General features: G+C 39.2%; 3 protein-coding genes across 3 annotated transcripts; 2 read left to right on the forward strand and 1 right to left on the reverse strand.

Moving 5' to 3' along the window:
- The first annotated feature begins 61,188 nt into the window (after positions 1-61,188).
- LOC127617316 (beta-synuclein-like) lies at positions 61,189-80,504 on the forward strand. The gene is made up of 6 exons (XM_052089291.1): positions 61,189-61,383; positions 62,277-62,407; positions 68,948-68,977; positions 70,078-70,196; positions 73,144-73,230; positions 79,717-80,504. Exons 2-6 carry the CDS (start codon positions 62,287-62,289, stop codon positions 79,735-79,737), a joined length of 378 nt encoding a protein of 125 aa, XP_051945251.1. The 5' UTR covers positions 61,189-61,383; positions 62,277-62,286; the 3' UTR covers positions 79,738-80,504.
- Positions 80,505-90,375: 9,871 nt separating this feature from the next.
- On the forward strand, positions 90,376-94,716 carry LOC127617297 (G protein-regulated inducer of neurite outgrowth 1-like). Its single transcript, XM_052089260.1, has 2 exons — positions 90,376-90,550; positions 91,076-94,716. The coding sequence occupies exon 2, from the start codon at positions 91,155-91,157 to the stop codon at positions 92,847-92,849; it is 1,695 nt and encodes a 564-aa protein (XP_051945220.1). The 5' UTR covers positions 90,376-90,550; positions 91,076-91,154; the 3' UTR covers positions 92,850-94,716.
- Positions 94,717-94,764: 48 nt separating this feature from the next.
- On the reverse strand, positions 94,765-118,330 carry LOC127617288 (cadherin-related family member 2-like). The gene is made up of 31 exons (XM_052089240.1): positions 118,201-118,330; positions 116,581-116,646; positions 116,331-116,396; positions 116,105-116,244; positions 115,923-115,976; positions 115,745-115,834; positions 114,039-114,128; positions 113,830-113,952; positions 111,469-111,612; positions 110,954-111,029; positions 110,295-110,413; positions 109,447-109,662; positions 108,888-109,043; positions 107,885-108,043; positions 107,724-107,785; positions 106,673-106,916; positions 106,166-106,405; positions 104,752-104,821; positions 104,042-104,626; positions 101,898-101,969; positions 101,721-101,770; positions 101,406-101,563; positions 101,002-101,107; positions 100,837-100,925; positions 100,685-100,753; positions 99,664-99,811; positions 99,437-99,558; positions 98,342-98,455; positions 96,665-96,748; positions 95,388-95,451; positions 94,765-94,920 (listed from the first exon to the last, which is right to left on the reverse strand). The coding sequence occupies exons 2-31, from the start codon at positions 116,621-116,623 to the stop codon at positions 94,792-94,794; spliced, it is 3,882 nt and encodes a 1,293-aa protein (XP_051945200.1). The 5' UTR covers positions 116,624-116,646; positions 118,201-118,330; the 3' UTR covers positions 94,765-94,791.
- Positions 118,331-121,896: the final 3,566 nt, after the last annotated feature.

Raw genomic sequence — 121,896 nt, forward strand, 5'->3', positions numbered from 1 at the left:
CCCAGAGCCCGGAGTTTCTCATCAAGCTTGGAGGGCACTATGGTGTTGAATGCTGAGCTGTAGTCTACAAACAGCATTCTCACATATGTGTTCCTTTTTTCCAGATGGAAGAGAGCAGTGTGTAGTGTAGATGCAATGGCATCATCAGTGGAGCGCTTGTTTCGGTAGGCAAACTGCAATGGGTCCAAAGAGGTGGGCAGAACAGAGCAGATGTAATCTCTGATTAACCTCTCAAAGCATTTGCTGATGATGGGGGTCAGAGCAACAGGACGCCAGTCATTTAAGGAAGTGATTATAGCTTGCTTCGGTACAGGCACAATGGTTGATGCATGTGGGGACTACAGACAGGGAGAGGAACAGATTGAAAATGTCCGTAAAAACACCATCCTGTTGATTCGCGCACGCTCTGATGATGCAGCCCGGAATGCCGTCTGGACCCGCGGCTTTACGGATGTTCACCCGTCGGAAGGATCGGGTTACATCCACAACAGAGACGGAGAGTGAACCAACCTCTGTAGCGTTGGCCGCGAGTGCTCTCTTCGCGAGGGTGGTGTTATTGTCCTCGAAACGAGCATAAAATTTATTAATTTCATCCGGGAGAGATGCAGCGGTGTTCATGGCAGAGTCTTTATTCCGTTTGTAGTCCGTGATGGTGTTAATTCCCTGCCACATACTTCTAGAGTCAGTGGTGTTGAACTGATCTTCAAGTTTGTGCCTGTACTGGCGTTTGGCTTCACTGATAGTGTTACGGAGGGCATAACTGGCTTGTTTACGCTCCTCCGTGTTAGAAGAATTAAAAGCGGAGGTCCACGCATTGAGTGCCGCGCGAACATCGCCGTTAACTCATGGTTTCTGGTTGGGGTATATCCGTATTGTTTTGGTCAGAACAACGTCCTCTACGCACTTCCTGATGAAACACGTTACGCTGTCAGCGTAAACCTCGATGTCGTCATCAGAGGTGGACCGGAACATCTCCCAGTCTGCGTGATCAAAACAGTCTTGTAGCGCAGAGTCTGATTGGTCCGACCAGCACTGGATCGTTCTGAGGGTGGGTGCTTCTCGTTTCAGTTTCTGCCTGTAAGCGGGCAGAAGCAGAACGGAAGAGTGGTCCGATTTGCCAAATGGGGGGCGGGGGAGGGATTTGCAGCCATCCTGGAAAGGAGAGTAACAATGATCTAAAACCCGGTCCCCTCGTGTGTTGAAGTTTATGTGTTGGTGGTATTTTGGAGCGATTGTTTCAAAATTGGCTTTGTTAAAGTCCCCGGTAACAATGAACGCAGCCTCGGGGTGCGCGGTTTCCTGCTCACTTATGCTCCCATACAGTTCCCTGAGTACCCGGTCTGTGTCGGCTTGTGGGGGATGTACACAGCTGTGATGACCGTTGAGAATTCCCTCGGTAGCCAGAATGGTCGACACAGAAGCATGAGATATTCCAGATCAGGAGAGCAGAAAGACTTGATGAAATGTACGTTCCTCTGATCACACCATGATTTGTTGATCATAAAACATACACCACCACCTCTGCTTTTACCTGAGAGGTCTTTCGCTCTGTCCGCTCGGTGCATGGAAAACAAAACAAACAATAAACCGCAGTGTTGTATCGGAGCTCGCAACTCAGCAGCCATACTCGCCGCCATCTTGAGTCTGTCAAAAAAAGGTTTAATTTAACAAAATGTTGTGTAAAAGGTTATATTTACCCAAAGAATTCTCAGATGATGATCAAAACCAGGGGCTCTCTTGCACAATGCATGCTCTCACTTTCTAACCAGCTCACATGCATGGAACACAAGAGAGTACAGGAAAGCGGGTATCACCAAAATCTTAAAAGGGGCCACGTCCAATTTATGATGAGTTCAATTTCATAAAATGTATCCACTTCTTTACATAAAAATGAATAATTGATTCACTTGCCTTGAAGTTGGTTAATTGCTGATCTTTATCTCTATATTTTGATTCGTTTTATACAATGATGTGCTTTCAAGTTTTTTAATTTAAGTACAAATATTCTTTTATTCAAAAATGTTTTGTGCTCACTCATTTTGTTTAGTTAAAACTTTTAAAAATTAACCATGGTTCCCCTTCTGTCGCTCTCTCCACGTTGTGTCAGAGAAGCGACACTAGGGGTCTCTCTTGAGCGCCGATATTCACCTCTGAACTATGAAAAAAGGCCAATGAGAGTTGGCAACCAGTATTTGCATGTCCCGCACCAGGACATACGGGTATTTAAGCGGCGCAAATACGGGAGTTCATTCAGAAAATTTCTTCGGAGCCGATGGTCGTGTCTGCAACTGCTGCGTATACGCACCAAGTTCCTGCTATCCCTCTGCTGCATGCTGTTGGATTCTACGGCGCACAACAGCGGCTTTCTCCTGTTGCACGGCTGTGCACTTCCTGCTCCTGGGCGCTTCGACAGCGCAGATGAAAGAACTCACAAGTTTTTTTTTTCATAAAAGAGTGATTTTATTTAAAAGAGTAATTTCCTCTAAAAGAGCAAAACACAGCAGCGTTGAACGTCGTTTTAAGGACGCGTCTTTATAAAGATGCCTTTCTGCCGCTGTGTTGTTTCTGGATGCGGTAGAGTGCTCTCCGCTTCCGACGGCCACAGGCGTTGTCTCGTGTGTCTGGGTAGCGATCACACCGAGGCTGCGTTTGTGGATGGTTCATGTTCTCACTGCGAGAACATGACCATGACAACGTTGCGGTCGCGGCTTGCTTACAACCGTGAGCAAGCGACTCCAGCCGCCCCCCGTGTTGCTGCTCCTTCCCACGGGATTGAGGACGATGCGGCTGATGATGAGGCGATTTGGGGATGGCAGCGGGTGCAGCTCCGCTGGGTACGCCCTCGGACCACCGGCACCCCAGCACGCTCGTTGATTCCCGTCCGTGCTCGAGATGGCGGCGACTCGCCTCACAGCCAGTCTGCCGACCCTCTTGCGATGGAAGCAGATGAGCTCGCCGCGGCATCGGGGGGCGTGGTATCTGATGCTGAGGACGTCCCTGGGCTGCCGCTTTCGGGCCTGCACGCCCAGGCTGAGGCCGACGCACAGATGACTGACAGCCAACAGCGTGGGCTTGGATTGGAACCCTCCATCCTCCCCACAACCATCACAGCTGTACGACTGGTTCCAGGGGTCTGGGCGCCGCTCACAGCCTCGCCCCCCCGGTTCGGTTTTTCCCGGAAGTGCATGACGAGCTGACGTCTTCATGGAGAGCACCCCTCTCCACTCGTCACACCGCCACAGGCTCATCCGCCCTCGCCACCCTCGACGGCGGAGCGCGGCAAGGGTACGAGGCGATTCCCCAGGTGGATAGGGCGGTTGCGATCCATCTATGGAACCACTACCACCTGGCGAGGTCGCCCCGTACTCCCTTCCCGGACCTGTAGAGCAACCTCCTCGCTGACAGCGAAGGCCTACAGCGCCACCGGACGCGCCGCTTCTGCCCTGCATGCCATGGCTCTCCTGCAGGTCCACCAAGCCAAGGCAATACGCGACATGCACGGGGGTGGCCCTGATCCCGACACGCTGCAGGAACTGCGCTCAGCGACCGACCTCGCCCTGAGAGCATCGAAGGTCACAGCGCAAGCCCTCGGGCAGGCGATGGCCACGCTAGTGGTCCAGGAACGTCAACTGTGGCTGAACATGGTCGAGATGCGTGAAGCCGACAAGACTCGCTTCCTCAACGCCCCATCTCCCAGTTCGGCCTCTTCGGCGACACCGTCGAGGACTTTGCCCAGCAGTTCTCCACGGTAAAGAAGCAGACGGAGGCCATCTCTCACATCATGCCTCGCCACGGCCCATGCCCCGTCTGGTACACGGCCAACATGCCCATTCCCTGCGTGAAGAAATCTCCTCCCTTCTATTAAAGGACGCGATAGAGCCTGTCCCTCCAACCGAAACGAAGAAGGGTTTCTACAGCCCTTACTTCGTTGTACCCAAGAAAGGCGGCGGCTTCGACCGATCTTGGACCTGCGAGTTTTCAATCGGACCTTGTCCAAACTCCCGTTCAAAATGCTCACCCAGAAACAAATTCTATCTGGCGTCCGGCATCTGGATGCGTACTTCCACGTCTCAATTTGCCCTCGACATCAACCCTTCCTACGGTTTGCATTCGACGGCCAGGCGTATCAGTACAAAGTCCTCCCCTTGGACCTGTCTCTGTCCCCTCGCGTCTTCACGAAAGTCGCAGAGGCAGCTCTTGCCCCGCTGCGAGAAGCCGGCATACGCATACTCAATTACCTCGACGACTGGCTCATACTGGCCCACTCCCGAGAGTTACCATGCGCACACAGGGACCAGGTGCTCAGCCACCTCAGCCGTTTGGGGCTTCAGGTCAACTGGGAAAAGAGCAAGCTCTCCCCGGTCCAGAGCATCTCTTTTCTCGGTCTGGAGTTAGACTCCATCTCAATGACAGCACGTCTCTCCAACGAGCGTGCTAAGTCAGTGCTGAAATGCCTCACTTCCTTCAAGCCAGGTGCCGTGGTCTCGCTAAAATGTTTCCAACAGCTACTGGAGCATATGGCATCCTCCGCGGTGGCCGCGCCGCTGGGGTTGATGCATATGAGACCACTTCAGCACTGCTTCGGACTCGAGTCCAGAGACGAGCATGGCGCCACGGCACGCACAACGTAAAAGTTACCTCTGCCTGCCGCCAAACCTTCAAACCCTGGACAGCTCTCTGCTTTCTAAGGGCAGGTGTACCCTTGCAGCAGGTGTCCCGACGCGTTCGTGTGCAATGGGCGCGCAGCCGCAGGCCGGTGGAACCGAGGCCCGCTGCGCTGGCACATCAACTGCCTAGAGCTGCCGGCTGTTTTTCTGGCCCTGCAGAAGTTTCTCCCATTAATTCGGAACAAACACGTCCTAGTCAGGACAGACAGCACCAGGGTCGTAACCTACATAAACCGCCAAGGCGGAGTACGCTCCCTCCACATGTCACAGCTCGCCCGTCGTCTCCTCCTTTGGAGTCAGCAGCGACTCAAGTCACTGCGCGCCACTCACATCCCCGGCAACCTCAATGTGATAGCGGACGTGCTGTCAAGACAAAGCTTGCCTGGCGGAGAGTGGAGGCTCCACCCCCAGTCAGTCCAGCTGATTTGGGACCGGTTCGGCAAGGCTCAGGTAGACCTGTTTGCCTGCCAAGAAACCTCCCACTGCCCACTCTGGTATCCCCGGACAGAGGCTCCCCTCGGGGCAGATGCGTTGGCACACAGCTGGCCTGCGGGGCTGCGCAAGTACGCATTTCCCCCAGTGAGCCTTCTTGCACAGGTGCTATGCAAGGTCAGGGAGGACGAGGAGCAAGTCATTCTGGTAGCCCCTTACTGGCTCTCCCGGACTTGGTTTTCGGACCTCACGTTCCTCACGACAGCCCCTCCCTGGCGAATTCCCCTGAGGAAGGACCTTCTTTCTCAGGGACGGGGCACGCTCTGGCACTCGCAGCCAGACCTCTGGAACCTCCACGTCTGGCCCTTGGATGGGATGTGGAAGATCTAGCCGGCCTACCATCGACCGTCATAGATACAATCAATCAAGCCAGAGCCCCCTCTACCAGGCATCTTTACGCTCTAAAGTGGCGTCTGTTACGTGGACTGGTGTTCTTCCGAGCCGAAGACCCGCAGAAGTGCGCAGTTAGGTCAGTGCTCGTGTTTCTTCAGGAGAGGCTGGAGAGGAGGCTGTCCCCCTCCACCCTCAAGGTGTACGTCACCGCTATCGCAGCCCACCACAACACGGTAGACAGCAAGTCTCTTGGTAAGCACGACTTAATCGTCAGGTTCCTAAAAGGTGCCCGGAGGATAACTCCCTCCCGGCCTAACTTGTTCCCCTCCTGGGATCTCTCGGTCGTCCTTACGAGACTCCAGAGACCCCCCTTCGAGCCGCTTGACTCAGCTGGACTCAGGGCCCTCTCTCTCTCAAGACCGCCCTGCTGATTGCGCTCGCTTCCATCAAGAGGGTCGGGGACCTGCATGCGTTCTCTGTTAGCGACGCTTGCCTGGAGTTCGGTCCGGCAGACACTTTCGTGATCCTAAGACCGCGACCGGGCTACGTGCCCAAGGTTCCTACCATACCCTTCAGGGATCAGGTGGTGAACCTGCAAGCACTGCCCTGGGAGGAAGCAGACCCAGCCCTTTCACTGCTGTGTCCAGTACACGCTTTGCATATTTATCTGGACCGCACACAGAGCACCAGACGTTCTGAGCAGCTCTTCTGCTTTGGGGGACAGCAGAAAGGGAACGCTGTCTCCAAGCAGAGACTCGCCCACTGGGTTGTCGACGCCATTTCCCTGGCTTATCACACCCAGGCCATGCCCCCCCTTGCGGGTCCGAGCCCACTCCACCAGGAGTGTTGCGTCCTCATGGGCACTGGCTAGGGGCACTGCCCTAGCAGACATTTGTAGAGCAGCGGGCTGGGCAACACCTAACACTTTTGCGAGATTCTACAATCTCCGAGTTGAGTCAGTATCGTCCCATGTTTTCTCAGGTACCGAGCCCGTACAACCAGGTAGCACGCCCACGATCTGACCGGGTGAATTGCTTGCACCTAGCGCCCTTCCCCCTAACCAGGGGAAACAGTGTGCCTTCATTCCCAGGAGATCTCAGGTTTGGGACACTGGTTGATTCCTCCCTAGCCCTCGTGGGTCGCAGTTCAGCGGAGGAACTCGCCGACCCAAGCCACTGCGGGTACCGCAAGCTACCCTGTACTGGTATAGGTGCTCCACAGGTAAGGCCTCCTTCGGACTCCCCCTGTGTGTAACACCACGGTTCTGTCCCCTCTGGCGAGTGGACTCCCGTGTTTCCCTTAGGCAGTCACGGCTGCCTCGGTTGCCGTGCTGTATGTTCCCCCCTGCCATAAGTCAGGCATCTGATGGTTTTGCCACTTAAACTTGCCTCCCCTCTCGGGTAGGCGTGGCCTCCGCAGGGTCTTCTCCACCCTGAATAAGGGCTAAGACCCCCTTCCCTCAATGCGTGTAAGGGCCCCGGCCTTAGTTGCTCTATGCGAGAAACATAGAGAGAAAAGAGCCCCAGCCAGGCTTGGCCCGTTCCCAGGTTGGCGGTAAGCACCTTGTCCCCCCAGGGTAACGATAAGGAATCCTGATGGCTTAAATGGGGCATTGGGGAAGGGTAGCCTGATACAGTTGGTCGTCCTGCATGTAAGAATACCTGCTTGCTCCTGTATCAGCAGTTCACGTACACGGCTCAGCGCATGGCACTTTTATAAGTGGACCCCTAGTGTCACTTCTCTGACACAACGTGGAGAGAGCGACAGAAGGGGAACATCTAGGTTACGTATGTAACCTCTGTTCCCCGATGGAGGGAACGAGACGTTGTGTCTCCCCTGCCACATCGCTGAGCCGAGCCACTGTTGTGGCCGGACCATTTCCGGCTCCTCAGAAAAATCCTGAATGAACTCCCGTATTTGCGCCGCTTAAATACCCGTATGTCCGGGGGCGGGACATGCAAATACTGGTTGCCAACTCTCATTGGCCTTTTCTCATAGTTCAGAGGTGAATATCGGCGCTCAAGAGAGACCCCTAGTGTCGCTTCTCTGACACAATGTCTCGTTCCCTCCATCGGGGAACGGAGGTTACATACTGTAAAACAGTTAAAGGATGGGAAAGGAGGAGGCGAGAACCGGCTTGACGATATAAATCATAGTTTAATGGAAAACTTAAAAGACAACACAAACACACATGATGGACATGTCCGCTAACGATCTCTCTCTCCTGCACAGCCCTCTGCAGTCGACCTTTAAACCTCACGGAGGCATAATTAGCCTAATACGGGACCGGGTGTGTAGGATCACGACCCGGCCCCGCCCTCCGCCCTGCCACACATACGTAACCTAGACGTTTTACTATAATATTGTATTTCTCATACTTGTTTTAAACCAAGGACCCCTTTCATTACCCCACATTTTCACAGACCCCCCGCCCCTTCACCACCATCACAACAAATATTATATTATTTACTAAAAATATAAAAATTATCTTAGTAACGAGATCCAATAATTTTACATGAAGCTTGCAAAATGGCTGTGTGCAAGCTGTTAAAATAACATTGACATCCAGCAATTGAACAGCAAATTACAAGTGAGGAATACAACACATCCAATTTATATAAAAGAGAGAACAAACAAAGACCATACAATTAAATTAGGGAGTCAGTCAGTTGCTCATTTCTGGTTTTAGCACCTTCCGCAGGGCAAAGAATCATAGAGAACTATTAAATTATAATAGAACTAGTAAATTATTATAATTTCCCAATGAGTAAAGAACCATATTAATAGGAACAAGGGGAGAATAAAAAGTTCTCACAAGTCTTTCTACATTGAGAAGGCTCTGTCTTCTGTTCGGTAGCAAATGGGATGCGATTTATATTCACATAAATGACAGTAATAACGAAATAGAAAATTATATATACTTCATAAGTACAATGAAATAAGATAATATTGGCCTGTATTAGACAGATGATTTGGTTAATGTCAGGGGCACTGTGTTAGGAAATATGAAACGTGAAGCTAGATCTTCAATTGTCAACTTATAATATGACAGTTGCATACTTTATTCAGCAAGATTAACCAATATTATTGTAAATTGATACAATTGTCATGGGGAATATGTAGGAAATTTGATTGATGTAGATGGACACGGTGCGGATTAAAGTGCCAGCGTACCTCCACCATTATATGTAGGGAATTTTGTTGTTTAAATGTACAAGGTGTGGATTAAAGTGCCGCAATTCTCCAGATGGCATGACTCCCACAGAGCCCCCCACTGAACATCGAGTCAGTCTGGGATTTCATGAAAAGACAGAAGCAACTGAGACAGCCTAAATAAATGCAAGAATGTTGGCAAATTCTCACAAGAAACATTGGACATTCTATCTGCCAACAACCAAGAAAAACTGTGCCCAGGTATTCCTAGGAGAATTGGTGCTGTTTTAAAGGCAAAGTTGGTCACACCAAATATTAATTTACCTTTTTTTATGTTTACTGGACTTTGTATGACGTTAATTAGAACAATTTATTTAGCTACAACGGCTAATTTGTAACTACAAACTCCCTCTATTGGCTTTGGTGGAATATTCGGAAACAGTTGGTTTATAGAACTCTATTGCCTGAAATACTTTATCATCCCGGAGTCTACATTTTTGTGTTTTTAAAACTCTTCCCAATTATAATCACATGGCTTTTGTGGGATGAGGCATGGCAAAGTAAACAGATCACTTTTTATGCGACAACCAAGCATTAGTAGATATTATAAATAAAAGTACCTCTTCGATTCCCTATATCAGTTGTTTAGGTTATCAACTTAGCTCAACTTGCATTGCATTATTACTCTGAACTGCACAAAAAAATTGCAGTACTAACCATAACTCACTGCTCCAATATTACAGTTTTTCCTAATTTATTTATTGCTGGTAGTCTGTATTTATTCTGCTTACTACAGTTGCTTTTTCAAATACTTCAATATGCAATGCTTTTTTCATGTAGTATATCTTTGTACATATATATTGTGTATTGTTTGTGCATATATTGTGAATTATGTGTAATGTCATACCAAGATAATCTGCTTTGACATGTGTACTTGGAGCAAACCATCAAAGAAATTTCTTGTAAACACAATTAACTTGACCAATAATTCTTATTATATTCTTAAATTTATTCTAAATGCTTCCTAAATTTTAGCGTTAAATAATAAGATCGCTGATACCTCCTAATTATCTTCTTTTCATGACAACTGCCCCCCAAAAAATATAAGGTTGGGGATTGTTAAATCCACACTCAAATCTTATTACTCAGTATGGCCTTTTTTCATATTACATTTACTTTAAGTTATTTAGCAGGGATTATTTAGACAAGGATTTTTATTGTTATATACTAAGTGCATTTAGTGTGGATTGGTTAAGTGCTAATGGAACAGATGTGTTTTCTGCTCTTTCTAGAATGCTGAGATTGGATCAGCAAATCGACCATCTGCAGTGGTTAATCAGCTTAATCATGCTAGCTAGCAGACTGGCCAACAGGGCATCACAGTAGTCCAGTCTTGAAATGACAAGTGCTTGGATCAGGAGCTGTGTATCATATTCAGACAGGAAAGGTGTAATTTTCCTGGTGTTGTAAAGTGCGAACCTGCAAGACCGGCAGTTGTTGAGATGTTGGCAGGGAAGTTAAGGGAAGTGGTAATCCACCACCACTCACAAGTTATGGGCTTTCTTGGTTGGAGTCAGCGTAGTTGAACCAAGATGCATCGAAAGGTTATGGTCAACAGACGGATTGGCTTGAATCACAAGAAGTTGTCTTGGCAAGATTGAGATGTAGGTGATGTTCCTTGGCCATGATCCTTGGATCCTTGTTCCTTGGAGATGGCCGTGGTCTCCAAGAGGCATGCAGGGATATGAGCTGAGATGGTGGGGTTGTCAGGCTGGAATGATAGGTAGATTAAGTTTGTTAGTTAAGTCTATTTATAAAGCACATTTAAAAAAACAACTGATGTTGAGCCAAAATGCTGTACAACAATAAAAAGGTAAAAAATTAATTAAATAAAGAATAATAGCAACAACAACAACAACAACAACAACAACACAAAAAGTACTAAAAGGAAACAAATGTGTTAACATCTCAGGAAACCTTTGAAGCTAAGGAGTACAAATTAGTTTTTATTAGCTAGATTTAAATATAGCAAGGGTGGGAGAAGACCTAACATGAAGTGTAATGTAAGGCTGTTCCACAAATTGGGGACAGCCACTGAAAATGCCCGATCACCCTTAGACGTTAAATGAGAATGTGGAATGGAGATAAATAACTGGTTATATGGCCTGAGAGATCTGAGCAGAATGTGGATGAAGAAGATCACAAATATATTGCATGCAAGACCATGTCTTAAATACAAAAAACAAAATATTTCAAATCAGCTCTAAGACTAAATGGTAATCAGTGCCAAGATCCCAGCACAGGGGTGATATGGTCTCTTTTTTTCTTAAACTAGTTAATCAGGCTGCTGCATTTTGAACCATATGCAGACATGCAAGGGAGGACTGAGGCAGGCTCACATACAAGCAATTACAGTAATCTATCAGAGAAGTAATAAGGGCATGAATAATAGTTTCCAGATCTTTCTGTGAAAGAAACAGTTTTAATTTAGAAATGGAACTAAGGTTGAATAAGCTTCCTTTAACAACTGTGCTAACCTACATTTTCAAAGAGCATTGCAGAATCGAAAATGACACCAAGGTCTTAACATTGATTTGCAAGGTCGAAGATAAAGGACCTACTTGTTACCAATGCTTGAGAAGCATAACGGAGAGCAAAAAGCAATCACTTCAGTTTTATTTTCATTAAGTTGAAGGAAATGATGTGACATCCAACAGTTTATTTCCTCAATACAGGAAAATAGATTACTTGATGAACAGCTATTAGTAGACATAACAGGGAGATAGAGTTGAGAATTGTCAGCATAACAGTGATATAAAATATAATATTTTTTAAAGACAGAACCCAGAGGAAGCATATACAGAGAAAAGAGTAGAGGACCCTGTGGCACACGAAGATGGGACCCTGTGGCACATCATGTATAATGGATGCAGAAGAAAAACATATTGGGTTACTTAACTGTAACCCTTGTTCCCTGATAAAAGCGGAAAGAGATGCTGCGCTGATTTAGTGATTTGGGAACAACTTTAGATGTGACAAGCTGTGAATATGTGTACAACACATCAATGAAATTGACTAGAATTTATAGCCTCTGCTGATGACATCACTGGATGCACCTGTAGCAGGGCTATAAATTGATGCGTCACAGGTGCATCGTCAGGTATTTTGTCTGAAGAGCAGTCCTGGGGCATCCCAGTGCAGCAAAGAAGCGCAGCATCTCGTTCCACTTTTATCAGGGAACAGGGGTTACAGTTAAGTAAACCAAGACGTTCCCTATCAAAAAGCTACACTTTGATGCTGCACTGATTTAGTGCTTTGGGAACGAGAATGCCCACGCCGCCACACTGTGGATGTCCGGACCTCTTACAGTTGTGTAGTTGTGCTCACAAGAGCGCAAGAGGTCTCAGTCATGAGCTTGTGATGTTGACTCAAGGACATAAGAGCCCGGAGTGGCATGAACATCCAAACTATAAAATCTTATGAATGTGTGCGGAGATCAGAAGTTTATGAATCAACAGATTCGAAGGGGGTCTCAACCAGACAATCAAGGACTATTGCTAAGTCTCATGAAGGGATCCTGATCCTAGCAGGAGGTCTCAGTCGCATGGCTCCACGAACTAAGCGAGCGAGCAGAGGAAGTCTCCCCAATGGCACTCCGTCAGTCAAGGTGTGGCAAGCCGATAGAGCGGCCACGTAAAACCTTGAGAGTGGCGGGGCATGTGCCTGCTGATAATTTTTCCTGCAGAAAGTCCAGAACTGAAGCAATCTGGCAGTTAACTGAATCTGCATTATGTGCACTGCATAGGTTTCCACTCCCCCATCTGTATTTTCTGTCTGGACAGTAAATCTGCTCCCACATTCATACATCCAGAGATATAAACTGCCCTGACTGACAAGAGCTTGCCCTGGGCCCAAAGGAGAATCTGACGTGCCAGAGTGTTCAGCTGGTGTGAACGCAGACCCCCTTGATGATTTATTTAAGAGGCTGCTGCTGTGTTGTCCACCCGCACCAGTACATGGCAGCCTCTCAAATGCTGGAGGAAGTATTTCAGGGCCAGAAATACCGCCATCAACTCAAGGCAGTTGATGTGCCAATTGAGCTGATGACCCTCCCATTCCCCTTGAGCCGGACGACCACTTAAGACTGCAACCCAGCCCGTCAGGGAGGCCTCTGTCATTAGCAACTTGTGATGGCAAGATGCACCTAGAGTGGGACCCAAAGTAAGGAACTAGTCTGAACCTTATAGAAAGGGTATGAAGCACGTGGCGCGTAACCCTTATTAGCCTTAGGGGACTGGCCCTTGGATGAAATCCCCTGGCTTTGAGTCACAATTGAAATGGTCTCATATGCAGAAGGCCCAAAGGGATCACCGAGGACGCTGATGCCATGAGACCTAGTATTTGTTGATACTGACAAACAGTGCAACCTTGGCCTAGCCTGACTTTGCTCAGGGTGTTCTGAATGGAGACGATTCGAGCGGGAGACAATTGTGCCTGCATCGTGATCGAATTCCATACAACGGCCAGATAGGTCATTCCCTGAGTGGGAGAGAGAATGCTCTTTTTGACGTTGAGTCTCAGACCCAGAGAAACCAGATTAGCTAAGACGATATCCCTGTGCTGAACTGCCAGTTCTTGAGATTGTGCTAGTATCAGCCAGTCGTCTATGTAATTCAGAATGCATTTCATGAATGTGCAGGGTGATAGGGCTAGGCCGAATGGAAGAACCCGATATTGGAAGGCTTCGCACCCGAAAGCAAATCTCAGGAACTTCCTGTGTTGTGGCAGAAATTCCATATGAAAGAATGTGTCCATGAGATTGATTGTGACCAACCAATCCTGATGTTGGATTTGGGACACGACAGTCTTGATAGTTAGCATCTTGAACTTGAACACCCTGACTGAGCGATTCAAGCCTCGAAAAGCTAAGATCGGATGCACAAAATGTTCAGGGTTTTTTTCTTCTTAAAAATGACTGCCCTGAGGTCTTGCTTTGGGGGCTGCTGAGGGCGACGAGCTGGCCCCCAGTCTCTACGAGGGGAAGCACGACTCGCCACGCTTTGTTTTTGAGCCTCCCTTCTAGAAGGAGCGGGGCTGGGTGACCGACGGCCCCTCCCCCTGAATACGGCATGGAAGGAATTGCCCGAAGGCTTCCTTGTGACTCTTTGCATTCTGGAACCAAATAAGCCAGAAGGCGAAACCGGGACATCGAGAAGGAAAAATGTGTCCTTGTCTCCGATGCCCGACAGGTTGAGACATAAGTGTCCCTCCATGCCGACTAAAGCAGACATATACAGGCCAATGGCGCAAGCCGTCTGCTTGGTCATGCGGAGCGACAGATCCGTGGCTCGATGAAGCTCAGAGAAAGCCTCTTCGTCAACCATGGTGCCCGCACTCAGGTTCTTCAACAGATCAGCCTGGTATGCCTGTAATACTGCCATAGTGTGCAGGGCAGCACCAGCCTGACCTGCTGCCTGATAAGCCTTCACCACAAGTGTGGAGTTGGTCCTGCACGGCTTTGTGGGGAGAGTGGGTCTCTTTTGGGATGATGCCGAGTCAGGCGAGAGATAACCCGCAAGTGTCTCTTCTACCGGCGGCATCACTGAATACCCCCGTGCCTTGGCACCCACGAAAGTCCAATATGTCGACGTCGAGGGCACGAAAACACGGGAAGTGTAAGGTTTCCACCATGAACGAGAGAGCTCATCATAGAGGTCATCAAAGAAAGGAAGGGACTGATATAGCATTCCCTTCACCTTTTTTTTCCACCAGACAGAAATATGTCTTCTAGTTTGGAGTGTTTGGGGGTCTCTTGTTTGTGTGGCCAGTCTAACCACCTCAAGTAATTCCTCAGCCACTTTATTATTGTGCGTGGAATGTTCAGAGGTTCAGCGTCCCCCTTGTGAACCAAAGAGGCACCGAAGCGCACTTTAGGCTGACAAGAAGGATCAGATGGATCTGGGGAGAGAGCGAGCAATAGGGACGGACCCGTCTCTCGCTCCTCAGCCAGATCTATGTGAGAGCCCCATGATAAAAGTGTGGGCGCTGGCTCTTGGAAGTGCGAGACAACATGCCCTGCCCCAACGCAAGAGCAGCATGCTATTCCCCCAAACATACAAAACAAAACTGGTGTGTGTCCGTTTCAGCCATAGAGCGTAAACATGGGAACACACACCACTTGCTTTGATTATCAGTCATTCTTTTTCTTCTTTTTTTTTAAAGAAAAGAGAAAAAGAAAGGTTTCTGCGCACTGCCTAATAATTCTAACTCCTAACAGGGGAAAGTAGACATTTCTGACAGTCAAGAAGCACAACACACACAGAATGATCTGAAGACAAAAGATCTGACAATGCACCTGTGATGCATCTATTTATAGCCCTGCTACAGGTGCTTCCAATGATTTCATCAGCAGAGGCTACATATTTTATAGACGTGTTGCACACATATTCACAGCTGGTCATACCTAAAGTTGTTCCCAAGTGCTAAATCAGCACAGTATCATAGTGTAGCTTTTTGATAGGGAACCACCAATGCTGACAGACATAGTACTTTCTTTGTGATAACCATTTTAACACCAGCCATTTGATGACAAAACTCTCAAGGCGATTTTAGAGGATATTGTGATCTATGGTGTCAAATGCTGCAGTGAGATCTAATAAAAATAAAATGGCACCATTCCCAGAGTCGAGGGAATGTCATTTGTTACCTTGAGCAGCGCATATTCAGTGCTGTGCAGTGCTCTGAAACCCATTGACATTTGTCAAATAAGTTCAGATATGAGAATAAAGATGTAAGAGAACCACTTGTTCCAAAATCTTATAAATGAAAAAGGCATCTTGGAAATTGGCTATAATTGTTAAAAACAGTGTTGTCAAGGTGGGGTTTTTTTAAACAGGGGCTGGACAACAGCATATGTACAGTAAAACTGGCAGGAACAACTCCATTACTTAGAGAGCTTATTATTATGGCCAACAATATAGGAAGCAAGAATTCTATGGAAGCAAGAATATTTTAAAAAAGCTGTGAAGGAAAGACATCCAAAGGATAGTTGTGTTATAATATCTCATTGTATTTGTATGCTTACTTTTACTGGATTGAAATGTCTAATTGTTTGCACGATCTGATATCTGCTATATGCAACTGCATTTGTTTTTTTTTGTTCCGAACTGGGCCACTGTCCGCATGATTGTCTATAAAAAAAATGATGTTAATGTTCTTTATTGTGAAGCGTCCTTGAGCTCTGGAAAGGTGGAACACAAAGACTGAGTAGTTTATTTGACGATCTGTCCAGCCCCGGTTTAGGAAAAAGAGGCTACAATTTGCAAGAGCTCACCAAAATTGGACAGTTGAAGACTGGAAAAATGTTGCCTGGTCTGATGAGTCTCGATTTCTGTTGAGACATTCAGATGGTAGAGTCAGAATTTGGCGTAAGCAGAATGAGAACATGGATCCATCATGCCTTGTTACGACTGTGCAGGCTGGTGGTGATGGTGTAATGGTGTGGGGGATGTTTTCTTGGCACACTTTAGGCCCCTTAGTGCCAATTGGGCATCGTTTAAATGCCACGGCCTACCTGAGCATTGTTTCTGACCATGTCCATCCCTTTATGGCCACCATGTACCCATCCTCTGATGGCTACTTCCAGCAGGATAATGCACCATGTCACAAAGGTCGAATCATTTCAAATTGGATTCTTGAACATGACAATGAGTTCACTGTACTAAAATGGCCCCCACAGTCACCAGATCTCAACCCAATAGAGCATCTTTTCGATGTGGTGGAACGGGAGCTTCATGCCCTGGATGTGCATCCCACAAATCTCCAATCAACTGGAAGATGCTATCCTATCAATATGGGCCAACATTTCTAAAGAATGCTTTCAGCACCTTGTTGAATCAATGCCACATAGAATTAAGGCAGTTCTAAAGGCAAAAGGGGGTCAAACACAGTATTAGTATGGTGTTCCTAATAATCCTTTAGGTGAGTGTATATAAATTCAATAATAAGCAATGAAAGAAATCAAACAAGGGAAAAATACAACTTATAATCTAAATAGCAATCAAAACAAACAGAAAAGTAACAAACTTCTTAAATCAGCAAAATTATAATATAAAGCCCCAACCCCTTGAGCTATATTCAACAATCATAAAAACACTGAACCACATGAAACAAATGGCACATACTTTTGGCCATGTAGCTGTTATTGCCCAGTGGTTATAATGGCAAGACGAGAGCACAGCAATCTGCTCCAATTGCTGGTCAAATGTTCAATGCATGCGCATAAAGCAAACAGCAGTTCAGAAAACAAACAGTACAGGCAAAACAGCAACTAGCGAATCAATACTGTGTGGCTGGCGACGATCTCCAGCTAAACCGGCCTCATTCCTGTTATTTACAAAAAAATAATATTTCCCATTTACCCCAATTAATAAAAGAAAAATAAATAAATCCCACGCCATTTGGCATACATACTGATCAAGCAGCAATCACGAATACCCGAGGGAAACAGCAAATCCTTTTATTGAATGTGCTGAATGACGAGATAGATCTCCGGTTGGAGGGCCAGTGTTCTTCGAGCGTTCAACACATAGCAGCAGATAGTAACAATGATATTCGCGTAGAGACAGTTAAGCCGCTACCCTACCTGTTAGCACAGCAGGGCACACGGAGAGCGACCCGGAAGCACAACACAAGTTCCGTCACCGATGAGCAAGAGAGGGTGTTAGAAAAACTACTCGCTACATTTATAGGACGAAGCCTCACACGGGGATTGGCCAAAAGCACGCCATCTCATTACACGTTAACTTTTACTGCTACATGTGTAAAGCGGTTGAGATAACAAATAGAAAAAGGAACTTTTGGCCTGGGAGTTGTCCAAGATGACCGATGATTCCAGCTTCAACTTCAGAAATGTTCATATTGTACCTCCTTGTTTTTCTCAGATATCTACATTGGTGTTCTTTACCTGCTATAATACAATTTTAAACACTATTTCTGGTCTGCAATATCCCCAAATGCCTGATCCACCTTCTAAACATAGGCAAAAGTGACCAAGCACTATCAACATTTCACAGGAGCTTAGCACATCAGTGCATTACACACTTGAGTGTATATAGTGAGTGTACATTATCCATCCTACCATCCATCGATTTCACAACTTTTTAAACTATGCATTTAAAAAGTACAATCTGAAAATAGCAACGAGGAGCCCCCATCAGGCTAATCAGCCGAGGAGACGGATAAGTGCAGCGGGATGCAGTAGTTCGAGAGAGAGAGAGAGAGAGAGAGAGACACACACAGCTGCCATGTGTGCGTTTGTATTTTGACTTTTTGTTTCATTAAATATTACTTTGATTGTGCAGCCGGTTCCCGCCTCCTCCTTGCCCATCCAAAACCTTGTTACATTGGTGCCGAAGCTCGTGAAGGAGAAGGGATGAGCTGTCGTGGAGTCCTCGTCACAATGGTCTTTCTCTTAAATCTAGCTGTGTTGACTAACTAAACCCTGCTTCCCACAGCAGTATAACACACCATATGTATCATCTTGCTGCTTTGGTAAGAACATGAGCTTTAAAATAAATATGTAAATATATGTAATAAATGTCTCAAGAATTATGATCTCTTTCATTGAAGGCTCCATATACAGTCAGAGTGATATAGGCCTCTATAAAGAAACCCTGTCTAAAATTTAGAAAAGATTGCTAAACTCGCTCTCTTAGCCTTTATGCAAGCTGTTCTGCTTTCATAGAAGGCTGTAAATATATGTAATTAACTCTTATGACAGTTATAGGAGGGAGAGAGCACTTCCTAAGTATTCCACTGCAGGTGAAATGCTCAGGGGTTGTTCAAAATACTAAGCACTACTTGCCTGGTGCAATCAGTGTTGCACTATTACTGCTCAAGAAAAACAATCAGTAAATGGAACTTTATTTATAAGAGATGGTTGTGTACATGTTATGTTGATTATGGCAGCAGTCACTGATCAAGTAATGAATAGCATTATAACAGGGTATATACACTCACCTAAAGGATTATTAGGAACACCTGTTCAATTTCTCATTAATGCAATTATCTAATCAACCAATCACATGGCAGTTGCTTCAATACATTTAGGGGTGTGTTCCTGGTCAAGACAGTCTCCTGAACTCCAAACTGAATGTCAGAATGGGAAAGAAAAGGTGATTTAAGCAATTTTGATTGTGGCATGGTTGTTGGTGCCAGACGGCCCGGTCTGAGTATTTCACAATCTGCTCAGTTACTAGGATTTTCACGCACAACCATTTCTAGGGTTTACAAAGAATGGTGTGAAAAGGGAAAAACATCCAGTATGCAGCAGTCCTGTGGGCGAAAATGCCTTGTTGATGCTAGAGGTCAGAGGAGAATGGGCCGACTGATTCAAGCTGATAGAAGAGCAACTTTGCCTGAAATAACCACTCGTTACAACCGAGGTATGCAGCAAAGCATTTGTGAAGCCACAACACGCACAACCTTGAGGCGGATGGGCTACAACAGCAGGAGACCCCACCGGGTACCACTTATCTCCACTACAAATAGGAAAAAGAGGCTACAATTGGACAGTTGAAGACTGGAAAAATGTTGCCTGGTCTGATGAGTCTCGATTTCTGTTGAGACATTCAGATGGTAGAGTCAGAATTTGGTGTAAACAGAATGAGAACATGGATCCATCATGCCTTGTTACCACTGTGCAGGCTGGTGGTGGTGGTGTAATGGTGTGGGAGATGTTTTCTTGGCACACTTTAGGCCCCTTAGTGCCAATTCACTAGTTCGGAAATTACGCAAGAGAGTCTCTAAATGGCTCAATATAATAATTTTGTATGAGATGGCTTTTTTATACATTTAATTAGTGCTCTATATACTGCACCTGTCTGTCCATTAATCCTTTCCCTAAAATATCCTCATTCTTCATTCTGTCATCCCCATTTGTAAAGTGGCCAAATAATATATCACGATATATGTTATATATATATACACACTACACATAAAAAGCCTATGATATACATTTTCAGATACACCACAAACACACATACAATCGCATAATCCATTTTCATGTAAACCCATAAGTGCCAGTGTTGATTTCAACTCTGTGTGTCCCAGTCTTAGTGTAGACAGCAATACTTAATTTATATTTCCTCTCTGGCAATTTATCCTCCCTACTGTCTGTGTAATACTGTAACACCATCTCCCTCTGTCCATCTCCCTCTGTAACACCATCATCACCATCTGTTACTACTGTCCCATCTAATTTGCCACTTATTTACTCATTCTTTAAAAACGATTTTGCCTTCTTTTTCCCCATAGGTACTTTAACATCCAACTCCCTCTTGTCTAGTGTTTTTTTTTTTGCTAGATTATCAGCAACTTCATTACCAGATACCCCAACATGTGCTGGTACCCAACAAAAATGCACCACCATTCCAGCATGTTTCAGTCTGTATAAATATACTTCCATTAATAAATCTTCTCTGTCTGATCTTGCATGTATTATACTAATTAAAGCTAAAGAAGAATCTGAGCATATTACTACTGTTTGATCTGACTTGTTCAACCCACCGTAGTCCTATTATTATAACTTTTAACATTTCAGAATATATAAACCTATTCCAACCTTTTGACTAACAGGTTCCTTAGAACCATCTGTAAATATTTGTAAAATTGAATAAAATGTTTTATTTAAAATAGCATTAACCTAGTTTCCAATGTATTCTTCTTTGGACTTGTATAGTCAGCTTAAATTTACACGCAGTTCAGGGACTCTCCATGGTGGAGCATCCGTAAGCAGTACATTAGGACAGAAGATCTTATTGTCCATGCCATATTCCTTACCCATATTCTACTCTTCCATCCAAAACTATTTTCTCAATCACATGAGTAATCCTAGCACTCCTCCAATACTTTGAGAGTAAGATGATTATTCGTTGCTTGTTGAAGATTCACCAAGTATGTTGCATCTCTCCCATTTCTACCCCAATTGCATCTACATGGGATGTTTTAACTGCTCCAAAACATATTCTTAATACTCTGGATTGAATAACATCTAGTTATTTCAGTAAGGACTTGGATGTTAACTGTATACACTGCATCCATAATCAAAGCAAGAACGAATCAATGCTTGATACATGCACAACAATTCACTACGACTAGATCCCTAATTGTGACTAGCATCCATACGCATTTCCCTCACTTCTTTAATCGACTCATGTATGCCTTTATCTAAATTTTTCATATTATGGCCTCTGTTCCACAATGCTCCGTCATCTGCATAAAGAGCTAATCCTTTTCCTGGTTTCCCAAACTTTATCAAAAACAAAATTAATCATTCAATTAAACAATATTGGACTAATTGCACTACTATGTGGAGTTTCATTTAGAATGTTAAAAGGAGCTGATAGCTCTTCTCCAATGTTAACCTGAAAAGTGCGTTTGAATAATGTCTAAAACCCAGTTATGAAATTGGCCACCTATTCCAATTTTATTCAGTTTAATTAGCAAACCTTCCCTCCACAAAGTGTCATAAGCCTTTTCTATGTCAAAGAAGACTGCAATCAAGTATTATTTCATTACAAAATCTTTAACTTAGTTTTCAAACTATACCAAAGCATCTACTGTAGACCTACTTTTCCAAAAACTACTTTGAAACGTTGATAACACTTCCCTATTCTCCAAAATGTAATTCAGTCGCCACACAATCATTTTTTCCATTACTTTACATAGCGTAGAGCAATGGGTCTATAACTACTAGGTTTTGTTATATCATTCCCAGGCTTAGCTAGAGGGAGCACAATTGCACTTTTCCATTGCTTAGGAAGGACACCCTCATTCCATATTTAATTAAGTCCAATAATGTTTCTAATTTATCTTATCATATCATATCTTTTCCTGGTGTTTGTATTCTTTGAGTTATTAATAGCTGTTTGTAATTCAAAATAATTTAACTCATCATCCAAACTACTATTAAAATCTTGCTTTTTCTTGCCAGTATTTCCATATATATTCTTAACTTGTTGTCGTCTTGTTAAGAATGTATCATCTAAATTCTCAATGGTATGAGCTTTAGCAAATGTTTGGGCCAACATTGTAGCATTGTCTTTATTTGTAATAGCTACCTTCCCATTTTCCTCCATTACAGGTATATTTTTGAAGCTGTTAATTCCATTCATATTCTTGATCATATGCCAGACTACATTTATTTCCCTCCCTATTGTATTGCAGAAGTTTGGCCATGCTGTTCTTTTTGTACTTTTAATAACCTTTTTTACATAAGCTCTTTTCCTTTGATAATCTATGACTGCTTCTGGGTTGAGTGTTCTTTTTAAAATCTGAAATGCTTTATTCCTTTCTCTGATTGTTGTCGAGCACTCCTCTGACCACCATGGCACATTTTGTCTTGTACTTTTTGTACCACTTAATAGTGGGAGAGACTGAGAGGCTGCAAAATTAATGTCATTCACTACCATACCTATTATCAACATTAACCTCAACTAACAGTTTATCAAACTGTTCTTCACATAACATTTGACATTTTTCCCAATCTGCTTTATGTCCATCTTACACCATAATTACATTTTTGTAGTTGAATCTTATTTTTAATTTCACAGGTCACTGGAACATGATCACTTCATATATTATCCTTAGATGCTGACCATAGACATTTACCAGCAAATGATGCTGAAACTATTGTGATATCCAAACATGACATTCCACCTCTTGTTAATTCCATTCTTGTTGGATTGTCATCATTTAGACTCACTAAAGAGTTATCTTCCATGAATTCTTCTATTTTCTCCATTTTTATCTGTATTCTTGCAACCCAAAATACTATTATGAGCATAAAAATCACCTCATATAATCATTTTATTTGAAATTTATCCCATAGCACTTTTCAAGGTATCTACTGTTAATTCGGAACATCGGTTAAAGACATTAATAATCTGATTTCTCCTGGTGTACTAATTACTTCTGTACATACGCTCTCTGAATTACTTTATTTACATATCTGTATATCACATTTTCTTTTATGAATGTTGCACATCCTTCACCTCTACCATTAATCCAGTCTTTCCTTACTGTCTCATAAACATTCACCTTAAAATCCAATGACTTGCATAGCCATGTTTCTTGTAAATAGATGAAATCAGGAAATGTATTCATATCTGCAATATATTTTGTATACTCCTCTCCATTAGCGATTAAGCTTCTGACATTCCAATGAAGCAATAGGAAAGACATGATAATGTTATATATCACTACATTGCTCTTTTGCATCATAGCTTGCTGTTGTGCTTCCTTCTATTTGCCCTTCTTTAGATTTTAATATCTTGTGAACACACTCTGCTGCTATACCTATGCAATGAAAACAAAATTGTTTTTGCAAAGTGATTGTGGACAAAAGTCTCTTATAAAGGGTATTTGTAATTGCATGCAGGTGTGTGCAATCAGAAGTCTGGCAATTGAGAGCGTTGCATTGTGCTGTGGGAAATTGAGTCTGGTATAATAAACCAAAGATTGCATATGTATATATATATATATATATATATATATATATATATATATATATATAAAATACTATACAAATTGCATTCAGCACAACATTTCTGGGCATGTTTGCATTTTTAACTGACTTGTATAATTATTTTAGTGAAATTTTATATCAGACTGCTAAAAAAAACATAGACAGTGCATGCAAAAAAACAACACTGGGGGAATTCGCTGTGCATCCATAGATTGTGTGGTTTACAGTATTTGCTGGATTGCTGGTGATTAGAGAATAAGATGCAAGTTTCTGTAAAATATCTAAGAAATTCACTCTTTGTGAATTTTCCGTTCAGTGTCTTGCATATGACAAGAATGTGTCCTCTCCGAATACAGAGCGGCTGTACTTGCAGAATCCAGCCAGAGTTTGATCAGAGACAGAAGCAAAGGTCATTTGAGAACTTCCACTGCAGATCATAATGATGCACATATTCCACCTGTCAATCATGCCTACACAGAAAAGAAAAAGGTTGAGATGCCCTTATCCAGATGGCTGAAATTTACTGCAGGTCAACGAAGAAAGTCAACTTCAAACTGCGTGCTTGTTTGCGGTGGGTTGTTAGTTCAAACAGATGATGACAACAACAAAAATAACAACAAAACAAGAGAGAAAACATGACTGATAAATACACTATGTTCCAAAAAACAGCTTTTTTTCTCCTTTGAAATCAACTCATTTACCATGTTATGACCAGGCTGCACCACAAAGAGGTGGTGCCTTCAGCAAGTTTCAAACAGAAACATGGGTTCTTTTATCATGGCAAGTCTGTACAAAGACCACAATAAAACTGAGATGCTTCACAAACATCACAGGGACAGGCTTTGTGAAGTCTCTTGTAGAACCACACAGGGTGAAGTATGGACTCCCATAATGTTGTTCAACTAATGAGTGTCAATTTGCCTCTAACCTTTCATCACTGAGAGGTTGTTGAGCCCGGGCTCAGAGAGATAAGACCACTTCACGGATTGTTATCAGAATACTGAAACTATCAGCTGCTAGTGCATAAAGCATGATGATGAATTATGCAGGGAAAATAAACCAGAAATGGATACGATTACTTTAAAAGTCATCATGAAACAACATTTAAACCCATTTTATTTCCATGGTTGCAACAGAAGCGGCTTTGGCCACATCAGCCAAAAATGGGGTAGTTTTAGAGACAGAGCAAGTTTACAAAGACAAGTTTTTTTTCTCTCTGGAATTAAATGCATTTAGACTTTACAGTAACAACTTCTTATGAATGTGCTGAATTATAGCCAATAATAAGATGCAGATGGTGGAATAATTATTGAAGAAAACCTCCGAATTAAATTGCACTTAATCCTGCCCATTTGCACGTTGCGCGTGTGATTTCGCCAAGCCTACTTGCGCCTACGCTAGCGCATACTTGCACGAAATACCAACATTTCATGGCCATGCCCATTGAATTTGCACTTATGACTTATGGCATAGCATTATACTTAATGCTAGTGCTATTTAAATAGAGCCCAAAACCTTTTTGTTTTTTCAGGTTAACTCAATAATTTCTAACCACCATGTCAGCAAATGCAGATAAAGTTGCTTGTCTAAATTGAACACATATACAATATCATACTATTATCTGTCATGCAGTAGGCTATACCAGAACTTCTTTGTATGGGTAAATAATTGACCCTTCGCTAACTCCTGCCTTGTTCGAGCCAAATCTACACCCTTTGTTTTTGACCCATCCTGCCTTAGCAACTGTTGTTGGACGCTATTTCTCTGACTTACTATAGCGCTTGCCATTTTCCAATGAAAGCCTACGGGAGTAATGTGTGTTTGATTTTATCAATTTTATCCAAAAAAATGTCAAATACTTTTAATAGTGACACGAGGTACCCAGAGAGGATAAACGCAATGTTTTTTCTTACTTTTTAAAAAAAATCTTTAAATTATTATTGAAAAGAGCATGATATAGATTGAACTGTGTCATTCCTCTTTCCCAAATGAACATGTATAACATCAGGGAGGACACCTACATTTGCTCCAAGGTAAATTAAAGCTTATAACTTAACGTTAATTAATTTATGTATTGATTCAGGTCATAGTAAAGGCCATGGTAAATAAAGAGTTCACACTGCATTATAGTGAGAGTGTTAGCAGTTACTTACACTCATGTAATCATATGTAATTGCCATCAAAAGACACTTTTCTCTTTTTATGTGACTGTGATTGTTGTTTGTCTCAATTCTGTTTCACAGTCTGCACAGTTTTCAATCAATTTTTGTGTGTCTGGAGTTGATTAGACAATTTTTAACAGGTATAAATCTTTGATACAAGCATATGTATACATGCCATAAAATCAGTGTAATCAACCTACTAATGCCTTACTTATAGTTGTCTCTGCATTTTAAGCTGAGATTTGCACCATTAGTTTAAAACCAATGCACTGTAAATGACATATTTACACTTTCCTGCCAATATTATCCTCATTTATTTTCACATCTCTGGCTTTTTGCTTGTGAGATTAGAGGTTTGTATGATCTTGCATGATCATCTGCAAGTAAAATGCAGGGTTCAGTTGAATAAACTGAATAAATTGATTGTTGTTCAGTGTATTACACAAGAGTCTCAAGGTGCAACTCTAAATGCAACTCAAACTGAAAAGAAAAAGCTAGTGCCTAATCCTGGTTCCACTTCCTTATAAATATTGCCCAATGAAAGCATCTCAGCAAACAAGTTTTCTGCTTCTCTTGCTGTTGCACTGCAGTGTGGTTTTGGATGACATACAGCAGACATCAGAGAATCTTGAACTATCAGCAGAGCAGTGCTGCCAGATTCTGAGGGCGAGAGCCAGGGGTGTTCATGAAGAACGCTTCTCTGGAACTTTGCCTAAGCATAAGATACAGAGAGAGAGAGAGAGAGAGAGAGAGAGAGAGAGAGAGAGAGAGAGTGTGTGTGTGTGTGTGTGTGTGTGTTCTAAGAGTAGAGCTGTGGATAGAAGATCAATCCAGCAACACACAAATAACATCCCTTGCGAGGACAACATCCCTGGTCCAAATAGACTTGGATTGAGATCTATATCTGCTCTCAAAGGACACTCATTGTAGAAAATAATGCTTTTACCTTTCTGTATTTATTCAAATTACTCCCAAAATACTCAACTGCCAACTTGGTAAATAAAGATCATAGGTGCTGTAAGTGATTTGTATATAAAATGACATGCAGAAAAACACCCCCATTAACTGTCAGAAAACACTGAAATAGATGCCATGAAATATCACACCTCTTTCGGTGACAGCCCGAGGCTATGTTAATAGCTGTAAAAAAAAATGTACAATCTTTTCTTTTGTTCCCTTTACAAAAGGCTTCACTACGATGTTGCGCTGCTAAGCGCTACGGGGAACAGCTTTAGCTGTGAGCCGAGCTGAATAGTGTGTGGAACACGTCAATGAACATTGACCGGAATTTATAGCCTCGGCTGATGTAATCATTAGATGCACCTGAGGCCAGGCTATAAATGGATACGTCACCAGGTGTCGTCAGAAACTCTTTTTTCAGAGCGATTCTGTTTCTGTGTGTTTCACACACCCTGTCAAAACTTTCTTTCCTCTGTTAAGAGATAGATTCTGTTAGGCAGTGTGCAGTGAACGTTGTTCTATTTTTCTCTTCTGTTTAGAAAATATTATATATATATATTTCTAAAAAAAAAAAGAGAGAGAATGACTGAAAGCAAGCGGTGCGTGTTCCCTCTTCTCGCTCTATAGCTGAAGACGGCACACATCAGTTTTTGCTGTTTGTTTGGGGGTAGAGCACGCTGCTCTCGCGTTGCAGCAGGGCGGGTGCGAGCACTGCGATTTGCTTTAACAGGCAGAGTGCGTCGTGCTCGCCTCGCTTGCTTCCAGGAGTCAGCAGTCACGAAAAGGGGCTCGTGCATGGATTTGGCTGAGGAGCAAGAGACGGGTTGATCCCTTTCTCTCACTCTCTCCCCAAACCCAGCTGGTCCTTCACATGATCTCGAAGCGCGTTCCGACGCTTCTTCGGATCATGAGGTGGATCGCTATTCTCTTCCCGCCTCCGAGATTTCCGTCCGCGAAAAAATCTACGGAGGAATTGCTTGATGTTGTTACTCGTGCGGTTGCCAGATTGGACTGGCCACACGAAAAAGAGACCCCCAAATGCACCAATTATGGGATAGATTTTATCTTCCAGTCTAAGAAAGGGAACGCCTCATGGGTCCCTTCCCTTTCTTTGATAACCTCCATGAAGAGCTTTTTCGCTCATGGAGAACCCCTAAAAAAAAATATATATATATATATATATATATATATATATAAAAATATATATATATATATATATTTTCTTCCCGTGTTCACATACCCTCGACGTCATTTTATTCGACTATCGTGGGTGCTGAGGCACGGGGGTATTCAGTGATGCCGCCGGTCGAAGAGATGCTTGCGGGCTATCTCTCGCCGGGCTCGGCATCGTCACTTTAGAAGCCCTCTCTCCCCTCAAAGCCTTGAAGGACAACCTCCACTTTAGTGGGAAGGGCTTATCAAGCAGCAGGTCAGGCTGGTGCTGCTCTGCACACTATGCTATTTTTCAGGCGTACCAGGCTGACCTCCTGGACGACCTGAGTGTGGGTTCTGCGCTTGACGAGCAAGCCTCAGACCCACCTCGGTCCTGACTGAAGGGAGGCTCAAAAGCAAAGCATGGCGAGTCGTGCTCCTCCTCCCAGGGATTGGGGACCGTCTCGCCGCCCTCGCCAGCCCCTGAAGCAAGACCTCAGGACTATAAATTCTAGTAAGAGGAAACCCTGACGGTCTTGTGCCTAGATTAGGGGGTAGCTCCCTCGGGGCCGGGCGTGCTTCACTTCACCCCTCCCGGTACCCCTCGAAGCCCCTCCATTCCCGCCACCTCTGGTGTTTCGGGTTGCAGAGGCTTCCGTCAAAATTGGGTGTTTTCAGCTGTTCCTGCATTTTATTCAGGACCTTGAAACACCAGCAACCCTCAACAGGAAGTGTTAAAATATAATACCCATCTCAGAGATCCTGGCAGCGTGGAAACTTCTGCGGATATATTCTGTTCTGTGGGTCTTATAAGGGCGTCAGGATTTAATTCTCTGCTCGCTTTTCCGTGTTTCAACGGCATGTTCTCACTACCAGTAAGCCGAATTCTTTTTTTTGTAAAAAAAAAAACTCAATCTCCTGGTTAAAGGGGCCATGGTATGTGTTCCCCTTCCAGAGAGAGAGTTAGGTTATTACACTAAATACTTCCTGTTTCCCATGGAGGGTGAGGGGTGGCGTCTGGCTTAGATCTTAAAGCTTGAACTACCCATGGGTGTTCAAGTCCAAGATGATGCCTGTCAAGACGGTCGTGTCTCAAGCCCTACAACTCGTTTGGCTGGTCACCATCTATCTTATGACGCACTTCTATACTTCATTTAGAAGGTCTGCCACAACATGGAAAGTTCCTGAGGTTCACTTCTGTCTTCCAGGGTCAGGTTCTTTCACTCAGCCTAGCCCTTTTTACCCGCACATTCACAATGCATGATGTAGCGCTGGCTCCTTGCGACTCCGGGGCATCTGCATTCTGAATTACGTAGACGACTGGCTGATCCTAGCGCAGTTCCAGGAACTGGCAGTTCAGCACAGGGACATCTTCTTAGCTCTCTGGGGTTGAGGCTCAACGCCAAGAAAAGCGTCCTCTCTCCCACTCAGAACACTGTCTATCGGGGCATCGTATGGAGTTCAATCACAATGCGGGCACAACTGTCTCCCGCTAGGATTGAGTCCATTCAGATCACCCTGAGCAAAGTCAGGCTAGGTCAAGGTTGCACTGTTATCAGTATCAACGATTTCCAGGTCTCAGGGCTGAACGCGTCCACGGTGATCCCTCTGGACCTTCTGCTCATGAGACCGTTTTTGTTGTGGCCAAAAGCCAGGGATTTCTTCCAAGAGCCAAAACCCCTGGGCTAAATAGGGTTACGCGCCTCAGGCTTCGTTCCCTTTCTATGTGGTTCAGACCCGGTTTTCTGCCTTGGGTCCCACTCTAGGTGCGTCTTGTTGTCGCAGACTGCTAACGACAGACGCCTCCCTGACGGGCGGGGTAGCGGCCTTAAGTGGTCGATCCAGCTTAAGGGGATATGAGGGTCATCAGCTCGGTTGTCACAGTCACTGTCTCGGGTTGATGGCTGTATTTCTGGCCCTGAAATACCTCCTCCTGAGGCTGCCATGTCTTGGTGCGGGTGGACAATGCAGCGGTAGCCTCTTACATAAATCTTCAAGGAGACCCACGTTCTTGTCAGCTGTATTTCTGACACGTCGGATTCTCCTTAGGGCCCAGGGTAAGCTCCTGTCACTCAGGTCAGTTATATCCCTGGATGCCCGTATACGGGAGCAGATTTACGGTCCAGACAGGAAATACAAACGTGGGAGTTAAGAACTCCACCCTAAGGTAGTAGTTGCCCAGAGTTCGCCAGCAAGGGTTTTTGCCTCTTACTGATAGCACCGCGCTGGACGAACAGGGCTTGGTTCTCGGAGCTAATCTCTTCACTCGCCTTGGGCGATTCCGAAGTGGAAGGATCTTCTATCTCAGGCACAGGGCAATATTTCATCCCTGCCCCGAATTGTGGAATCTTTCATGTTTGGCCCCTAAGGTTACCAACTGAGGGACACAGGGCTTTCTCCTGAGGTTATCGAGACCTTTTTAAATGCCAGGTTTTTTCCACTTGGAACAAGTTTGGGTGAGATCTTAGGGCAGAAGAGGACCTCTTCGCCTCTATGGATAGCGCAATGTCTCCTCTACTTCTCCCTAAAATCACCCAGCTCCCTTGGGTCTGGACGTTAAGGCACATACATGACCCGGAATGCGTCTGTATGTATTTCTTTCCCCGGTTTCTCTGCTCCTGGGAGTCTTGGCGATGTTCACCAGCAAGGGTCTTGCCTCCTATTAATGGCGCCGCGCTGGCTGGACAGGATATGTTTCTCGGAGCTAATTCCTCTCCTCGACGGCTCGCCTTGGGCGATTCCGGACAGGGAGGACCTTCTCGTCCTTGGCCCGAATTGTGAAACCTTTCATGTCTGGCCCCTAAGGGTACCAAATGAGGTTCACAGGGTTTTCTCTTGAGATTATCGAGACCATTTCAAGTGCTAGGGCTCCCTCCACTTGGAACTGATCTGGGTAGATTTTACAGGGCAGAAGAGGACCTCTTTGCCTCTGTTGATAGCGCAATGTCTCCTCTACTTCTCCCCGAGTCGCCCAGTCCCCCCTCCCCTTGGGAGGGGCTGAACGTAGTAATGCAAATGCGCCTGCATGCGTTTCCTTCTACTAAAGTTCTTATTACAGAACCAGCTAACTGCCAGTTTGTTTCAGTTCTGGATTTTCTGTAGAAAGAACTGTCAGCGGGCACTTGCCTCGCCACTGCCAGGATCTATGTGGCCACTGCGGTTTGCCACGGCTTGGTGGGCGGGGTGCCCTCAAAGAGGCATCCTCATTATTGCCCGGGCCTCACGAGTGCGCGGTCAAGCTTCGCCAGTAGGTTTCAGGGCGCACTCTAGCAGAGGGCTCTCCTCCTCTAAAACCTTGGCTAGAGGTCTCCCTCTGCAGCAAGTTTGTGATGCGGCAGGTTGTCCTTTCTGCACACATTCATTGGATTTTTATAGTTTGGATGTTTTGCCACTCCGGGCTCTTATGACCTTGAGTCGACATCTCAAGCTCATGTCTGGACAAGTTTGTGATGCGGCAGGCTGGTCCTCTCCGCTCACATTCATCAGTTTTTATGACAAGTTTGTGTTGCGATAGGGTTCTCTTCGCACACATTCATCGAACTTTATGGGCTAGATGCTTTGCTACTCCGGACTCTTATGTCCTTGAGTCGACATCTCAGCCCATGCCTAAACAAGTTTGTGATGCGGCAGGTTGTCCTCTCCGCACACATTCATTGGACCTTTTTAGTTTGGATCTTCTGCACTCCGGGCTCTTATGCCCTTGAGTCGACATCTCAGCTCATACCTGAACAAGTTTGTGATGCGGCAGGCTGGTCCTCTCCGCTCACATTCATCAGTTTTTATGACAAGTTTGTGGTGCGATAGGGTTCTCTTCGCACACATTCATCGAACTTTATGGGTTAGATGCTTTGCTACTCCGGGCTCTTGTGCCCTTGAGTCGACATCTCAGCTCATGCCTGAACAAGTTTGTGATGTGTCAGGCTGGTCCTCTCCGCTCACATTCATCAGTTTTTATGACAAGTTTGTGTTGCGACAGGGTTCTCTTCGCACACATTCATCGAACTTTATGGGTTAGATGCTTTGCTACTCCGGGCTCTTATGCCCTTGAGTCGACATCTCAGCTCATGCCTGAACAAGTTTGTGATGCGGCAGGCTGGTCCTCTCCGCACACATTCATCAAAATTGAATGGTTTAGATGTTTATGCTACTCCGGGCTCTTATGCCCTTGAGTCAACATCTGAAGCTCATGTCTGAGACCTCTCGCATTTTTGTGAGTACACTGCACAACCGTAGGGGTCTGGACAGCCCCAAGTGCGGCGGCGTGGGTATTGCGTTCCCCGTAGCGCTTAGCAGCGCAACATCGTAGTGAAGCCTTTTGTAAAGGGAACGTCTCGGGTTACATGTGTAACCCTTGTTCCCTGAAAAAGGCAGAACGAGATGTTGCGCTGCTTTGCCGCACTGGGACGTCCCAGGACTGCTCTTCAAAAAGAAGTATCTGACGACACCTGGTGACGTATCCATTTATAGCCTGGCCTCAGGTGCATCTAATGATTACATCAGCCGAGGCTATAAATTCCGGACAATGTTCATTGACGTGTTCCACACATTATTCAGCTCGGCTCACAGCTAAAGCTGTTCCCCGTAGCGCTTAGCAGCGCAACATCTCGTTCCGCCTTTTTCAGGGAACAAGGGTTACACATGTAACCCGAGACGTTTTCTTTTATGTATTATATTTTTAAGTTCTTTTTTCCCTTTCCTTGCAGCAGGTACAGCAGCAATGTATCATATTTCCTGATTGCTAATTATATCAGGTATGTCTTAAATAATTAATTTCAGAGTATTATTGCGTTAATTGCTAAAATAACGTATATTTTATGTAAATGTATTGAGATGAATATGGTATCCTAAAACCTAAAACTGAAGTCTGCCTAAAATGTAAGTTGTTTTAGTGGTGGAGCAAGTTGTTAAGACAAACCTCATTTTCTTTAGAATAACGAGCACTGATGAATCATACTCAATAAGATCAGGAATGTGTGTTCAATGGGGCCAATTTAATGTTGAATTAAGCAATATAACATATAATATAATGTTTCTTATTTAATGTTTTATATATATATATATATATATATATATATATATATATATATATATATATATATATATATATATATATGGATATATATCCAGGTAAAATTGAAGCAGTCAATAAAGGAACATTCCCAGTACAGTTAAGTAATTATACTCATTCTTAGGGTTCTGCATTTACTACAAAAAGTTAATTGAGGTTTTTTTTTCTAGAATTGCCAGCCACCTGAATTTTGGTGCCATAAAGAGAGAGTTTAGTGCTTTAAGGTCATCAGAGTGTCAATCCACATTTGAGCTGCTGAAGGAGAAGCTTACTTCTGCTCCTGTGTTAGGATATGGAGATTTAAATCTTCCTTTCACTTTGGAGACTTATGTGAGCAGTGAAGGCCTGGGTGCTGTCTTATGCCAGCAGCAGGGTGGGTGAAGGAGAGTCATAGCTTATGCCAGTAGGAGACTTTGTAAAGCAGAAAGGAATGACAGAAATTACAGTAGCAAGAAGCTTGAGCTGCTGGCCATCAAATTGGCTATCGCTGAAATATTTCATGTTTATCTGCTGGGCTCAAAGTTTTTGGTTATAACAGATAACAACTCTCTGTGCCATCTAACAACGGTGCAATTGTGAAAAGATGGATCGCTCAATTAGCCGTCTTTGAGGTGAAATACCGCCCAGGATGGCATAATTCAGCTGCTGATGCCCTCTCTATGCAGCCATCAGTAGGGAAGCATGCCACTCCTGAGGATGCAGAATATGATGACTATTTTGCATTCTGCAATATAATAAACAAAAGGCCTGGCTTATTGATGGCTGGTTAAAAGTGCTGTAGGGTTAGACAGATTTGTGCTTTAGAGTGTGGAGTAAAGGAAAGCAGTAGGCCTCAAGGAAGTACATCTACTCTTCCAGTTTATACACCAGCTGAACTGAAGGATTTTTAATTGAAAGATTCCACTCTCAGTTCTTTCAGAACCTTTTTGGAACGTAAACACAAGCCCACAACTCTTGTACTGTCACTTATAAAGCAGTGGAAGTGTGTTAGAGAGCTGGATGGCTTGCTTTATCACATTTTCAATTACTAAAATTGTGGTGAATGTCAAAAGCTGCTCTTACCCTCATGTCTAAAAGAACAGGTCTCGAAAGTGTTCATGACAGCATGAGACATCAGGGCATTGAGTGCATGCTAAACCTGTTGAGGCAATGATGCTTCTGGGTTAACATGTATAATGAAGTGGAGCAGTGGATTAGTGTCAAAGGAGCATCTTAACCAAGCATATGCCATTATTTGCAACAGATTTGCACCAAATGCATCTGCATTTAAAAATGATCTGATATTTTGAAATTTTTATAAAAAGGCACATTTTGTTCAGGTCAAATGGAGTAATCCTATAAAAATTAGGCATTATTGATTATGTCAGTTTCCAAAAGGGCTTAAGTGTGAACTTTGAAAAAGAGTTACTATTTTTTTGTCATCACAATAAATAATGATGTTTCTGTACTGAATAAATATTAAATAGACCTGTCATACTTAATGTTAACTGTACTATATAAAACATGTTAATGAATAGTCTTTTATTTTTTTGCTAATTTTAACCAAAGTCATTGTTCTTTTCTTAAACCAACAATATATATATATGTTCATTAGCAACTAAACAACATTAATATTTTAATCACAGAGAAGAGCTCATTAGCCAATATGTTCTGGGCTTTTGGAAGAACATTGAAAAATCTGTGAAAAAACTGCAGACTCTGGCAGACGGAATAAGGGATCTTTGTCAAATATTACCTCGTATTATTGATGAGGATGGGGGATATTGCATCTCTTTAATGGAGTGGAGATGGTGTGATTAAGAGCCAGGAGCGATGTCTGGGGGGCCATTAGGGTTGTGCTACAGCTAGACTTTAGCAGACGACCAGGGATATCAATAAGGATAAATAATTCTTTAAGACATGGGCACACAGTACGAGGTACTTCCAGCATGTCAGGGATATAATCAAAGTGAAGGTGAGCGTAATGGCCCATTTCCATGTTTCCCATTGTCTTTTAAGTGTGGCTTAAGGCTGTCTTGAAAAATCCCCCAAAATGGTTGCATTCAGTCATCATAATCTCCTCTTGCCCGAGTGAATCACGTGTACCTTTATCAAGTGAGTACAACTCACAAAGTTATTTTGCAATCTCTCTCTCTCCTCTGACACAATAATAGAACAGGAATTGGCTTTTTTGATCAATGACATCAGTGGTTAACCTGATATGTTTGATAAGCTTGGCCACCTTGAGCCTTAATTGCACATTGCATATAATCAATTCAATTCCTTTTATTGTCACTCAACCATATACACAAGTGCAACAGTGGGTGAAAATCTTGGGTGCGGTTCCAAGTAACATAGCAGTATGACAATTACAATAAACATCTGATTTATACTAATAAATCATCTGACAGTATACACCTAATAATATACAATATACTGTATCCACAAAATAAGAAGACTGTAAACAATAAAAATCTGTCTGCTTGACAGGAAGTCCAGGATCCAGCTGCACAGTGAGCTGTTTAAGCCCAGAGCCCGGAGTTTCTCATCAAGCTTGGAGGGCACTATGGTGTTGAATGCAGAGCAGTAGTATACAAACAGCATTCTCACATATGTGTTCCTTTTTTCCAGGTGGGAGAGAGCAGTGTGTAGTGTAGATGAAATGGCATCATCAGTGGAGCGGTTGTTTCGGTAGGCAAACTGCAGTGAGTCCAGTGAGGCAGGCAGCATAGAGTAGATGTAATCTCTGATTAGCCTCTCAAAGCATTTGCTGATAATTGGGGCCATCATTTTCTTGTTCACCTACAGTAACCATAAAATGATGCTTGAATGATAAATAAAAAAATCTATACTTTAAAAATTATACTGCCCTGTCATAGTATAGCACAAAATGTGCCATCGCATTAGTACCAGTGTTAGCGAAGGTAGATGTGATCTCAAGAGCCTTTAAAGTATCACTGATGCATGAGTTAAAATATAGGAATACAGGCTAAGGGTTTAGCCGCAGAACACTCAAGGTTGCACCAAGGTTGTTTAAAAGCTGCAGATCAGTGCAAAAAAAGAAAACATGAGGAGCCTCAACATGACAACGTAACATGGAGTATTTACTTTATTTCCCTGTGCTCGCTTCTAAGGTATTACTGGTTGAATAAACAAGAATGGACCAGGCTGGAGTTTAAACCAGAATACTGCCCCAAGCGAAACACACCGTACCTCCTTGCTCATGTTGGCTGGCTCCGCATTTGCTGATGCATGGTGGTAAAAGCTTTTGCTACAAATGTAAGTGTGTACCCTCTTACATCAAGCACAAGCTCATCAGACGACTCTGCCGCATGCTAAGAGAGTAGAGATGCTTCACACTGCTGCACTGAACATACAGATGGCTCTACAGAAGCGCCCGTGTGCAGTTCTACACTCTCAGTGGATTCACATGAGTGGAAGAAAATCAAAACTGAAAAGCTCTGATATGTGAGCCAAAGATATGTACACAACGATGTGTTTTTGGATTCTCTTTACCAAGCACATACAATGGCTTTTGAAAGGCTGAGACAACATTGCAAATCTCTGAATTGTAAACCTGGAAATAAATAGAAAATGTAAAAAAAAAAAAAAAAAAAAAAAGCATTGTAATTTGGGTTGGACAATTCTGTTTTAAATTACAAAAATGAAAATAGAAGCATTTTTACTAGTGATTTCAGACTGTTGGCTCCCACTGTACATCATATAGTAAAAAGGCACAGACTGACCCAAAATCATAAAAAAATTGTTTAGTGGCAACCCTAAATCACACACACACACACACACACACACACACACACACACACACACACACACACACACACACACACACATACCCACACACACAAATACACACACACACACAAAAACATGTTGGTGCGGCTATCCTAATGAGGATTCTCCATAGACATAATGATTGTTATACTGTTCGAAGTACAGATTCTGTCCCTAACCCTACCCCTAACCCTCACAAACTAAAAAATAAAAAACATTTAGTATACTTTTTAAGCAAATTCAATTATGGGGACACTATAAATGTCCTCATAAACCACATTTATAGCATAATACCCTTGTGATTACCAGTTTGTAACCAAAAAAGTTTCCTAGTAAACCACCCAAACCTGACCACATACACACACACACACACACACACACACGTTGGTGAGGCTGTCCATATAAGGAGTCTCCATAGACATAATGATTTTTATGCTGTACAAACTATAGATTATATTCCCTACCCCTAAACCTAACCCTCACAAAAAATGTTCTGCATTTTCAAAAAAACATTGTTTAGAATGTTTTTTAAGCATTTTGAATTATGGGGACACTAGAAATGTCCTCATAAACCACATTTATAGCATAATACCCTTGTATTTATCAGTTTGCAACCTAAAAAATGTCCTCGTAGACCACCCAAATTCGCACACACATGCTCGCACGCACACGCCACACACACACACAGTACAGACTGTAAATACACTCTAAATGACACAATTATTTCCTTTTGAGAAAAACACTTTCATTTTTATTAAGACTGGATAAATGTAACCATTATGCCTGAAGATTCACACTGCCAGAAGATCTCCTCTTGAGTCCTTTAACATTCTTTGATCCCTCCACTAATTCCCTCCACTTTAAGCTCTTTTTGTTTATCTGATCACAATAAGTGCTTCTGAGTCCACTGCTTTAAAGCAGCTTTGAAAATAGATTGACTCTACTACAAGAGTATCATAAAGAAGTTGTAGGTGGCATGTGTCAAACACGTTTGTATTCACTTGCGGTCAAAATAATATTCTCACAAAAGCAATGCGGATGACCGGGCGCATGAGCCGATCCAAAAAATACAAATACTAAGTATACCCAGAGCTTTAGTCACCACATCACAAAAGGCCTTTCACCAGGGCTGCATTTCCCTAAAGCATTGTATGCTTAATAAGTAAATTAAGCTTGGAATGCTTTTGGGAAACGCAGCCAAGAATGTTTCTCTGTCCTGAAAACCGTTGCTAACCGTGATGATAATTCCAGGCCAGGAAAGGTTTGTAATCTCAAAATCACGAACCGTAATCAAGTGAAAATGCTAGTTGAACTATTACTCGCCATGCACCTTCATTCGACACACTGCACAAGACAATAGCAAACATTATAATAAATTTGAGTAGTAATTACATGAAAATGCTTTTAACCCTAAATTGAACTTTAACAGAACTGAGACCAATACAATGTTGCTTTACTTACTGCTTTGCAAATGTTGTATCTTTCTAGCCAGAGGACGTGAAATGCACAGCACGGTCGATTTTCATAGCACAAACATTCGCCGCATGGTGTTTCTTGTCTGGCATTTGGCACATCAGGTCCAGATGCAGATGAAAAAATTTCGCCACTAATGTCAGTTTCCTGTGAGATCATGTTTAATTACAATTGGGTCCAAAAGTATGGTGGTGGTGACATATTTTCACTCATTTATGTCATTAAAAACAATGTCTTTTCTGGAAATAATGAGATATTATGTCATTATTTCACACAGTTGCTGCTCTGCTCTGCAGCCTATATATATATATATATACTTTACTTTATATATGTATATACTTTATATTACGTTAAATTAATTCAACATATGGTAACCACAGCACAGTTATTTGAAATCACATATCTTTATTTCCGTCTCTGTTTAAGCCATAAAGACATTTTACAATGTGGAATTAAACAATATCTCTAAAAGAAATATGACTTTGGCTTTTATGAATTTGTTGTTAAACTATAATTCTCAAACAATTCTCAACAACAACAACAACAAAAAGTTGAAAATGTGCACATTTCAGTTTTAGAACAAAATGTAATCAAACTGAACTGAGTAATCTTTAGTAAAAAAAAAATAATTATAAATAGGCAAAAATATTTTTTTGTATGTGTAAGTTCAGATTCAGCATATGCATGGAAATATCAATGTACACTGTAGCTTTAATTTAACAGTTTCTAATGAAAAGTTTTATTCATTGCAGACTTTATTAAGTGGCAAATAAAATGTCAACCAAAAATGTGTTTAAATGCACGGCAAAACAATTGCAAAAATATTATATATAGTTGTAGATAGTTGTTTAAAGAATCGTTTATTTTAGACATGTTATGCAGTTCGTGACACATTTAATTTATTTATCATGCTATCGTAATATGATCTGTTTGATAAGTGTCTGATGAAATTCTTAAATAATTTTCTGATTGTCATTAAAATAGGTACTTTTACAAATGTACATATCATAGCTTTTTTAAGGTCAATTTGTGTTAGAATGATTGCAAAACTCCCAAGGGTTAAGTAAAGTCTATTCAAATATTATTGTAATTTGATTAATTATATTAAATTCAATAAATTGCAGACATGGTTCAGAAAACCAAGGCCTTGTCGAGCTTACTTTTTAATATTTTCCTCTGAAACCTCGCGGTTCTGGAGAAAAATCCAAAATAACAAAGTAAAAAAAATATTTACACGTAGGATTCATTTACCGCTGATTAGCTTACACTATACTCTAAGAACAGGTGTGCTGGGACATAAAAAGTAATACATTAATTGTCAGATGCTCAAAGTATCTCGCTAAAATGATAGAACACTTAGTTTTTATGACATGATATCTTGTTATTATGAAAAAAGATGTCGTTTTTGTCACACAATATCTCGTTATTAATAGAAAAGATTGAATTTATGACATCTTGTTACTATGAGAACATTTGTTTTTATGACAAAACATCTTGTTATTACAAGAAAAGATGTTGTTTTCATGACATAATATCATTATTATGAGAAAATATAAATTTTTATGACTTAATATCTTGGTTTTCACATAACTGAGTGAAAAAAATATTAAGTACATAGCTGCATTGCGCAACCATAGACAACACTTGCGACCACTAGTGAATTTATATGATGCATTCTTACTTTAATAATAATCATTACAAATTATATTATCTATATAACAGTTTCAGTGAAAAGTTTCAGAATTTCTCAATACTTGATTTATCCCCCTTTTCCTTTAATGACAGCATTTACTCAAGCTTTCTTGAACTCCACAAGTTTAAGCAAATCCTGATGTTATCCCAGCAAGATTTGAGAATGTTCCAAAGAGCATTTTGTGTGCTTCAATGAAATTGAGAACATCTGCATTAACCAGACTGATCTCACTGTGAATTGCTGCTGAAATGTTCCTGTGCTTACTGAAATTTGAACCACTGCCACCTGAATCAGCTGATCAGCGGGAGAGCGAGATTAGGGGTGGCCAGAGACGCCGGTTGTACGCGGCCGCGTTGCATGTGTGTCTGCATTTGTTTATGTTTGTATAAGTTGAGTTTTGCATTAAAAATGTATGTTGACTGTTCAGCCGGTTCCCGCCTCCTCGTTGCCCATCCTTAGACTGTTACAAGGAACATTCAGTAGCAACATGTTGAGTTCCCATAGAACAATTTTGATTATAATTAATTAGTGGGCTATATACCTTAGAGAGCAGACTCTTAAATATGTCTTCTTCATTTTAAGTCATAACATTTATTTAGTCTACAATGTTCAAAAATCCTAATGCTTTCTGTTCGCTTCCAGGTTTAATAAAAAAAAGGCCACGATTTTCAGCATGGACTTTTGGACTCACGTTAAATTGGAACATTATAAAATGCACTATTTGCTATCATATTTGTATATGGTTACAGCCATAATTTGCTACTTTAATGCTGTCTTTCCCATGTGACAACAAATAGCTTTAGGATTCCCTGAACTCAAGAAGAAATGGGGTTTTAAGAAATGACGATGGGAACAGTAATACAATGCTTAGCACACTAGATCCTCAAAGGCCTGAACACAAAAGAGTGAACAAACCTAAGAATATAAACGCACAAACTCATTAGCTTAGTGGCCCCTAGTCGAAGAGCACAATATGGTGAGCAATTCTCTGTTCGCCCGTCGCCTGCTATCCCTTATTTGTCGTACTTCAAAGCCACAGCTGTCTCCAGGAGTCATTCTAAATTGTACGTCCTGCTAGCTGTTTGGGGAATGAGAGAAATCACTAGTTTTACATACTCTCTCTCTACTTGCAAATCATGAATGTGTGGCTCAACTCACCGAAACAAGTGTTTCACTCCATTCCATTTCAAAGAGAGCCCAGAATGAAAGATTATTATGCATGGATAGATCTGTAGTTTGTATGCATCAAGTTTTTCGTGAAATGTGCATGAATACTGACTGGGAATTTGATACACTCTGTCATGAACCCCAGAGAGCAAAGACAAAGAGATCAGTTCATCAACTATTTAGCACTACAATGCAAATGTCAGGGTTATTCTACATTTCAGAACAGGAAGATGTGATGCTTAAACTTTTCACTTGTTTCGTTTGATTGGTTTTGGGGCATGTCGCCGGAAATAAACCCAATATGCTTTTGATCACTCCAGAAAAAGACCTTAGCAAAAATTTTGAAGACCTATTACTACAAAGTGACTTACGCAAACATGTTTTCTGGGCTGAAAATATTCTTTGTAGTGCAAATTATGCCCTTGTTCAAAAATTCCCTTTTGACTTATCACAGCAGAACAGATTGTCCTCTTGCTCCAACCTAGTGTGCTAGTTTTCAATTCAACTTTGACCACACTGAGGATGTCTAATCTATTGGTGAAAATAATTTAGGTAAACAACTGGTTATTACTGGAGGACCAACAACTGCTAACTGTGTCAGTTTAAACTGTACACTCTCTCAGTTTAAACTCTTCACAATTTCTCACAGCTATACAGCAAAGCTGTTGGTTGAGTGGTTGATTTAAAATGCAGCAGTGATCACAAAGCATCCCAGTGTGAAATACTTTCCCTTTAGATAAAACCATATATTCTGCGTTAATACTTATGGCTGCTATGATTTTGCTATGACTACTTACCCAGAGGCACCAGTAATTTTCAAAAATTTTTGTTTCAGTAATTTTTCCCTAGGGGAAAAAGTTTCCCTAGGGAAAAAGTCAGTTTGTTATTAGCATGGTAACAGCATTTACAAACAGCTAACACTATCGCTCCAGGAGTCCTGAGTTTGCATTCATTATGCAGCCTTGTTTCTGAACACGGAGTCAAAGTCCCAATCACTGCAAGCAGATGTCTTAAGTAGCTCCACTTTGGCAACTTCAGTCTGTTGAAGCCCTTGGAAAACTTGTCTCTTGATGCATCCCAAGTTCATAAGAAGTGCTTCACCGAAGCAGAGCTGTCGATCGAGCCCGTATGTATAACATTTGCACACTAATAGTGCTACACTGTTGACTGATTGCAGTTTAAAGCTTTTCAGTTTACTGCCATCCAAGGTAGCTGTTCGGGATATAGTCTTAGACTATTTATAGTGAAAGAGATAATAGAATGCCAGGTGGTGGTTTACAAAGACTGTGTTATACAGCCAATACACTAGCATTTTAAAGGCTTTGTATTTACTTTGCTTTGCAAGGAGACAGGAAGGAGCAAACTGTGATAATTGTGTCTGCTCCCCTCCCCAACATTCTCTTTTAGTTGTTATTTTAAATACACTGGCAGCCAACAGATTTTGCTCTTATGGAAAGAAATTGGTACTTCTATTCACCAAAATGGCATTCAACTGATCACAATGTATAGTCACAGCTTCATTGAATTCTACCCACTCAACACCAGTTTCATGTACAACAGTAAAGATAAGACTCAGGGGTGCAGGCCTTATGGGAAGAATTGCAAAGAAAAAGCCACTTTTGAAACAGAAAAACAAATAGAAAGAGTGGGCAAAGAAACACAGACATTGAACAACAGATAATTGGAAAAGAGTGTTCTGGATCTTAAACCCATTGAGCATTTGTGGAATCAGCTAGACTGTAATGTGTGTGAGAAGTGCCTGACAACATCTAGGGCAAGTGCTAAAGGAAGTGTGGGGGTGAAGTGTCAACTGAGTATCTGGACAAACTGACAGCTAGAATGCCAAGGATCAGCAAAGCTATAATTGCTGCACGTGGAGGATTTTTTTATTAGAACTCTTTGAAGTTCTGAAAAAAAAAAATCTAATTGTAATTGTAACTTTTCACGTAATTAATGTCCTGACTATACGTTGTTATCCGTTGAATGCCACTTTGGTGAATTAAAGTATCAATTTCTTTCTATAAGAGCAAAATATGTACATTATTCCAAAATGTTGGCCACCAGCACACACACACACACACACACACACACACACACACACACACATACATACACTCACCTAAAGGATTATTAGGAACACCATACTAATACTGTGTTTGACCCCCTTTCGACCTTCAGAACTGCCTTAATTCTACGTGGCATTGATTCAACAAGGTGCTGAAAGCATTCTTTAGAAATGTTGGCCCATATTGATAGGATAGCATCTTGCAGTTGATGGAGATTTGTGGGATGCACATCCAGGGCACGAAGCTCCCATTCCACCACATCCCAAAGATGCTCTATTGGGTTGAGATCTGGTGACTGTGGGGACCATTTTAGTACAGTGAACTCATTGTCATGTTCAAGAAACCAATTTGAAATGATTCGAGCTTTGTGAAATGGTGCATTATCCTGCTGGAAGTAGCCATCAGAGGATGGGTACATGGTGGCCATAAAGGGATGGACATGGTCAGAAACAATGCTCAGGTAGGCCGTGGCATTTAAACGATGCCCAATTGGCACTAAGGGGCCTAAAGTGTGCCAAGAAAACATCCCCCACACCATTACACCACCACCACCAGCCTGCACAGTGGTAACAAGGCATGATGGATCCATGTTCTCATTCTGTTTACACCAAATTCTGACTACCATCTGAATATCTCAACAGAAATCGAGACTCATCAGACCAGGCAACATTTTTCCAGTCTTCAACTGTCCAATTTTGGTGAGCTCTTGCAAATTGTAGCCTCTTTTTCCTATTTGTAGTGGAGATGAGTGGTACCCGGTGGGGTCTTCTGCTGTTGTAGCCCATCCGCCTCAAGGTTGTGCATGTTGTGGCTTCACAAATGCTTTGCTGCATACCTCGGTTGTAACGAGTGGTTATTTCAGGCAAAGTTGCTCTTCTATCAGCTTGAATCAGTCGGCCCATTCTCCTCTGACCTCTAGCATCAACAAGGCATTTTCGCTGGATGTTGTTCCCTTTTCACACCATTCTTTGTAAACCCTAGAAATGGTTGTGCGTGAAAATCCCAGTAACTGAGCAGATTGTGAAATACTCAGACCGGCCCGTCTGGCACCAACAAACATGCTATGCTCAAAATTGCTTAAATCACCTGTCTTTCCCATTCTGACATTCAGTTTAGAGTTCAGGAGATTGTCTTGACCAGGACCACACCCCTAAATGCATTGAAGCAACTGTCATGTGATTGGTTGATTAGATAATTGCATTAATGAGAAATTGAACAGGTGTTCCTAATAATCCTTTAGGTGAGTGTATATACAGTTGAAGTCAGAAGTTTACATACACTTAGGTTGAAGTCATTAAAACAAATGTTTTAAGCAATCCACAGATTTCATATTAGCAAACTATAGTTTTGGCAAGTCAAGTCATTCAGGATATCTACTTTGTGCATGACATGAGTATTTTCCCAACAGTTGTTTACAGACAGATTGTTTCACTTTTAATAGACTCTATCACAATTTCAGTGGGTCAGAAGTTTACATACACTAAGTTAACTGTGCCTTTAAGCAGCTTGGAAAATGGTAGAAAATTATGTCAAGCCTTTAGGGAATTAGCCAATTATTTTCTGATAGGCTAATTGGAGTCAATTGGAGGTGTACCTGTGGATGTATTTTAAGGCCTATCTTCAAAATCAGTGCTTCTTTGCTTGACATCATGGGAAAATCAAAAGAAATCAGCCAAGACCTCAGAAAAATAATTGTGGACCTCCACAAGTCTGGTTCATTCTTGGGAGCAATTTATGAACAACTGAAGGTACCACGTTCATCTGTTCAAACAATAGTATGCAAGTATAAACATCATGGGACCATGCAGCCATCATAGTAAGGAGGAAGATGGAAGGAGATGCATTCTGTCTCCTAGAGATGAATGTAGTTTGGTGCGAAAAGTGCCAATCAATTCCAGAACAACAGCAAAGGACCTTGTGAAGATGCCGGAAGAAAACAGGTAGACAAGTATCTATATCCACAGCAAAATTAAGTCCTATATCAACATAGCATGAAATGCTACTCAACAAGGAAGAAGCCACTGCTCCAAAATCACCATAATACAGCCAGACAGTTTGCAAGTGCACATGGGGACAAATATCTTACTTTTTGGTGAAATGAAACAAAAATGTAACTGTTTGGCCATAATGACAATTGTTATTTTTGGAGGGAAAAGGGTGAGGCTTGCAAGCCGAAAAACACAATACCAACTGTGAAGCATGGGGGTGGCTGCATCATGTTGTGGAGATCTGGAGGAATTGGCCAAAATTCCAGTAAATCAATGTGAGAAACTTGTGAAAGGCTACCCAAAATGTGTTTGTTATTTTACTGCTCTGATCTGCTTCATTGAAGTTCATCTATCTGTTTATCTGTTGTCTCCTGCGAGTGTGCATCGTTTATCTTGCAATCTGCTTTTAATCTTTAATAAAAATCCCAGAAATTGGGGTCATCATTGGTCTGCACGCTTCCTGACAGAAGACTAGACCGAAAGATATGAATCCAGAGGGATCACAAATCCAGCAGGCCACAGACACACTTGAACTCCTGATTCAGCAGATGCACCGATCACTCACAGCTTCACCCACAGCCTCCACAAGACATGCCCAAGGTGAGGAGTCTATAGATTGTACCTCCAGTGATACATCAGGGAATCCCTCCACTATTCCAATATCACCATCCTCACCCAGCGATCGTTCATCTGATCCCATAGCAAATCCTGCAATTTTTCCAGATTGGCTGAGGAATGTCTTGGCTTTCTGCTACAGTGCTCGCTGGCCATCAAGATGCAACCGCACCGGTTCTTCACCAAATGATCGAAGGCCTTCATCATTTCCCTTTTTACCGGTCGAGCATTATAGTGGGCCACAACCATCTGAGAACAGAGAGGCCCAGTAACCCAATCCATTGATTCCTTTATGGCACACTTCAAGGAAGTCTCCACTTGTCTTGTCGGCGATTCCCACACAGCCAAACAGTTATATCTACTCCGACAGGGTAAACGAACAATTATGGATTACGCTCTCATCTTCGTTCATCTGGAACGAAGCTGTGCTCCTTACATCGTATTGACAGGGTCTCAACCCTACTCTGAGAATGCAGCTTGCTGGGTATGACGATACGATGGGGCTCGAATGCTTCATTCAGCTCTCCATCCGGGTTTCCAACCGCATGCAGACATACCTTAGAGAACCCAATTCACCTTGCACAGAGTCTCATACTTCCCCATTCACTACTCCCCACTCCTCTGAACCCTCTGAGGAACCTATCCATCTTTCTCAGGCAGAGCGTCAGAGGCATATCGAGCGATATCTCTGCCTATATTGTGGAGCCTATGATCATCTGGTGTCAAGTGCCCGATTGGCCCCCCTCGTATGGTGAATTCTATTCAGTGCACCCCTGTGATTCACTCACCATTAAGTACTAACAAATCATTTTCCTCTACAGACACTTCTGTCATTGTAGAGGCCCTTTAATTTCCTGAACACTCTGCACCAAACACTTCTGGCTCACCTAAATCATGTGTCCCACGCTACTAACCATCTGGTCCATAGTGGGGAAACATTTGTGTAAAGGACGCATCACTCATCATACTGAACCCCTCACACTACAAATTGGTGCCCTTCATACTGAATACTTTCCACTTCTCGTCATCGAAGGCTCCACCTCCGACATTGTTCTTGGCAGGCCCTGGCTGGTTCAGCACTCCGCTGTCCTGGACCTCCGGTGAGATCCAATTATGGGGAAATCGATGTCTTTCTCTGCCTTGTCATTGTCAAGCTATTCCATGCCCCTTTCCCTCCTCAGTTGCTCTGTCTGTCTGCACCATCTCCATTGAGAGTCCGACCACAAACCACCCCAGTTCCATACCTCCTGAGTCAGTCCCTAATGAGCCTCACCTAATGAGCCTTGTTTTCAGTCCCTAATCAGCTACATCCTCACCACGACTGGGACTGTGCTATCGAATTGCTGCAGGGCGCACCACTACCCGGGGAAGGGTCTATCCACTGTCCTTACCTACAAAAGGCCAAGAGGTGTATACTGATGAAGCACACCAACAGGGTTACATTATGGCCACTATGAAGTGTGCCACTATGAATATCGGGTGATGCCATTTGGCTGGCCAACACCCCTTCGGTCTTCTAAGGTTTCATTAATGAGTTCTTTCATGAGTACCTCAACTGATTTGCCATTATCTACATTGATAATATTATTCCAATCTAGCAGATCACTTCAACCATGTAAAATCTGTCCTTCAAAGTCTCCGCAAGCACCAACTATTCCTCAAGACAGATGCTCTTTCCATCAAGTTTCACTTCAATTCCTGGGCTATTCCATTGGTCCTGAGGGTGTGCAGTGTACAAAATCCCAAATGCCTCCACCACCTGTGTCGGTGCCGTGTTGTCTCAATGGCAAGGTACTCTCACCAATTACACCCTTGCGCCTTCTTCTCAAGGAAGTTGTCAGCCGCCAAGCAAAACTACAATGTCAGCAACCGGGAGTTACTGGCCATCTAGCTGGTACTAGAGGAGTAGTGTCACTGGCGCCCGACATCCATTCCAAGTCATCACTGACTGCCAAAACTTAGAATACCTCCACTGCAATTCCCCTCAGTTGTCTGGTCGTGGTGGAGGACTAGTGACAGTTTTTAAAAACTTTTATCATTTTCGCACCTAAACCACTGCAGCTTTGAAGTGCAACTGTATCAAATTGTCTTGGTCAATCCTATTGTGTTTGTCATGGTGTTGTCCACCTCAGCAAAATAAGAATTTTCTTAATGAATTTGCTGAGTTGGTCTGGGAAATTGTCACCATTCATGATAGGATTTTAATTTTGGGGGATTTTAACATTCATATATGCTGTGACGTAAATGGAAAAAGGATAGATTACAGGTCTCATATGAAATCCTGAGAGATATTCTTTTTTCTTTCAGAGGGTTGCTAAGGCTGGTAAGTGCAAAAATCTTTCAGAGCTAGTTACAAAAAATAGTCACAGACCTAAAATTATTTTTCCCAACATAGACTCTGTTCTTAACCCCACTGTAAATCTCTTCCCTGAGATGTCTCTCTCTCTTTGTGAGGGCTTTGCAAGGTTTTTTGATGATAAGATCTCTGGTATAAGATCTCAGATGCTTCCTTGTACACCTTGTCTGATGTCCCTCTATGCTCCACTACATGGTCTGCTTTTGAGCCCATTAATCTGCATTCTCTTAATGAAATTGTTGAACATTTAAAGCCTACTATGTGCCCTCAGGATGTTATTTCCCCATGCTTCCTTAAACAAATCATTGATGTTGTTCACTTTTGTGTGTCATCAACAAATGTCTTTTTTGTCTGATAACTCCATACATGAAATATTCCAATCAGGTTTTATAGCTCGTCACAATACCGACTCTGCTCTCTTACGAGTTTCGTATGACATCTTACTAACCACTGATTCTGAGAAATCTATGGCTCTGGTCCTATTAGATCTTAGCTCCGCATTTGATTTGGTTGATCACAAAAATGTTATTTCTCTGGAGTCATGTGTGGGCCTTCGGGGCACAGTGTTGAAGTGGTTTTGTTCATACCTTATTAATAGGAGGTTTGCTGTCCGTCTTCGACATCATTCTTCATCTGATTTTCATCTAAGTTGTGGCATTCCACGGGGCTCAGGGCCCTGTATTGATTTCTTATTATATGCTTCCTCTGGGATCCATTTTTAACAGATACAGAGTGGCCTTTCATCTCTATGTTGCTGACACCCAAATGTATCTCCCTTTAAAGCGTGAAAACAAACATGCCTTACAGCCCATATTAGACTGTTTAGATTAACTTCAATTATGGCTTATAAATAACTTTCGAAAGCTGAATGAGAGTAAAACTGAAATTGTTTTGTTTGGCTCGAATAACAACCGTGCATCTGATATTGACCTATATTCTCTCTCACCTTATAGAACCGTGTGCGCTAGGAACTTGGGTGTTCTGTTTGACAGCAAACTTAAATTTGATAAGCAGATACGTGCTGTGGTAAAATCATGTTTTTATCATCTTCCTTTGTTATCTAAGGTTAAGCCATTCTTGTCATTAAGCTAGTTTGAAACAGTGATCCATGCTTTTGTTACTTCTCGTCTGGATTACTGTAACTCACTTTACATTGGTGCCCCTCATTAATCTATTTCACATCTTCAGCTTGTTCAAATGCTGCGGCTAGGCTCCTTAAGGGGAAACGCAAATTTGAGCACATCATACCAGTCTTGATTTCATTGCACTGGCTTCCTATTAAATTTAGAATTGATTTTAAAATGTTATTGTTTGTATTTAAATCTCTCCATAACCCGGCGCCACAGTACTTAGCGGACTTGCTGCACCTGTACACTTCATCGAGATCTCTTAGATCTGGTGAATCTGAATTGCTTTGTGTTCCCAGGTCTAAACTTAAGAATAGTGGTGATAGTGCCTTTGCTGTTGTTGGACCTAAGCTATGGAACAGTCTTCCGGCACATATTAGAACAACCTCAACTATCTCGGCTTTGAAAACTAAACTTAAAACGTATCCAGTTTTCCTTGGCATTTAACATTCGTTGACCATTTTTCTTTTTATCTTTGAAAGTTTATTGTTATTACATGTCTTGATTGTTGTCTTTTTATATATCTAAAATATTTATATATTATATATACACTCGCCAGGCCCGGTGGGCTTTATTTTTTACCCAATTCTACTTCACTGTCACATACCGTCCTGGATTAAAAAATGCCAAGGTGGATGCACTCTCCCGGCTCTTTGCTTCTGCATCTTCCATCGCCATACCTGAACCAATCCTCCTTCCAGTGGAACTTGGATGAACAAATAGCCCAAGCCACCACCACCGATCCTGTTCCCACCGAATGCCAACCAGCACAACCAGCTCCTGGACTCTCTTTACTGGTGGCATCACATGCCTTGAGACGTACAACACTTTGTTCACGCCTATCCAGATTGTGCTTTGGTGAAATTTCCTCGTTGCCTCCCAGCTGGCAAACTTATTCCACTTCTAGTTCCCCAGTGCCATGGACCCACCTGGGTGTGTACTTCATCACAGATTTGCCTCTCTCCCATGTTCATCCCTGCATTCTTGTCACAGTTGATTGCTTCTCAAAAGCCTGCCATCTGGTCCTATTGAAAGGGTTACCCACAGCGTTTGAGACCACACAGATCCTGTTCATCACGTCTTCCGGAAATTCGGCCTACTGGAAAATATAGTGTCTGATCAAAGGCCCTAATTCATCTCAAAGGTATGGAAGGCTTTGTTTGGAATCTAGGTAAACAGTCTCTCTGGTTAACATCCTCAGTTGAATGGGCAAAAAGGAGATCGGCCGCTTCCTGAGAACTTACTGCCACCTCCATCAACATGACTGGAACCACTACTTACCCTGGGCCAAATATGCCCAGAATTCCCTCTGATAGCCATCTACAGGTTTAACTTAATTCCAGTGTGTCCTGGGATTCTGTCATGCCTCCATCAGACTCTCAGTCTCATTTCACACTCTGCTCTCTCTCACCAGAGTTCTAATCACACACACACACCTCGACACAATCAACTAGGCAGTCAGAGTCTCTATATATTCTCACCTCATGCTTCAGTGTCTAGTCTTTATAAGGACTTCTAAGACTGTGCTGCTTTTCTGCTGTGTTCCTTTAAAGATTATCCACTCAAGATCCTTGTTGAGTGCGGTATTATATATGTCTACGTTTTTGTTATTCCGCTGCTCTGATCTGCTACACCATTGCATAGAAGTTCAATTTGTTTATCTGATGTCTCCTGCGAGCATTGTTTATTATCCATCTTGAAATCTGCTGTTTCTTCAATAAAAGTCCCAGCAATTGGGTTCATCATCTTCATTGGTGTGTACGCTTCCTGACATATATTATTCATCATAATTGTGGACTAACATGAACCACAATAGCGGCGAATTGCTTTGGCACTTAGCCAACAGTAATGAGTTTACATACAGTAACCTAAGGATTAGCTAAATAAAACAGATTTTGTACATGGTCACAATAATTATAAGGAGAATACAATATATTTAGTTGAAAAACACCTGTTGATGTTGCTTACAATGTTACAGGGCTGACCTTGAGCCTACATTTTGAATAATAATGACAATAATCTTTTTAATGTAATGCATTTGTTAGACTTTACATTTCACATTTGTAACAGATGAATAAAGGCAAACATTGAGAATTTCTCCATTAAAAACATGGTCTCTGCCTCCATCCAGTGGTTATAATGCTTAAATACTCATTCTGTCATTTAAACAAGTAATTATCTAAAAGCAGGTTTTCTATTGAGATATACTTTTTTAAAGAACCACTTAAAACTTTAAAGTGTGTGTGTGTGTGTGTGTGTGTGTGTGTGTGTGTGTGTGTGTGTGTGTGTGTGTGTGTGTGTGTGTGTGTGTGTGTGTGTGTTAATCTTTTCTTCTTTTTTTCTTGTCTGAAAAAGCTGAAAAAATGGCTTTGTGGATCAGTTGAATTCAACCTCATTGCAAAGTTTCAGTGATAAATCAAGTATAAGTAGATCCTTGAGGTGACAATTGCAGGTTACCACTTCTTTCAGTGTGTGTGGCATTTGGTGGGTATTTTAAGCTTACTTTGTCTTTTTAATTTTCATGTAAAGAGTAGTTTTGAGCTGTTAATAGTTAAGAACATGAAGCACTTTGTTAATAACATTTATTACAGACATATATGTGATGAAGCATGTACAATTGAACCATTTTAAGTCACGTCAATAAAGAAAACAGTTTGCATAACAGAATTTATGGAATCTTTGTTCAGTCAAGACATTAATATAATTAAATATTTCAAAATAATTAAATATAGTAAAACTAAATTCCTCTGAATTATCTTGGTCACCCATTGTGTTTCTCTGCCTTCACCCCAAGTAGCTGAGATAGGCTCCTACTAGCAGATATAGAAAATGGGTGTATGATTTATCAGCTTCGACACTAAAGACACTATATGCTCAAAAGTAATTGGTTGAATGTAGTCTTCTATTGGGCATAATTAGACTTCTTATTATTATGCAATAATGATATATTTTATAAAAAGTCCTTTTATTTTTTTAAATCAACTTCTTGCTAATGCAATACATATGTGAACATCATGCAACAGCTCCACCTATGTGATGGTCATCTGGTTAAGATTTAGAAAATAGAATAAACAAAGATTTCTTGTGCAAGCTATGTAAATCCATTGCATAAAATAACAAATAGAAGACTTTTAGCCTCAATGCAGACAAGAACAGTATGAGGTTTTTCAGTCTGGTGAGAAAGAATTAATCAGAAATGGAATTGGGAATTGGAATTGACTAGAGATATTAATTATTATTGCAATAGGAGCGCAATGGATGAAGAAAACATATCTAAAATTATATTCCTACAATCCAGACTTGATGATTTATACATTCAAAAAGCAACAGGAGCTACATGAGATCTAGAGCCAGGTGGATAGAGAAAGGCGTAAAAAGTACTTTTTTATTTTTGTAGACTTGAAAAGACAAAAAGACTACTCTGCCTTTTTTTATAGAGTTCATTGTAACAAACCACAAATACATGATAATTTTAGAGACTGAAATGGATATCATGTTAGAGGGAGATCACATCACATCACATCTGATTTTTATACATTTTTAGGGAGGATCTAATGGAACTACTATTTCAAGTCTTTCTTGAATGTATTCAGGATAATTCACTTACCATTATGAAACAAGGGCTGATTGTTCTAATACCCAAACCAGACAAATATGTTAGATTAATAGATAATCTTTGCCCTATTACCTTATTTAACAGTGACTATAAACTCTTTGCCAACATTTTTACCAATAGGCTCAAGAAGGAGTTAGTCCAAATAATCAGTGAATCACAGTCTGGTTTTTTGAAAGGAAGATTAATGCATAATAATATTAGACAAGTCTTAGACATCATATATTATCATGAATGGATTGAAAATGATGGATATATTTTATTTTTAGATTTTATAAAAGCTTTCAATACAACTGATGACAATTTAATTTTACATTGTCTTGGATTTGGTAACACATTTATTTCCTTTGTTAAAATGCTGTATAAAAACATTAACATGAATTTCTTCATTTTAGAAATGAACTTGCAAAGTTTCGAATTTCCCCAAGTGCAATTTCATGTAAGAAAGCATCACTCTTGTGAAAATGTTACATTTAAGTGCTTTGTAATGTGTTTACACATTATTGCCCATTGTTACCCCATTATTGTGTGGTTGTGTTTTTTTTTATTTATTATATATATATATATATATATATATATATATATATATATATATATATATGTATATATAAATGTTTTCTCCTTTTCCTTAACTTGCTTTTATTTTGAAATGTATTAAGTATTCTGACAACTCTACGAACCAGGATATGATGTCACACAGGAGGGCTTCTGGTAACCACTGACATACACATAGATATATCACACTTAAGCACAAATAACCTCATAAATAGTATGGCTCTGTGCATAAGTGAAGTGCAGTCATAGTTGTGATAAAAAAGTATAGTGTAAAGTTTCATAGACTTATCAGTTCCAAGGCTAAGAGAAAGACAAGTTTCAAGTTGAAAGATAGCATGCAGCAAAACAAAGCCATATGGGGAAGTAAAATGGTCCTTAAAGGCATGTTTGATCTAGTTGGACAGCTCCGAACAGTGGAGGCTTATGAGGAGGAAAAAAACAGAAAATAAATAATGAAAATTGAGTCTGGATATATAGAGAGATCAGTATATACTAGGCGTGAACTGCCTAGGTCTGTAATTCACGTAATTTGGGTTCAACGTCAAAACTATGAGAAACTAATGAGAAACACTTAATAGTGCCATACCCTTCTGAAGTGTATACTAGCTTTGGTGAACTGATGAGCCCTTGCAAAAGGGTGAGCTTTGTTTGTGCAGAGGGTAAACAACACTTTGTGATGTGTCCAAGCCCTCACGATTGGGAGAGCATAATTTGTGCAATACCCTTGAGAAGTATAAAGAATACATTTTGAATTGAATAAACCATTGAGAAGGGTGAGCATCAATTATGCAACACCAGGGGTGGAAAGAGTAGTAAAAATCCTACTCAGATAAAAGTACTGTTACTTCTCAAAAAATTTAGGTTGAGTAGTGTAAATGTACCTGTCCTAAAAACGACTCAAGTGAGCGTAAAAGAGTAGCTCATTTAAAAGTACTCATGAATAGTGAGTATTGAGTTGTGAAAGCTACAATATATGCCCCCTTATAATAAACACTATATGCTGCATTTGTAGGATACGTACCGTAATTCACATTCCCATTTATGGCTGTTTGTCAGAGAGAATGAAAAATATAGTTATACTTTTAGAGTTTTATTTTTGACTGCCAACTTTTAAATTACATCACTTAATATCTATGATAAACACTACATGTATCTGTTTCCAAAAAATGTAATAAAATAAAGAAAGAAAGAAATAAGAGGGAGACATGGTTACAGTGATGATGTTTATTTTCAATACACTGATCACCATTTTAAATCATAATGTATGAAACAATTACAGTAAAATCAGTTCATGTGTAAGTTCTAAATTGCCCTTAATGGTGACAGAGCAATTTATTTTTGTGCATAAAACATTGTTTATAACAATGCAACTAATGCTAAACAATTTGTGTGGGGAGAGGGGTGTGTACGGGTAGTTACAGCAACTGTTACTCAAGTAAAAGTATAACATTTTTGAACAATTTAAAATGTACAATTCCTGGGGAAAACGACTTAATTACAGTGATGCAAGTATTTGTAATTTATAACTTTATAACCCTGTGCAACACCCTTCAGAAGGATAAACAAAACTTTGTGACTTGTGTCAAAACACATTTTGCATTGCAATGCATATCAAAGCTTGATTTGTTTTGTACAAGCATGTGAACCATGACGTTTGAAGCTTAATTTGACCAAATATTTCGGTATCTGATTCAAAAGAATTGCTAAACCCAGCACAGGTTTTATCCTAATACAGTAACACAAATACCTTTACATACTGTAGCAGGTGGTTGTAAAGAAACAACACAGGATACAAAAATATATATATAAAAAAAAACAGTGGTCGATGGGGCCATATATATATATATATATATATATATATATATATATATATATATATATATATAAAAGAAAATGAAAAAACAGAACTGAAATACAAAAATGAAATATGGTTCAACAACATCCGGTAGAGGCCAGTTCTGCATGTGCAAAAATGTGGTCAAACTCCACACATGCAATATACTTCCCAAGAATTCTCAATCGATGAGCAAAACCGGGAGCTCTCATATACCACGTATGTTCTTCCGTCTGTAACACGAGAGAGTGCCAGAAAGCAGGTGTCGTAAAACTCTAATTTATGTCTAGAGTTAAATTACATGAAATTTCTCCACTTGGCTGCATAATAACAATAATTGAAAAACAGGTAATGACCTCTGGAAAGTATAATACAAAACTCATACATTTTTGTTTCACAAAACGGCTACAACTGTGATTGTCATTGAAATAATTTTTTTATTTAACTATATTTTCTGAGTTTGGACATGGACTTTATTAGAACTTGCTGGTGGAATCTCCAAACTTAATTTAGACTTTGCATTGAAAACAGACGGGTCTGAAAAGTCTTAGCACAATTACCTATTTCTCATTACGCTACTTCATTAACATACAATACACCCACAGTTTGTACTCATAAACCCACATAGTGTAAACACTCCAATCCACGACCAGTTGCGCTGACATGAAACTTGCACTTGGAATTAGCCCTCGTGAAAATTAGAGAAGACTTTGCGCAAGGTGGTAGCGCATAACGAAAATAGAGCCCTACTACCTTGTTACCCCAAGTGCTTAGAAGCAGGCCAAGCATCATTTACAAGTTCTAAAGTGACACTTTTTGAACTAGAAACAAAAGCTTGGGCTATATCAAAGCAAGAAGTTGTATCCGTGGAGTAAGAAAGTTGCTCTACACACAAGATTGTTTTATGGATGAAACTCTGAAAATGTCTTGAAATAAAAACCCTGAAAATTGTCTTCATGTGTTGTCACCATGTATAAGCAGAATTATTGACTCTGGCTTGTTGAATTATAAATTGAAAAATAATGCACATCCGCTTTGTGGCATTCATGATTTTATTTTTAATAATTCAATGGTGCATTGTTAATTATTCCTTACCAAATACATGTAACATTTCAGGTGGTCTTACATAATTAGGATGATCCATGTGATTTAATTAATAAACAAACAAATTCAAAGGATAATCCAAGAGACAATATCCAAAGAGCAGGCAGAGGTAAAAAATACAGTGTCAATCTACAATAAGCAAACAAATCCAAATCTCTAGACAAAAGGGAAAAAACAGGAGAAACTACACCAATGATCAATGAAAAACAACAATGATTATAAATGCTCAGAACTGCAGATGTTATGCTGGCAAGACTTTGCAAGGAACATAACAAACAAGTGCTCTATTTATGGGACATGAACAGGAAGTGATGATACAGTCTTAATATTGAGGAGAGGGCTCCCTCTGGGGATTCGGAAGAGCAATAACTGATTCAGATTTTACAATACAAATCCCTTACCCTGGTAATGTTGGCAAAATGGAATTGCAAAGACATTGTGTGTGACATGGTAGTGTTGCAGTCACATGTGAGTGAGTGAAAACAAATGGCGGCAAGACAGCTATGCAAAGCTTATAAATCAGAGTCTGGATTATGACTGGATGAGATCAAAAACTATTTAGCCTAAGATGGACCACTTCTAATAAAAGGAATAGGAGAAATTGGAACGCCCAGTATGGCAGAAGTAAAATAGGAAGGTAAAATCACCTTTTAGATACAGACACCAACCAAAACATGGACTTTTTGGGTGTGATCTGGCCTAAAGAAGCACAATTTATGAAACCATTGTTGTCAGATTGTATTGCTAATTTTAAATGTGTTATTTGATCATAATCTTGAAACAGTTTTAGAGATTTTGGACTTTTCACATTCAATTAGATAGGAGAGATGCTTTAATGCCGCTTGTTTACATTGAAAATATTTGTCCGCAAATGGTCCAAAGGTGGCCACAGAGTGCACTAACATGCCATGAAAGGGACTTTGATTAGATATGTAGAATATTGGAGTTAGGTAAGTTTGGATGAGTACTACCTGGATTGTGCGTCCATTAAAACACAATAAATCCAGTTCACAGACTCATTGCTCTTTTATTTGATCCAGCAGCATATTTAGACATTGCATGAAGTTTATTGAAGTCATGAGTCCTTACAAGTTATAGAAGGTATTGTAGGTTATTGGAAGGAAGGCTTGGAAGTAACTGGAAGTACTGGTATAAAAGTTCTCAATGCAACACTTCCAAAAGAGAAATCAGAAAAATGAGAGGAGCTCACCAGCACTACCCAGAGGACTCCAAATGGACTGCTTAAATGGTCCACCAAGCCCATTACTTTGTTTGGTATCAACAGGAGCTCCAGTGGGTGGAGCTGAAGCAGTAATGGCTTTGAAAGGACAACAGAAGAGGATGGTGGAGGCAGAGGCAGATCTACAGGCAAGGGTGGAGGCAGGGCCTCTGATGAGGGCAGAGGCAGAGGCTCCTATTGGACACACATTGTAAGAGGTGGCAACTCCAGCGGAACAGCAGTCAAAAGAGATGATGCTCCCACGGGATCCCAGGCAAAGGTTCAACAGGAAGCTGAACTGACTTCTTTCCTTTAGCAGATTTTTAGGAAGACCATCAGAGCTGAGCAGGACCTTAGGAGGCTGAGGGCTGAGCGGCCAACAAAGAGGAGGAGGCCGACGGCTGAGATGCCAGGAATGAGGAGGAGACCACAGGATAAGTGGCAGCTGGGACTAAGCAGGCTGCATGCTGAGCAGGAGGGACTGAGGAGGCGGCCACATGCTGAGTAGCCAGGACTGAGGAAGTATACAAGGACTGAGCTAGCCTCTCTTAATTCACAAGGACTGAGGCAGAATATAGGGGCTGTAGTTTCAGTTGGTCACCACTATGAGGCCTAGCAGAGACTAAATGCCACACTAGCAGCTCAACTCCACTAGAGGGCAAGGAAGGGACTGAAGGCTGCACTGGTGACTGGCTAACACTAGAGGGCATGGAAAGTATTGGAAACTGGCTCCCACTAAAGGGCAAGGAATTAACTGGCAGCAGGCTACAACTAGAAGACAAGGAATGGACTGGCAGCTGGCTGCCACTAAAGGCTAAGGAAGGAACTGGCAGCTGGCTATCACTAAAGGGCGAGGAATGAACTGGTAGCTGGTTATCATTATAGGACAAGGAAAGGACTATAGGCTGGACTGGCAGCTAGCTACCACTAGAGGACAAGGACGGGGCTGGAAGCTGGCTAGCACTAGAGGAAGAGGAAGGGCCTAAAGGTGGATGTGCTCTTATTGGAGCAGACAAAAGGGAGGATCACTAAAAGCCTGTGGTGCTGCCACTGAAGTGTACACTGCCAAATTTTTTATTTGTTTATTTTTTTGCTCAAAGTCTCAGTAAAACAAAAAATAATAAATGTATATACAAGTCAGATACAGTATTACAATTAACCTGGGGGCACATGAAGCCCTATGTTACATCCATAACAATAAGGCTGTATAATTCCAACATGAAAAAGCATTATAACCTGAATATTTATAAATATAAAGTTTGTTTATTTGTACATCCTGTTGATGATCAATAAAAAAAAATATCTTCAACCACTAATTACAGTATATCCTCATATTATGAAACACAAGTTTCATTCATGAATTTGGAACACATGTAAAAGCAAAGCACAAGACAAACAAGTTGATAGTGAAAATACATATTTTAATTCATTTATGTGGTGATGTGGGCATGGCCGAGCGACGTCTGAGGAGAGTTAGGCCAGGAGAGGAAGAGTGGTAAGGATTGACACCTGTGGGAAATCACCTCTAACATCTGTTTTGTGTTGGATTGAGAGCTGGAGGAGGTTAAAAAGGCAGTACAAACCACATGGGAGAGAGAGAAACGCATGCAGCCAAGTTATTATGTGTGTGCATTTATTGCGGAAATGTGTGTGGAAATAAAGACTTAAACATTGAACTGTTTAACAGTCCACAGGCCAGGGGTGCAAATGGCTGTTGTGGATTTTCTCTCCAGAATTGGGGGTGGGGGGGATTAAGTGACAGGCCAGATGTCTCCACGGCCTGAGTTGTGTGATGAGGTATTTGGTTATGTGGACGTGGCTGAATGACATCTGTGGAGAGTGCTGCCGGTAGAGGAATAACAGTAAGGTTTGACAATTGTAGGAAATCACCTCAGAATAAAGACTTACATTGAACTGTTTATCTGGCTCCCACTTCCTCCTTAAGAAGAGAGCTAGAAACTTGTCACAGTTTCAAACTACAAAGAGATTAAATGCATAACAGCATAAGTACAAGACACTATTATTTTACAATGTGAACCATTCATACTTTAATATTAACTGATATGGCAAATTTACTGTATGCAGGGTCACTTTCATGTAGACAGGAACCTTGTGTCAAGTTCATAGAAATGTAATATTTAGGGTACAATGGGGCTAAAGGTACACATTAAGGAACACTTAATCACAGGTACAACTGATTATTTTTTTACAGTCATTTTGTGGTAATTATCTGTTCACTATATATGAATTTACATGTAAGAAATTTTTACAAATTTACATGTAAATGTGAATTTTCTGTTTACATGTAACTCATGGCTACAAAAATATATTTACTGTTTACATACAAATGTGCATATCCTTTTTGTGTGTACTACAGTAATGTACAGTATTGACTTTCCCAGTAAACATTTACCTACTGTTGAAATCGTTATCTAAAAAGCTCAGTGTGATGCACAATAGCATTCAGATAGACAAAACTGACATTCTTGTATAGTACAATAAGCAGTCAATGTCAACAAGTCATCAAATTTGTATATAACAAACAGTCCAGGGTTGACTGCCATGGTGAAAAAACATCTAAACATTTTGACCAGTATGGCTCACACAATGACTAAAAAACTTAAACAGTAATGTTTTGAAGCATGAATTTAATGTTTTGGGTGAGTTACTACATTTTGCAGACATGCAGTTAAGTTGTGATGTCCCATGAAACAGTTGTGACAATTGCACTTACAGTTTAGACAATGTTAAGACTGTTTAAAAAAATGAGCCAAAGCGACTGAGAAAAACTGTAAGAGTTTCAGTGTTTAATGATACTTTTATATATTTATTTATTTACTGTATCCAGAAAGTTACACCACCTTTTACACACACTTGATATACTTATAGCCTCAGAAAAATTATCAAATGACTTTGAACTCAGAAATTGAGTTGTGTGTAATGTACTGGTCTGTATGACTGTCGCTGTCCATGGTGCTGGAATTCTGCTTCAGCATACCACTAGTGCTGTTTGTTGATGTCATGTTTCACCCACTTGGTGTAAAACGCTAGAAAAACCAAAACGTTGCTGTACTAGCACTGAAACAGCAGATGGCACACGAGTCTTGGAAACAGGACTTAATATACTTCACTCTTATTATGTTAAGCGCTAGTATGCAGATAATGTCATAGGTGTGAGAGCAATAATCAGTTCAAGCGTTCACCCAATAACAATCACGGGTCTGTGCGATTTCCTTCAACTTGATTACATTTACACTTGAATGGCCAGCTGTGACTGGTCTCTACCAGGCTTCAGACATGCTTATCTTTGAGGACAAAATCAATTGGTCAGTAGAGCCATTTGATTGTATTTCAGTGCCAGATGTCACGATGCACCCACTTCAACCATGGACTGGCCAGACAATATGCATCACCTGCAGTAATTCAGCACAATATATGCATGTTCACTCTTCCTTCAAGATCGTCATTAAATTGAGCATTCAGTCATGCATTATATAGTTACAATCCAAGGTTAAACATTAGGCTCGTCAGTTCTTAAACATATCCGATAAGATCTGTGTATGATATGAAGATCTAGTGGTTGACACCAGAGAAGAAGATTGAACATGATAGCAAAAGTATATTATCGTATTTATCATTTTGTGTGAGGTAATGCCAATACCTATAACTGTTGTTTGTCACCATGACACAATTCAGTCTTCTCTTTCTTTATTCCAAACATGATAGATAGATAGATAGATAGATAGATAGATAGATAGATAGATAGATAGATAGATAGATAGATAGATAGATAGATAGATAGATAGAGAGAGAGAGAGAGAGAGAGAGAGAGAGAGAGGCAGGCAGGCAGGCAGGCAGGCAGAAAGGCAGATAGATTTATTTACTTATGGTGTTTTCTAATTCAAAATATGCTTGAAAGAGTATAGTGTATGAATCAGGTCTCAAAAGTATATATCCCCTTTGACGTTCTCAGCAACATTTGCACAAATTCTCTCTCTCTCTCTCTCTCTCTCTCTCTCTCTCTCTCTCTCCTCTCTCTCTCTCTCGTGTGTGTGTTTGTGTGTAATACTAGTCTTACTATGGCACACTGGTCATCGCCATTATAGCTGGGGTCTGACACCCCATCATGATCAGTACCATTACCTGCGTCGATCGTCTCACCCTCTCCTGATTGGCTGAGCGCATCTAGTGGAAGGCCCACCTTCAGATCTTAGTGTAACATTTCCTTCAACGATAGTGCAATCTATTACGCAATTGAACCATAAGGACGAAGAAGGTGCTTTAAAAGGTAAGTTTCTTTATTGTTTATTTACTTATTTATTATTATTATAAAACATCTACACCAGGCTGTAATGAAAGCGTTTTATGTGAACGTGCTGTGATATCGCACGACGTGTCAAAATACCAACGGAGAGCTCGTGTAAGGACATCCAAAAACTGTGCGCGAGCTGTCGATGGAAAACGAGCATTTGCGTGCTGGTGTTATCAAATTAAAACATTGCTTTCTATATGCAACCTGATGCTGAAACAGGCAATTGTTGCGTTTCGTGATTTAATTTAACCCAAGTCGTTGTTCAGTGATTTTCCTGTGTGAAGACATTGGAGAGGTTACACCATATTTTATAGGCTATAAGAAGTGCAAGAAAAGATCCGTCTTCTTTGTATTTGAAAAAAATAAAATAAAAAAATTATAATTATTGCTATTTGAAACATTTCCAGGATTGTGTAGACACGGTGCTTTTAATACATCGATGCGTTTGTAAGCTGTACATCATGTGCTTTTATAGTCAGTACAGTAATCAAAAAAGGTCTGTGCCTTTTTTATGTAATTACACAAGCCTAAAATATGTCTATTGCGAATCTACTATAAATTAAGAACCCATAGATGCTCACCGTAAAATAAGCATTTTCTCACTCATTGTGAGTTGAGCAATAGAGTTTTTAAACATTAACCCTTTCGAAACCGTGTTGGAAACACTGACATCTGTGCATGGATTGGTGAATAACGGTTTAAGCTTCAGGGAAATTAGACTACTTATTGTTCCCCTGACAGGAGCGCGTATACAGGCGCGCGCGCACACACCAATTCTCTATGTTGCTTTCGAATTCAATTTATTCCACGTTCATCGAATACACTATGACATTCTTTGATCTGTTTTCACTCTGCTCTCTTGGACGCAGAGGGGTCAAGATGGATGTTTTTATGAAGGGGTTTTCTAAAGCTAAAGAAGGTATGGCAGTGGCTGCAGAGAAAACCAAGGAAGGCGTTGCGGTCGCTGCTGAGAAGACCAAGGAAGGCGTGATGTTTGTGGGTAAGACACGAAGCATATAATGCTCTTTTTCAATTCATGCATATCACGAATCATGCGCGAGCTCGGTGCGAGTGGGAGGGACCACAAAGCATAAAGCCTACGGGACAGCAGGGGGTTGCTATCTGTTTCACTAGTTTTTCTTAGAGCATCGTTATAGGTTCAGGCACGATTGTGTAATTCTGTGATTGGCTGGGATATTGGGTGGGGTTTTCCAGGCCACTTACACATTTATCATATTTTTTTCTTGAAGAGCCATGGAATTTTGAGTAGTAGTTCTCAACTGCTTTTGCTTCAGATGTTTTTATTTATTTATGTATTGTACATCAAGTGGCAACACAGTATAGCACAAAACCATGAACAACATAGGCCCAGCAATATGCAAAATTATTAACATTACTTGGGCTGAATAGGAGTATTGATTAATATGTAAGTGCATACACCTTAACAAATTGAATAAATGCATGAATTAGCATTAGCCAGATTTCCAAGTGATCAATGAGTTTGTACAGAAAATGAATTTGATCGGACACAACAAATTATATTTAAAATGTTTCCCCTCTTTTGTAAAAGTTGATAAGCCTGTTTATTTTGCTATATTTGCTGTGCATTTTAAAATGTGCATTAATTCCCCATGCTGTTCATGATCCGATCAAAAAAGACCTGCTACCCACCCCTGATCTTGAATGTATTTTGAGGGTGTGCTTTAGTGTATAGCCCTTTTATTCATGGCCCTCACATAAAGATAATGCATTATATAAATAATAGAACAATTCTACAATAAATATATAATAAATATTAGGCCTATAATTTAGATTCAAATACATTACATCATGTACATATATTGTGTCGCCAGACAATTTAAGTATTTAGACTAAATGAAAAGTGGGTTTAAAAGTAAAAATATTGTTTGTTTTATTTCCATATCACTAAACACAACCCTATTATTGGCCTATTTCCCTCTGCGCTATTTTAAATTGTTGGTCAATGTACTCATACGTCAGACAGATGCTTTTGGATGCTTCTCTCTAGTTGTACGTGCTGTTTTTTTAGGACCTTGGTCAAGTTAAGCACAGTTTGAAACGTGTCTCAACAACTCTGCTTTCTGCTTTCTGTACTCGGTCCAGCAGTCTTTGAGCGCAACAGTGCATTATCTCTGGAAGGCTGCGCTTGTTGTTCTAGTTGGTTTTACTAGTCAAGTTGCCTGTACAGGTTACGCTGACTGCCCCCTCTTGCCACAGATTCGCAAAAAACATCAAGGTGATATATCAAGCTTGAATTGCTCCGATGGTAGGAGTATTCCTTATTAAAGAATTTACTTACGGGCCTGGGGAATAATTAATTTATTGATTTGTATCTCGTTATTTTTCAAATAATTAGTCACAATAAATGGGGGTGAGGGGATTCCTGCAGTGTGATGTGACATACTATACTGTTAAATAACATTTTTATATTTCTTGTATAATTATTAGACATGATGTTTTCATGACCTCATTAAGTATTAATTTAGAGACAACAGGGAATATTTGTACCTAAAATACTGTATACACTTTCCCTTATATATTCAATGAATATTAATCAAAATCTTAATGTTGGGAGAAAAAAAAGTTATTGTGCATTTTATTTGCCATCCACCCATTTCAATAACACCATCGGCAGTGATCTTTTGCACAAATGTATGGGGTGTAAGAGCACTCTATATCACTGGTCTGTATTGCCAATATTCAATACAGCTCAATACAAATATCCTATAAATACATGCCCAAACAATAGTTATATATTAATTAGAGGGAATTTCTTAGCATGTCTTTGCTCTCTTGTATAGCTTACTAAAACAGCTTACTTATTCATCCATAGAGATCTGTAAAAGTAAAATAACTCAAAATGCTGGACTGGGATTTGTTACAGAATAACACAAAAAAACTATTCATAGAGAAAATACACCACATTAATATACTCATTATTTGAGAGAGAATCTATAGCACCAGCATGAGATCATTGACTTTTGGAGCTGCTCCAACATCTCTTTGATCTCCTGTCGGGTTGGAAAAAAGACTTACGGACCACATGTCACACAATTCCATGAGCTCACAGGTCTCTATGTGTACAGTGCAGATGACAAAGAGCTCTAAGAATGTAAACACAAACCAATGACTGTCAAAATTATATTAAAACTGAGCTGACAGAAGGGAAATACAGTATACAGTATATCTTTTTAAGGATGTCTTAGAATTATTGTAGGTAAGTCTGCTTGATGCCAGAACTTGATCTTGTTTGTTGAGTTGCTGCAATTGAGCTTTTGGAGACTAAGAGGGCGCTTTTGTTTAAATTGATTATTTATTAATTTTTTATTGTCTTTATTTGTGCAAATTGCTCATGTTGATATCCAAACTTGAATGACATTCTTTCTTCTGTGGAACACAGTTGCCTAACATTCTGCCTAGCATCTCCTTCTGACATCCTCAGTCCCCATTCACTATTTCTGAGAAAGAGCAGTGTCAGCATTCTTCAAAATGTATCCTCTTGTGTTTCATGGAGGAAAGTAAAGTCATACGTTTGGAACAACATGAGGGGGAATAAATTATGACAGAATTAACGCACCCTTTATGTACATAAACTTTCATTCATACTCTCTTTTGACATTGAAATGAATGAATTATAGAATCCCTCTACATAAAAAAATGTCACATTTGTGCCACCAGCATCCCAGGGAGAGACAATTAGCCCAGATCTTTCCAGCCCATCTGTGGTTGCTTTACGAACACATAGCAGATCTTTCTGTCGGTGGCTTTTTATGCTTTGTACAATTGCTGTCGTTTCCTTTCAGTGAACACAAATTTACTATGCTTACACTGGACAACCATGGTGCCCTGAGTATCTATGCTTGAATGCCCTTCTGGGATTGTGTGTTACTTTGTGGAGGAGGGGTGACAGTTTGCTGATAGGTTCTCCTTCCACCTTGGACAGCAGCTGCACCATCATGCACTCTTTCAAGCACATGTACCACCAAGCCAGCTGAGGAAGATATACAGTATCTGTATTCTGTCACAGTGGCTCATTCTGTCCCATCAATATTACACCACTTGCATTTCCTGTCCATTTCACATTTATTTCCCAAATGGTTTCCAATGTGTGCAGTCTCATTATTGTTTTGAGCTGGATATTCCCACCTGTACATTTAGTGGGGCTTGCTAAGGCAAGCATCAATATTACTATTGCTCATTTGAACAAACCCCTAACCATAAGTTGTACAATTTGAAATGTTACTCGCCCCGTATTGTTTGTGTTACAGACATGAAAGATACTTTGAAACGTGTGCTATTAATTTTCTAAGTGGTCAGACTTAACGTTTTTCACCTGGCAGATAGTAAAATGGGCCATAAAATCCAACCTGGTCTCATAGAATCACATTACTATAGCAATATTTAGAGGTTGGCAATATGACCAAAATCTTGTATAACCATGTAAGTAAATTTATATCACAATAACGATATATATCACAATATACAGTACATTTTTGAGGAAAAATCAACTGTATTAAATACTTTAAATTATATCCTCTTATAATGTTCTCTATATATGGATCTTGACAATAGTCAAAGTACGAAAAAAAAGAGAGAAAGAAACAATTTGGTTTTAAATCATTCTTACCATAATGCAAAATCCAAGATGGTGGATGATGCGAAATAAATTGATTATAAATATACTTATAATCCATTTAAAACCGAAAAGTATCGATAATTAACCATTTAATATGACACAAAACCAACTATGTTACCCAAAATGTGTGTGTGTGCCATGCGTATTGAAATCAGTTACGAGTTGAGTCCTGTGTGCTGCGCGTGAGGGGCGCTATTTGAATGATGCACGAAGCTGCCGCCTTTGTAGAGTGTTCCAAATCGCTCTCTTATAAGGCATCATTTCAGTAAGGATGCTGCCATAGAAGACAGCTGCCTATGTAGGCAGGACATTTTGGAACATACCCTTAGAACCAGTGACTTGCGTTAGTAAGCATACACCTAGAAACCACCCAGAACACCCTTGCAACTGCAGGGCAACACACTAAAAACTTCTCAAAACATCCAAGCAAACACAAGCAACCCCTGGCAGCCACCCACAACATCCTAGGTTCTCAAAGTGTGGGACAAGGCCAATATCTTGTTTACTTTCACACAATCCACACAGAGTGTGTAAAAAAAGATGTTCACACGTGCACAACACTTTTGTATGGCTTCAGAAGAAGTTTTATGGATGACTTTTACGATGCTTTTCAAGCTTGGCAGCCACAATCACAATCCTTTCATCCCTCAAAAGTTCTACTGGTTTTGAACAGCAAGGGTGAGTAAATGGGTGAAAATGTCATTTTTAGGTAAGTTAAAATGCAGTATATATTACAGGGCCAAATTATCCACGTCCAGGGGGGCACCATACAATGGCATTTTTTTAAAGTGTCTTAGGTCCATTTTTATTTCAGTGGTTATTAACGTTTTTCAGTACCATTACTCAAAATAAATTAGGTGTAAATTATTGTCCTGAGGTCCAGGCCACAACCGATACGACAAGTAGACAGTGCTGTCACGTGGGACCTGTTACTTTTCTCTTACTTTTCTCAGCGAATTATTTTCTTGTTTCAAAGGGGGACATTACCAAAAAAATGTAAGAACCACTGCCCTAGGATAAGTACAAATCTCGTAATATTTGGTGACAGTAAATCGAAAGTTCTACTGCTGAAATCAGTTTGTGCCTACTAAAATTTAAACGACTGCCCCCAGTGTCCAAAACTGGAAGTGTTTTTGAGGTGAAACGTCCACAGATTGGCACCAAAAGCAAGTAGTAAAGTGAGTAGTGTAAATGTTGTCAACCGGAGCGCATATTTTATTAACCCTACACTCAAACCCCAACCCTAAACCTAACGATCAAGAGAGTAAAAATATCATTTTTAGAGCAAAAATTCAACCTCACAATGGTGCTCGCATTATTTATGTGAACGCATATACTTCCTGGTTTCTATTGCATCTAGAACCTATGGGTGCATCTCAATCCTAGTTCAGTAGTCAGGACACTGATCAGGGAGTCAGCCATTTTTATGGCTGTCTCATTCGCAAAATCATCCAGGGTACTGAAACGTTCTCTCCCTAAAAAAATCACACAATGCATCTTAAAAACCAGGGAGCATCGTTGCTACACTTACCTTACGTAAGACATAACGTTGTAATGTCTTCTGAAGTCTCTCAAGTTGTTAGAAGATGAGCACAAGTATAAATAATGCCAAAGCCTTATCTCTTTAAAAGAGATGTTGTTTGTCTGTCATCCACAATGAAAGTGGAACCAACTTTTAATATTAGAGTTGTTAAAAGAAGGTTTAAAATACACTCCTTTCAATTTTTTTCTCTTTATTTATGTAATTTATCTGTTATAATAACACTGTACATTTGAATATCTTCAGCGAAAATTAACAATAGTGTCCATTTATACAGCAAGGGTGCCTATTAATAACAGCTGCACTTGAATGCCCAAGCTCGTAATCATGTTGCAGGTGATTGAGTCACAAGTGTCCCAATGTTCAGTGAATGAACACCCTTGCCAGTGCCCGAATTCATGTTACAATATACTGATTCCCGGCATAGTGAGCAAGGGAGCTGATTGAGACACACCCTGTATCTCAGAGGTTATGCGCAAAGTGTAATCAGTAGTGCCATGTGGAAAGGTGCACATACTTGAATTGATGCAAAAATGTCTGATGGAGTGGTGAGTCTAATTCAGGAGTGGTGCGGATGGTGGTGCGACAGAGAGAGATCGTTTACAGGCAGCTGACCATCATGTTCTCTCTCTCTCTCCCGCACCACCATCCGCAGTCGGCCTTTGTCCCTCTTGGAGGCTTAATTAGCCTCATAAGGAACCGGGTGTGCAGAATCACCACAAAGCCCCGCCCACCGCCCTGTCACAAGGAGAATGGGGTTGATTTCAGGGTACTTGAACATTCATAAGCACCATGTTGAGTTTCTGTTTGATCATGTTATAACCAAATAAAGCAAATGTAATAACCCTTTTTAATCAAAAAGTATTCTTCTTCTACACTGCGCATTTTTGACCAGACCTTACTTCGTCCAAGAAGTGCATTTGTGGTTGAATCACTGAAGTATTGTAGATAAAACACACCTGCAGTAATAAGTCTACTTCTCTCACTCACTCACTCTCTTTCTCTTAATCCTTCTTCTTTCTTCTATTAAACATACTGAGACTGATTGGAACTCCTTTCCTAATAGACACTTGTGAGTTTTAGTTCACTCGTGCAGGGCGGTTACAGTGATAGGTCTGAGATACAGCTTCTATTAGCTCTAATGATTTATCAGTTAACCTTTAAATTAAGCTACTCTGGCTGTTCCAGCCTTGTACTTCACATTGTCTTTACATTTACTGCCTGTCTTTATCATGTACTTGCTTACAGCCTTATCACGTTTCCTTCTGAAGACTAATTTAATGTGTTCATTATCGTCTTAGGATGTGCAAATGATTTTATATTATTCTTTATTGTGCTTTCAGGCAACAAGACCAAAGACAGTGTTGCTACAGGTAAGGTGATTCTGCAAAGTGTCTTGTAAATAATGAATACGTCTCATTTAATGTGTTCAAAGGGCATGTGTGCAGCCACAAAGTGGAACCGGGACAAATAGTTCTGAGCCTGGCTGATATTTCAGAAGGATATTTTCAAGGACTGTGTTGGACAGATGGGATTTGCCATTGTCCTCCTCATCTCAATATCTCTAAACTTTGTCACAATTATGTCAGTTCTTTATCACTGTACTTAAAGCATGTCTAGACCTATTTAATGCCTTGTAAAGAGCATATTAATGCACTATGATGCATTCAATTTGACTCATTAATAATTGTAACCACAGTTCTGTGCTGTACCTTTAAGAGTATAATGCATTAAAACACATGATCAACAACTAAGTTCATTATAGCATGTGTCTTCGTGTGCTATAATAGGAAACAGGAAAAAATAAAATTCATATAACATATTTATGCTGCTATTTCATGAGCACAATTTCTCCAAACCCATTTATCAAATTCAGTAACACTTGATACCTGTATAATACATTACTAAAATATTCTTAATGCACTTTAATGCATTCATAATGGCCTAATATCAGTTAAATGTTCTCTGAAATAAATGTAACTCCATTCACAATACACTGAAAAGTGGTAATTGTTGCAATTGTTATCTCAGTGATCTCTTTCTACTTGATTTCTACTTATATGAACACATAAAAAATACTTTTATTGGTGAAACTTCATTTTTCAGGTAAATTAAGTCTTAACATTGATTAAATAACATTGTACTAACATATGATATAGCTAATAATGTACAATGGTGTCAATAATATATTTTAATGCATTATGCTCTTTTAAGTTACATTGCATTGCATTGTTTATTATATGGGACTATATGCATTATACTATAATAAGAATAGCTTTATAATGCATTATATATGCAGACTAATTTAAAATCTGTAAAGCATTGCCCAAAATGCTTATTTCCCAATTATTGATTTTCCTTTTTCTTTTCTTTTTTCTTTCTGTTTTTTAAACATTGAATCTGTGATTGATGTGTCTGTGTTGAAATTGGATGTGTCAGTGTTTAAAATGTGTTTTAATTTATCTCTGGTCAGTGGCGGAGAAGACAAAGGAACAGGCCTCTCATTTGGGTGGAGCTGTGATGTCTGGGGCAGGAAATATCGCCGCAGCCACCGGCCTGGTGAAGAAGGACGAGTTCCCCACTGACATGAATGTATGTCCTTTTATCTGACAAACTCATTGTATTGCACCTTTTTTCAAAATGATGTTAAAAACTCTGTTAAAAGTGGCAATATGAAGATCTATTTCTTTCGTTGGTGTAACCAAACCAGTCTGATTCAATCATAATAAATCATGTTTTTTTGACTTACCAGTAATTAAGAAGCACATTTTCAAGTTCCCAAGGAAGAACATAGGACAGATATTTTGTTATCTGGGAATTATCGCAATGTATATGACCCCCAGATATAGTTATGGTTTATTGCATTAGAATTAAACGCTTGGAAGAATATCATTGGATGTCATCAAAGAAAAAAGGACTGAAAAAGAAACGAGATCTGTGAGAGAGCGGTACACCTCACACACATTCACCACCACATCAATACACATGACAGATAATGGCGGGCCTCTCATCCCACAGGGAATATCATGTCTTGTCCTTCTGTTCCATTCAGCCCCTCTCCCTTCCCCCATCCGTCTCTTTCTCTCTTTCTCTCACTCTCTTTCTCTCGACCTTGCCCAAGGTCGCAAAGCACTTTGCGATGTACTTAAAATGCTCTATGGGAGAAGTCAGTCTTCAAACTTTGGCAGTTTTACTTAAAAGAGAGTTCACCCAAAAATGTAAATTATGTTATCATTTAGTCGCACACATGCTGTTAAAAATTTTTTTACTTTCTTTATTTCATTTAACACGAAAGCACTCAGGGTTAATATAGTATGAACAGAATTTACAATAGTAGTAGTGACAGATTTTCAGGTGTGGTCTTCCTCTGATTTTCCCCAACAGGCTTGTGGTGACCTGGTAATCTCATAAATCACTTAGAGATAGAATCAACATAAGAAGCTTGCAGCATTTGTGCTTGTAGTGTTTACAGTTGTGTGTGTGAAGCCTGCTGTACATTGTGAGCTAAGAAAAGAAACATGACGTCACTGTCATCAATTTTGAAGCTCTAGTCCTTCAGGTAAGCTATCATCCCAACAGCTATTGTCATAACAAGAATAGTGTGTAGATGGCCCGTTGAAGTGCGTAGTTTCATGGTTTTGGAGTATGTGACTAAACAGTATGTGGGTGGTCAGGGATTGTGTATGTCTGCTTGTGCTGCTGTATGATTTATTTGTTTGTGAGTTCCAGTACATGGTCCAGTTCCAGTACATGGTCAATAGTATACAATGTTTTTGTGGGTCATTCTGATGAAATGGTTTTACTTATTATGTCTGTCCCTATCATTTATATTAATATATAATTAAAATACATAGTAATAATTATTAATTGTTAACTATTAGTATAATTATTGAGAGTTCTGCCGTAACTGTCAGATTAAGTGTGGACAGTCAAAAACACAAAGTATTTAATTAAGGGTAAAAAAAAACACATAAGACTCAGACAGTTGTCAACAGGGCAGTAATCCAAAACTCCCTTTAGAGGACAAAACATGGAAAAGGAAACAAAACAAGGCAGAGGACAGACCAGGGGGATGCAGGTTGGGCAAACCAGAGGGGCTGACATAGCAGAAAGGCAAGGATCTGACCAGGGGCCCTGGCGGGACAGACCAAACGGCGGCCGGCAGAGCATAAAGACAAGGAACAGACCAAGGGTGTTCCAGCAATACTAAAGAGGAGGGCAAGAGACCAGGGGAGGGTGGGAGGGTAACCTAAGAGAGTGGCTCCAGAATTCAGACGAAGTCCAAGGGAGGGTGGATGAGGGTAGCCTTTAGGACGGGCACTTCCAGGAGGCTGCAGCAGCGAGTTTGGGTGACTTCAAGAGTCCTACAGCGGCAAAGATGGGCACCTCCAAGAGATCTACAGCAGCGAAGGTGGGCATCTACAGGGGAGCTGCCACTGTAAAGGTGGGCAACTCCAGGAGGGCTGCAGTGAGGACGGGCGCCTCCAAGGGAGCTGCAATGAGGACGGGCGCCTATAGGGGAACTGCAGTGGTCCTCCTTCTTCTGCGATGCTTGGCTTGTTGTGTATCTGAGATAAGGTGTGGCATGGACAAAGAGGAGTCTGGACTTATGCAGTGTGGAGGTCCTTGCCCTGAGCAGGGCCTCCATCTCTCTAAGCTTGCAGAAAAACAGACCGTGAAGGAACATGAAGGACTAGAAGAATATAACAGAGAGGAAGACTCCAGCACAAGACAAGATACAGAAGGTGAATGTAGAGAGTTAAAAATAAGGAGGGCAATCGGGGAGGGCAGGTGGAGAAAATGAAAAAATAACAAGGTTTACGTGGGGGTGGAATCAAGACACGAGATAGAGCACAAGGAGAAAAATACACAAATGACCAAAACAAAAACTAGAACATAGGTGCAAGAATCCCGACAGTACATAAAATATGAAACTGACAGTAACCTTTTCAAATTAAATTATATATATGAAAATAAATGTAAAATCTTACAAGCGTTCAAGCACCAATGTCACGGTTTCTTAAGAATGATCCATATCTCTGTTTATAGGGCTTGTTGTTTGATTGACATGAAGGATTTGAGTGGTTGTGTTATTACAATTATAGATGTCTGAAATATGACCTAATTGACTGTGATAGCCCAGTTTAAAAATAAACCCCTTTGTGACCCAGAACTGTAAAGAAAATCTATGAAAATCTCTCTCCTCTCTCTCTCTCTCTCTGTGGCATGCCATATAATGGAGGTTGATAAAATATTTATTATGCATATCTGAACATATAACGTGTAACAGAAGCGCACTAGCAGATGCATCACTAATATACTGTACAGACAGTAAATAGCACAACCAGTCAGGTGCCAAAAGGTGCCAATTACCCTCTCCATGATAGTGCTGTTTTAAATAATTGTGATCCTATTAGTGTAATGCATGCCTAATTTTAGTTTCATAGTGCTAATGCAGGTTTGTATAATGAAAGGTGGCCAAATGTTTCTGCATTGTTGGTTTTTAAAACAATATGTGCTTTCATTTGTGTATTCACAGCCTGAGTTTGGTCAGGAGGCCACAGAGGAGCCAATGGGAGAAGCTCTGATGGACCCAGAGGGACAAACATACGACGAAACCCAGCAGGTGAGAACATCACTGCTCACGGCACACAACTCTACGAAGAGTGATAGAACTCTACTGATATGTGTTTTTTAATGGTGTTACATTCTAAATTAAACTCATTGTCACAATCATAGGTGTTATTTAGTGGGATGTTATCTTTCCAAATTTGCAGCATTCTATTTTTATTTTAGAACACTCCTCTCTGTAAAGCATAAATGTGTTCGATAATGAATATTAAGTCATTTGCAAATGCATTATAAATCATTTTTTACAGTTATAAAAATGGGGGATATGGCAAGGCAAGGCAAGTTTATTTATATAGCACATTTCATACACAATGGTAATTCAAAGTGCTTTACATAGAAGAGATTAAAATAAGAATAAAAAAATAAGAATAATTTAAACAGTTATATAAAATAAAATAAAATACAGTACAAACAGTCGGCCACACAGTGGCACAGTGCTCATTCAGTAAATGCACATCTAAACAGATGTGTTTTGAGTCTGGATTTGAATGTGACTACTGTAGGAGCTCATCTGATCTCTTCTGGAAGCTGGTTTCAGCTGCGGCTGGCATAATAGCTAAAAGCAGACTCTCCTTGCTTAGAGTGAACCCTTGGTATTTCTAGCTGATGTGATTCTAATGATCTGAGTGATCTGTTGGGTTTATATTCAGTGAGCATATCTGCAATATATTGAGGTCCTAGCCCATTGAGTGATTTATATACCAGTAATAATACTTTAAAATCAATCCTAAATGTAACTGGGAGCCAGTGTAAAGACCTGAGGACTGGTGTGATATGTTCATATTTTCTGGTTCTGCTCAGAATCCTGGTTAGCAGCGTTCTGTATGAGCTGCAACTGTCTTATGGTCTTTTTGGGAAGGCCAGTGAGGAGTCCATTACAATAATCCACCCTGCTGGTGATGAAGGCATGCACAAGTTTCTCTAGGTCTTGACTGGAAACAAAGCATCTAATTCTTCAATATTTTTCAGATGATAGTATGCTGATTTAGTTATTGCTTTGACATGACTACTGAAACTAAGGTCTGACTCTAGAGACACACCAAGATTCCTGACTTGATTTTTAGTTGTTTGACCCCTAGCGTCAAGGTATGCATTCACCTTGAGAACGTCATCTTTGTTTCCAAACACAATGACTTCAGTTTTGTCTTTGTTTAACTGAAGAAAGTTTTGGCACATCCAACTGTTAACTTCATCAATGCATTGGCACAGGGAGTCAATGGGGCTGTAATCGTTAGGTGATAGGGCTAAGTATATCTGTGTGTCGTCTGCATAGCTGTGGTAAGCAATTTGGTTCTTTCTCATTATTTGGCTCATTGGGAGCATATACAGGTTGAACAGGAGTGGCGCAAGAATTGAGCCTTGAGGGACTCCGCATGTCATGGACGTCCACTCAGACTTATGGTCTCCTATACTCACATAATAACCTCTCCCTTCTAAGTATGACCTGAACCATTTTAGGACCATCCCAGAAAGCCCCACCCAGTTTTCCAGCCTGTCAAGAAGTATGTTGTGATCAACAGTGTCAAATGCAGCACTGAGGTCGAGTAGTACCAGTACTGATAATTTGCCTGTATCAGTATTTAAGCTGAATATCGCTTATTATCTTTATGAGCGCTGTCTCTGTGCTGTGATGCGATCGGAAACCAGATTGAAAATTGTCAAAGTATCCATTCGAGTTCAAGAATTTGTTCAGCTGATTGAAGACAACTTTTTCAATGATCTTGCCTATGAAAGGAAGATTTGAGATCGGTCTATAGTTGCTTAATATGGTCTTATCCAGATTGCTCTTTTTCAAGAGGGGCTTGACAACTCCAGTTTTCAGGGAGTTTGGAAAACTCCCAGAGAGAAGTGAAGAGTTTATCACTTCTAGGAGATCTGCTTCTAAACAGTTGAACACACTTTTGAAAAAAGATGTGGGAAGTGCATCAAGGGCACAGGTTGATGTTTTAAGGTGCTGTACGGTTTCTTCCAAAATTTTGCCATCAATTTCTTTGAAATCAGACATAGTAACTACTTTCTCAGGTTGTGGTTTGATTTGTCTGACCCCAGCACAACTCAAGGATGTGCTGATCACCTTTCTGATATTATTGATTTTTTCAGAGAAGAAAGAAGCAAACTCATTGCACTTGCTGTCTGAGAGCAATTCATTGGGAATCTGGCTTGGGGGGTTTGTCAGTCTCTCTACAGTCGCAAAAAGAGTGCGTGTGTTGTTTAAGTTGCTGTTTATAATATTCGAGAAGAAAGTCTGTCTAGCTTTGCCTAGTTCCATATTAAAAGCATGGATGCTGTCTTTGTAGATGTTATAATGGACTACAAGTTTTGTCTTCCCGCCACATGCACTCTGCTTTTCTGCATTGTCTTTTCATATTTTGCACTGCTGTTGAGTTTCTCCAAGGCGCTTTTTGTCTGCCACTCTTCTTCCTGACTTTCACAGGAGCAATATCATCAATTACACTTTTAACTTTTGAGTTAAAAGAATCAAGGAGAAAATCAACAGAGTCAGCATATATACTTGGTGTTAAAGATATAGCCTTCATAAATAGTACACTAGTGTTCTCATTTAAGCATCTCTTCTTGACAGACACATATGGGGGATTTTATAGGCTGATGTTGTAATATCAAAATGTAATTGAATTATTTAATTATCAAATTAATTTTAAAAATCAGTCTTACAGTCACTATCTACAAGATACAAAAACACACACACCCTTATTTTATGATTTTGTATAAGGACCATTTGACTGTATGATTTGATAAAAATAATAATAAAATAATTTTAACTCATATCAATGTTTCATGTCCATTTATTTAGTAATTTGGCAAGTAGTCGTGCAAAAAAACAGGGTAACGCACAATCAGCTGATTATTATCACATAATACACCCCTTCAGGGTAATACAGGATCACCCTGACAGGGGTCATTTTATTTCAGCACCTGACTTGTAACATTGTCCCTTACATAATAATGTATACAATAATAATTTTATACAAATTATTTTTATAAAATTTTCAATTATGTCTATTTTCCCCAGCATTATAATATCTAATTTAACCCCTGAGAGTTATTATCACATTCAATCCTTAAACGTGTCATCAGTGGACACAGACATGGTGGGATTCCTTGTGCGGTGGCTTTCTGTTTCCTCCTCTTCCTCTATTTCCCTTCCCCCTCCTTCTGTTTGCTTGCTCATTACCTCACTGCCATGCTGGATCTGCCTGGATGGGAGTGGTGGTGACGTCAAAAACACTGTTGCACTGTGGGTAGTGATGGAGGCTCCCCTTGCCCTGTGGAGGAGAAGAGCTCTTCCAGTCAGTGACGTGCACAGACCTTAGCAGGGACGGGGCAGATGGCTAAAAAACGACACTGATTGTTTTTGTTTTCTATTTTGAAAGAGTAGTAATTATTAATACTTAAATAATTTCTTTGCTTTTTGAGTATTTGACCATGTTCTTGTACATATATTTATATATATATATATATATATATATATATATATATATATATATATATATATATATATATATATATAGTACAGATTTTTTTTATTGTATTTATTTATTTATTTATTTATTTATTTATTTATTTCATTTTTGCTTTATCACAAATAATAGCCTATTCAGTTACAGTATATTTTTCACAAAAAGCACTATGGTATTACACTTGTTTATTTGTTTATTTTCAGACATGGTCAGAGATAACCCCATGTTTATGACGTTTCATTGTAAAACCATGGTATTTTTAAAGTACCTTTGAGTACCATGACAGTATCATGAAATATGAACATGATCAATCATTCAGTACCATGGCATTACCCTGGAAACGAGTTATGAGAAAGTGTGAGCGCGAGGAGATCGACTGTATTCCACGGATGCTACAGGTTCCTTGAATAATGTATAACATGCGAGTAAGGACACCTGGTAGAGTTTCTGGGGCCACCCTTGGAAATGACGGTGCCCCACTAGGGAGTTGGTGCCCTATGCAGACTGCATAATATGCATATAGGGAGCGGATATACTGTGGAAGCCTAATGGTATTTTTCAGAAAGTGATTAGTCTAATGGCTTATTATTTTCAACAAAATCAAACTGGCTTTGGCTAAAACCTGACAGCTACTTCAGTGTATGTCAATATTCTATATAAGACTCGTTTAATTAATATCACTGAAAGCGACGCAACCGCTCCCATTATAATTAATAAATCTGTCTACACTAGTGGTACTTATAACACAATACATGGAGTGGACTTTTTATCTGACCTGTTACTCGCCTGAGGTAACGGCACTTTGATGTTCCGGGGAGAATTAAAAACTGCATTTTTTGCTTCCTTGAAGGGCACTGCTGCGGGAGGGGATGCCCTTCGAAAGCTCGTTCAAAACCAAAGTGAGAAAATGAATCTTTTCTCAGAGAGCCCTTCCACAAGACTGTTAGCGAAGGGTATATTCATACAGTAATGCCATGTTTCCTTCAGAGTACATACTTCAAGGGCTCTGCAGTTCGGAGTGAGTATAGGGCATAGGGAGGATCACTCGCGATTGGAATCTGCCCCGATCTGCTGTAGCACGCACTCTTAAAGGCACCTCCACTTCATTTTTTTAATAAACCCGTATTACCGTTATTGTGAGATTATGACGAGATTTTAATTTTGATTTATTTATCTGTTTTAATTTAATAATTAAAATATCTCCCCTTTTTCTGGATGATTAAAAGGGCACCTTTATATTTGTAAACGAACTTACGCCCCTGCTGCCCCCGTTCTGTGCATGTCAGTGCTTCCAGTTGATTCTCAATGTCTGTGATCTAGCACACAGGGAAACAAGGCCATCTGATAATGATACTGACATTTAAGACTTTGCATATCTTGAGATTCTATGCTAATAGAAGTCCAGCATGTTTTGATAATCATATTCATTAAATAAATCAATGAGAATTCTGTTGACTGTTTAGCCTAATCTGAAAGCATCAGCTTCCCTCTGCTGGGGAAGAAAGAAACTGCTGCAGAGGACAAAAATAATGAGGAACATTGTTAGATGTAGGATGTCACATGACGTAAAGGTTCACTGCCTAATAAGTGGACATATAAAGGTTTTAAACTGAAAAAAAAATTAATGTTATTCTTTACAAATATGTTTAACACAATGTACACTCACATGAGATGAAGACTCCAGTCATTTCAGTGGCTGAATAAAGTATTTTATTCTAAATTAGGATGGTCTCTTCTAATGGTGGCCGGCATGATAAGATCTAATAAACTACTGACTTTGTCACGGTAACTGCTGCATTTACTGGATACTTTAGGCTACAGAATAAATTAATCATGGTTGACTGATTAATTTATAAATGGCATCAATGGCATTGGTTATGGAAAACCTTTGTTTAGGTGTCCAATTGTATCAAGTGCATAGGAAGATAAATAATAGCCAGCAACATTGAATCAAGTTATAAATAAAACTTGATGTATAAATATAGCATTTCTATTATATTGTTATTTATAGAATATTAATTTAAAATCAATATAACTGCTTCACATGTTTCTAACACAAATTTGTTTTTATTAAAATATATTATATATTAGTATAGCTGATAAAATCCTATGTAACAAGTAAAAGACACAAACGCAAATGTATCACCATCACCTTTTTTAAAGGTGGTTGTAAAGGCTTCATTAAGTATTTTAAGTAATTTACAAATGCATTATAAAAACATTTATAAGCACTTAAAACAGCATGAATAGAAAGGCGAATTTAATACAATAATTGCTGAAAAGAGACCATTTTAACTTGCATGTTATAAATGCTTAATAAATACACTTATTCATATTTATTTTAATCAAAAACAAAAAATGTCCAACTTCATAATTTTTGCCACATTGCAGCAAAAATAGACTATTTTGGTGAGATTAAAAGGAGGGATTTTGTCATTTTGCAACAGTACATTTTGTGTTTATATTTATAACTGTAATGTCTTGACTCACTTGTGTTGTCTCTTTCCTTGTCACATTGATGTCAAAAGAATGGTGCTACTCAACTTACCTAGTTACCTATAATCCCCTGATCTTCATGCTCATTCACAGCATTTAATATAATAAAGCCTGATCACCATTATACTATGCAGAACTTTATATTCATAGGTTTTTAGTGTTGGCAACTCCTTAAAATGCTTTCTGTACATCCACTTTAGATTAAGGCACATTTTTTTTTTTTTTTTTGTTATTAATATTGAATAAGTGTTATTAAGCATTTATAATATGTTGAAAAATTACTTACTATTTGGCAGGTATTGCATGAAAGCAATTATTTTGAGTGCAAAATGCATTTGTAAATGACTTATTAGTCATTAATGAATCCTTTTATAATCCTTAACATAGGGAACAGTGTTAGCAGATACCTCTGCAGCCATGCAGATTTACTGCTGTGTTTTAAAAATGTTTGTGATGAAAATGTATTCTATGACCCATTTAAAAGTGTATGTTTTCTTTTTCTACAGGAGAACCAGGATTATGAATAGTAGGCATAAACATTCCAAGCCCAAGTTCAGCCAGCAGCACAAAAAGTGTCTATCAATAACAAGTACAAACCCTAAACTCATCACAATAACCCCTGTTGCAAAAAAGTACAAAAACACAGATATATATTCCAGTTAATCCTGCCGAAAAAATTTGTTCCTATCAGATATATACTTTTATTATGATATATTGTAAATGTCATGTTCTGACAGTAATGTTTTGGATGTATCTCTATGCTGACTGCCTGGGGGGAGGGGGGGTGCTCTGTCTCGTTTCCTTGTCTCCCTCCCAATGAAACGAGACCTGTTCCCCATCGTGACTGTTTGTACTTGTGTAACTGCATTTCTATATGTGTAATAGATGTTTCGGATCTTCCAATAGCATATTGGGGATTAAAATATCTTTGGGTAAATATGGTATTATATATTGCTGTGTGCAATGCCTGTTTGTGGGATTTTATTTTTCTTCTTTTTTATTTAATATTGAAGTTATTTATTTAAAGTTTTTGAAGTTCAGGTTTTATACGTTGTAACTTTATTGTTGCTTGTGATATCATTCCAGTGGATTGTTTCTTAGAATTGGGCAATTTGTATCTATTTGTGTGTATGTATGCGTTTGTGTACTGGAGAAGTTAGCGTAAATGTGTCTTGAAATGTTTATGGATGTCAGGTCAATATGTGCTTTACAATGCTGGAAATGTCAATATTAAGGTTTCTGAGTCATTCAAGACAAGTGAATCCTCTGTAAATAAATAAATAAATAAAACACACCATACAATTTCCTCTTATTATATATTCCATCAAAACAGAGGTCTGTTTCCACTACATTAGGGGACAACAATATTGTGTACACTACTGGTCAAAGGTTTGGACACACCTCATTATGTATTACTACTGTTGTCCACACTTTAGAAAAAAATAATTTAAAATAAGTCTGAAAAACTTCGTTAAAAACAAAACAGGTGTTACAGTATGTTTGTACAACAATTATTTCCTGATTCATCATTAAATACTATTACTACTGATAACAACAACAATAACAATCAAGATAATAATAATTACATTAAAAATGTTTCACATGTCAGCTCAATTTATATTTGTTACAAAACCAATTTTAATCATTTGTGCGTAAGCCTTTAGATCAAAAGTGTTTGAGAAACTTTTGAATGATAGTATAATAGATTGAATGTGTTTTAAATAGGTTTGCTGACAGATATTGTACCCAGAGTGATAAACACAAGGAGAGATGCCCCATTCCTCCCCTCTCTCCCCTCCCTAAACAACAGGATGTCTGGCTGTGTCTCCAGAAGAGAACATAGTGCTCTACACAAATGCTGAGCCAAGCAGAATGGGTGAAGTGCTATGGCAGACCTCTCATAGCTGGAATACCTGCATAAGCCTGGCACCATTGATGGATTAGCATGTGTAATCGCAGGAAATGTGGTGCCCTCTGGCAGCAGAGGGTATTTAAGGGCACACTGGCAGTGTCCCTTTCACACGGGGCCAGAAGGACTGTAAGTGTATGTGGTCAGGATCATGGCTTCCTTTAAGAAGTCTCTGGAGGGTCTGAAGGACACCACACAGTCAGCCACTAAAGGTGTCACTGACAGTGCAGGTACTGATGATTATACAGGGCCCATTGGGGCTGTGACTTAAGGTACCTTTCATTTTCAGTTTAGGAAAGAAAATCAGTTTTTACCTCATATGGAATTTTAGTACTTCTGAGTGAGCATTTTGACCATCAAAAGAGCTTTTAAGAGATTTCATTATTTAATTATGAACGTTTTGTTTTGGATTTAATTCTATGCAAACACTTATAAGTAGAAATCAAATTAGATATTGCAATAGAATAAACAGAAAATTGTTTAAAATGTAACCATTTTTGTTTAAAATATATCAAAAGAAATGTAAAAATATTTGCATTTTATATTATTATTATTTTGAATTTTATAATACTTTTGTTTTTAATTATTAATAGTTGTAGTAGTAGTAAAATGTTTTACAGATATGACAGTATTTTTGTCTGTTTTACTATGATGCCTTAATGTTGACCGTGTTTTTAGGGATTTTGTTTCCGTAATTTAGAGAACTTTGTCAATGTGTTGAAAAACATCCAGTATGTGTGATCATGTTATTTTAGTACAGGCAGCACAAGATGCTGTGCACCAGGTGGCAGAATCCTCCAAAGAAACAACCAGTATAGGTAAGCGTGTTAATACTGTACATCTTTATAGATAAAAAGTGGATACACCTGGTTTGTGTGTGTGTAAATCATTGAGTGTCCACTGTCTCAGCTATATTGTTTCAGCATGTTTGCCCTAATGTCTAAAATCAATCATTTCAAACCTTATTCAAATGTCAAATTTGAATTTTGAAGCATTCTATTTTTTTATTTTTTTTGTTTATGAATTTGAATATACTGCTGGATATTTTATTTGATTATATTGCCATAATGTCTAAGATCAAACATTTGAATTTAGATTTTGAATTCAAATTTAAAATGTGACATTTAAAATATGTTATTATTAATGTATATATTTGCCGTGCCATTTGCCGTGAAACTGTTTTGCTCAAGAATATGCAAATGATCCCTTAAAGGAACTCTCTCCCTCTGTGTTTGTATGTCTGTGTGTGGGTGTATGTATATACACACAGCTGCCGAAGAGGCGTCCAGACAGACAAAGTCTGCTATAGGCACAACTGCAGGCAAAGCTTCAGATACCATAAAGGTGTTTGGACACAAACTGAGTTCTAAATAAATTCTGCGCTGCCCAAACAATCGGACATTCCTTTTTTAAATAAAAATGCCAAAAACCTGAATTTTTTCTATTTATTTTATTTTATTTGAAAAAAAAAACCACACAAAAAAACACAGCACATTAATTAGCTGTGAATGTAACAGACAACAAAATATTTACAATTCATCTGCAGTTCTTATGCATGTTATTAGAGTACATAAAGATTACATTTTAGTTTAATTGTTCATATTTGTAAATTCTGAAGGCTGTTCAAAAATGCAAATGCTTTGAAAATACATTATACATTCCATTTCTCTGTCTCTGTGTCTCTTTTTATACATCCTGCATATACATTCCTATTCTTTTGGAGTTTGATGCTATTCAGGCTGCTGGGATATTCATTTATAGATTAAACACATTCAATTCATAAAGACTCATTTTTAGACTAATAACAATAGCATTTTAGTTAAATTAGATGTTCACTATGTATATATAGAATGCAAGAACTTCTCCACTCTACTATTAAGCCAACGAGTGTGTTGACTATACTCCTATATTACTTTTCTCTGCTCCCACATCACTAGAGGGGGGGTATCTGAGAACGGGTGATGATATGTTGCTATAGCAACATAACACAGATAGACCACAGTAAAATAAGTTCAAAATGGCCTTAGGGCAGATCCAGCTATTCAGTATTACTGCTGTGGATGTCAAGAGATGATCATTTTGAAGAAGAACAATAATCACTTAAAGAGATAGTGCACCCAAAAAAATCTGTTTACTTTTACAGTACTCACCTTTATGTTATTCTACACTCGTGTCTTTCTTCCTTGGAGCGCAGAAGAATATTTTAGGTAGAATGACAGCCTCAGTCACCATTCACTGTCATTGTATTGAAAAAAAATGCAATGCAAGTGAATGGCTATCAGTCACTAACAGTTGGCCTAACGTCTCGTGTTGTGCTCCATGAGGAAAGTAAGTCATACGGGTTTGTAAAAACATGAGGTTGAGTAATTTTGAGCATCTTAATCCAAATGTGTGGCACAGGATACATTGTGAAATAATCCAATGGTGATCATCAAATACATTTACATAGACATAGCAGTATAGTATCAATTATGTAACATTATTGCCATCATTTGGGTGCTTTTTTTTATTACATCACTATTTATCAGACATTTTGTTGAAATTAATAATTATACAAATTCAGGATTTGTAGTACTGATAACACAATTATTATGCATGCATTTGCCCTTAAGATTAACTTCATTGTCAATGGGCACTGCTAACAGTCATCTCTTTAGCAAGCTGAGCTGCCAAAAGATGATCTTGAGCTCTCACCCTTAAAAATCTATGTGGACAATGTTTCCTGCAGAATTGAGGAGATGATGTGGATCAGGATCTTTATGTCAAACCCGCCATGAGCACCCAGCTACTGAGCCCATAATACCTCATTACATGTGCTGTCCAAGGTGCTGAACAGGCTTAGCATGATTTTAGACAACTGGAGGGGGAATAATCAGCAAGGTTTGGAATGCAGTTCAGAGTTTTTGATTATTTTGTTTAAATAAGTTACAAATTGTCTTTATAATTCACTGATTCCAAACCAGTGGTATTTTCAGCAGTTCCAGTGGGTTTCTGAAAAGAGTTCAAATCTGTTTGTTAATCCTATGAATAATAACAATTTAAAAAAAATTGGTAAGACTTTGTTTCATTTGTTAACATTAGTTAACAACATTATTTAACATGAACTATTTTACAATAATTTACAGCATTTAATGATCTTAGTTCATGTAAGTTTCAACTTATACTAATACATTTTAAAATTAAAAGTAGCCTTTGTTAACATTAGTCAATGCACTATTAACTAACAATTGTATTTTTATAAACTAATATTAGCAATATAAATATAAATGCTGTACAAGAATGTCTTTTTTATTGTTTGTTCATGATACCTAATGCATTAACTAAAAATGTTAACAAATGGAACCTTATTGTAAGTGTTAGCAAAAGACTTTGAAATACATATATTGTGGCTATCAAAATATTACAATAATTAAAACAACTAATAATTTTTAGTAATTTACAGCATAACATACAGTATTCAGTTACACAGTAAAAGAAATAGGTAAAAATTTAAAATCCTGTTAAAGTTTCATGAAAAATCTGGCAGCTATGGATGCAAGAAATAAAAAATGCAAAAAATACAGTGTCCATGTTTCAGGCATTACAGGATGTCATTTTAGTGCCTGTGTATTATTCAGTTCACTACTATATATATATATATATATATATATATATATATATATATATATATATATATATATATATATATATATATATATATATATATATATATATATATATATATATATATATTACTAAAGGATAAAATTATATGGCAAAGGATGGAGGAGCAGTGACCATTATGGCAGAGCACTGTGTCACTCACACAAATACAAAACAACATCAGGATAACAGACACTATAATAATGCAATAAACATCAACTAAACAGCTTAAAATGACAACTAAAACGCCAAAACTGATATAAAAAAGAAACATAAATGTTTCAATTAAATTAAATCAAATGTCATGCAGGGACTTCTGGCAATGCACAATTATTGTTTTTTTTACATGTAATTTTAATAATAGTTTACTGTAAATGTACATGTATTGTCTAGTGAAAACACACATTTTAATAATTTACTTTTAAAAAACAAATACTTTTTGGGGTGTAATATACATTTTCATACTTAAATCATACTTTGTAGCTTAAATTAAATCGACTTTTTACTTCTATATAACATATATGTTTACAACATGTTGCCATAACATCAAATGAGTTTTCTTAAACAAATTATTATAATAATTATTATTGTTATTATTTTAGGTAATGACCAGTTTACAAATGATTTTTTTACAGTAGCATACTGTATAATATGTGTAGCATACTTCATTATAAAAATATGAAGGTTTTCTACATGTGTAGCCTACTTTTTAACCACACAGAACAAAAAAAATAATATGTGTAAGTTTTGTCAATTTGTGTGTGTCACGAACCCCGCTCCTCTGCCCCATCCCCGCTTCGTCGCACACACACTCACTCCTCAAGCTCGCATGCTCGCTCCGCCCCCTCGAGCTTTTCACGCTCTTTTTGCTCGCTCGAGCCCTCACGCCCACTTTGCTCCTACTCGCTCACATGCTCGTAGGCAATCTCCCTTCCTCGAGTTTCTCACGCGTTTCCAATCCCCCAGAACATTATGACCACCTGCACTCGCGTCATCTGCACTCCTGCACATTAGTTTCACCTGCACTCGTCTCATCACCTATCATTGTTTACACCTGCACTCGCCCCTATATATTTCACAACCCGTTCGTCTCACTCCTGTTGGTTATTGTATTTAGTTTCCCGTGTCTTTGCCCCCTAGTCTCGTCTAGTTTCGAACTCCTCTTGTCCTCCTCTTAGCTTGCCAGCTCCCTTGTTCCCCTGTCTTTTGCTCCCACTAGTCCCGTCTACTCTGATCCTGTTTCCCGGCTTCGACCTCCCCACTCTCGTTGACCACTCTCTCCCGGATTTGCCCCTTTACTCGACTTTGTTTCCCCGGCTTTTGACCCTACGCTACCCTGACCATTCTCCCTCTGGATTTTCCGTGCTGTACTTTTGTTTGCCTGCAAATAAACGCAGTTTTGACATACATTGTGACTGTCTCTTCTTGTGCGGGTTACAGTGTGGATCAAATTCCTGTTATGGCCATATAAACTGAACTGAGGTAGATTTCTTCAACAGTGATCTTTACTTGTCTCACTCACACTTTTCCACAACAACACAACTCACTTTTCTATTTTCATCCCATCAAATGAACAACAGCAAAAACAGAATGCAGCTATAAAGTCAAGTGGTTTTTATTGTCGTTTCAACCATATACAGTTAGTACAGTACACAGCAAAACGAGACAACGTTCCTCCAGGACCATGGTGCTACATAAAAACAACAAAGGACCAACACAGGACCACATGAGACTACACAACGAAATAAAATACCTATATAAAAAAACCTACATATACCTATATAAAGTGCACGTGCAAACATGTGCAAAATGTACAGGACAGTACAACAAATTACTGACAATGAACAGGACAATAGACAGTGCAGCGCCGACCAGTACTCAGTAGTGCAAAAAGATGACAGTTTCTAAAATGTAAACATAACATACTATGAGATAATGTTCTATGCACATAGCAGTTATTGAGGTAGCAGACAGTTATAAAGTGACAGTAATTAAAGTGCAACTCAGGACACGTGTGTGTCAAACCAGTCTCTGAGTATTGAGGAGTCTGATGGCTTGGGGAAGAAGCTGTTACACAGTCTGGCCGTGAGGGCCCGAATGCTTCGGTACCTCTTGCCAGACGGGAGGAGGGTAAAGAGTTTGTGTGAGGGGTGTGTGGGGTCATCCACAATGCTGGTTGCTTTGCGGATACAGTGTTTTTTGTAAATGTCTTTGATGGAGGGAAGAGAGACCCCAATGATCTTCTCAGCTGTCCTCACTATACTCTGCAGGACTTTGCGGTCCGAAACGGTGCAAGTCCCAAACCAGGCAGTGATGCAGCTGCTCAGGATGCTCTCAATAGTCCCTCTATAGAATGTAGTGAGGATGGGGGTTGGGAGATGTGCTTTCCTCAGCCTTCGAAGAAAGTAGAGACACTGCTGGGCTTTCTTGGTGATAGAGCTGGTGTTGAGGGACCAGGTGAGGTTCTCCGCCAAGTGAACACCAAGGAATTTGGTGCTTTTGACGATCTCCACAGAGGAGCCGTCGATGTTCAGCGGAGTGTGTTCACCTTGTGCTCTCCTAAAGTCAACAACCATCTCTTTTGTTTTGTCGACATTCAGGGACAGGTTGTTGGCTCTACACCAGTTCAGTCAGCCGCTGCACCTCCTCTCTGTATGTTGACTCGATGTTCTTGCTGATGAGACCCACCACGGTCGTGTCATCGGCGAACTTGATGATGTGATTCGAGCTGTGCATTGCTGCACAGTCGTGAGTCAGCAGAGTGAACAGCAGTGGACTGAGCACACAGCCCTGGGGGGCCCCAGTGCTCAGTGTGGTGGTGGTGGAGATGCTGTTCCCGATCCGGACTGACTGAGGTCTCCCAGTCAGGAAGTCCAGGATCCAGTTGCAGAGGGAGGTGTCCAGGCCCAGCAGGTTCAGCTTTCCAATCAGGTGCTGAGAATTATTGTGTTGAATTCTGAGCTGAAATCTATGAACAGCATTTGAACGTATGAGTCCTTATTGTCTAGGTGGGTGAGGGCCAGATGGAGGGTTGTGGTGATGGCATCGTCCGTTGAACGGTTTGAACGATACGCAAACTGCAGTGGGTCTAGTGAGGGGGGCAGCTGGGTCTTAATCTGCCTCATGACGAGCCTCTCGAAGCACTTCATGATGATGGGTGTAAGTGCGACGGGACGGTAGTCGTTGAGGCAGGACACTGAAGACTTCTTTGGCATGGGGATGATGGTGGTGGCCTTGAAGCACGTTGGAACAACGGCGCTGCTCAGAGAGATGTTGAAGATGTCGGTAAGAACATCTGTTAGCTGGTCTGCACATCCTCTGAGCACACTGCCAGGAATGTTGTCTGGTCCAGCAGCCTTCCGTGGGTTGACTCTACGTAGAGTTTTCCTCACATCTGCTGTGGTAAGACAGAGCACCTGGTCGTTGGGAGGAGGGGTGGACTTCCTCGCCATCACGTCGTTCTGCACTTCAAACCGAGCGTAGAAGTCGTTCAGCGCATCTGGAAGGGAGGCATCTTTGTCACAGGCAACTGATGTTGTCCTGTAGTTGGTGATGGCCTGGATGCCCTGCCACATGCGCCACGTGTCACCGCTGTCCTGGAAGTGACTGTGGATTCTCTGGGCGTGCGCGCGCTTTGCCTCTCTGATTGCCCGTGACAGTTTGGCCCTAGCTGTTCTTAGGGCTGCCTTATCGCCTGCTCTGAAGGCGGAGTCTCGGGACCTCAGCAGCGTGCGCACCTCCGCAGTCATCCACGGCTTCTGGTTGGAGCATGTGGTGATGGTCTTAGAGAAAGTGACATCATCAATGCACTTGCTGATGTAGCTGGTCACTGATGCTGTGTATTCCTCCAAGTTGGTAGAATCGCCATATGTTGCAGCCTTCCTGAACATGTGCCAGTCAGTACACTCAAAACAGTCCTGAAGAGCAGAGATGGCTCCTGCTGGCCAGGTTTTCACCTGCTTCTGAAGCGGTTTTGTGCGTCTGACGAGCGGTCTGTATGCTGGAATTAACATAACAGAGATGTGGTCTGAGTAGCCGAGGTTGTGGCGGGGCTCCGCCCGGTACGCGCCTGGGATATAAAACACCAAACTGATGAATTTTGGGAAGAAGCTGCTTAGTGAGTGTGTGACAACAATAATATTGAAATCATAATAATATTAGGCCTAATAATGTTTAAAACATTACTGGTAAGTACTACATTTAGCTTTCATGCATATTATTTGTTAGTGTTTTTTGTTGTTGTTTTTTTTAAAGATGTTTCATATGTATGTATGTGTGATACAGGAGGCTGTTGTCCTTCTGTCAGGCTGTTATTGTAAATAAGAATTTTGTTCTTAAGTGAATTGTCTGATTAAATTCAAATGTAATGAAAAAGACTGAAAATGTTAAATATGTTAAATGATAGTGAAATATCAGTTAAAAGAATGCATATCAGGGTTGGTGTCGATGAAGGGGCACGTTCGCCTTTTTGATGAGGCTAGGGGGCATCAACAGACAAAAAAGGTTGGAAACACTGACGTAATTTTTGATGCATATATATGACTATTGTGCAGAATAGTCTGAAATTGTTTATCCTGAATTGTTTATTCTATATATTGTATTATAAACAAATTACTTCAATTGTAGGCAAATGTAACATTTAGTGTTAATGTATGCTGTAGACGCAAATGTCAAACAGTTCTATCCTGAGGAAATGCTTCTGACCATGACTTAATTCACTGCTGATCTTCACTTCTTGCCCTCTCCACCCCTTCCTCCCCTGTATTCTCCTCCTCCTCCTCTCCAACCCTATCATTTTAAATCCCTGTCTACCTCTTCCTCCTCCTCGTTTGCCTGCAGTGAAAGGCTGGATCTTCTTGTTTTTTGAATATGGCATGTGTCCCACCCCCCCATCACCATGAGCACACACACACACACATACATACCATGCATGTACATGGCTGGTTGCTAAGCAACAGATAATCTGTGGGTGCGTGTGATTGGCAAAGACCTCGAATTTATGGTGTGAACGTGGTGATAGAACGCACCTCTCCGAAATGTACTTCCATGCCAGTTTGAAAGTGCACACTTGCACACAGACAAGAACAATCTTGCAGGGGTTGTGTATTGATGTGCAAATGATCCTGTATCTGAAATTCTAGCTCAAACTTGACTGCTGATCACTTAAAATCAAAAAGAATATTGATTGTGGCAAAGATACATATGATTTGTTGCATATTACAGCAGTCTAGTGAGCTACATTGTCTTGTATTAAACCAAATTACACTGAGTTAGTGTCTCTTATGAATCACTGATAGTTTATTGTATTTCAAAAGGGAAAAAAGGCATCAAGACTTAGCACATGAGCTAATGTGTCTAGTGATCACAAAGCATTATTACTGGTGAATCCACCTAATGTCTTGTCTGTCAGTGTATATGAACTCTATATGAGTTTTTATTACAAACGAGCCTTGTCTTTCTTTCTTTTTCTAAAATATAACCAGGACATTAATCATCATCATTTGCTTCTGATTAAAGAGCTAGAGAGACGTTGTCATTTCATTTCCACTCACTCTGCCAGGTTGACTCTGGTTTCCAGGGAAACTAAAAATCAGAAGCTTTCAGTACTCTCAGCCAGAGTGAAATCCAAGGACCACCATCCACTGAGATTCTTCTGGAAAATAAACAATCTACAATCTGCCTCTCACCATCACGAGCACCTAAAAGAGGAGCTTGGAGTGTGAAGAGATGCTTTAGCTGTGAATTCTTTGAAAATATGGATACAGTTCTCGGTCGGTCTTGCAGTTGAGGTATGTTTCATTGGGGCTTATTGTTATACTGAGAGTCTTCCAATATTGTTTAGTTTTATGTTTGAATGTTACTGTTACTGTGCAAGCTTTTTTGTGGATACATCAAATCAGAAATCTGCTATGCATTCCGTAGCAGGGCGACAATTTAATCTCTATCAAATATTAATAGACCTATTGACAAGCAATAATATTGTCCCTCTTGTTAGTATAATATGGCTGAATTGATGTGTATTTTTATTTCAAGAATAGAACGATGAATTTTGTGAGTGTCTGTGATTATTTCAAAACCTCCTTCCTGTGCGTAATTGGAATGTGTGGTGGAAATGTTATCTGTAATTGGTTTTCAAACATACTACCTAATCTTACATATGTTTTCAGCTCTGTTAAAGCTGTTTTTGTGTCATTATTAATGCAGAACAAATGCTCATTTTTATATTGCACTTGATGAATTAGTTAAATGCATTTATGTCATTTCCCCCCTTTTTTATTCTATTTTTTATTTTGTTTTATGTTTTTGTCTTTCAGCCAAACAATCACTGGTGTGAGTCAAGCTCTGATTTTTCCTCTCACTCTCCCAAGCCACCACAAACCCATATCTCAACACATGGAGGGTTCTGTTCTGACAGAAAGTGAAGTTTGGAAAGCTGGTTCAGGGACCAACTCAAGTTTAAACACTGATGACAGAAGAATTGACTATTCACCCCTTATGAGTGACACAGTAAGTGACGAAAACCTAACCAAAGCATCTGAAAACCCTGGAACCACAGTACACAAGGGTATCTGCAGCACCATCCAAGAAGAGTCAGAACCAGAGATTTCACCAGATCAGATCAAGTCTTTAATTCCACATGAGCAGCGATTAGAACAGGATGTATCCTCCACTCAAACAGCAGTCAAGAGTGATGAACCTTCAGAGCCAATGTGCCAACAAGAGAGGAGTGTTAACAAAGAAGAAGAACCACCAAGAAAGACTGAACAACAAGAGAGGAGTGTTAACCAAGCAGAAGAACCACCAATTAAGACTAAACTACAAGATCTTGAGCAGGGTATTCACCAGGAAATCACAATACTGGTAACCAATCATGACTCTTCTTTGGAATCTGAGGAAGATGAGGATTTTGGGGAAGAGAAGACTTCCAGCTCCCCTACTGAACCTGAGACACCAACTGAGGTTGGAGGACCAACTGAGGATGAAAGTCTGAATGGTTCCATCCTTGTGGCGAACATTATCGAGGTCAGCCAAATCCAGAAGACAAGAATTAGTTTTAGTGAAGCTGAAGGGCCAAATTTGCCTGGAGGTCAGGCACAAGAGGACAATGAGAACTGTAAGAGTGAGAGCAGCAATGGGACAAACTCAGAACAAACCCAACACGAAAACAAGCAAAGCACAGGTTCAAGTCCCCCAACAAAAACAGACTCAAGCTGCACACAAGCTAGCACAAAAGCTGAACCTAGAGCCTTAGTAAATGTGAATGACAGTGATCTGAACGACCAGCCAATGCAGTCTGAGGTTGCAGAAGTAAGTGCAAGACTGAATAAAATCAAATCTACAGAATCCAGAGATTCTGGGTGGCTCTCTCAAGAGGCCGCTTTGAGTCGCTCACCAGGACGCCAACAGCATGTGCAAACTCAGGTCAGTCTTGAGGTGATGTATCAGTCCGTGGCCACCAGCCCCATGACCCCTCCTGAGGGTGCTGCTACATTCATTTTTCCCTCCTCCTTTGGGAAGCTGGCCAACAAGTGCAGTACAGATGAGGCACAGACCATAGAGAGAAAAGATGCTGAGTTGCAGGTGGGCTTGAAGGTGGAATCTCGTTCAGTCGCCACAGCTCCCATGAGTCCCGTCATTCTGACTGCACCTGAAGTGATCCCGGAGCCAGAACCACGACCAGGGGTGGCCGCAGAAGAAGTGCCAGAACCTGTGCCAGAAGTGAGCTGGGATGAAAAGGGGATGACTTGGGAGGTGTACGGTGCAGTGGTAGAGGTGGCAGTGTTGGGTACAGCCATTCAAAAACACCTGGAGAAACAGGTGAAAAAATATGAGAACAAACCTTCAGACTTGCACACTCTGACAGATGTTCCACACATGGACCCAACAGAAATACCTGCGTTGACCCCTTCCAGTCCTCCTCCTACATCAGAACCCAGAGAAACCAGTCAAGCCAAAGTACAAAGCAAGAATAAAGAAGAAAAGAAAGTCACAAGGGGCAGGCGTCGACAGAATCCTTTTCGTCAGTGGTCTAGGAATGTGCGGCGGCCTAGCTGTTGCTCCAGACCACGTCAAGATGAGGAAAATTAAGGAAAAAATGACACACAATCTAAAGGCTCACATTCACATTTGCACAGCGAATTTCCATAGACGAAATGCAGTCATCTCAAAGGGATTCTGCGCAATCAAGAATTTCGCCTGATGGAATTCCGGTGGTGAAGACATTTGCCCAAGTAAATTTTATGTGGGGTTCAAGTTTGCAAACATTGATCAATAAAAAGTTGCTTGGTTTGGCAGTGAGCTCTATGTGGGTGGTCCTTCGTACATAGCACATGAAGGTTTCACACATGCTTTTCATCTTCCCATGCCTTCTCCGACATTGAAAAATAGCCATGCAATTGAGCCATTATGATGGCACTAATCAGACAATCTCCCCCAAATTTGCCTTTAGTGATAACCTGTTGCATGGTTTGGTTTTGTTCAATGATAAGCCCCTTTAACATTCCCTACTAGGAGTACTTTCTTTACAGAGCACTTTAAGTCTTCTGTAAAGACTCGAATGGACACTGAACTACAGGAAGCCTCCCATATGGATATACATTATCAACAATAAATACCATTTTAGTTGGGGTTGTTTTCATCCACTATTAACAAATATAGTCGTCTTAATTTCTACTTGCTTTCTGGTTATTTTGAAATGGCACTAACCAGCTTTGTTGCTTTGAGTGTTTTTCTCTTTTTCGCTTCTGTCAAGATCTTGTTAACCAGATGTCAGTAAGGATCACTTTTAAAGTGACGTTTTACTTATAAAAGTTCTACACAAGTAATATGACCTTGATGAATATGAATTTCTAGTATCTAACATGTAAATATAAATTCATATATATTTCAGGACCAGTAGAGTAGATTTATAGAGCGACAGAACAAAGTACTGAGATTTGCCAAAAAAAATCCCAAAAAGATTCCTTGTGTTTCAATCAACAAGTAAATGATGTCTCTGATTCTTCAACAGTGAAATGTTTGGTGTTCTTCATGAGTTTAAGAGTATCTCTTTTCTAATTGCTTTTGTACAATCCTGTAATTTTTTATGGATATGTCTTGTATTAGCAGTTTATCTCAGCACACCAGTAACAAACACACCTTGAAGCCTTATGTTCCTTGCAGTGTTTTGTGACTATTGTGATAGATGTAATGTGAAAGAATTTTTAAATTAAATCCATGTCTACAAGGGAAAAGCAAAAACTCACCTGTTATTGAGAACGTGGACACTGTTGTTGGAAATTACATGACAACGTTTATTTTAATATTATAGCAAAATTTAGAGAAGTACAGACAGTTTAAGATATCTACACCCTGGCGACCAAACTGGCTTAGCAAGATCTGAGGTCTTTATTTGCTTGCTTTGATTTGACTCAGACTTATGCCAAGTAGGATTGTCCCAGGTAACATTTGGCAGGATTCATAAGCATTATAATTCTGTAGATTCACTGTAAATTTGTTTCTGTTGATGCAGTTCTTGTTCTTCTTAACCATTTCAACTTGTTTCATTTTCTTCAATGACAGAAATTATAAAAATAATAAAAACAATTTGTTTTTAAAAAATGAAAAGTGCATCATCTTGAGTTCCATTCTATACGGCAGAATATAAGATGAATGATTAAGTTTAACTTATTAGAGATTCCAAGAGTTCTGTCATTGAAACAAATATGCTATGGAAAATGACATCGGACTTCAAACATGCTTTAATTACTGCTTTTTTTATAGTGTCATGAAAATAGTTAATTTCCATCCCCAAAGCTTGTTTACCTTTCTTCTCACAAAACTTGTTCATTTAAAAGTGCATTATGGGCCCTCCAATGCACTTTGGAATTGTTGAACCATAATTATATTGACTGATTGACTGAAGTCATTGGTCAACTCTAAAGATATCGAAGTTTGGGTGTAGACATGTATAGAACCTATTTGGGAAAGTTATTGGAGTCTTTTCTCTGTTTGGAAGGGCCAAATACAACAAATGGCAGTCAGGTGGAGGTTAGAGGTCTGTGGTGCTCATGGAATGGTTTTCTGAATCTCTCTTTCTCTCCCGCTGGGCTAATGCAGTACCCAAAGGCTCAATGTAAGGAGATTCACTCTCATCTTCCTCCTCTTCTTCCTCAATTACCTACCAAACCAACCAAAACATTACTCAATAACACAGACACACAAACCAAATAATGTTAAGAGCTTTTAAATAATGCAAAAACAGATGCACTGCAGATTTTTTTTTTTTGTCTTTTTTACCAGTAAAATGTCAAAACATCCTTAAGACACATTTACTTTGAGAAGCATATGACATAAGATACTAAGTCTTGTTTTTCAGTTAAATATTTAGGATTATGAAACTGAGTGAGATATATGCTTAAGAAAATAAAACAAAAACAAAAAATGCCAATGAGTTTAAAAAAATTAATAAAACATAATATATATGTCAATGTAAATGTATTTAATTTAAAGGATGTTTAGATATTGTACTGATAAAACAAGAAAAACAAAAGTTTTTTGAAGTGTATAAACAAGTGTGTCTTTTTGCATTATAAGGGCGCTGTAAATATTTTAAATATATGATCTTTATTTTTAAAATACATTTACCATCATTGGCATAGTGTCTTTCTCTGTCATGGTCATATCAATGTTGTAGTCCAGGGAATTAAGGCTAAAACAGAAGACAGAGCACAGAAAATCTGAATCTCATAAAGCAATCTCTAAAAAAATGAAGAAATAATAACAATACAAAAAGAGACATTTTGGACCAGTTTGGTTGTTTGAAAGAGTATCAAAAGACATTTAGCCTCTATATATGGGTCACCAGTATCACAGGGACAATAAGTCCATCTAACACTATTGCTGAAAGTAAAACAATCTAGATATCATTATTCACAATACAACAACAACAGATGTCAGCTTTAATGAATGACCACAGAAATGTACTCAGCACACTACCCTCTTTTACCATTGTTTACCACAATAATCATTGTATCACATTGTTCAAATCAGTTCAGTGCAGGTGCTTATGAAAGATCCATTTTTATCTCTCCTTGTTCAAAGGCTGTAATTATGTGCAATGACACACTGCCCGAGAGACCGGATAATTATGATACATTATTTAATTAATAACTGAAGTGAGCCTGACTGTGTTAGCTAATGCAGCACATTCTGACAACAGAATGACACTGAGAAATTAAAGATTAGCTTTTGATGGTCTAGCATGGATCAGTTGTTCTCAACTGGTGGGTTGTGATAGGGGCATCAGACAGAAAGGAAAAACAATGCTAAATGCATTTAATAAAATGCAATAAACTATATAATCATGCATTATAAAGTTGCAAAATGAATAGACTTTCCAAATTTTAAAAGGGATGAGAAAACTTTTTAAATCTATATATCTTTGTTGTTGATGTCAAAGCCTACACGTCCAATCAAACTACAATATTTTGGTACAAATTCATCTTGTCACTTACTTGGTACAGTACAAGCTACACCCAAATTAGACAAATGACAACATGTACTGGTTGTGTTGCATGCCTTCGTACTTGACAACCATGAGCAAAACTATTGAAAAATATGGCCTAGACCACTATGTGTTTTGTATATTCTTGGTTTATTAAATATAATAAATTGTATTCATTTATTTATAGTACAAATTTGGTACTGTGTTGGGTCACCACTTGATGTCCAATGTAATATCTGCTTCCTGAAGCAAAACTAGTTGAGAACCTCTGGCATAGATCTCAGTCCAATAGACAGTAGTGTGAAAAATTTCATGCTCTATTTCATGTTAAATGCATCTGAATTCCAACTCAAAGCTTTTGGTTGAGAATGTCATACTTTATGCTGTTCTCTAGAATAAAATAGAATGTGCACAATACCTCTCTCTGTCTGTGTTGGAGTCATCTTCATCAAAGCCAAGGTCTGTGGCTGTGTCAATATTCATATTCAGCACTGGGTTTGCTCTGTGGAATACATATCAGACAATCTCACACACCAGCAGTGAGCTGGAATACCTATCCAGAATGATATGAGACTAGGCCAGCATTATGTAGCTGGTAGTGATGCTTAGGCAGTGGAGAATTCTCAGGGTCATTTTCAATCACCTTTGTATTTTTAATTGTTTTCCATTCTTAATTAATCTACAAACAAATAGAAAAAAACGTTTATCCAGTCAGAATTTATTCCTTGATGCTTACAAGCGAAGTGTGACAACTGTTTCACAAATCGCATGCCCGAATCGGTGTGTGAGTTTGAGCTCCACCCCCTCAGGCCTTCAGAATTTCTTCAGAATCCCTCAACAGTGCAAATTAATGTGCATCTAAAGTCAGATTGTCAGATTCATCAGCCAATCAGATTGATTTATTTGTTCTTGGTGGGTGTGATCTTTAGTATATGTCCCGGTCGAGGCCTTCTAGTTGGTCTTGAGTGACGCAATCATGCTTTAAGTGATGTACTTAATTCAAGAGTGAAAAGCGTAAGATCAAGCTGTCTGGTGAGTCGGCTGTCATCACTGCTGGTGTTGCCAGTGAGAAAGATATCCTCATGGATTTAAAATCCTGTGATGTTCTGCATGACTGTCTGATTGCTTAATTTATTAAACAGGAAAGGAGGACTTATTGTCACTTCAAGTAAATTGGTAAGTGCTTTTTGCATTGTTATAGCAACATCAGGAGTTTTCTAAGTGTAAATTAGGCTGCTTGAGCATTCAGTGTCGGATCAAGTTTTGAAAAGTAGTGCTGCGTTCCATTCAACTCGGAAAGTCGGATTTTACAACTTCCTACTAGGAAAAGTGCAATGGAATGCATCTTGAAGTCAGAATTATAACTGTAGGCTCGTGCAGAAATGATCAACTCTGATTTCACCCAGATGCAGGTGCATGATGTCACACAAACAAATGGACACTCAGGGAGATCTACAAAGTAAGTGATAAACATTCACAGGTATATAAAACATTACAATCTCTTTTGATAATTGTACACCTGAAGAACAGTAACTGGTGCTGCAGCATTGTTTATCAGTTGGGTGCTAGGAGACATCTCTAATGAGAGTCAAACCACTGCTAAGCTAACGAGAGAGTTGCAGTTCCAAATATCGGGGAATGGAATGGATTATCGGAGATATCAAGTAGGAATATGCCACATCCAACTTACATAGAACGCAGCATAACCGTGTACCCTGACGAAATGAAATTTAATGCAAGCAACATTTAAATTGCAAATATTATCAGATAGATTTTTCCAGGTATTATAGACCTCCCTGGTAGATTCATGTGACAAAATTATGATTTTTGAATTCACAAAACGGTAACAAAATGCTACAGTTAAAATTGGGCTTGTTGAGCATTAAGTGTCATATCTGGCTTTCGTGCTTGGACGTGAATGAAATGTCAATGTCAATCATTATTACTAGTTAGCTGCGACATAATGTATGATGCCCAAAGGCATAAGGTGTTTTATTCATTGTGAAACTGTGTTTTCTTAATGGCATGAATCACAAGGAAGGCCTAGACTTCAAATGCACCACTGTGCTTAGGTAACAAACAATGTCTATCTCACCCCTCTTTAGTGTATTTGTTGGTTCCAGGTACGACAGGCCCAGTCTTCTGATTCTCTATTACCACTGCAGATGCTGAGTTCATAGCTTTGGCTGCCTTGAGTTTCCTCTTGTAGCTTAAGGATAAAAGAAACCAGCAATGTTATAAGGATAGTTCCCCCAAAAAATTCCAAATACTTTCATTTTCTCACTTTCAATTCTTTTTCAAAACCTATATGACATTCTCTTATCTTAAACTAATCCTTTAATATATGGGGTTAACTTGTAAAACCGGCACAGGCTTAACTTGTGCATTTGTGTGTGGGTGCACATCAATAACAGCTATTTTAAATCTGTTGAATCTGCTGAGACTTTTTTGTTTGTGTTTGCGACCCAGAGAGTGCTGAGAGGTTCTGCTTCAATGCCATCCACCTGGCACCTTGTGAAATGTTAGGAACCGGTCTGAAAGGTAGGGAGTTCATTGTATAGCAGGGCTGAGGAGTAACTAACTAAAAGTAGTGACTCTACTAACTCAATTACATTTTTCAGTGTCAATACAATAGCTCAGCTTTTCAAAATTAGGTAGCTTTTTGTGTTACAAGCTACATATACAAGAGTACAAAATGTGACCGCTGTTTTTATGTCATATATTGTTGCGTTATATATAGTATATTAGATTAGATTATATTGAGTTGTATATTTTAAAAGACATTAAAGGAATATTCTGAACTGACAGCATTTTTGGCATAATATTGATAATCACAAAAAATATTTTCGAACCTTGTTTATTAAAAAACAACACAAAAATCACAGTTACAGTGAGACACTTACAATGAAAGTTGTACAATTATTAAAATACACATTGTTTAAAAATTATAGCCACAAATCAAAATATTTGTTTTACATTATTTTAGTGTGAAAAAATTGTTTACTGACCTTACCTGTGCAAAGTTATATCCAAAATTACAACTTTGTTTCCATGACAACATAATGTGGAAACCCAAGTGATTTTATCAAATTAAAATAATGTTAACTTGTATAATGTTTAATGAAAAACTGTATTTGTTTACCCTGATAGAAACCAGAATGAGTTAATACTGTATTTCAATAGTTCTTACTTTCTTCTGATGCACACAAGTGATGTTGTTGTCACAAACAGAACGATCCCCAGTGCGGCCCCCAAACCAATCATGATGAATACCTCAATCTTGACTTCTTTTTGATCACCAACGATTGTTGACTGTTACGGAACAGAATGAATACAAACATGTTCATGCCTAATTTTTGGAATATAATAATGAAGAGTTTTAAAAAGGAATAATTGTATTTATTTATTTGGACTTACAATGCCAGTAAATCCAAACTGAGATAGTATAACTCCATATTCCTTATAAACTTCCTCTGAATTCAGGATTTTGTTCACTTCATCATAGTCAAGAGCCGTGCCATTTGGAAATACAAAGTAAGCCTCCAAAACGGTAACCTCATCAGCTCTGCAAACAAATTTTATCATTTTAAAAATAAAAAAATGTACTGAAATTGCTTAAAGGCATAGTTCGCTCAAATAATGTCCTGTTTTCTTCTGAGGAACGTAAAAGGAGATCTTAGGCAGAATGCAAGTTTGTTACCTTTCACTTTCATTGTAAATAAAAATAATGAAAGTGAATGGTGACTGAGGATAAACATTCTGCCAAACATCTACTTTTGGGTTACACTTAAGAAAAAAATTATAATAGGGGTTTGGAACAACATGAGAGCAACTATTGACGTAATTTGCATTTTTGGGTGAACTATCCAACTTCTAACTTTAAAGTAAAAAAATAATTGTAATAAATAAATAATCGTAATAATAGTTTAACTCTTAAGTTCTGTTAAGATTGACATACATTACTTTGAGTTCCAGAGACCGATTAAAGGATAAAAGATAATAATAAAATGAAAGCAATTTTGAACTTAACCTCCAGTTTTAAGAAATGAAACACATAAACATGTTTTTATATGTGGGGTCTTTGAGACTGAAATATACCCCAAACAGAACATTAGGGTTAAATGGGCTTTCAGCTGTAGCTCAGATGGAATGTACATTTCTATGTCTGTGCTATAATATGATATGGAAGCTGTTTGTCTAATCACTCCAGCACTGGAAAAAAATGAGATTCACAGACAGTCTTAAAGCCCCAAAGAAATGAGAATACAAGCTGACTTGGATCCCACATTATGATGTACACGCCACCTGCTGGATCATACAACTTACAACACAGAATGATGATTCAGTTATGCCTTTTCCAGTTGTATGCAAAATCCAGATATCTTATGTTTACTTTTACGCTTTTACATGCTTACGAGTATGTTTGTGTGTTCCTTACCTTTGAGAATTCGTCTCAATAAACACATTAAAGATGTGTACTGTTACTTTTGTAGCACCTGCCAGAACCCTGAAAAAGATATGAGCACACTTTATGAATTTCTGAATTCAAGGACACATCACCTTTAAAATCACCCTTTAAGTGTTTCTTACCCTCTGATCTGAGGTAAATTTTCATTGACTTCAGATACTGATGACCTAAACCTGAGACTCACCCTGAAGGATCTGTCAACTGTGAGAAGCTGCAAAACAAGGTTATTAGAAATGAGAAAATGTACTATTTAAACAAACAATGAATCAATCAATTGAAGGTCCTACCTCAATCACAGAGGTGGCACAGAGCTTGACCTCAGCATCAGGGTTGCATGCTTGCACCTCCACCATAAACTTTCCCTTCTGGCTACTGTCTAGTGACTTCTGGGACCTGAACATTATAAAGGTGTGAAAATACTTTCTCCTATCCCAGCCTAATATGCAGTGTAAAATATTAGTAAGCCATTTGTTGGTTATCTTTCTCGAAAACTGAAAACACGGTGCCTCTTTAAAGCTATAAAATCTTCTGTTTTTTTTAGAGCAACCTGTCCAGCCCCACACAACAACATGGCATGAGTTTGGGCTGGGACTATCTGGTTGTATAATCAACGGCTGATGACGTGATTGTTTGAAAACAACGTTTATTTTTGCAATTCCGTCACTTCCGCTAAAATACATACTTTTCTCACCGTATATCTGTACTGAAAAGTCCTGAAGAATCTTCCTGAACTCCAGAGTCAGCATAGAAAAACACATCCTGTGGGACAGTCACATCACCACTGACATACTCCACCTTTAACACTTTAAAGTCAGTTTTCCTATTGACTCCTTTGTCTCTGTCTTGGGCCTTAAAGGGAAAGTGTAAACAAACCCAATGAGAACATGTGCATTGCATTCTGACAATTACATCACAGCGGGGGGGGGAAAATACATTACAGTACATAGAGTGATATAAACAGCTAATTTAACTACATAAGTGTCAATAAGTAAACTATAATACTCACATAAACTTTGGCAACAGATGAGCCTTTCTCAACTCTTTCCAGGAGTACAACTAGAGAAACAGAACTATGTAAAAAATTGTGAAGATCTTTGATTGTTGATAGGAAATCATCGTCATTTAAATCCATTTAAACATCTCATTAATAATAATAATAAATAAATAAACAGTTTTTGTTTACCATAGAATTCCTGCAGTGTGGTGAACTTTGGTGCATTGTCATTGATATCCTCAATATTAATAGAGATAACCCCTACAAAAGGGCAAAATATGTTTAAATTCACTCAAATAACACAGACTTCAATTGCTAAAAGAACTTAATTAAACTAGTCTATGTAAAAATTAAGATTTTGAACTTAAAATCTAGTTAGAATAACTACCCTGGATTGATCTTATTGAGATAACTACATTTGTATGTTGGCTGAACTTGTGATAAGTTATTGAACTTACAGTATTTAGCTGACTTAAAAATGCAACTCAAGAGAACTACACACATCAGGATCACATGCTCACATTCAGATTCGCAGAATCCACTATGCATGTGTCACGAATCCCGCCTCCGCTGTTCCTTCCACTCACCACCAGAGGACTCCATCGCCTGAGTATTGACTTTCACACTATAAACTACATTTCCCATAACCCCGTCGCTGGTTCTGATTTAATGCTCACCTGTTCCTCATCTACTCTGCTATATAACACTACCTCTCTCTTGCTATCAATGCGAGTCTTGTTTTGTCCTGCATACATTTCTGAGCGGTATTACCGGCCCATGTGTGATTCTCTGCTGCCTGCCTACGTTTACTACTGTTTACCTGGACTACTATGATTGTTTGCTGCCTGCCCTGACCTCTTTCCTGTTTGTGACCACTCCTTTGATTATCCTTGGATACTGCTACTGCTGGTGATTGACCTTTGCCTGTTTACCAGTTTTCATTATTATTAATAAAGCTGCACATGGATCTCAACTCTGATGACTCATCATTAGCATGAAGAAATTGTGCAAATTGCAGTGTTTGTCTTGCTTTTAATTTAACTGTTTGCTGCTTTTATTAATGCTGTGGTTTGTTCTGTTTGTCACTTTTAGGTATTTGTAACGTAGAAATAATTCGAAGTACATCTCATCTTTTTAATTAAAACATTTAAGAGTTTTGTGAATTTCCACAATTATGATTTGTGTGTAAAGTGTTGAGGTCCATGCTTGGCTTTTTGACAAGCTGAAGGCTGAATACAAGTGAAGGATGTTGGTCTATAATCAGTTCTGGCAGCTTATTATTTCTCCAACAATGGGAATTGGAACGCCCTAACCAATTATACAGTTATAAATAATATTAACTGATCATTTAAGAAATTTGACTTCTATATTCAATTTGAATTGAAGTAGTTGACTGAAGTCGACACAACTTTAAGGCAGCATGAACTCGAGTTTAAAAAAATGTATACATTTGTTTTACAGTGTACACTGAAAGGTGAAGTGTGTCATTTTTCAATGTTCCCCTATCACAGTTTAAGGCAACTGTAAGTAAGTAATTTACTGTAATATAACTGTAATTTGTAAACTAATTCCCCTGAAAAAGTAAATAAAGTAGCTCTGTGGTGTTTGAGCAGCCCAAAATGCAACACTGACTCTCGCAGTGGCATGAGTGAGGGGTGGAACAATCTGTTTGCCAAACCATTTATAAAGGGGGGTTGGTTTTGGACACCTTTTTTTAAAAGAAAAAATTAATTATTTTTGCAATTATGTTTGGTTAGCGCAGATATTACACACTTCACTTTTTACATACTATGAAAGAAAACATGCTTAAGCTAAATTAAAGGAATGTTCCAGGATAAAAAACAAGTTAAGCTCGATCAACAGCATTTGTGGCATAATGTTAATAAGCTTAGCATAATTTTGATTCGTCCCTCATTTATATAAAAAAATCATGAAAGTGAAAGGGGCCAGTCCATAAACGTTACAGTTTCAAAAGTATGGCCACAACACAGACTTTATAAATGTTAATATGTTTTAGTGGTAAAACCACTTAGTAGTAAAGTTATTTCCAATTTTACAACTTTGTTGCCATGACGACAATGCTGCAACCCCAACAAATCCCTAATTTTATCACTCTTAAATCATGTTAACACATATAATGTTTATTTCTTGTGGCTATACTTTTTTTGAAAGTGTGTATTTTAATGTTTATGGATTGGCCCATTCACTTCCATTGTATGTACAAAGTTTTTTGAACATACGTTATGCCAAAAATAATGAAGATCGAGCTGAACTTGAATTAAACCCCAAACATTCCTATTTAATGCTGGACAACAAAGACCAACAGAACTTACCTTCAGTGGTGTTCCTTCCCTTCTCCGTGTAAAGATCTACCACCATAGCAGTCAAGAACACTTGATCACATTTCTCATAGTCGATAATGTAGATAGGATTTACTATCACATCACCATTAAGCTCAACTTTGAACCACTCATCGGGACACGGCCCTCTGGAAGCACTGCATTGGCATTCAGTAGAAACAAGATCATATTGAAGAAAATGGTGAGTGTCCGCATCAGAGCCTTTGATTGTGCTCAGTGCCTCAGGAAGGCTGGTGTTCTCTTTAACATTCAGGGTCAAACCAGATGGGAACACAGGTGGAGTATCATTAACGTCCTCCACCACCACTTCAACTGTGGTCACAGCCTTGTTCTGACCCAAGTCCAAGGCCTCAACCTTCAGAGTGTAAGTCTTGTGGTCACTTTCATAGTCCAGCTCTATGGCGGGATCCACTTTGATGTCACCCATGTAGCCTTCACTGTAAGGCTCAGAAAATAAAATAAAACTTCCAAAACTACCACCAATGATGTTGAAGAAGATGCGGTTGTTGAAGTCTGTTTGGTCGGCATCATGAGCCCGGACAGAACCAACTAATATGCCTGAAGAGGAGACAACCGAATGATGTCAGTGTTCACTAAATATTTCCAACGTCATATAGGCTCTTGGAATTATTTAAAGTCATTATGAAATGTATTTCAGTTCATGAAAAACACAAGCTACTTGCCTCCTTCACTTTCCTTCACGTAAAAGGTATAATCAGGATCCAGGTATTCTGGATAGTTGTCATTGACATCCTGGAAAATAATTAAAAAGAGAAAAAATATGTCAAGACCTCAATAAAAGCCAAAATGACACTCAAAATTATATTATTATTTACCATCTCGCTGCTCTTTTTCATAAAACAACAGATAACGTACAAGACAGAATTATCACAAAAGCAGCAAAACATTCCTCAAGACTCATGGCAAGTCTTCTGAAGCCATACGATAGCTTTCTTTAAGGAACTGAGCCAAAGTTTAGATGTCATTCACTGAAAATGTACCCATTGCTATAGTGCTCAAATCAAATATGGCGGCAGGCAGCAGGTTTGACGTTAGTGATATTTGGTCACTAGACAAGTGAGAACCAATGAAGTTTGATGATGTCATTTACCACCAGTTTGAAGTGATGTGTCAAAATGTACCATATTTGATTTGAAAGCTACAGTGGAGGTAAAAGGATTTATGTTGTTTTTGTTGGTGTTTTTTGTCATTTTTGAGCATGACTAGTGTGACTGACTATGACTAGTGTTGTGTTAAAAAAAAAAAAGTGCGACAATAATTTAAGTTCTGATTTTGTGTTGCACGGGGAAGAAACAAGTTTGGAAAGAAATTTGAATAAATAATGACAGAAATAACATTTTTGGGGAAACAATTTTTAAACCGCATATGTTATGCTGGGGCACTTGCATAAAATGCAATGCAGAAATGTTTAGAGTTCAATATGAGTTAAGCTAAATCGACAGCAATTGTGGCATAATTTTGATTGCAACAAAAAAAAAAAATATTTGTACGGCTTTTTCTTTAAAAAAGTGCAACAATCACAGTTACAGTGAGGCACTTACAATGGAAGTCAATGGGGCCAATTTTTGGAGGGTTCATGGCAGAAATGTGAAGCTTGTCATTTAATAAAAACACATACATTAAGTCCAGTTAAAACTAGTGTGTTATTTGAGCTATAATGTTGTTTAAATGACATATTTATGGTAATTTTAGATTTTTAGCATCTAACTGTTAAATCGTCATGACAACAAAGTTGTAAAATTGGATATAACTTTACACAGAAAAGGTTAGTAAGCGATTTTATCACACAGATTCATGTTAACATGCATATTATTCATATCGTGTGGCTATACTTTTGAAACAGTGAGTATTTTAATGTTTACAGATTGGCCCCATTCACTTCCATTGTAAGTGCCTCACTGTAACCCAGATATTTCCTTTTTTTAAAGAAAAGGAGGGGCAAGTCTAAATACATTTTTGTGGTAATCAACATTATGTCACAATTGTTGTCGATTGAGCTGAACTTGCCCTGAACCCAGAATATTCCTTTAATGTGACTAGATTTTTAACAATAAAACATAAATGTACGATTCTCACCCCAATGTTGATGCTGACTGTGGCTGTTGAGGACAGGGATGGCGTGCCCATGTCTGAAGCAATCACCTTCAACACAATCACACCATTCATCTCAAAGTCAATGGCTTCACGGTCCAACAGACCCTTGTTCTCTAGCAAACCAGAGTGCAGGTCTATGGTGAAGTTGCAACTGAAAGAGCTGTCCTCAATCTGATACTGGATTTGGCTGTTTGGTGTTTCAGGTTTGTCGCCATCTCTAGCCTATTAAAAATAAAATCATTAATTCTTAAATGAGGTCTTAGAACATTACTTCCATTATATTTATTCACTTGTGTTCATTGGGAATTGAACCTATGACCCTGGTGTCTCAAGTGCAATAGTCTACTAGTTTTAGTTCAGAAGAAAAAGGATCACATCCATTCCAAAACATTTTAAGATGAATTAACATTGACACAATCTCGGCTCATTACTTGAGATGTGTGAGAAACTTTCTTAGTCACTCACTCACTATTAAACCCATTAAATCACCTGTATTATAAGCATCAAGCTTTCATCTTCTTGCACAAAAGCATTGTAAACTTCTCTGTTCATCTCTGGTGTCTGATCATTAATATCCTGAATGTTGATCACCACAACAGTGGTACCAATCTTGCCTTCTGAATCTCTGGCTTGCAGGGTGAGTGTATAGGCATTGGTGCCCTCCCAGTCAAGAAGATCTCCATTTTTAACATACACATTTCCATTATTCTCATAGACGTCAAAGAATGTCAGGCTGGGAAATGAAAGTACATTTGAGAGATGAAAGAAAATAACAAGTGAAGCTGTCATTATCTATTGTTTTGGCCTTGTATGATTGAAATGCACTACACACATCTGTATATTCTGATTCAACCATCATTCTAATAGTCTGAAATCACTGTTTAGATATTTGAAAGCCAATAAATACTGAACTAACAATGGCCCATTATGTTACATAATTTGTCATTCAATATAAACATAAGAAATAAAAATCATTATCTCTTTAACATTGGGAATATTTCTCCTAGACAGCACTGATATTAAATTGAGATGAAATGGAGACTTTTGCTGAAGTCTCCTGCTTCTCAGACCTTAGTAAACGACCCTGGTTATCTTACAACTGTGCCCTCTAAATGTTCAGAAGCAATCGCATCATTATCTGAGCAATCTGTGCTTAGATTTCCCAAAATACCAAAGTCTGTAATTGTCAAGATCTCAAACATCTCTCATAAAATTCTTTCAAAACCAAATGATCAGAGCTATGCAATCAACATTTATTTTATAGCTTTTTATTCTTACTGCATGTCAACAAGTTCTTATTTGTGTCTTGCAAAAAAAGAGAAACAACTGAGACAATGTTGGCACTTGAAGAAAGCATAACTGAGAACTCCATTAAGTCTCCTGAGCCATGAAAGAGCAATCTGTGATACCTCTGACATTACCATTTAGCTCTTTAAATGCCCATCAACACTGAATTTAGAGTCACCCATCATGCTAAAAACTTTTAAAGAGTTAGTGTGGCCTAACCAAATTATAACAAGCTGAATGTTCAACAACATACATGCTGTCCGGCAACAGTTTGTAAGTGATCTTTCCATCATCCAAGGCATCGTCATCTGTTGCCTGTCAAACGGAAACACAAAAGAGTCTGATCAATCAGGCGAAGCCACCACAACAAAGAAAAACTGAAACACCACTGTAAAGTGAAGAACATTTACTTACTGTAATGGTAGCCACAATAATTCCATTTTCACAATGTTCGTTAACAGGGAAGTCATAAAATTCCTCCTCAAACTTAGGGACGTTGTCGTTTACATCATTGATGTTAATGGTGACAATGGCTACAGAGGAGACATTAGAACTGGCATCTGTAGCAACAATCTGGGGAGATTTAATAAAGCATTCAAATTGTAAGTGAACATCATTGGTATACAGGTTGTACAATTTTAATTCTACAGCTCTTCAGATAGAGTGCAACAACTACAGAGACAACTTTTTCATCAACCTTGGTTATGGACGTGTTTTTTCATAAATTTTCTCCATAGGGAAAAAAAATGAACCAAACCAACCAGCACTAAGATGAATCACAAGATTACAAACTTTGATTCAGTATTTTGAATGATGCAATTGAATCAGAAATTAGTGTACAATACAAAACTATTTAATTGTAGTGATTGTAAATACATATAAAAACAGTATAGTTTAAGTTTATTGCAAAATATTCAAACATATACAAATGCGGTATATACAAACTACAAAGTAGTTTGAGAGTGAAGAGAGACAAACTCAGTTATTCTTAATGGTCACTGGCTGCTAAGTTTTCTTGAATTGGCAATATCCTTGATTGGTGGATTGCTTTTAAGGATTATGGGTAGTGTTGTTCTTTAATGAAGATGAATTCACGCTGACTCATGACTTGTGACTTTATAAATAAATATATATACAGTATATATACAATGTATATACAGTGTATATACAGTATATATATATATATATATATATATATATATATATATATATATATATATATATATATGTATACATTTTAAGTGATGCTCTGCAATCACTTAAAATGTAATTGATCTTAAGTAGGGCCTATGCTTTCATGCTTTATCCACCTAAAGTCCATTCACTCTAAAGCCAGGGATAATTCTGGCATCGGCCAAAGTCCCAGACCGTTTAGCTTATGTGGTTAATCTCAAGAGACACACCTTTAAATACAAACCTGCACTGACATTATTGTCTTTTTCTCAAAATCAACAGCAGTTGGATCTCTTATTGTCAGTTGTACAACACCGTCTCCCACCCCAGAGCTGGGAATGACAGAGAAAGCATCCATATCTGGACCCTCAACACGAAGATTGAACCTACTGTTTGCTCCCTGTAATGGAAATAAATTCATCATCACCTCATGAGACAACACCAGTAATCATCATCATTATCATCATTTTAGTGAGAATTTGAAAAACACAGAAAAGCTCTTTGAAACAGTGCCCACAATTGACACTGTCAAAAGCAGCAAATGCATGAAAATATTGGATTTAGTGAGTAAATAAAACCAGCTAGTTGACTGTAACTTTTATTAAGAACTGCAACATAATACAGCTGCATGCTTTGAACTGAATTGTAAAAATAAGTCTGACCTCTTGTCAATGGTTTCATGACCAGTAAGAAATATTTATGGCCAGCAATTGTTTTTTAATTCACCCACCATTGGCTGGTGTGGCGAAAAGTTAATTTTGGAACCCTTTCAAAAGTTTTCCATGCAAACATTTTTTACAGACCTGGTCTGGATCTTTGACTCTGATATCCAGGCCAGCCACAGCCACTCCTGCAGATGAGTTCTCATCAACATTACCCATGAAACTGTTTTTTGGGATGCATTCATCTCCACAATCATAAAAATCTGGCCCATTATCATTTACATCTCCAATAGCAATCTGTAGATCTTGTACCGTGCTAGCTATAACTCCGTCAACATTAGGGTTTGTCTCACTTCCCTAAAATACAGGAAGAACAAAATCATTCAATGTAATCAAAAATAAAAAATTAATAATATATAGAAACAAAGACTTCATATTGAAATGTATCGATACAAACTACAAAGGGCCAAAAAAGTATTCAAACACTTCTGTCCAGGTTAAAAATGCTGAATGTCACAAACTATTAAACCAAGTGTCATCTGCAAACAAATTATTCTTTTCTCAGAACTAACTCCATTTTTGTAATAACTTAAGCAGCTGGTGTCATGGACATTTTTTAGTGGATGTAATTCATCACATTAACAATGGAAATGTTCCACTAAATCTGACAACCAAAATGTAATCTATATTTTGACCCAAGTTTGCACACGATATCTATTGTTTTATCATTTGAAACCTAACTAACTTCTTTTTGAAAAACGTTTTTGCTTGAAAGTGTGCCTTTCTTCAAAGTAATTGCCACTCGGTTTGATATTTTGGAATCTTATGCAATGATATTCTTATTCTTAAATGTAGCATTTGACCAAACACTTTTTGAGGCCGCTGTACACAGTGGCACTCTTCTACTTTCTAATACACTCTACATGCATTACAAAAGGACACACAACTGTAATAAATTCACAACTCATTTTGAAAAGACAAAAACTCACCTTTATTTTCAATTCTACAACAGCATCTATTTGCAATAAAATCTCACGGTCAAATTCAGTTTTGACAGTTATTTCACCATCATTCTCATTGATTTGGAACAGGTCAGGTGCATTAGTATCTGTAAAAAAAGATAAGTGACAGTGTCCTTTGTACAATGATATTTGTCAAAAAATACAGTATTTATAAAACAAAGCATAAAAAATATATATTTGTAAAACATGATAATTTTCCAACTTCATTCTGCCTCTCTTTCAGATACGCTCAGTTTTGGTGCTGCTTCTCCAATAAGACTTGACAGTAAACGGTCACTGTTCTGATTGGCTCTCTGCTCTTGACTGACCTGCTCTCTCAATATCATCTCACTGCTCACCACTACTGGGCGGGACTACGGAAGAGATTATATAAAGTAGGTGTTGATGTGTTGTTCTGGAGGCAATCAGATGCAAATATCTAACATAGCTTGACATCACAATGTTGAGGAAGTAGAGAACGAGCCGTTTTGTCAGCTTGGTTTCAACAAATACTCTTTTTTTTGCAGTGAGGAGGAAGTTTTGAGTTCTGAAATTTACAGTATTTTTTTATATTACAGTGACCTCTCATATGTCAAAAGATTTATTCCTCGTGTCATGACCCCTTTAAAAGATCTCCACTGACTCACTTTCAATGTTGTAGCGGATGGCGTCATTGACTCCAGTATCTGGATCTCTGGCTCTCACAGTAAAGACTGACGTGCCCTGCAATAGAGCTTGCAGTGAGATATTTCAAACCACTCCTTTATATACATTAAAGTAGTGGTTCTTTACTGGTGGAACGCGGGCCAGATAGGTTTGTGGATGACTGGGGGGGGGTTAAAGATGTCTTTGCAGTGGCGATAAACATGTTTGTGCTGATCACAATATGTTTTGTGCTTTCAATAGACATTTAGATAATTGATACATTATCCTGTTTAGCTTATGTCATCTTAAAAATAATAATAAATATTGCTGGGCCTATGCAGTTCATGTTAAATGAATACATTTAAGTTGTTGATTCTACAGACATTTTTTTTTTTTCATCTTACATGATATACAACATCACTGCATGTTCAATCTAAAATCTGGGTCCTGAATCAAAACCAGTAAAGAACTATTGCATTACACAATTCATTTAAAAATAAGACAATATTCTTCTCACCATGGGAGAATTCTCATCAATAGAGGCAATGTTAGGTAAATTCAGAAACTGTGGGTCAAGGTCTGGTACATCTTTAATTGTGATGAATGCAATTGTAGTGGAGGACTGAATCACTGTTACATTATTCCATTTCCCACCACCATCCTGACAAAACAAATTATCAGTCAGTGTATATAGGACAGATAATTTACTTTAAATAGATTTTGTGTTTATACACATGTATCAGGGTAGATTAAACCCTCCCTGTATTACTGACTTTTCTTATGTCATCATGCCATTCTTGACAGCCTATCAGCAGCACTGCACGCCTATTTAAGATTTAAGGTATATGCCACCAGCGTATGCATTATGGTCATGTACTAGTCACTTCCGGTGAATTTTGTGTCACGTATTATGGACGAACAGCTATTCTTACATATATATGAATATAAATATAAAAACCTGTGACCGGATTCCAGTACCGCATGTGCCAATAAGTATTCCTGATTTATTTGTTTGAAACTCTGCTTTTTACCCATTTGTTTTATTATTATTTTCTTTGTCTTCAAAAAACATTTTGTATTTTTATAATAGGACCCACATCTCTTGCCCTCTTGTATAGAACCTGTGTGACCTGTTTGGTTAAATCTGGTGTTTTCATATACTGTATGCATATACTATATTTATGTAATTATGTCTATACATATATATGTACAGTGCATCCGCAAAGTTTTCACAGCGCTTCACTTTTTCCACATTTTGTTATGTTACAGCCTTATTCCAAAATTGATTAAATTCATTATTTTCCTCAAAATTCTGCAAACAATACCCCATAATGACAACGTGAAAGAAGTTTGTTTGAAATCTTTGCAAATTTATTTAAAATAAAAAATTAAAATCACATGTACATAAGTATTCACAGCCTTTGTTCAACACTGTGTTGAAGCACCTTTGCCACCAATTACAGCCTCAAGTCTATTTGTGTATGATGCTACAAGCTTGGCACAAGTATTTTTGGGCAGTTTCTCCCATTCTTCTTTGCAGGACCTCTCAAGCTCCATCAGCTTGGATGGGGAGTGTCAGTGCACAGCCATTTTCAGATCTCTCCAGAGATGATCAATCGGGTTCAAGTCTGGGCTCTGGCTGGGCCACTCAAGGACATTCACAGAGTTGTCCCGTTGCCACACCTTTGTTATACTGGCTGTGTGCTTAGGGTCATTGTCCTGTTGGAAGATGAACCTTCGCCCCAGTCTGAGGTCCAGAGCGCTCTGGAGCAGGCTTTCATCAAGGATGTCTCTGTACATTGTTGCATTAATCTTTCCCTCGATCCTGACTAGTCTCCCAGTTCCTGCCACTGAAAAACATCCCCACAGCATGATGCTGCCACCACCATGCTTCACTGTAGGGATGTTATTGGCCAGGTGATGAGCGGTGCCTGGTTTCCTCAAGACATGACGCTTGACACTCAGGCCAAAAAGTTCAATCTTTGTTTCATCAGACCAAATAATTTAGTTTCTCATGGTCTGAGAGTCCTTCAGGTGCCTTTTGGCAAACTCCAGGTGGGCTGTCATGTGCCATTTACTGAGGAGTGTCTTCTGTCTGGCCACTCTACCATACAAGCCTGATTGGTGGAGTGCTGCAGAGATGGTTGTTCTTCTGGAAGGTTCTCCTCTCTCCACAGAGAAATGCTGGAGCTCTGTCAGACCATCAGGTTCTTGGTCACCTCCCTGACTAAGGCTCTTATCCATTGATTGCTCAGTTTGACCGGGCGGCCGGCTCTCTGGTGCTTCCAAACTTCTTCCACTGTGGAGGGGAGGCCACTGTGCTCATTGGGACCTTCAATGCTGCAGAAATGTTTCTGTACCCTTCCTCAGATCTGTGCCTCGATACAATCCTGTCTCGGAGGTCTACAGGCACTTCCTTGGACTTCATGGCTTGGTTTGTGCTCTGACATGCACTGTTAACTGAGGGATTTTATATAGACAGCTGTGTGCCTTTCCAAATCATGTCCAATCAACTGAATTTACCACAGGTGGACTCCAATCAAGTTTTAGAAACATCTCAAGGATGATCAGTGGAAACAGGATGCACCTGAGCTCAAGTTTTTAATAAATTTGCAAAGATCTCAAACAAACTTATTTCACATTGTCATTATGGGGTATTTTTAGTAGAAATTTGACGAAAATAATTAATTTAATCCATTTCGGAATAAGGCTGTAACATAACAAAATGTGGATACTTTCCGGATGCAAAGCGCATTGAATACTTTCCGGATGCACTGTATATATATATATATTTGCATGAAAAGAGGTAAAATTAAGGAATGTTCATGATTTATTTGAATATTATTACTGAGAATTATTAAGGAAAATTAATACTCACACTTGCATTTATTCGGATCTGATAGAAAGGACTTCTATAATTAAAGCTGAAACGTCCCTGCAGGACAACGTGTCCAGCCGTCTTAGATATTGAAAATAGATCAGCCCCGTCATTCGGCACTACCTAAGACAAACACAATGTGTTGTGAATATAACTGAACTGAGATGCAAGAATGAAAAGGCAATTTATGGCATGGAATTTAAACATACTTCATCAATATTGAAGTACACAATGGAGGCCGTGCCAAAATCAGCATCTATGGCATTTGCTGTAAAGAGTGTACTGCCAACAGTTGTATCCTGAAGAAGAAAGACATAATATAAACCATGTTCAAGTAATGAAATACTCTTAAAACCAAATCGAAAACACCACAGAGCCACATTATAGGGTCAGTCTCATGAAAAAAAAAAGTTCTAATCACATTTTACCACAAAATCAAAAGAAAAGAAAAACTGTTGTCTTGCATAAAGATAAATGAAAAGTTTTTAGCACCATAATAATTGTTTTTATTCTATTGTAACAATATGTTTCTGACAGCTAAGCACTATGTGTGTGTGTGTGTGTGTGTGTGTGTGTGTGTGTGTGTGTGTGTGTGTGCGCGCGTTCGTGCATGCGTGCGTGTGTTCTCATAAGATTCATAAGAGTCTTAGATAATGGAAATATAATTATTAAAGACAGTACAACAAATATTTCAAATCTATTTGAAAATAATAATAGTTTTTTATAAAGTTAATAAGAAATTGGAAAATTGGGTGCTTGAATAAATAGTTCACCCAAAAATTAAAATTCTTTCATCATTTATTCACTCTCATGCCATCCCAGATGTGTACGACTTTCTTTCTTCAAAGCAAATTAAGATTTTTAAAAGAATATTTCAGTTTTTTGGTCCATCCAATGAAAGTGAATGGGTGCCCAAATTTTGAGCATAAAAATAATCCATATGACTCCAGTGGTCAAATCTATATCTTCAGAAACTATGTGATAGGTGTGAGTGAGAAACAGATACATTTTACATTCTTCTTCTTTCTTTCTTTTTTTTTTTTTGTGAATGGCATTCTTCTTGCATACTGCCCCCTATTGGGCAGGGGGAAGAATTTCAAGCAAAAAAGGACATTAATATTGATCTGTTTCTTATCCACACCCATCATATCACTTCTGAATATCTGGATTAAAATATTGGAGTTGTATGAATTAATTTTCTGATGCCTTTATATGCTTTTTGGTGCGTCAACATTTTGGCACCCATTCACTTGCATTGTATGGACCAACAGAGCTGATATATTCTTCTAAAAATCTTAATTTGTGTTGCAGAAGAGAGAAAGTCATACAGATCTGGGATGGCATGAGTGTGAGTAAATGATGAGAGAATTTTAATTTTGGGGTGAACTTTTAATTGTCAAGAAAAGAATGTCACAATGCAAAAAGACAAAACAAAAAAATTTTTTTCATTTTCTTTAAGCAAAACACAATTTCTTGTGTCTTTCTTTGGATTTTAGGTTGAAATATGACCCAGAGAAGTTCTTGGCAGGTTACATGTGGTTCACACAATCACTTCTTGCAGCCTCTCAGACTGATGTGAGTAAGGTTAAGCAGATTAGAGACTGACTTAGCCAAGATCACATTCGCAAAGAATCAACACCATCAGAGCTTGTACATCTTAATGCCTCTTATGCTAACTGTCAACGTAACAACTGTTAAAGGTGTTGAACACTTACGACCAATTATATTATTGATTGATTGAATTTATTTCAGGATAACCCCTTGAGATGTAACATCTCATTTTCAAGGGGGTCCTGCACCAATCTACACAGACACAAAGGTTAACCACACAGTACAAAATCACACTCAATTACACATCACAATCAAAAAATATATTAATAATAATAATAGGATAATAGGTGCATGTTAACCTCACCTCCCCAAACTCCAAGTTGTATGGCAGATTAAGGAAAACTGGTGCATTGTCATTTGCATCTTCAACAGCAACATAAACAGTTTTTATCTCCTGAAAGGGCAAATAGACACTTTGTGACTCATGAAAGAGATGTTTCTGAACATTGTAATATGAAGCTCTTTTAGTGGATTTAACTTACATCTGCATAAACACCGTCATTCACCACAACGTCTACGTAAAGGAGGCCATTTAACTGATAAAAGGAAACAAATAATACTGTAAGAAAACTAGAGTAGAAATTAAATAGAAATGAAATAGACTCTTATACTTCATCTTAATCTTAATACAGGAATAGAAGGCTACTCCGTATTAACCAACTACCTCTCTGTCCAGCTGTCTCTTGATCGTGACTTCCCCGGTCTGTTTGTTGACGTCAAAATGAATAGCATTTGTTCCCGTGATATCATATGTTAGAGGGTCATCGTCTGGATCATACGCTTCAATTTGAAACGCAAAACCACCTGTTTAAGTGAATAAATAATTTGGAAAATGTTATATCAAACTGACATTTTGCAAAGCAGAACGGTTAAGACTCAAAAGTACAGACCTACAGGAACATCTTCTCTCACGTTTACCAAAGCAGAGACAATCACAGGTACAGATTGACAGTAAGCTGGAGAAAACACAAACAGAATCCAGTATTTGAGTTAAACATAGGCATCATTTGTTTAAAAGAACAATACGTGTGAACTGTCCTCTTTAAATGACAATCACATTTGGACAATGTTATCATGGATTGCATTTGGACTTCAAATCACAACTTCTTGACTTCACTGACTGATTGGTGAGATACTTACAAGAAGCTATGAAGGAGAAAAGGAGGAGTAAAAGATTCTCCATCCTGCCAATGTCTGTCTTTAAGGCTGCATGTAAGAAAAATGAAATAGATCAAGAATGTGTCACACCATTCTTTTCACAAGCTCTAAAGCAAATTGAAGATTAATACATTTAGCTATAACAGAAAATATTTCATATATATATATATATATATATATATATATATATATATATATATATATATATATATATATATACAATTTAACACTTTCCAATAAGGTTCTATTCTCTAACATAAGTAATGCATTAGTTATCGTTAACTAACAATGAACGATTAAATCTTTACCGAATTAAACGTAATGTTGATTTATCAAATTTCATTGTGTATTCATGTTAGATCATAATGCATTATACAACTTTGAATGTAAAAAAGGCTTTAGTTGAAAGTACTGTGACATTAAAAGAATGTTCCGGGTTCAACACAAGTTAAGCTTAATCGACAGCTTTTTGTGGCATAATGTTTATTACCACAAAAATGAATTTCGACGCATTCCTTCTTTTCTTTAATAAAAGCAAACATTTTGGTTTCATTGAGGCACTTACAATGGGACTGGGGGCAATTTTTGTTGGATTTAAAGACAAATGTGAAGCTTATAATTTTCTAAAAGCACTTGCATTCATTCTTCTTTTAAAACTCATGTATTATTAGAACTTTAAAGTTTTTTAAATTGTAACTTGTATGGTCATTTCAGGGTTTTATTGGTTACGGCGTTACCTTAACATGTTGAATTCGATATAACTTTACACCTAAAGGTTATCGAGCGGTTTTATGACACTAAAATCATTTAAACATGCACATTTATTTTTTATGTCTTGTGTCCAGACTTTTAAAACAATGAGTATTTTAAACATTTATTGGCCCCATTCACTTCCATTAAAAGTGTCTCACTGTAACTGCAAGTTTTGCTTGCTTAGGACAAGTTGACATTTATTTTTGTTGTAATCAACATTATGCCACGAATGCTGTATATTGAACTATTATTTAACCTGGTATATTCCTTTTAACCAACATTAATAAATGCTCTAAAAGTGTTGTTCATTGTTAGTCCATGTTATCTAATATAGATAACTTATGCTAATGAATACAACCTTATTGTAAAGTGTTACAAAAAAACGTGCACAGTGTTACCATCCAAGCCAATAATATCATGTGTCATAAGTTGTAACAAAAATTCTTGCATTTTAGATTTTCCATGATGCCTCAAATCATTTTTTTCCAGACTGGGATGGTTGAATATCATCATTTTACACTCAATGTTCAATCAATATACTGAAAACAAAAATCACAATGAGATTGAATTGAGCAATGAGACCTGCTTCTCAGATTTGTCTCCTTATAAAAACAACTAATATCTCAAGAATATCTAAAACTGAGCTCAGATTTGCCAAAATAACAATCAAAAGTCAAAATTTTAACATGAGCTCAAACAGTTTTAATCAAATTCATCCAAGACCGAATTTCAATCATCATCAGTTTCACAATATTCTTTCAGGATCCCATCATACTATTATCATTTCTCCACAGTAGTTTTTGGAGGAAAAGATTTAAAGCACAACTGAAAATGAGTTACAAGGCTTACCGTGTCCAATCTGCCCTCGATGCAACCCCAACAAGCTTTGTTCTTCAAATGAGATGACAATATGCAATAGATGAGACCACTGGATAGTGCATCACTGGCTATTACAGACCCCTACAGGGAAGAAAGTCTGCATGCTTAATACAGTCTTCTCGCCCTGTAGACACATGACAAAGCTGCTTAGTGGCAAAGCAAAAGCAGATCCTAAACCAGTGTTCAGAGAATGGTTTATGCAGTCTGGGTATAGGCAAACAAATGTCTCAACAGCTCATGTCCAAATGAATCCAACCCATTCACAGACAGATTCAACAACTACTGAGTGAGCTTTGAGATATAAGATTAAAAGGGACCAGAATATAAAAAAAGGGGAAATTACTTGGAAAGAACCAGGGGGAAAGTAAACAAATAAAGTCACAACAAATAGAGTTTATTATACCCGATTAGATGAGATTGGAAACACAATCAAGAAAACACAGGACAAAGATTTGGCATCTAATTTCTAACCCAGCTATAAAATCACTGTGTCCTGAGATTCATAATATTTAAAGTGTTTCTTTTCTGGATTTTTCCTGACCAGACATCACACCAGTGAGGCTGACATAATGTGGGGTGAGAGATTCCAGGGAGCAAATGAGTTCATTAGCTATTCAAGAACCCACCTACTCTCGGTTCGCCTCTAATGAGCTCTTACACATTAAGTCCACTTCCCCCAAAGGCTTTCATGATTAACGAGGGACCGACAAAGGATTACTCTCCCCTGGGGTGAATCTTTAACGCCACTAAACAAAAACAATTGTTGATCTTCCTCTTGAGACTGATAGAAAGCTCATGATTGTTCGTTTCTAATAGTTTGGTGTTTACCACGGTGACCATACTGTGCAATAGGGATCATATTAAACCCATCGCACACCTAAAGATAAACTAATCCCATTATAAATTCTGTTAAGCTGTTAAAACAGCAAGATGTGCTCTGTTTTGGTGATATTATCATTCTAATAGATTTACCACATGTTAAGATTCCATTAGATTTATGTAAATCTTATTTAATATAGCCGGTGGGCTGCAAACAATCAACACAGGATACAAAACTAGTTTTGGGGGGTTTCATCTGATGGCTGTTAAAAAAAAACGTTTCTGGGACTGTATATTTATATAAAAAAAGATTGATGATAAATCTCAGCAAAACGAAACACAGTAGGCAAAAATTAAAAACTGAAATTAAATATAAAAACGTAAATATGGTGCAACGGTAATGAAATGTAGAGGCTAATGTTAAATGAAAATACAAACAGGGCCTAAGCCTATCCATATACTGTAACACATTTTTATTAGATGCTTATATCATTCACAGCATTTCAAGCATTTAAGTTCTTGCTTAAATCATTAAAGATTTAAGGATATGTATTGCAGTTTCAACAATACCACTCATATTTTCATTATTACACTTATTCACTAAACTGGAAAACACTGGGCTATGAATCATTTAAGTGAAGTATGAATCATTCCCATTCCTCGCATGTGCACAAAATGTGGTCAAACTCCACATGTGCCATCCATATGCATACTTCAAAAATAACCCATAACAAACACTCAAAAACAAAACCGGGAGCTCAATGTTTGTTCTCACGTCTCTAACATGAGAGAGTGCCGGAAAGCAAGTGTTGCAAAACTCCTGTTCTTAAAGGGGCCACGTTGGGGCCTGGGTAGCTCAGTGAGTATTGACGCTGACTACCACCCTTGGAGTCACAAGCTCGAATCCAGGGTGTGCTGAGTGACTCCAGCCAGGTCTCCTAAGCAACCAAATTGGCCCGGTTGCTAGGGTGTGTAGAGTCACATGGGGTAACCTCCTCGTGGTCATTATAATGTGTGAATCTCGCTCTCTGTGGGGCGCGTGGTGAGTCGTGCGTGGATGCCGCAGAGAATAGCGTTGGCCTCCACATGCGCTAGGTCTCAGCGGTAAAATATATTATATAGTGATATATAGGTATAGTAATTTTTTTAATAATACTGTATACTGTATTTTCATTCTTACAGTTCATTTTCTTCAGTTGTACTACATGGTTTATTCTGTAATATGAACACTGCAACCTATAAATATAGAATGAGTAATCATATTTGTTTACAGACATTTCCTTTCTTAAAATAAAATGTTGTTTTATGATTGGTATATGGGAATAAAAGTCATAGGCCTACCTTTTTGTACGAGCCAAGTCACATGTATTTTATGATTACGCCATCTCTTAAGAATTGTCATGAGACTATGTTGACAACAGTTAACGTACTAAAAAGAGCAAACATTTACAGCTCTTATCATTCCTGGATAAAGTGGATTTTTTGTATACACTTCTACAAATACATTTTTAAATCAAAAGTACATGTTAACATTAGTTAATGCGTTACTAACAAGCTAAGTATGAACAATAGTAGGCCTACAATTATAAATGCACATTAACCTAAACAGTAACACTTCAAAACAAGGTAGTATTTGTTGTTAATAAGTGCATTAAGTATTATACAAATGAATAATAACAATGAATAATATATTTTATTCAGCATTTATAAATCCTTATTAAGTAATACATACTTCATTGTTCATGTTAGTTCATGAAGCATTAATTAATGTTACCATGTGCAACTTCTAAATTAAGAATGTATTAGTATATGCAAAAATTTGTGTTAACCAAGATTAGTAAGTGTTGAAAAAATTGTTAATAGTTAGTTCGTTAACTAATGGAGTTAACTAATTGTGGCAGGGTGGAGGGTGGGGCCGGTTATACACACCCAGTCCCTTATCAGGCTAATCAAGCCTCCGAGACATTTTTCAGTAAATATATAAAAATATACATTGTCTATTGGTGCGTAAGAACAGTACATACAATTCCTCTAATATAAATCTGTTTACTGGTCCCAATGTCCTAAAATTAGACCTGTCTTGGCCTCCAGTTTTCTATCCTAATATTATCCTCTTAGACTTTGGTTATGACTTGATACAGCTTCACCTCAATGATGTCTCATGCATTTGAGAGCCAAGTCTTTAATAACATTTACATTTTGTAATTACACTGGGGAGTGAATACACTTTTTACAGGCCATGTCATAATTTCAGTGTAATAACGTAAATTTAATAAAATAAGTTTTGGTCTGATTCCACAGGAAGCCGTGAAACAATTATTTTTTTTTAAATATAATTCATATTTGAAAAACTTCTTGTCATGTTCACTGTTGTCTTTTGTTTTTGTGCTTTTATGATGAAGTTTAGTTTAGTTCCTGTTTCCTGTTTGGTTTTTGTAGTCCTTTGTAGTTTCATTTTATGATTGGTTTTCCCCTGATTAGTTTTCAATCTCTGATTGTTTCCCCAGGTGTTCCTCATTCCCTTGTTTTTTCCTTTTGTGTATTTAAGCCTTTAGTATTCTTGTTTGCTTTGTTAGTTCTTGCATGTGTTGATATGCTCTGTGCCAAGTTTCCCGTGGTTTTGTTTGTTCTGAGTTTTCTTTATGTTTGTTAAATAGACCGCTGCACTTAGATCCTCATTCTCTGCCTGCTTCGTCACACTTCTGTCCACCAATCCAAAGTCAAGTGGCATAAACAACATGCAGGTAACCATTCTGTTGTCATGTGACAAAAAACATAATCCAGAAGAGCCCTTCAGACCCTCATGTAATGTCGTCATTTTTATTTGTAAAGCATTTTTCACAAAAA

Source organism: Xyrauchen texanus, chromosome 23 (genome assembly GCF_025860055.1).
Source record: "Xyrauchen texanus isolate HMW12.3.18 chromosome 23, RBS_HiC_50CHRs, whole genome shotgun sequence".
Taxonomy (NCBI): Eukaryota; Metazoa; Chordata; class Actinopteri; order Cypriniformes; family Catostomidae; genus Xyrauchen; species Xyrauchen texanus.

Coding starts and splice junctions, on each gene's coding strand:
- LOC127617288 (XM_052089240.1), bottom strand. CDS start 116,623: ATGGAGAATCTTTTACTCCTCCTTTTCTCCTTCATAGCTTCTT. Junction 104,822..106,165: donor CAGTCAGCATCAACATTGGG/GTGAGAATCGTA, acceptor ATTATTTTCCAG/GATGTCAATGACAACTATCC. Junction 101,970..104,041: donor GGGAAGGAACACCACTGAAG/GTAAGTTCTGTT, acceptor GCCCTTTTGTAG/GGGTTATCTCTATTAATATT.
- LOC127617316 (XM_052089291.1), top strand. CDS start 62,287: ATGGATGTTTTTATGAAGGGGTTTTCTAAAGCTAAAGAAGGTATGGCA. Junction 70,197..73,143: donor AGTTCCCCACTGACATGAAT/GTATGTCCTTTT, acceptor GTGTATTCACAG/CCTGAGTTTGGTCAGGAGGC. Junction 73,231..79,716: donor CATACGACGAAACCCAGCAG/GTGAGAACATCA, acceptor CTTTTTCTACAG/GAGAACCAGGATTATGAATA.
- LOC127617297 (XM_052089260.1), top strand. CDS start 91,155: ATGGAGGGTTCTGTTCTGACAGAAAGTGAAGTTTGGAAAGCTGGTTCA.